This window comes from Colossoma macropomum, unplaced genomic scaffold (assembly GCF_904425465.1).
Source record: "Colossoma macropomum unplaced genomic scaffold, Colossoma_macropomum, whole genome shotgun sequence".
Taxonomy (NCBI): domain Eukaryota; kingdom Metazoa; phylum Chordata; class Actinopteri; order Characiformes; family Serrasalmidae; genus Colossoma; species Colossoma macropomum.
In genome coordinates, this window is record NW_023494794.1 from 14,268,081 (window position 1) to 14,412,259 (window position 144,179).

General features: G+C 39.3%; 3 protein-coding genes across 3 annotated transcripts in view; 2 read left to right on the forward strand and 1 right to left on the reverse strand.

Annotated features, from left to right (window-relative positions):
- The first annotated feature begins 2,058 nt into the window (after positions 1–2,058).
- arhgef9a (Cdc42 guanine nucleotide exchange factor (GEF) 9a) lies at positions 2,059–64,618 on the forward strand. Its single transcript, XM_036580329.1, has 11 exons — positions 2,059–2,105; positions 33,391–33,570; positions 35,014–35,106; positions 52,583–52,798; positions 54,234–54,413; positions 55,890–56,122; positions 57,305–57,434; positions 58,438–58,569; positions 61,108–61,351; positions 63,063–63,131; positions 64,350–64,618. The coding sequence occupies exons 1-11, from the start codon at positions 2,091–2,093 to the stop codon at positions 64,520–64,522; spliced, it is 1,665 nt and encodes a 554-aa protein (XP_036436222.1). The 5' UTR covers positions 2,059–2,090; the 3' UTR covers positions 64,523–64,618.
- A 17,153-nt stretch (positions 64,619–81,771) lies between these two features.
- gab3 (GRB2 associated binding protein 3) lies at positions 81,772–133,864 on the reverse strand. The gene is made up of 10 exons (XM_036580330.1): positions 133,613–133,864; positions 108,545–108,848; positions 97,754–97,958; positions 94,675–95,033; positions 92,960–93,012; positions 91,545–91,773; positions 85,969–86,059; positions 85,685–85,766; positions 84,995–85,096; positions 81,772–82,172 (listed from the first exon to the last, which is right to left on the reverse strand). Exons 1-10 carry the CDS (start codon positions 133,682–133,684, stop codon positions 82,017–82,019), a joined length of 1,653 nt encoding a protein of 550 aa, XP_036436223.1. The 5' UTR covers positions 133,685–133,864; the 3' UTR covers positions 81,772–82,016.
- Positions 133,865–137,902: 4,038 nt separating this feature from the next.
- smarca1 (SWI/SNF related, matrix associated, actin dependent regulator of chromatin, subfamily a, member 1) overlaps positions 137,903–144,179 on the forward strand; it is a gene marked incomplete at its 3' end in the record, with an annotated part of 30,646 nt that continues 24,369 nt past the window's right edge. Inside the window, exons 1-4 of the mRNA XM_036581009.1 lie at positions 137,903–138,101; positions 140,830–140,916; positions 141,546–141,712; positions 142,308–142,408. Of these exons, the coding sequence (XP_036436902.1) occupies positions 138,045–138,101; positions 140,830–140,916; positions 141,546–141,712; positions 142,308–142,408 (412 nt within the window). The remainder of the gene's footprint in view (positions 138,102–140,829; positions 140,917–141,545; positions 141,713–142,307; positions 142,409–144,179) is intronic.

The following is a 144,179-nucleotide window of genomic DNA, read 5'->3' on the forward strand; positions in this document are numbered from 1 at the left end:
CTGTGTTGTTAGCTCAGAGCTTGTGGCCACGGCGCTGGTTCAGCAGTTCGTCCTCACTGAGGCTAAACAGTTTTCCCCACAGTTTCATGTCAGATTTCTGTTGCCTGTAAGGTAATTTAAAATTTTATACTCCATATTTGGGATCCGGAACACAAGGAGAAACAACAGCACAAGCTGCTGGGTGGCTGTTTGAAGAAATACATTTTTTTCAGTTGAATCTCTGCCAGCTTCATCTGCATTGCTTAATATTTAATATTGTGCCTTAATATTGATATTTTTTTAATGTAAGCAGTTTATAGTGTGGTTAGTACACCATGATTTCACGACTCCTTCCTCTCAGTTTTCAACACGCCACCTTATTTAATGTTGATTTCAATTGAGAAGTTTTGCAACCTGTAAACCTTTTGCTCTACTAGAGCAGATTTACAGCTTAATTGTTCCAAAAACACATTATTTTCCTCATACTGTTCGTCTCTGTTCACCCTCTGTCTGAAACGCTCTGTTAGAGCTCCTGTGTCTCTGATTGGTCAGCTCACCCACTCTGTTCTGATTGGTCACCCTCCAGAGCGGTTCCTCCCCTCCATGTTCCGCCCCTGTCCTGCGGTCTGCAGACAGACCCTTATCTCCTGAGCAGCTGTAAACTCCGCTGTGGCTGGTTCTCCAGGGGTATCGGTTCTGCCAGATCAGTTTGATCCAGAGTGGATCCTGAAAGTCTGGTCAGCGTCTTACAGATACAGCACTGAACACACTCTTCGTCCTCCAGTGGCCGCTGTGCGCTGAGGGCGTGTTGAGGGCTGAGCTCGCCGGTAGGCAGGCAGTAAGGACTGTGTTACGAGATGATGTCATCTTGTAACAAAGGAAAAGGGCTGGAATTCCAACGAGGTGTTTCAGGCAGCTGAGAAAAGTGGGTTCTGTGGGAGAGAGTTTCTCCCTCTGGAGGGAAGTTTGAGCGACTTTGCAGAACGTTTACACTCACAAAAAGCTACAACACACTAAAGAAGAGAGAAAAACCGGAAAAGTATAATAGGTTCCCTTTAAAGAACCTTTTGAATGTGTACTTTTTATTCAAGTAAATGGTTCTCTATGATAGAAAACCTGTTTATTATATGTCTTTGTCCCCCTTTGCTGCTGTAACAACCTCGACTATTCTGGAAAGCCGTTGCACTAGATGTTGGAACATTTCTGTGAGGATTTGATTGAACATTAGTGAGGTCAGGTACTGATGTTGGATGATCAGTTCTGGATCAATTATCATCCCAAAGGTATTGGATGGAGCTCCATCTCTCCAGAGAACACTGGAGACAGCCCAAAGAAATGAAAGAAATCAGAGTAAGAGACCCCTCTAGCCCACACTCTGCATGGTGACCTCGGACTCTCCAGAGCGTCCCATTCTATTGGTCAGTGCTTTTCTATGGAGATTTTACAAGCTGTGTCAGCAATGGGAACCTTAAAGCAACTGAATTCACTCAGTAGAAAGAACATATGGCTACTTTTGGGCAGTGTAAAGTACATTTATAAACATATTTATACATTAATGTACACCCCCATCTCTCTGTATATGTCTGGTTTGCTCTATCTGTTTCTCCTTCTTGTTCTCCATCTTTTTCTCTCTCTCTCTCCCTTTTTCTGTCTCTCTCTCTATCTCTCTCTCTCTCTCTCTCTCTCTCTCTCATTTCTCTCTCATTTCTCTATCCCTATTTCTGTGTTTCTCTCTATACTTTTCTCTCTTGCTTTATTTTTTTCTCTCTCTATTTGTTTCTCTCTCTCCCTTTTTCTCTCTTTCTTACTATTTCTCTTTCTCGCGCTTTACTTTTCTGTTTTGCTCTATGTCTCGTTCTCTCTCTCTCGTGAGTGATGGTTAAGTCCTCACTAAGCCCCGCCCACACCTCGCTAACACAGAGCGAGAGAGAAAGAGAGCGAGAGAGAGAGAGAGAGATAGTGAGAGCGGCAGGGATGCTGAGGGACTGAGCTCGCGCAGTCTCTCTGCTCTCCGCGCGCCTGACCGGACGTGCGTGGTGCGCGTGCGCTGCTGTGGGCGGAGCGGCGCGAGCGGAGCGGAGACACGGCGCGCGCGGGACACGGAGCCCACCATGATGAAGATGATGGTGAGCGCGAGGATGAGGAGAATGATGGTGATGGTGCTGGTGGTGGTGATGCGGATGGTGCTGATGTGATGGTGGTTGCTATGGTGATGGTTACTGTGGCGCTGACGATGATGACGGTCGTTTTTGCTGTGCCCTGATGTTGGAGCTCGAGCTCGAGCGCATGCATCGTGACCTTGGCTGTTTGGACGGTTCTCGCCTATGTGTGTGTATGAGTGTGTGTGTGTATGTGCGCGCGCGCATATATGTATGTGTGTGTGCGGGTGTGTTTGTGTGTGTGTGTGTGTGTGTGTGTGTGTGTTTGTCCGCGTGCGCCGCGTGTCACACAGTTCCTTTCCAGCGCTATGGAAACCGGAGGAGAGAGAGAGATGAAGGGGGAGGGGGTGCGTGCGTGTGTGCGTGTGCGCGCGCGCGCGCGTGCATGTGTGTGGGATACCCGCTGGAACGCTGTCGCGCGTTTATCCCTGGTTTGTGTTTCTGTTTTAACCTGCGCCACTGCTGAGCGCGCGCGCGTGCGTGTATATGTGTATGTGTGTGTGTGTGTGTGTGTATGTGTGTATATGAGTGTGTGTGAGCGAGCGCGCGCCTGTGTATGTGTGTATGTGTGTGTGGGTTGGTGAGGTAACTGCGCTAACGCGCGCGCGTTGTTGCTGCGCAGCTCCTCCTCGCCTTCGTAGCTCTACGTCTCGCGCATCCGCGCCTGATCGGCTCAGGAATATCGATCATTGGTCGGAAATCGATGCGCGCGCGCGCGAGAGAGAGAGCGGTAGAGGTAGAGAAAGAGCGAGAGAGAGAGAGAGACGCACCGGAAGCTCGCAGCTCTCTGTAGAATCTCGCCTAAGTTGGCTTACATAAGCTAGCCCACTTTTCTGTTAGCGTGCGCGCGTGCCTGTGTGTAGTGCAGCTCGTACCGTGGGCTCGAGCGCGGGACATGCTGGGAGCATCACTGTCAGGAGGATGGAGCTCGAGCCAGTGATGCTAATGGCCATATTAAAGCTCCTGCAGTGCTCAGGTGTTCAGCCTTAACACTACGAGACAGAACATCAGGTACTCGTTATCAGTCGATACTGACTCCTGCTGACCGTGCTGATGGTCTACTGTCTTCTGTTTGGGTCTTCAGGCTTCTGAACAGCTGGTTCACGATTCCTCTGATCTGTATCCATCCATCTTGTATCTGGTCCTCTTCCTCCTTTACCTTCAGCCCTTCAGTGACCTGGTTCTGCTTAGAATGTGACCAAAATAAGAGCTTCAGTTCGGTCATCTGGGCTTCGAGTGAGAGTTTAGGCCCGATTTGATCGACGTTCCTCGTTGTGTTTGTTGTCCAAGTTGAGAAGACCCATTTTGTCCTTTCAGCAAACATCAAACCACCTTGGGAGCCACAACAGTTTATGTCCATTTTACCGTCTTTAATTTTACCGGCTGTAAATATAGTAGTAGTATATAATATAGGCTAAAAAATATAATATAAATGAAAAATACAGACTTACGCCGCTCTGCTTTGAGCTTTAGCTCAGCTAGAACTGCTTTTCTCGCATCTCCAGCAGGAAACTTTTCCACAAAAGTAGAACAATTTCTTGTAAAATGTCTCTCAACGTTGGACTTCTTACGAGGCTGAAGTCACTTCTCTTTCGCCAGCTTCTTCAAATTTTACAGTTCCACCTTAAATGGTGCCTGAGGCATCAGAATGTAACTGCTGCACCATTTAAGGTGGAACGGGACAATTAGAACAAGAAACTGACTTCAGCTTCGCGACTTTTGTTGTTTCTCGTTTCTGATTAAACGTATCAGGAAACCAGCCGGAGTGATTATAAACGAAAACAAGTCCATTTATCATTCGTCAATGTTTGTCTTGAATCTCTCTCTTTGCCTTTTCTTTAGCTACTAGCTCGGCAAGATCGTTGTCTACGTTGCAGGAGGAGGAGTTTCGGTTGTACTGCGAAGAATTTTGGTTGTACTGAGAGGAGTTTCATTTATACTGGTACGGATTTTGGTTGTATTGGGAGGGAGTTTGGTTGTACTGGGAGGAGTTCTAGTTGTACTGGGAGGATTTTGTTTGTACTGGGAGGAGTTCTAGTTGTACTGGGAGGATTTTGTTTGTACTGGGAGGAGTTCTAGTCATACTGGGAGGGTTTTGTTTGTACTGGGAGGAGTTCTAGTTGTACTGAGAGGGTTTTGGTTGTTGGATGTATCTTGGAGAGACGGATGTGTTTACGCTGCTGTAACATTGTGGCTCAAATGCGTCTCAGTCCACCTCCTGAAGTGGTTTGAGTGCTCAGATTTGTGTCTTGGCTGCGTTTACACTTGCATTTTTATGTGCTTTGGCCTCATCCAGGTGTCCAAGACACATTCGACAACTTGACAGAGAATGTGTTGTATATGGTTCTGCATAGAACCTTTTTAAAGGGTCCTAGATAGCACCACAAGCACTGCTATTTTACAATGTCAAGCTTGTAACAATAGAAGAACCCTTTCTGGTGCTATATAGAACCATACAGAACATATTCTCAGTCTGAAGAACCATTTCACCATATACAAAAAAAAAGTCGTCACAACCCTTGAAGAACCATCTTTTTTAAGAGTGTAGTTTTTTATGTTTACATCGTTTTTTTGTGCCACCTAGTCCTGCGTTATTGTAAACAATAAGATAAAAAGGCTAAGTTGGCCTTTGGGTTCTCCAAATAAATGAAAGCAATGCACAGTTTTCAATTTAACATTCATTAAATGTCAAACGATCCGTCGAACAACAGTTGCTAAATGTTAATGGTGCTGCTAACTAGGAGAGAGGAGCTGGTTATGCAGGATTAGATGATAAGTCAAGTGTTGAGGGACAATCCAAAATTAAAACCTGTGCAGTGGTGTTAGCATAGCTAGCGGGTCACAAGTCCAAACAGTACCTCCGTGGGGACGACTTGGCTCATGTAACTGAAATGCATTCTCGTTAGCCAATCACAGCTGAGCTGTAGAAACGCTGTGACCTGAGCATGTTATTCAAAACACCACCTTGTATCTCCACTTTGTATGTCCATCTTATCAGCTCCACTGACCACATAGTTTCACTCTGTAGTTCTACAGTTACAGACTGTAGTCCATCTGTTTCTCTGCACCCTGTTCTTCAGTGGTCAGGACCCCCATGGACCCTCACAGTGCAGGTACTATTTGGGTGGTGGGTCATTCTCAGCACTGCAGTAACACTGACGTGCTGGTGGTGTGTTAGTGTGTGTTGTGCTGGTCTGAGTGGATCAGACACAGCAGTGCTGCTGGAGTTTTTAAACACCTCAGTGTCACTGCTGGACTGAGAATAGTCCACCAACCAAAAACATCCAGCCAACAGCGTCCTGTGACCACTGATGAAGGACTAGAGGATGACCGACACAAACTGTGCAGCAGCAGATGAGCTATCGTCTCTGACTTTACATCTACAAGGTGGATTGACAAGGTAGGAGTGTCTAAGAGAGTGGACAGTGAGTGGACACAGGGATAAAGTGGTCAGTAAATGTGTATGTATGCCCATATAGATGTATACAGTGTTTATTTCAAGCCCAGCTGGACTGTGGGCTGGTTTCCCAGGCAAGGATTAAGGGTAGGCATGTCCAAGCCTGGACTTAATCCCTATCTGGGAAACTGGCCGTATGGGCTGTGGCTGTGTTTGTGGATTAAACCGAGTCTTGGACAAATCTGCATTGCCAGTGATCCAGACTAGGTTTAGGTTTAATCTACGTCTGGAAATTGGCCCTATTGGAGTTAATTGAACAGTGTAGACGCAGAGCTTCAGACTAACATCCTTTAGAACCATCCAAGAACCACCCTAAACATTTTTGTCAGCCATCTCAAAGTGAAAACTGACCATCCTACATATTACACTGTATAGTTTTGTCCTATCACACTGTAGATTTCTAAAAATGGCAAATGTCAGCAGAATATACAAATATAGACACATCATCTGTGGTCCATAAATACGTTTGTGTTTACAGCATCTACATTATATAGCCAAAAGTATTGGGACACCCCTCCTAATTAATGAGTTCAGATGTTTCAGCCACACCCATTACTAACAGGTGTATAAAGTCAAGCTCATAGCCTTGCAGTCTCCATAGACAAACACTGGCAGTAGAGGGTCGTACTGATGAGCTCAGTGACTTTAAACATGGCTCTGTCGTAGGATGCCACCTCTGTTTGTGAGATTTCTGTCCTGCTAGTTCTGCCCCAGACCACTGTAAGTGCTATTATAGTGAAATGGAAGCATCTAGGAGCAAAACAGCTCAGCCACAAAGATGTAGACCACGCAAACCCACAGAGTGGGACCACCGAGTGCTGAAGCTCACAGTGTCTATCCTCTGTTGAATCATACTAAAGAGCTCCAAACTGTCTCTGGAAGCAACATCAGCAAAAGAACTGCACATTAGGAGCTTCACTGAATGGGTTTCCATGGCTGAGCAGCTGCACACAAGACTAAGATCACTAAGCTCAATGCCAACGTTGGATGGAGTGGAGTAAAGCGCCGCCACTGGACTCTGGAGCAGTGAAACGTATTCTGTGGAGTGACCAATCACGCTTCTCTATCTGTCAGTCTGATGGACGAGTCTGGGTTTGGAGAACGTGACCTGCCTGACTGCACTGTGCCAGCTGTAAAGTTTGGTGGAGGAGGGATGATGATATGGGGCTGTTTTTCAGGGGTTGGTCTAGAACCCTTAGTTCCAGTGAAGGGAAACCTTAATGCTTCAGCACCAAGACATTTTGGACAATTGTACACTTCCAGCTTTGTGGGAACAGTTTGGGGAAGAACCTTTCCTGTTCCAGCATGACTGAGCCCCAAAAGCAGCTCCATAAAGGCCTGACTGGGTGAGTTTGGTGTGGAAGAACCTGACTGACCCTCACAGAGTCCTGACCTCAACCCCATCACACACACCTTTGGGATGAACTAGAATGGAGATTGTGAGCCAGACCCTCTCGTCCAACATCAGTGTCTGACCTCACAGATGCTCTTCTGGACGAATGGGCAGAAATTCCCACAGACTCTCTGCAACATCTTGTAGAAGCTTCCCAGAAGAGTGGAAGCTGTTAGAGCTGCAAAGGGGGACCAACTCCATATTAATGCCATGGATTTAGAATGGGAATCATAAAAGCTCCTGTGGGTGTGACGTGTAGGTGTCCCAATACTTTTGTCCACATAGTGTATGAGTATGTATAGCGCAAGCTCTTTAACTACACGTGTAATGTTTTAAAGCATCACCTTATTCCTTAAATTGAACTGCATTCCTGAAATTCAACAGAAATCTCTGTAAATTCTTACGGTGTTTAGGTTGTGTTTTTTTGCGGTAAGTCTTACAGTAATTATAGACAGTTATTAACATTTATTGTGGGTGTGTGTGGACGGCCAGCATGTTCATGATGAATGTTTTACAGATATTAAAGTAGCACTATGTAAGAGTTAGAGATTTAGAGACCTCTCTGGCGGAAATATGTACTTGCATGCAACATGAAGAGGAACATTTTGTAGGTGTAGGTGAAGTACAGAAGTGTGTGGTTTGGGACGCGGCCTTAGATCAGCCAGTGAGACGCGTTCAACGTTAGCTGCTCATTAAACACCTCCAAGAGGAAGTTTGAGGGGTTTGTTGATTAAGGAGCTTCTATTGAGGTCAATTAATGCATTTATTGATTTAAGCTGATTTTGGCTTTGTATTCACCAACTTTCCTAATTCGTTCTCTGTTTAAGGCGCCTCAGTGTAACTGCAGCTCCATTTAAGGTGGAACGGAAAGTTCAGATGAGAAGCTGGTGATTAAGAAGCTACTTCAGCTTTATTTGTGTGTCTGAGTTTATTATTTAAGAGCTTTGGCAGTTTTGGTGCCACTTATAAAATATCTCACACTGGAATGTTCTGGACTCTGGTTATACGGATCCACCGATCTAGATAATCTTCTCCTTGTAGTGTTTCTGGAGACGCATCTAAAGCGTCTACATATCTGTTCATGTGTTTGTGGTCATTCAGGTCTGTCTGAATTTACACGTATTCATGTGAAAAAAATGTGGTAGATCAAGTTTGAGATACTATATGTGTGACTATTTCATTAAATAATTAATGTATAATGTAGGATGCATATCAGTGGCAGATGGTTTACTTTCAGTCGTTAGTGCTAATGTTTGCGTACATGTGCAGCATCATCAGCTAAATGCTTTTACGGAACATGAGTTTTGTGATTAGCTGTAATTTAATAGATTTGCGTAGGCTAACTTGTTCTAATTGGTTAAAGATGAATGAGTTACAGTGACTTTGCTCGCAGAGTCTGATTCTGTATGCAGCAATAAGCATGATATTTAATCCAGTTTCATTTCCCACAAGCCCCTGTTTTTAGCGTTTTCCCTAATCAGATACATCTGATTCAAATCATCAGCTAATCATCAATCCCGCATGAGCTGGATCAGACTGACACTGCTGGAGCAGGGAAACGTTGGAAGGATGGCAGAAGAGCTGGGAGCGACTGGTTTGTCAAAGTGGCTTTAATGAAAGCGTAAAACCAACCAAACACAGAAGGCTGCACTAATCTTACGCACGTCAGTGGTTACTGTGAATTTTATGCTACACATTCCATCACATATGGAAAAAGTATGTTCCAAATGTATTTATCTAATATATTTGTGCAATGTATGAAAATGGCCAAAAATGTATTTGTTAAATATATATTTTATATGCATTTATTTGTGTTTATTATATTTTTTCAGTGGTATGTAGTTTAATCAGAGCTTACAGATGAAACTAAATACACATGAGCTGAATGAACAGCACTGACTTTACATTAACCAGGTACGTCTGCAGTGAGACTCTCACACACAATGTACTTCAGATAAACAAGATATCAGATCATAACTGCATTTTCACAGAGTATCAATACTACAACACTCGCTTCTGTCCTGATAAAGGATCATCTGATCAGATTTAAAATGAAGATACTGGAATACAAACTCATTTCTAAAGGTATCAGACAGTAAACAGAGCATTAGACAGGACTTTGGCTGTTTTCATACATTTTCACATGGATTTGATAAACATATTTACATAGATTTATTTTGTGTGGGACATTTCTGTGTGTAATATTTCACAATACATTTTTAAAAGAATGTATTAATGTATTATGGTTAATATAGTAATATATTCTGAAATACATTTTATTGTTTGGAGTGTATTTCAGCAAAAACTTCAGTGTGTTTGATACACATTTCAAGTATAAAAAAATACGTCTATATATTTTTTTTTCCATATGGGGTTGTAACACACATCCTCGGCACTTTCTTTGCTTTTCTGTTTTTTAGCTGCCTGTGAACACAGATGCTACTGATTTGTATAGTCACTAAATCAAAAAAGCATGATTCTCAAGAGCTTTTTCATATTTCTGCATATTTTTTCAGAGGCCACCGCAGGATAAAAGTACATAAACATCTCGTACAAATCCAAACTGTAGAAATGAGTCCAACTGGTATTTTCCTCAATTGAATAGTTGAATGACGAGGCCAAAGTACACAGACGGGACAGACACGGACATTATAATGTTCACAGTTGTCCAGAAAAAGAACAAGTAAAATAATCTAGAGTGAATGGAAAGAGAACATTCTAGACTCAGACATGGGTGTGGCACACCAAACAAACGCTCGTTTCTGTTTGTCCTGCCGGTGTTTTGTAATCCAGATGAGTATCAAGGCATGTTAGATTATGCTGAGAGTTTTAGATTGTGTAGAGTTCTAGAGCTATGCAGAATCTAAAGGTGTTCTACACTGTGTGTGTAATTCTAGAATTATGTTAGGTTTAGAGTTTTTCTAGGCTGTATAATTTTACAACTGTGCTTAGACGTGTTCTGCACTGCCGAATTCTAGATATAGATTCTAGATCTATGCCATGCTAGAAAGCATTTTCAATTAAGTGTAACGTTTTAGAACTATGATGAATCTAGAAGTGTCCTATATTGTGTGCAGAATTCTGTATGTACACTGCATTAAATTTGAGTTATTCTAGACTGTCGAATTCTGGAACTATGCTTACAGGTGTTCTACGCCATAGAATTCTAGATATAGATTCTAGATCTATGCTATACTGTATTTAATTTATGTTTTTCTGGAACAGGTGGTGTTTTCAGGTGGTGTTTGAGTATGCGTTCAGGTGGTCTGTGTTGTATATTGAGGTGTGTTTAAGTGGTCTGTGTTGTGTATGGGGGTGTGTTCAGGTGGTCTAATGGGGTCTGTTGTGTATGGAGGTGTGTTCAGGTGGTCAGTGTTGTGTATGGGGGTGTGTTCAGGTGGTCTAATGTGGTCTGTTGTGTATGGAGGTGTGTTTAGGTGGTCTGCGTTGTTTATGGGGGTGTGTTCAGGTGGTCTAATGGGGTCTGTTGTGTATGGAGGTGTGTTCAGGTGGTCTGTGTTGTGTATGGGGGTGTGTTCAGGTGGTCTAATGTGGTCTGTTGTGTATGGAGGTGTGTTTAGGTGGTCTGTGTTGTTTATGGAGTTGTGTTCAGGTGGTCTGTGTTGTATATTGAGGTGTGTTGAGGTGGTCTGTGGTACATGAAGGTGTGTTCAGGTGGTCTGTGTTGTGTATGAAGGTGTGTTCAGGTGGTCTGTGTTGCATAAGGAGGTGTCTTAAGGTGGTCTGTGTTGTGTCTGAAGGTGTGTTCAAGTGGTCTGTGTTTCTATATTGAGGTGTGTTCAGGTCGTCTTTGTTTATTGAGATGTGTTCAGGTCTATTCAGGGAGTCTCTGTTTATAGAGGTGTGTTGAGGTGGTCTGTGTTGTGTATGGAGGTGTGTTGAGGTGGTCTGTGTTGTGTATGGGGGTGTGTTCAGGTGGTCTAATGTGGTCTGTTGTGTATGGAGGTGTGTTTAGGTGGTCTGTGTTGTTTATGGAGTTGTGTTCAGGTGGTCTGTGTTGTATATTGAGGTGTGTTGAGGTGGTCTGTGGTACATGAAGGTGTGTTCAGGTGGTCTGTGTTGTGTATGAAGGTGTGTTCAGGTGGTCTGTGTTGTGTCTGAAGGTGTGTTCAGGTGGTCTGTGTTTCTATATTGAGGTGTGTTCAGGTCGTCTTTGTTTATTGAGATGTGTTCAGGTCTATTCAGGGAGTCTCTGTTTATAGAGGTGTGTTGAGGTGGTCTGTGTTGTGTATGGAGGTGTGTTGAGGTGGTCTGTGTTGTGTATAGAGGTGTGTTGAGGTGGTCTGTGTTGTGTATGGAGGTGTGTTGAGGTGGTCTGTGTTGTGTATGGAGGTGTGTTAAGGTGGTCTGTGTTGTGTATAGAGGTGTGTTGAGGTGGTCTGTGTTGTGTTTGGAGGTGTGTTGAGGTGGTCTGTGTGTATAGAGGGTGTGTTCAGGTTGTGTGTGATGTATATGGAGGTCTGTTCAGGTGGTCTCTGTTTATAGAGGTGTGTTGAGGTGGACTGAGTTGTGTATAGAGGTGTGTTGAGGTGGTCTGTGTTGTGTATGGAGGTGTGTTCAAGTGGTCTGTGTTGTGTATGGAGGTGTGTTGAGGTGGTCTGTGTTGTGTATGGAGGTCTGTTCAGGTGGTCTCTGTTTATAGAGGTGTGTTCAGGTTGTGTGTGATGTATATGGAGGTCTATTCAGGTGGTCCCTGTTTATAGAGGTGTGTTCAGGTGGTCTGTGATGCATATGGGGTGTGTCCAGGTGGTCTGTTGAGGTGGTCTTTAAGACTTTCAGTTCCCTTTCACTGTATTCAGAAGCCATTCCATACTTTTCCCGGATCAATGTAAATGAGTGTCACCAGCAAAAAAAAACTGTAACACGTTAGACACTTTACAAATAGTCATATACACTATAAACAGTGTAGGTCCCTAATACTGAACCTTGTGGAACCCCACAAGTAACCTTCAGTTAGGTTACTGATACTGGGGCGCTCATACTGTAGCATTAGCGTTAGCTGGGGCGTGTTCACATGGAGCTGCATGTGGGGCTAAAAATACACCAGCTCGTGTGTGAGGCGGAGAGTAGAAAGACCGAGAGAGCTGCTGGATTTAGAAACCTACACACACACACACACACACACACACACACACACACACTGTAACTTCATATGAGCAGCACCTTTGAACAGTTTGTCTTCCATGTGTGAGACTCTGAGGACGTATCTGTCCTGTATGGTGTCTCCGCTGCGTCGTCTGTTCAGTGATAATCTGCAGGTTTCTGTCTGAGGCTGAACGACTTCGTTAATTCCAGCCGTTAATGCAGCTGCAGAGATTCGAGATTTAAAATGGAGCCTTGCAACATTGCGAGTCGGGCTAACTCACACGATGTGAATTTTTTATTTCTTTCTGCCTTTTTCTTCACGATTCATGCAGTCGAATGCAAAAGTTTGTGCACCCCTGGTCAAATTCCATGTTGATTTTCTAAGTGTAAAATAAGTGAACACATCCTCTACAGCAGGGTGTCTGACTCAGCCACTAGAAGGGCCACATATAAAAAATCTGTAAATTATCTGTGGGCCTGAGAACGTCTGTCTTTACATTTTAGTTTTAATTAACATTTTACTGTGACCTGAACTTCCCACTGTTTAGTCAAGGTGTGTCCAAACTGCAACTTCAGTATTAGACACTGAAATATTAAATGAATGAATGCTTGAACTATTAAAACAAATGTGTAGTGCTTTGTGAAATGGGCTAATATTAATAAAAAAATGAAATACTAGGATTGTGCCGCAGGCCTGATCTTCCCACAGGCCTTGTGTTTGACACATGAGGACATACTTCTGCACATTTTCATTTTAATGCGCAGTTACAGTTCCTTTATTGAATTTAACACATTTGGGGAACAAACTGAAATATGGCCTATAATGGTTATGGTTAAGTTATGGCACTTGATTTTATTGTTTTATTTTTACTTTGTTTTCTTTTTTCATTTTAATTTCAACTCAAAAAATACTAGAAACTGTGTGCTGATGTGTGTGTTCTCTGTAGGAGTGCAGCAGGGGTGGCTGGTTGTGGTTGGTTGGTGTGGATCTCCAGGAGCAGCGCTGGTGATCAGTGTTTATAGTTGGAGTTTGGTTTTTAGTCGAGAGACTAAGAGAATAAAAGGTAAAAAACACCCTGAAAGAGGTTGGTAAGTTTTGAGACTTAGGCCCAATCCCATTTCACCCCTCACCCCTACCACTCAGCCCTTAGCCCTCTGTTTTGTGTGTTCACGTCTAGGGGTAGGGTGTCCTGATTCTTCTTGAGACAGAGGGGGAGGGTGAAGTGTTTAGGCTACACGACCCTCCAAACTGAGGTTTTTCCGAGACACCAAACAGAGAGTTATGAGAAAAAAGAAAAACCGGTAAGATGGCTGAACAAGAGACCAAAGAAACCCACAAATGTGAGAATTTTCTCTGTTAAAAAATTACGATAACCACTGTTTTATCTTAGTTTAATGTAGTTTCAGTGTATTATGGTCCTTTTCTTCATAACAAGCACAAAAAATAGCTAATAGCATGCTAATGTCTCGGTAGCTAGCTAGCTAACTTTCCTGTTCCACCTTAAATAGTCCAGCAGTTCTGACGCCTGAAGCGCCAGAATTTAACTGTCCATTTAAGGTGGAACGGGAAAGTTCGAACGAGAAGCTGGTGAATATCTGACTTCAGCTTCATATCACTGAAGAATTAGGGATGGGTGATAATAAATAATTGCCCCCCTCTTTGAAGGCAGATGATGTCCTAAATGTAACTAAAGCCCAGCAGTGAGGAGCTGAACTTCACCCTCCTCTGCTGTCACTGCAGACTGGCAGGGTCGTCTACAGAGCAGCGCTGGTAGCTGTTAATGAAGTGATGCTCTTTTTATTTGAGGGTCCCATTTCAGAGGGAGGATTTCATCCACTACCCTGTAACTCAGTTCCAAGGGGCGACACTCGAAAACAAGAGCTATGGGTAAAAAGAAGACATGGGATTGGGCCTAAGGGTGTTTACATAATATATAGCTTTTTTCAGGACCCAGGTCATCTTGCCCTGTGAGCTTGGCACGTTTGTTCAAGTGTGTTTGCGAATCCAGGGGCGGTCCAGAGAACTGATCTCTGGTCCTCCTGAAAATGGTGGTCTGGAGTTTGTTGTATGGATGCTATCTGCTCCTGGTGCCACATGATTGGTTCATTTTGTAACTTGCCTGCTTCGACTTATCGCGTCCCTTCCTTTGTCAAGTGTTGTGATGGTGTGTAGAGGCCTGTTGTGGACAGATCTGCACTGCTTCAGTGTTTGTATCCAAGCAAGGTAATTAGAAGCAGCACATGGATGAAGCTGTGCTGACCGTTTTGGAAACCTGAACGCAGAAAAGTGATGTATGGAATTGCACAGTTGATCCACGGTTTGTATGGAATTCTTGCGTGAAAGCAAAGCAGCGATTATAAACCGGACCCCCAAACCAGCCTAGAATCAGCATTATACTTTGTAGGGCTGCCAGAAATATTCAGTACAGTCTGATAAACTCAATATTTAACAGGATGTTGATGCACTGGTCAACCAGCATGAGCATGCTGGGGTGACCAGCTAAACCAGAACCAGACCAACAAAGCGGCGGCGATGTCTCGGCAGTCGGGGTGTTTCTGACCGTCTGTAATGTGAGGCGATAATGACGAACCTGAAGTTGGCTTTGATATTTGAATTATCAGTTCCACCTTTACACCATTTAAGGTGGAACAGAAAATTGAAATAAGAAGCCAATTTCAGCTTCAAGCAAGAATGTCTGTTCTAATCGTCTGGTTCAGTATAAATGCTTCCCTGCTGCTCTGAATTTCCAGCTAGCGTGCTTTAGCCTTAGCTTTAGCATTGGCTTGTGTACAAAGAGGTTTGTGAGTGTCTTAAAAACTTTGTTTGGTTTCAGTTTTTAAGACAACATGGTTGAAAAGTCACGGTTTCCTCTGCTGTCCTACTGACATGTTCAAACAGTCTCAGGGTTGCCAGATTGTGCAAGATCCTATGGAATAGCATTTAATGCTACCTGCTATGATGATAATAGTTTTTCAGTGAGGTTTTTCCATAAACTTGTAGTATTTCAGGCTTCATTAATAAATACGGATTAAAATAATAATGATAATGATAATAATGATAATATTTAAAAATGTTTATTTAATCATTAAGTGGAAATCATAAATTCCTTATTCTTATAGAATACTCAAATACTCAAGAAAAAGTATTCAGTAGAATGTTTAAAAATGAAAATATTTGATAATTGCAACCCTAATCATTTTTATCTGGGCTGAAAATGCAGCTGGGCGCTATGGCAAAAATGTTACATCAGGATACTTCAAGACATTTTCACGATACACAATATTTATTTTTTCAGACATTTGATCAGTTCGGACAGAGAAAAAGAGCCAGTAGAGCTACATTTAAAAGATACAATCAAAAACTGTAAACACAATGATTTTAGCAATATTAATAAGTCACAAGAGGCCAGGCGTTACTGTGATTTTACCACAGGGAGGGGTGTTATTAGGCACAACGTGAAGCAGAGTAAAGCTCCCTTCCCTGTGATAAAATCACTGTAATGCACGGCCTCAAGTGGCTTATTGCTTTTATAAAACAGTCAAAATAAAATGTGATAAAATACACATTTCTTTCAGAGAATAGTTTGAGTTATTATGAATAATAATCAACATAAACAAGTCTTCCACCAAGAAATGTAGTTCCTTTAGAGTACAGTATTGTTCCCACGCAACCATGGACTGAATAAGGAGAACGTTTGGTTGCCCATTGCTGTAAACTGCAGTCATTTCAATATTGATTTATTTATTTTTTACTTTTTGTCATATAACAATGAACATATGATATCACAGCACTGTTTAATGCAAAAACTTTCACTTTATCAGTACTTTTTGGTCACCAAATGACGACTGCGAGTCTTATTTAGCACCAATCCAGCGGCGCCCTCTTCTCACACTGGGGCTGAATCTCAAACAGCTCCCTGCTCCCTACATAGTGCACTAAATAGAGGTTTAAATACTGGATCCTGCAGCCCAACAGAGCAAAATACAGCTAAGAAACAGTCATTTGGGATTCAGACTCATCCACACTCGATACATGATGCACTGTTTGACTGTAGAGGCTACAATTTCTACACTTTCATATCTAGAACACTGTTTAGGGAGTACGGAGCCGTTTGGGATTCAACTTGGGTTTGATGTGACTTCTGACTGAAACACGAACATTTGAAGTGTGTAAAACATTCAAGTGACATTTTTAGACTTTTATACTGCAGTTTTACAGTAAATCATAAGTGCTTTAATTCAGCCCTGTGATATTAATGATGGAGCTGTTTAGACTGTTGGCTCTTTTAGCCTGTTAGCTAGCTGACCAGCCTGGTTCTAGTTAAGAACATAAGCTGTCAGCTGCTCAGTTTAAACAGAACCGGGTTCTTACTTCATCAGTACACTCGGTGCTCCATGGGAGCAGCATTAGAGTCAAAGATTATTCCATGAACAGCTCAAGGGTTTTTCGTGCCGTGGCGCAGTGACAGAGTTCAGTGGCTGTGAGGTGGTCATAAGCGTGGGTATGTTGTGGATTTTACCACGGCTTTGAACGCCAATCAGATTTTAGAACCAGTACTAGTTTTATAAAATGAAATAGGCACTTGCTGAGTGTTCTAGGTCATACATACTGGCGATATCCTTGTTGTGTTCAGATAGAAGTGTATTGTATGATTTATCACAATAATGATTTGTATTGTCTTATACAACAGTTCTAGCTGTGCTGTAATTTCGCCATAACATCACGGGTTTTTCACAAACACTGCATCACTCCGCTGAGATGCCGTTGCTAAGCAACGACTCTGACAGCTGTAGGAGACGCTCAAGCCCTTTGAACGTTTTTACTTCTTACTTTGTTCACAAACAGAAAATGGATACTTTTAAGATCACATTTGACCGACAGCCGATTTGGTCAGACTCTGAAGATGAGATGACACTAAACTCCCAAACTGTCATCACCACTGAGCAGCTTTTCAGTCGGCAGCTGAGACAGAAGAACAGCTGACACAACCTGGAATCAGCCAGAAATTAACCCAACACCATTCGCCAAACTAAATGGGCTGTAAGATGCTTTACAGACTGGCTGGAACAAAACAACATTAATACTGATCTGGCAAAAACTGACAAAACTGAGCTGAACTTGATATTGCGGCAGTTTTATGGCTCAGTCTGATTTGGTCAGACTCTGAAGATCAGACTACACATTTGGCGAATGGTGTTGGGTTCATTTCTGGCTGATTCCAGGTTGTGTAGCTGTTCTTCTGTCACAGCTGCCGACTGAAAAGCTGCTCAGTGGTGATGACAGTTTGGGAATTTAGTGTAAGGAGCTGGAGAACGAACTGCCGGCTGTGCAGCGAGTGGGCGGAGCTCGTTACTCTGACGTAGCAACAAGCTGCTCGTTAAGGAACTATAATTTGGTGAAGGAACTGCGAACATTAAAACATATTAAACGCCGCGTTCACGGCCCAGTTTATTAATTTATTACTTTATTTATTTAACTGATGTATAAAAGCAATAGAACACTTGAGGCCATGTTATCGCCAATAACATCACGGCTGTGATGATCTACAGCGACCAAATCACAGCCGTGATGTTATTTCGCGATAACACACTCCCTCTCAGGTTCTATTGCGTAAATACTGCCCAGCCCTCACCAGAAGTATCTCCTGTCTTCTTTTCATCTAAAGCTGTTTCTGCTGAGGAATTTTAAGCCTCCTATGAAATACAACAGCAATAACATTATCCTGTCGGATTGCGTGAGAAGCTCCCGATTTGTGGAGTCAGCAGGAAAAACAGCGTTAGTCACAAACACAAGCGAAGCTTCGCATCAGAGGTGCGTGTTTCTCCATTCGGAGAGGAGATGTGTATGAAGTGGCAGTACGCAGGATTAGAATACACACACAAACACACACTCCTCCTCCTGACCGGGGAGAAGGATTATGTAACCGCTGTACAGCAGGAGTCTCTGAGAGAGAACAAGGGAACACGTGGATGGAGAGAAGAGAGAGAGAGTGAATGATATCATTTTAGCCTCTGCACATACCAGAACGGCGCTGTGTTGAATACAGAGCTGCGGTAATAATAGAAACGGCCTGCAGGGCGGGGCACTGTCACAGTGTTGATCGTTATTGTGATGAATTACGTCACAATATGCCACAATATGCCATGATATGCTTTTCAGAGCGTTCTGAGGAAACCGTCCGTACTCAAACACTCCCCAACTACAGGTTCGATCATAAAGACAGCATAATTAGACCTGGTTAAGTGGGTTTAGTGCAGCTTATTGGCTCTTATTCATCAGTTGCGGGAAAAGAGTGCGGAGTTGGCCTCCTTTAATGACGTACGAGCTCAGGAAACTTTCGTACGTCATGGAAATTTGAGTGCAGTTGGCTTCGGTGCGTGAAATCAAGCGCCAGCCTACCAGCACCTTATTTAAATGAAACATCCTAATACATGCAGATGTTTCTGTAGGGAGCCAATAAGACGACAGCATTCTGCACCTCGTGAGCCAATAGTAGCTTGTGGTTGGAGTTTGAGGTGGAGCAATGAGTGCAGTGCTCCCCCTAGTGACCAAACTTTATAGTGTTAAAATTACGACCACTGGAAAGAATAATGTGAAATTTTAAGATGGTAAAATGATGTGATAGTGTGATTTTTTTTTTTTGTTTGTTTTTTTTGCTAAAATAACATTTAAACACTGTATTGACCCTGGCTGTGTTTTGTATTGTTTATTTTGTGAGTGGAGTCAGTAATGTATAACAATCTCAGTGTAATATGTCCTTATAGTATTTAGAATAGTGGTTTATACTAATCTACTTTTGTACTGGATTGCCATGCACACAAATTAGTAGTATTGTTGTTATTTTCTATGTTTATTCATATTAATAGAATTTTAGATTATATTAATAATAGTTTTCTTTAATGAATTGCAAATCAAGCATTTTTTCAGGTTGTGAAACTATTACAGTCAAATTTACGGACTCCTACCAGACGTGAGTTTGACCGTACAGATACGGCAAAAATGAAACTGATGGACAACAAAACTGTCAGTGAAATGTTAAATACGAATTACTGGATTTATAGTTTTTGATAGTATTTTCATAAGTAGAAATACTCTCTGTTAAACGTATCAGACCTCAGGAAAAACATATTCTGGCACATTGTGTATCGTGAAAACATCTTGATGTATCGTGATATTTTTTCCACACTGTCCAGCTCTAACAGCTTCCCAGACAGCGAGAGGATAGCAAAAAGGCCACTGAAGGCAAAGCTGGCGGCCTGCTGGCTTTTTGCTCAGTGTTTTCCAGGCAGCCCACTGGTGGTTAAGCAGAGTATTAGACTAAGGCCCAGCCCCAATTCTCATTTATACCCCTACCCCTTGTTTCCGAGTGTCCTCACCCCTTGGAACTGAGTTACAGGGTAGTGGTTGAAATCTTGCTCTATAAAATGGGACCCTCAAATAAAAAGAGCATCACTTCATGAACAGCTACCAGTGCTGCTCTGTAGGCGACCCTGCCAGTCTGCAGTGACAGCAGAGGAGGGTAAAGTTCAGCTCCTCACTGCTGGGCTTTAGTTACATTTAGGGACATCATATGCCTTCAAAGAGGGGGGCAATTATTTATTATCACCCACCCCTAATTCTTCAGTGATATGAAGCTGAAGTCAGATATTCACCAGATTCTCGTTCGAATTTTCCCGTTCCACCTTAAATGGAGCAGCAGTTACATTCTGGCACTTCAGGCATCAGAACTGCTAAACTATTTAAGGTGGAACGGGAAAGTTAGCTAGCTAGCTACTGTGACATTAGCAAACTATTGACAATTTTTTATGCTTGTTATGAAGAAAAAGATAAACGCTGAAAATAAATACACTGAAACAACATTAAACTAAGATAAATTGATGGTTATTGTAATTTTTAATGGAGAAAATTCTCACATTTGTGGGTTTCTCTGGTCTCTTGTTCAGCCATCCAGCCGGTTTTTCTTTTTTCTCATAACTCTCTGTTTGGAGTCTCTGAAAAACCTCCGTTTGGAGGGTCGTGTAGCCCCAACACTTCACCCTCCCCCTCTATCTCAACAAGAATCAGGACACCCCAACCCTAGACGTTAACGCGCAAAACAGAGGGCTAAGGGTTGAGTGGTAGTGGCGAGGGGTGGAATGGGGTTGGGCCTAACTGCCTTTTCAGCACTCGTTTTCCACTCACAGCCCGATGTGCTCATTTGTCCTTCATTTCTTTGTTATCCTTTGTAAATGAGTTTTATACAGCTGCTCCTAAATTCGGTTAAATAATTTTTACAGCAATATCATAAAGTCAGTTATATATCTGTAACCAATCTAGCACAGAATTAGCAACAACATAATTTTTTTTTCATTTCTCAGTTTGTAATATTTTTCTAAGTTTATTTCCCAAAATAAAAGTCTGTGTGCAGTTAAAATCTGTTTGAGGCCTTTAAAAAGTAGTTAGCTCTTGTATGCTGGACAGTAATCTGGATGGCAGCAGTGGCATACGGTCAGTGGGGTGCTGACCTTATCATGCCAGTGGACGGATATACGCTCACTGTCTGGGTTCTAAAGACTAGAGCTTTGAGGTTAATGGGCTCATTTTCTCAGGAGAAATTTCTGAGCTGCAAAGCTTGAATTCTTTTTGTTGTTTAGATGAAGCAACATAGATATTAAGATCATTTTTTGTTTCTTTCTTATGGGATGTTTATTTTTTGGACTGTAAGTTTTGCTCTGAGATCTGTGTGACTGGATTCATAGCTAACGGAACCCAGATTATCATGCTAATAAAGCGACAGACTGGCAGGTTTTACCCTGGAGCTACGAGGCTAATGTAGCTTAGAAACAATGAGAACTGATATTAGCACTAATTAGCATGGTGCTAACTGCATGCCTAAATCATCAAAGGGTTCTATATAGCACCAAAAAGGGTTCTTTGCATCACGGAAGGGTTCTTCAGATTGGAGAGTGTGCTATAGATGGTTCTAAAGAGAACTTTTTTGAAAAGGGGTCTATATAGCACCAAAAAGGGTTCTTTGCATCATGAAACGTTCTTCAAATTGATGGAGAATGTGCCTTAGATGGTTCTATATAGAACCTTTTTGAAAAGGGTTCTATGTAGCGCCAAAAAGGTTTCTTTGCATCATGAAAGGATTCTTCAAATTGATGGAGAATGTGCCTTAGATGGTTCTATATAGAACCTTTTTGAAAAGGGTTCTATATAGCACCAAAAAGGGTTCTTTGCATCATGAAAGGATTCTTCAAATTGATGGAGAATGTGCCTTAGATGGTTCTAGAATCTTTTTGAAAAGAGTTCTGTATAGCACCAAAAAGGGTTCTTCGAATTATGGAAGGGTTCCTTAGACTATTGGAGAATGTGCTTTAGATGGTTATATATAGAACCTTTTTTGAAAAGAGTTCTATGTATAGCACCAAAAAGGTTCTTCTCTTGTTACAATGTCAAACTTGTAATAAAAGAAGAACGCTTTTGGGTGCTATATAGTGCTCTTTTCAAAAGGTTCTACATAATGTCATCTACAGCACATTCTCCATCAATATGAAGAACACCTGCACGATCCAAAGAACTCTGTAATCATGCAAAGCGTACTTTGAGTCTTCATGATTCTATTTAGAACCATTGTCTTTACTAAAGAACCCTTGACTAACCATCATTTTTAAGAGTGTTGAGGGTTAAAAAGGCAATAAAGTGAATAAAACGCAGATATTTTAGTGCAGCAGTGCAAAACACTGGAATAATAAATAAATAAATAAAATATCTGTTTGACATATCGGTCAAAGCTATTTTTATATTTTTACTGGTTCATGGTTCTATATAGACCTATTTTCTTTAGGAAAGAACCCTTAAAGAACCATGAAGCATTTAGCCGAGGCTCTTATCCAGAGTGACGTACATACGCGCTTCATACGTGCTCACATTTGGATCAAAGGACTGCACAATGTGGGTCAGGAGTTCAGTCCAGCAGAATCAATTAACTGGGAGACGTAATCTATTTAATGGGGGGGGGGGGGGTGGTGGACGAGAGCCGGAGTGATGGTCAGAAAGGCATTCAAAGAGACAGAAAATACACAAGACCACACTAAAGGCCTAAAGTTCTCGTTCGTACAGCTCGTGGGTTCGGTTTCCAGTGGAGGATCTCGAGGGGAACTGGAGCTGCACCAGACTGCTGCTTTTGCCAGTTTGCTGCTAGTTGATTTATTCATAGTTCTCCTGTGAGTGTCTTCTCCATCTATCTAAAGAACCCTTTCACTGGTGCTATATTGAAACCTTTCCAAAAGGTTCTGTACAGAACCATCTACAGCACATTCTCCATCTATCTGAAGAACACTTTTACTGGTTCTATGTAGAACCATCTACTGTACATTCTTCATTAATCTGAAGAACCTCTTTGGTGCTACATCGAACCCTTTTCATAAAGATTCTATATATGACCACCTACAGCACATTCTCCATCAATCTGAAGAACCCTTCCACTGGTGCTATAAAAACCCTTTTCAAAAAGGTTCTATAAAGAACCAACTACCGCACGTTCTCCATCAATCTGAAGAATCTTTTTGGTGATACATAGAACCCTTGTCAAAAATGTTCTATTTAGAGCCATCTAAAGCACATTCTTGGTCAATCTGAAGAACCCTTCACCTGGTGCTATATAAAACTCTTTTCAAATCAATCTGAAGAACCTTTTCATGATGCAAAGAACCCTTTAATCATGCAAAGGGTTCTTTGAGTGTACATGGTTCTATGTAGAACCATTTATTTTTACTAAATAACTCTTGAAGAACCTTTTTTTTTAGAGCGTAGCTGTGAGTTCCGTGCACTGTGTCCTCTCAGATGAGTGGATGTATGAAGCAGTGAGCAGTGGCTGATGGCCGCAGGGTGAAGGAGTGGACGATGAGTTTAGCTTCAGTGGTCAGAGCTGCGGTCAGAACCTGCACGGCAGCTTCCGGCCCTGAAACAGCGCGATCACGCAGTCGCAGCTCGGCGGCTGATTTGCTGCCTCAGTGTGTCGTCGTTCCCGTCAGCTGTGGATTCATCACCTGCTCTGAACCCAAAACGTGATTTTACATGAATTACTTCTCAGTGAAACGAGCCGAAAGTGCAGATTCGAGCATTTTAATTCAGACCACATCAGTGTTTCAGTAGAAAAGGAGAGATTTTTCACTCTGATTTGAACTTGATGGAAGTTATTGTCGTCTCTGCAGTCGTGTTTTAGAACATGCTGCACTTTTTTGTTGTTAAAACTGGTCAGAAGTGCAGACTCGAACCTGCCTGTATAGAAAGTGAATCAAATGTGCATCTAATTTTGCATGTGCACTGTAAAAAATGGCTCCTCAGTTTAACATAAATGACTTCATGCAGTAACAAAAAAATTTACTAATTTTATTCAGACTAAATAAATACTTTAATTCTTTTTTGAGTTGAATAAAACTGGTTCGTTTTCTTGTTACTAGATGAAGTAATTTTTAAGGTAGATCTGCTGAGATACTTTTTTTACAGTGTAACTATGTATGTAATTTGTTTTGAAAATGCAAAATTGAATGGCACAATACACTGTAAAAAGTTGTTCATCAGATCTACCTAAAAACAAGCAATTACACTGTTTATTGCACTCAGAAAATGACTCTGATTGAAAGAATCGTTCATTCACAGTATTTATTTAGGTTGAGTAATACTAGTTAATTTACTTTTTACCACAAGAAGTATTTTTTAGGATCTAATGAGCCACTTTTTACCATATACAATAAAAATGATTACATAAATACACTGTAAAATGGTTTGTCTGTTCAACCTGAAATTGAATCATTTTATGTTGTAACAAGCAGTTGAACTTTTTTCAGCTTAAGCTTTGCTGAGTGAAATAACTGTTTATTCAAAGTATTTATGTAGGTTAAATAATGTAATAAAACTAGTTCATTTACTTGTTAGCCACTGTAAAAAGTGGCTCATCAGATCTACTTAAAGAAATGACTTCATGTGGTAACAAGTAAATTAACTAGTTTTATTCAACCTCAGTAAATACCTTAAACGATACTTTCAATCAAAGTCATTTTTGAGTTTACTAAAACTGGTTCATTTGCTGGACATTAAGTAATTTTTAGGTTGATCTTATGAACCACTTTTTACAGTGCAGTTGAATCGGCGCAACTGATTATTTTTAGTGGTAGATTTGTTGTAAATGTTCAGTGAGTGTTTATTTTTTGACTGGAATCTGTCACTGTAGCTCAGATTTCTTTTCCATTAATACAGTTAAACAAATATATCATAGTATCAGATGATGGACAAAAATTAAGTTTCAACTATTTCAGCTTCTGCATCTGCTTTAATGTTAGGAACCATCTCAAGATTACCAAACAAAAAAGTTATATAAATTAAAATTATTTGTGGCTGTGAATTCAAAATAGCCACTGTGGAAATAAAAAAATAAAATAAGTAGTAAATAATAAGATAGCATTGATAAGTTTTTAAATTCATGAGTTAGCACAAATTACTAGTTCAGCTTTAATAAAGATAATTAAGTTAGCCCTAATAAAGGTAACATTCTGGCATTAATAAAGTTGTTAGCCTTAATGAAGGTGAAACATTAGCATTAATAAAGGAAATAAGTTGACATTAATGAAAGGCAATAGGTTAGCATTAATAAAGTTAATAATTTAGCATTAATCATTAAGTTAGCCGTAATAAAAGTAATAAGTTGGCATTAATAAAGTTGTTGGCCTTAAAGGTCATAAGTTAACATTTATAAAGCAAAAGTAAGTTGACACTAATAAAGTTAATAAGTTAGCATTAATAAGATAATTAAGTTAACCTTAGCCCTGCGATAGACTGGCAACCTGTCCAGGGTGTATCCTGCCTTCCGCCCAATGACAGCTGGGATAGGCTCCAGCACCCCACCGCGACCCAGAAGGATAAGCGGTTTAGATGATGGATGGATGGGTGGAAGTTAACCTTAATAAACGTAATGTTAGCATTAATAATGCGCATTAATTTAGCATTAATAAAGGTAATAAGGTAATGTGTATAAAGTTAACTAAATTGCCTTAATAAAGCTAATGGGCTCATGCTTCCTGAATGCTATGCTAAAAAAGTCTTACAAACTTTTATTAAAAGGGAAATTTACATCGATTCTGTTCTTTATTGCGAGATTTAATGACAAGTTTGTGGCCAAATTAAGATTTTGTACTACAACCACAACTTTTCACTGAACTGTGCTTTTATTATGCTTTTTATTTGACAGAGATTTTCAACTCTCACTCTATCACTGTGTTAGCTCCTGCGGCTGTGTCAATGTTAGGGACCGTCTCGAAATTACCGGACAAAGAAGTTATTTGTTTCCTATGAACGCAAAACATACAGCAAAGGAAAAAAATGTAGTCTAAAACATTGTTTTTTCCCAGTTGTGTTAAATTCAGCAAATAAATAGAAATTGTACGCAAAATTTTGCAGAAAAATGCCATATTTAGGGAAATCAACAATGTGTATCATTCAAACTTCTGCCTTTGACTGCAGCTGCTTCATAATCACTAAACCTTCACCTGCTTTTAATGGAAAAGTCACAGTGAAAAACGTGGAAAATTCTAAGTACTGTTGAATCAAATTCAGGAGTGAAGTGTAAACGAGTGTGTATATATTCGCTCCATGTGGGTCCCATCTGCCTCTGTGTTTTTCCGTCTGTCTGTCTGTCTGTGTGTATTCTCTGTATGTGATGATGATGATGATGGTACCTGTTCAGTCAGACTCACAGCTGTGTCTCTGTGAAGTGTTTTCTGATGGAGTTATGTAACCGTACTGTTTACTCCAGAGAGAGAGGAGCAATTTTACCGCTTTAGCTCCTGAGAAACACACACTGATACCCTTTAAACCGCTGCAGGTTCAGCTGCTTTTCCTTCAGCGTGTCCTGAACAGGTGAAGGAACACCAGCGTACTGATGTGCTGAGGTTCTTCATTAATGCTCTGGAGCGGCGGAAAGAATTTTCTGCATGAAAAGCATTTTAGATCTAACAGTATCGCAGTAAAATGTTGCTAACGTTCTCTAGTGTAGTGTTACAGAGGTAGCTTAGGTAGTTTTCTTGTAATGCCGTAGTGTAATATTGCTCATAATATTGTAATAGATTGTCTTATTCTTCTTAGTGTACTTTGTTTGGAATACATTTTGTAATGAAACACCACATTTTAAATGTTTCTTACAAAAAAAAACAGAACTCCATAGCCATGTTTTGTTTTATATATAATTGTTCTTATATATAAATTCAGCAAAAAATAAAGGAAATAAAATGAGCCCCTTTGGAGAGAATACAGGGTCAAAAAGGCCCGTTGAGTGATTTTTAAAATTTTTTTAAACATATAGTTTAGCTTTAAATATTGCATTTAGAGCTGAATAATTCATAGACTTCAAAGAAATATACAAGTACATAATGAGTACACATAGGGCTGGGCGATAAAACGATAACGATAATTATCACGATATAACTTTTCCTCAATAAAGTGTTATGACATGTTCGATAAATGTTCGATATAATACACCGTTCTCACACTTCCCACGAAAGCCTTGGTGGCGTTTACTACTGCAAGGAAAGTGACACTACTGTGCTGTCGCCAGGAGAGGGCGCACTTCCGAGTTTTTCTACATGATTAGAGAGGGAGGGGGCCATGAGTAAGATGGGTCTTTAGCAACGGCTGAAACGCAGAGTTATACATTCCCTGTTTGAGTGGAGCGACCGGCGATCTGCTCTCCTGTGACCGAGTGTGAGTGATGAGGTCAGTGATGTAATTATACTGTCCTACAGTGACCTCACCTCTTTACTAACATCCTAAACAGCTTTAGCAGCATTAAATCACAATCCTCACAACTACAGCGCTGTTACAGCGCTCAGTCATATTTCAGTATTAATGCATTCCCAAGCAACGAAAGTGAAAGAAAGAAGTGGGTTCATGTAAATTACAGCGCTGATTTAAACGAAAGTAAACTGAGGAAGCTGTGAGGCAGTGGAGAGCGGGAGAGCGCTAGCTTTCCAGGCTAGCTGTTTTTAGCAGCTGGCTAACTTGAAGCAGCGCTCCGGCACAACACAGAGAATTGATGATACTGTAGATCAAACATGACACAAAAGCACCGCTTTCAGTTTAAACGTACCTAAAAGTCGGACTCTGTTTGTCTGGTGTTGATATTTTGCGGTTCACCCCTTAAACTACTACGATAGTATAGAGAAATCCAGTCATCTAGCTGGTGTCTGAATACTGTGATGTCACGTGTAGCGGGGTAGCCGAGCGCTCGGCACCAGCTAAGAATAATCTGTTTTCTTTCTTAAATTCTGACTTTTACAAAATAGCTGTGCTTTTCCAGCTGGTAGAAACAGCTCAGCAGACACTTTCTCCCACTCTCCCATGACAGATCTGTGAAATGTTCCCCTGTTTGAGTGTTTGTCGTGTTCAGAGCATAAAGGATAGTTTAAAACAACAATTAACCCCCCAGGAGCAAAAATCAGCCTTCAAACTTGAAAGAAATATAATTTGACATTTATCGCGGTATGTATCGATATCGAGCGATATGAATTTTGTTTATCGTGATTTTTGGCCATATCGCCCAGCTCTAAGTACACATGATGAAAATACATTTTAAAAGTGTCCAGATAAAATTTCAGCTCAGTTCAGTCATTTCTCTAAGCAGTTAAGACAGATTTTAGAACCTGTTGGGACAAAAAATTATAACTAAAAAAATACTTGGAGCACAGCTTTGAAATTTTGCGTAGTTGCATAAATTAATTTGCCTGAAAATCCATAATATGCCGGGACAGGCCGGACAGGTGAGTTTCTGTGGAATAAAGAAAAACATTTCAGATCTAAATCTGGAAAACCAGACAGATGCTCATAAACAGATACTCGTATAATAATTATGGTGAAGTTCAGACGGTTCTGAAAATAATCACTCATACCAAACGCTGATTGTTGATGACTTGTTTATTTTGGTCACAGTTATTATGATTCAAAGATGAAACGAGTGGCTATTTTTGTCTCTTTTTACCTTAAAGCTTTTAATAGAAAGTGGGGCAGCTAATAATACTTAAGCAGAGCTTATTATTTAAATGAATCTGCTTAAGTTTATTTTGGAATAAAGCGAAAGACTTTCTTCAGTGTTCTTCAGAGTTCTAATCTGTGGACTATGAACAGTGAGTTGAATTTGACTCTAAACCAAATCAGGAGTTCTGGAACGTTCCAGATTTGCCTGTTAATCTCTGGAACGTGTGGTAGCAGAACTGTCCCTTGGGTTCTTATGCCTCTCACTTGTTGGTCTAGAGTGTAGTCCACTGGACTCTCATGTAAGATTTCAAAGTTGTCGGATTGATTCTAGAATGTTCAGAAGAGCCAAACTGGTCGTACATTTTGTTGGACTCCAGATTGTTGTCCACCTCCATCGTCGTCCGTTTTTGTTTCTAGATTGCTCTGGAATTGTTAATCCTGGGATTAGTTATCGGTTCGGTCCTATGCTATTCAGACATTTCTGAATAATCTTTTGAGTTCTAGATTTTTAAATAGGCCAGGGTTTGTACGTTTCTAGGCTTGTCTGCTCAGTTCTAGAATGTCAGTTCAGGACCCCCATGGACCCTCACAGAGCAGGTGCTATTTGGGTGGTGGGATCATTCTCAGCACTGCAGTAACACTGACGTGAGTGGTGGTGTGTTAGTGTGTGTTGTGCTGGTCTGAGTGGATCAGACACAGCAGTGCTGCTGGGGTTTTTAAACACATCAGTGTCACTGCTGGACTGAGAATAGTCCACCAACCAAAAATATCCAGCTAACAGCGTCCTGTGGGCAGCGTCCTGTGACCACTGATGAAGGACTAGAGGATGACCAACACAAACTGTGCAGCAGCAGATGAGCTATCGTCTCTGACTTTACATCTACAAGGTGGACTGACAAGGTAGGAGTGTCTAATAGAGTGGACAGTGAGTGGACACAGTGTTTAAAAACTCCAGCAGCACTGCTGTGTCTGATCCACTCAGGCCAGCGCAACACACACTAACACACCACCACCACGTCAGTGTTACTGCAGTGCTGAGAATGATCCACCACCAAAATAGTACCTGCTCTGTGAGGGTCCATGGGAGGGACCACTGAAGAACAGGGTAAAAGGGGAGATAACACAGTGTAGAAACAAGGAGGTGGTCATCATGTTATGCCTGATCGGTGTAAGTTCCATTGTAATTGGGCAAAAGGCTCATTTGCATATGGCAGCTTTCTGCAATATATGTATTACAAAGGCCAATATCACCAATTTAACCACTAACTAAAGATATATTGTGCATCCTTCTCTCTCTCTCTCTCTCTCTCTCTCTCTCTTGTCTCTCTCTCTCTCTCTCTGTCTCTGTCTCTCTCTCTCTCTCTCTCTCTCTCTCTCACACTGTGGAGCCTACCGTGTACACAGCCTTATCGCATCTATACTCTGTTGTAGGATCTCTAACGCTGATAAGAGGAACAGTGATGAGGGAGCTGATAGGCCTTTATCTCCAGCGCTGTATCATCACAAACACGTTTGCAGCCTCTCGGGCCTGAATCTGTATCTGTGTTCGTGTTTTTCTCAATTTCAGGCTCTATTGAGAGCGCGGAAGCTTAGAAATGAGGAGACGCTCGCTTTACTTCTACGCCCACCACTGGTTATTCATAACAATGGTTCACACCTGCAAATCTGAGTACTCTGTACCTTTATACACCTGACCTAAACTCCTCTAGATCGCTGTATTGGTACCAGCACACTTTCATCGAAGTGTTCACTTCCATTTCTATATGTTCCAGCAATACAGTGACGCTATTAACTGCTAGAACGCTTGAAATTTCTGGATTCGATTCTCGCAAAACAATTTTATGATTACATTATGAGCACCGAATGAACAAACACTATCAAATTTGTTTGTCCTCACCTTCAAAGCCTCGCCGCTCATCATCCAAAACGTGGTCTGATAACACGGCTAGAGTCGGAGATCAGTCTAGAGATCTATGAGTCAGGAGGAATTAAACTCCTCCGTTCTAGACTCTGTGACAGTAATTCATACAGTTATTCTCACTTCAGAGTGTTTTCTTTTAAATGAAGCCAAGATCATAACTGTAGCCCAACGTATGTAGGGAACAGTGCCCCCTTTTACTTTGGAGTACTGTTAACAGTTAAATTCACAAAGGGCTTACGGTGCAGCTCAGGTCAAAGTTTATATACACCGATCAGGCATAACATTCTGACCACCTCCTTGTTTCTACGCTCATTGTCCATTTTATCAGCTCCACTTACTATATAGGTGCAGTAACACTGATGTGGTGGTGGTGTGTTAGTGTGTGTTGCGCTGGTACGAGTGAATCGGACACAGCAGCGTACATGTGTGTAGTGCTGTACATGGTGCTTTTTACAACAGGTGTTGTCACAAAGCAGCTTTACAGGAAAATCTGGGTCCGAGCCCCCATGAGCGTCGCCAGTGGCGACAGTGGCAAGGAAAAGCTCCCTAAGAGCAAGAGGAAGAAACCTTGACAGGAACCGAGAGGAACCAAGACTCAAAAGAGGAACACCATCGTCCTCTGGTTGACACCAGACAGCAAACAATGACAGCAGAGATTAAGATTTGACCATCAGTGTAAGATACGGAAAAGGGGAAAAGCAGGAGGAGCAACGTCTATGATTAAAAATGGAGCATCGTTAGGAGGGTCAGTTCATGCAGATGAGGTTTAGGGAGCGTTGTACAGCAGGAAGCTCCATGGTGGTCAAGCCGGTCCAGAAGGCTGGCGAGCAGTGGGCACCCGAACAGGGCAGATAAAGCAACAGCGTCAGACACACAGGATGGGCAGCTGTTCAACTCAGGGACACAAGGCGGTTAGTTCTGTTAATACAGACTAAGTTCACAGGGTTAACAGAGAGCAGCAGAGACTCCGGCAGGTCTAGATATTACAGCCTAACTAAGAGGGAGAATCCAGAAAGGTAACAGAGACACGAGGCTCCCTGAGATGTCGGCGCCCCTCCGCTCCACCGTCAACAAACCCGAGTGAGTGAGAGCAGCGGGTCGACAGCACCAGCACTCCGAGATTACCATAATACTCTATGACCATGAACCCCCAGATCTGCACCTTTTATCTAACAGGGAAAACGAATTACCGAAGACTCCACTAAACAAGTGGGACTTAAAGGGTCTGAGTCCAAAAATCATTTTATGATTCATTATTCACAGCAGTTACGATCGCCTCATTTGCAACATGAGCATCGATGGGTAAACGCTAGCAAATCTGTGGGTCTTCACTGGGAGATGCAGTGATGCCACTTTTTCCTTCTGACACCGATATCTGATCCTTTAGTATCGGCCGACACGGAGTACCGATACGATACTAACTCTATCTAACCTGACTCACATATAAGTCCTGATATTTATACAATTATCTTTAAAATGTTTTATTTTGGTCAAATCTATGTTCTGCATCACAAAACGCCCTAGGTGCCATTTACTTATTATATTATTACTTGTATTATATACTTTTTTACTTATTTATTAGATGCTTAAGAAAACTTATTTTTGTTTATTTACTGTATACATTTTATATTTACTGTTATTTAACCAGTAATAAGAACCGTGATTAACAACTTTAAATGTAAAATATCTTTTGTGCATTTCTTTATCTTTTTTTTTCCTATTAGTATTGGGTGCTCATCACATAGTATTAGGTGCTAACTTGATAGTATCAAGTGCTCACCACATAGTATCTGGTGCTCTCGTGCTCACTTGATAGTGTCGAATGCTCTCCTGATAGTATCTGGTGCTCGCCAAATAGTATCAGGTGCTCATCACATAGTATGAGGTGCTCACTTGATAGTATCAAGTGCTCACCACATAGTATCTGGTGCTCACTTGATAGTATCAATTTTCCGATTGGGAATGTAATCAGATACAGATGTTAACAGGCTATTATTCTACCAATTTAACAGATTATGTACAGGATTACCCACCTCGTTCACTCAGACAGAAATTGTATTCAGAACAGCCTCAATCAGGCGAGGTGTATATGTGGAGGTAATTTATTCCGACTAAGCTATTAGTCAGATTATTAACGGATTATCAGGCATTTTAAACATTTAATACTGTCAACACTCCACTGTAGTGAGGAAAGTGAGCTTTTCCACAATGTGGGACCTTTAAAAAGAATGATGAGTATTTTTGTAAAAGCTAAAACACAAAGTGGACCTCAAAAAAATGCATGCGCTCGTTTTACGATCAGAGTGGACCGCACAGAGTGGGCAGGAGGGCCAGTGTGCGTTTCCTTTGTAACATGACCCAGAAAATTCCATACGGCTCACTGTGATCCACATTCTCCGGCTGGGCTTGGCGCTCCGGACTGCACTTGGCCCGAACGCAGGAGAGGACATCAGGCCGCAGTGTGTGTGTGTGTGTGTCAGATGAGTGTCGGGTCCAGACTGAATGGAGGAGCATCAGGCTCTTCAGATTTGAGCTGCTTTTGGCTTTTCAGACAATCCGGCCTTCATGAACACCAGAGCTGTGACTGTTTATTCCTTCAGTGAGGAGCTTTAGAGCCATTCCGAACGTTTCTGCTGTTCCAGCATCCACGTTTTTAAACGAGCACTATTCAAATATACGAGGTAGAAACAAAAGAAAAATTATGAATAAAAAAATAACACATGGAAGGTTTAGCATTCATTTATAATTATTTATTCAGTTTGGATAAGAAATGCTCTGTATCTGATGGCTGGTTAATGTAGTGATTTATCTGTGTTTGTAGTTGATTTAATGTTTTATTTTTTGTGTTTTAGGCCAATTTAGTGACTTAAGTTTGTGTTTGAGGTTGATTTTAGTAGTTATTGTGTGTTTTACGCCGATTTAGTGATTTTTATCTTCGCGTTTTAGGCTGATTTAATGATTTATCTTTGTCTTTTAGGCCAATTTAGTAACTAATTTTTGTGTCTGAGGCTGGTTTTAGTAATTACTGTCAGTGCTTTAGGCTGATTTAGAGATTTGTCTATGTTTTTAGGTTGATTTAGTTGTTTATCTTTATTTTGACCAATTTAGTGACTCGTGTTTAAGGGCTGATTTTAGTAATTATCTTGTTTGTTTTAGGCTGATTTGGTGATTTTATTTGTGTGTTTTAGACCAATTTAGTGACTAATATTTATGTTGAGGCCGATTTTTATAATTATTGTCTGTGTTTTAGGTCGATTTATGTTTCTTTGTGTTTTAGATGTGTGTGTGATTTAACACACTGCCCATCTCTATTAGTAATACTCTCTCTCTCTCTCTTTCTCTCTCTCTCTCTCTCTCTCCCCCCAGTTGGTGAGTGGAGGCTCTGTCGTCAATGCAGAGGCGGTATGGGATCATGTGACCATGGCGGACCGCGAGCTGGCCTTCAAGGCCGGTGATGTCATCAAGGTCTTGGACGCATCCAACAGGGACTGGTGGTGGGGCCAGATTGACGATGAGGAGGGCTGGTTCCCCGCAAGCTTCGTCAGGGTGAGCGCGCCCACCTGTTTCACACCTGCTTACACACCTGTAGTCACGGTCCTTAGGGCTGTCTGCTCAGAGTCGAGACTCATTATCTGTCCCTTGAGATCGTCCAGCCAGTCCATTATTTTGTCCTATTACAGCTGTCGACACACCTGAGGCAGGTACTCGGTGCTCTACACCCCCTGCTTACCTGACTCAGGTGCACTAATGTACAAATATGTGTACGTAGAATAATCTGAACTGAACTGAATGATGGAGCAGAATGTGGACTGGATGGTGCTTGTTGTCAAGTCAGCTTGGAAAACTTTCCGAGCAAGTTTTTCCATGTAGGTACTTATTAGTATGCTTAAAGGGGAATTCCATCCAATATAGAAAATTTCTGCATAATTAATTGGTTGAGAGGAAAACGAAGTCATTTACAGTGGTTTGGTGTGAAACGCTCCATTCTAGAGAAACTTACCGGGTCAGAACTGTTCACAGTGGTGGTGATAGGAACCAGACGTCCACCTCTAAAAGCTCCCTCACAGAAAGTTACTACTTGTAATGGTTATGAATTCTGACTGAGACGCTGTTTTATGATAGTTTTTGCCTAAATCGTCTATTTTTGGGTACATGCAGGGTGTTATGAGGCAAAATAGTCCCCAGAGAAAACCACTATTCCACTATTTTCCATCTTCAACATTCCATATAAACTCAGATGTGTAGGTTCACTGGTGGTTCTGGATAGTAAATAAGATGGCTATGTTTGCGTTGTAGTCATGGTGACACCTGGTTCCTATCACCACCACTGTAAAGAAATTGTCGATTGAATTATGCAGAATTTTTGGTAGATCTGGTGGAATTCCCCTTTCATAAAGCAAGCATGCCAACATGTGTGGGAATATGGGCAGTGTATTACAGTTGCATCTGACGTTCCCAATCCAATCTTTGAAGATGTTTGTCCTGTCCACAATTTCGTTCTGTTCTGGACCCAACACACCTGATCCTGGTGACCAAGGACTGTAGAAGTCTGACCATACAGTTCAGGTGTGTGGGAGTTCGCTGGTCTAAAGATCTTTTGTCAATTTTCCAAGAAGGTTTTATATATAGAGAAGGATCAAGCTAACAAGATAGCATTACCAGACTGCTTTGCTAGATCTGAGGTTCTATCCTGGCTCCAAACACGCCTGAATCAGGTACCCATGAGCTGTAGAACACTGACCACCTGGTTCAGGTGTGTGAGAGGTATAAACTGTGGACTGGATTGGGAACCATTTGATCCAGGGTGTACTAGCCTGTAGTGTCTCCAGCGCTAGCTAGTGTATCTACGACATCCATCAAACACATGCATTCTTTAGTTTTACCCTCCCACCTTTCATGATTGTTGCCGCCCCCTAATGGCGCCCCAGTGTCACGCCCTCGTCTGAAAGACCCGTTTCTTGTGTGCTCGGATGTTGTCGTTTCTCTAAGGTGGACCCCAGCTCCACCCAGGCTCCGACCAAGCAGCAGCTTTTTTACATCAACCCCGTCGTCGTCCCTCGCTGCACAAACGCCCCGGCAAAGGTGCGTCATTCCACCTCTCCGTCTTCTCGTTTTCCGGCGAAAGCATCCCGCTGCTTCCCGCTGCACATGCTAAAGCTTTGCCGTTGACGTGACGTGTTTTTTTGTGGTTTATTCTTTAATTTTTCCGCCGATGCAAAATGCTTCGCTTCCATACCGGCTTGGTCACGCCCCCTTCTGGCACTGGAATCTAACTGCAGGTGATCTTTTCTGTTGATCAATGGCAAAGTAGGAATTCAAGGAACGTTTTAAACAAGAAAGGTACCAACATCATGTTTAAAATGTTTTATGTGATCCTAAAACATTAGACTTTATTAGACATTCGGTAGTCAGTTTCCCAGGTGGTTGTTAGGGAAGCTGAACAGTTTCTAGACCAGTATCAGATCAGTTTAGCATGAGACATAGCTGAGATGTGTAGTTCCATACTACTTTTATCTTTTGAGCGTATTATAATCCCATGTACTGGGTTGATCTTCCAGTAAGTAAGTGTAAAGTAGAGGGAAGGACTTAGAAATAGATGCTGTTGATTCCCGCATAAAATACTCTCCGGCTTGGATCGCTAAGGAAGGTATTGTGGTCTAATTAAATGTTAGGATGTGGAGCAAATTAGGATGAACTGAACTCAACTGAACCTTTCACCCTTCCAAACTGCCAATCTTTCACTCTCTAGCTGACCGGCTATCCAGGCGGGAGCAGGATTAGTGAGCCGAGTGTCAATCTTAAAGTCTTTTCTGCCCAAGGCTTAATTGTGCTGGTTCCAGATCAGCATGTAAATCTGTTCCCAAACTCGCTCAATGCTGACACTGTGCGAAAGAAGCTTCTCTTTCCAAGCCAAATGAAAACAAATCCTCGCTCAGCTTTACTGGATTTTCTTCCGGGAGTTAGTTGATGTGGAATTCTAGAGCTCTGATTTGTTTAGGCTGTCAGTTTTAGAACTGCGGTTCTGATTTCCTCTGTAAAATCGAGAACTCCACATTCTTTATTTCTTTAAATTCTATAAATACAGATCAATTATAGTTCTGTAAATTCAAAGTCCAGATTAGTTTGGCTCTTAGAACTCTAGAGTTGCAGTTCTGATTTCCTCTGGAAAATCGAGAATTCCAGATTTATTTTAGTACTTCAAATTCATGAACTCGGGATTTGCTTCTGCAAATTCTTGAACCCCAGTATAGTATATATATATATATTTCCATATATTTTGTTTCTGTAAATTCTGGAATCACAAATCAATTAGTTTTTTGCTTATATAACTTCAAGATCTCCAGAATCACTTTCACTCTGTAAATTCTCGAACTCCAGATTTTTCTGAACTGTAACTTCTAGAAGTCTAGGTCTGTTTTGGGCCTGCAGTTTCTAGAACTCTAGGTTTCATTTGTTTCTCTAAATTCTACAACTCAAAATTCATTTGAACTAAAGATTCCAGAATCTACATTTATTTTGAATCAGTAAATTTTAGAACTTCAGATTCCATTTACATTTGTGAGATTTAGAACTTCAGTGTAGATGCAGGAAAGGTTTTATTTGTTTATATCTGTTGGTACATTTTTATTACAATGCAAACCATTTTTGGAATTATGGAATGATTTCTTTTGGATGGTGAATTTGTCAATACAAGTAAATGCAGCTTTAAAAACCAAGAATAGATATCGTGCCAAGAGTGACCAAGAGGTTTACCAAAAATGAAGAAGTTTCTTGAGTTGATACTGAGTTCGGTGCTGAGGGAACTGCTGAGAGTTTCTGTTTACTGTATTTTGACCATGATAACTGTTGTACTGTAATAGACTATTGCGAAGGCCAACTGATAAAACTGGGTGCTAACAAAGTAACTTTGTAGATTGTGACAATCATGTGGTGCGTGAAGCTGTGCTAATCTATGGAACATGCAAAGAAAATGATCAGCATGCATGGGAATAAATTACAATAGTCCTATAAAAGATTTTAAGTAAAAAGGGCCTCAAACGTCACTAAGTCTAGCGGCTCGGGCAGGAATGAGGCAGAGATACATCTACCACAAACTATTCAGCCCATAGTTCATATTCATATAGAGACGTGTGGCTACAGAAGAGACCTGTGTCACCTCGAGCCTTGAAAAGACATTTGTGGTTATGTTGTGGACTCACTGGACACTGTTTGTGGAGTTTTAGGCAGCAGTGTTCTGTAAAACTAGGCGAGAAAGTGGTAGAAGTGGTCAGTAGATAGCAGCAGCCCCCTCTGCTGGCCAAAACTAGCACAATGCTAAACATTTGCCCATCTGCTCTGCTGCAGGTCTTTCTTAGGACTTTGTGTATTTTTAATTCACATTTCCTGGGACAGGACAACAAAAACGGGGACGTCTGCCCACCCTGGATTAAACACAATGAGAAAGACTAAAAACAGATATCACACCAAGAGCGGCCAGGAACATTAAGACACGAAGCAAACGTTAAATATGCTTCGTTCTTCACAAAAATCTGTGGAGAACTTAAAAATCAAACATTGTTATTCAGCACTTCATTTTATATTGTGATAAACAATGTTTCTGACATATCGCCCAGTCATAACTGCTTATATTTTTGGTTCTTGATAATGAAACATGAATGCAACCCCTTTCAGAGGTACAGCAGGATGAAAAAGGGGGAGTGAGGGAGTATGTGTGTGTGTGAGAGAGAGAGAGAATACTGAGCGAGCGAGTAAGAAAAGCACAGGAAGAGAAGTGCTTTGTGAAGAAGAGCCTTTTTTAATGGCACTTTTATGTAACTTGGTCTCAGCAGTGGACACACACACACACACACACAGACCCCTGCCTAAGAGCATTTCCCCATTCTGTTTCACTTTCTTCCCACTAAATATCTATATTTATCTATTTTAATGGAGTGGACACTATCCAACACACTCGCACACGAGCGTGCAGACATGACAAGGTGTGTGAGTGGGAGTGGTGGGTGTGGTGGGAAAGCAAATCACGTCTCTATATAAAGAACACGGCCGCAGCTTCGTTCATATTTAATACCCGCTATCAGGCCACATACAGCTCTATAGCTATATATGGAATTAAAGCGATCGTTTGACTGGACACTGTACAGCCAAAACAACCAGTAGATAGAAGATATTCATTTTTCAGGAGATGTTTGTGAGGAGATTCGATATAAGATGATCCCCTTGCATAAAAAAGGAGAAAGTCAAAGTGATAAAAACACCAGAAGTTTACAAAACTGGAGTTTGAAAACTGATTAAAAGCTACAGAGAAAATGTGGCTCCTAACAACCACCTGGAAGACCTGGTAGACCCCAAAACTGCCCCCATCAGATAAACAGCACTTAAAGCTTTCATCTCTGAGAGAGAGGAGAAAATCAAGCTGCTTCAGATCTGAAAACATCCACAGGTGTTTCTGTCCATCCTTCCACTGTGAGAAGACGACTCAGCGCTGTGGGTCTGAAAGGATGTGTAGCTGATCAAGAAGAACCTCACTGAGAAAAGGAGACGGACACATCAAACAAAGAAGCTGAACGATGGACTGACCACCCCAGAGTCCAGACCTCAGCCACTGAATGTGTTTGGTTACTTCAGAAAATGCTCAACCAGCTTCTAAGACTGAACTTTGGAGGTGTGTCTGCAGATTCTTTGAGGAACTGAAAGTGAGTCTCCTGAAAAGAATGGAAGCTGGAATGAAGGTAAACAGTGACTCACTGACTCACACAGCTGAGAGTGTTTCTGCTGATGCTAACAGTGGACTTGATTGGTTCTGATTGGGAATTAAATAAATAAAAGGGTGGTCTTGGACCCTAAATGTAGTCGATCATCCAAGACATGTTTGGTGTCTGACACTACTTAGGTTTAAGTTTTTTTTTTTAATAGTTTTAGACAGCATTCAAAATAACCCCTGGTATTTGGGGGGGGGGTTCCATGTTAGCTGGCTCACTCCCCATAGTGGTGCCGACTGGTTTATCAGCTATTCTTCTGTAAAGTCTCTGTTCTAGTGCGGTTCTGCGCTCTTCCTCACATTAACTGAGATCTTCCTCGTCTCCTCTTCTGTCTTCAGTGTGGGAAATGAGGAACAGTCACTCTTCACTCCAAACTCTTGGGAAACTGGGCGAGTTTTCAGATTTACAGATCTGCTGCAGCTCATTGTAAAGGTTTTCAGAGGAATCCAGGCAGAGTTACAGTTTCTAGGCTATGAAGGACCAACTGGGTGAACCAGTCCGCTACAGCGCCACCCTGAGGCAGGGCAGGGCTGCAGCTCTAGTTAGTTAAGAACACCAAAGACAGAAGCTGATTGTGGGTGAAGCAGATAAACAGTGAGTGTCACTGAATTTGGATTTGAGCTTCTGTTTTACCCTGTTGGCAAATATAACATAAGTTTTTCAGAGACCCCCCCCTACCCCAAAATTTTGATTGAGACATTCAGAGGGTCCCAGAGGTTTATTTGGGGGTCCAGGATCCCCTGTGTTTCACACCGTGGTTTCAGCACAGGCATGCCCACTCGCCTTAAACTGTGTGAAGCTGTTCAGTATCTAATAGTCTTGATTATGTGCTTTCTGACTCTGTATGTCTCTTAACTATAAACGTGGACCAAAGTACATTAGCAGAGCTTAAAGCACCAGATATCATTAAGAACTCAGTGCATGCATGATGCTAATATGCTACATTAGCATTGTTTAGAAAAGCTCTTCTGTACAGCTGTAGGTAAAGTAGATTTCATAGTTTTGATCCTTATCTGTCTCTTTCAGCAGGACTCACATCCAAGGAGCTCCACTTCCCGTTTTCCATCTGAAGTCTTTTGATTGGCTGGCTGAGCTGTAGCTGAATGTTCTCTAAAGCCACACAGACACTGTGATTTTAGAAATCTTGTTATTTATCACATTGTACGTTTGAATAGATCATCGTGTTCGGGCAAAGTCTATGCTGTATATAGTATTTATATACTATACTATATTTATATACCAAACTTAGCTGATTGACTACGTTTGTGGTGGAGGGGGGCACGATGGTGGGTGAGGGGGGGGCTACGTGACTTTTTTTTTTAGGCCGAACTATCGCTTTAAGATCACCTGCTGTTACTGAGACACACGTGAGGAGAGAGAGAGAGATAAGAGGGGGAAGAGTGAGGAGATACAGAGGCAGATAGAGAGAAAGAAAAAAGTGCAGAGAGAGAAATAAAGTGCGTGAGAGAGAGAGAGAGAGAGAGAGAGAGAGAGAGAGAGAGAATAGAGCGGTGCTGTGATGGTTATGTCACACTGTTTGCTTTAACAGAGTAATGGGGAGAGATGGAGGGAGAGGATGTGGGGAAAAAGGAGTGTGTAAATGGAGAGAGAAGGAGAGGGGTGTTATGTCACACCAGTTGGCCCCGAATTCCCCCAGGTCAAAACTCCCCTGTGAAAACACACACAGAAAGGGCCATAGAGAGAGAGAGTGAGGGAGTTTATGTTCATCTGTTCTTTAATAATACCTGATTATTATTGTTTTATGATTTACTGTTATTATTATTATTATTGCTTTCTCTTCATGAAACTGGAACTTCTTAAATCTTTGTTTATTCTGGCTTTTATGATATGAGATGGAGAAAGGGACGGAAAGAGCGTGAGGGCGAGAAAGGGGAAGGATGGAGAGAGTAAGAAAGAAAGAAAGAGAGGGAAAGAGTGAGAAAAGGAGAGAGACAGAAAGAAAGAGAGAGAGAGGAAAAGGAAAAGAGAGAGCAAGATGTGGAAAAAGGAAGGAAAGAGCGAGAGAGTGAAAAGGCGAGGGGGAGAGAGTGAGAGAATGAAAAAGAGAAAGAAAGAAAAGGGAAAGGGCCTGAATGGGAGCGAGAGAAAGAGCAAGAGAGAGAAGGTGAAGGAGGGAGAGAGTAAGAGAGAAAGAACGAGGGAAAGGGCAAAAGAGTGCAAGAAAAGGCAAGGGGGAGAAAGTGAGAGAAAAAGAAAGAAAGGGAAAGAGTGAGAAAAGGGGAGAGAGAGAGAGAGAGAGAAAGAATGAAAGAAGGGGAAATGGCATGAACGGGAGTGAGAGAAAGAGAGAGAGAGAGGAAAAGAGAAAGCAAGGTGTGGAAAGGGAAGGAAATGGTGAGAGAGAGTGAAAGGTGAAGGAGAGAGTGACAGAGAGAAGAGAGAGAAAATGAAACAGGTAAAGGTCAAGAAAGAGAGTGAGATGTGGAAAGGGAAGGAAGGAAATAGGGAAGGAGAGAGAGGGAAAGAAAGAGCAAGAAAGAGAAAGGAAAGAGAGAGCAAGATGTGAAAAGGGAAGGAAATAGCAAGAGAGAGAAAGAGAGTGAAAGAAGAAGGAGAGAACTTACAGGACAGTTGCTGTAATACAGTAACATAAGGCTTGTTTTAAGCTGTACAGATGTTACATTTCTCCAAATATTCATATCATTCTGTAATATTCTGTATATAATAGTTTTTATACTATATAGTATAAATATTCTTATCTGCATATCTACAGATATTCACTCTTCTCTTTAGCTCCTCCACGACTCTTTATCATTATTATTCTTTATTCTATTCATTTTATTTTTATTTTTCTTAGTTAAAAGCTTGTGTGTGTGTGTATGTGTGTGTGTGTGTGTGTGTGTGTGTGTGTGTGTGTAATGTTGGGAGAGACGCAGGATGTAAGTCCAAGTCCTGGATTTTTATGTAAAAGGTCTCCACAAAGGTGACAAAACGAAGACAGAAATAAATCCTGTAACCTAAAGAAAACCAAAGACAGAAGCGAGACGAGTTTATTTATACAGCGCCTTTCATGCACTGCTGTCTTTCAAAGTGCTGTACAAATGAGAAAATAGTCAATTAAAAACTGTAGGAGAATTAAAAACGATTAAAACAGTAGATTTAAAAGAGAAAATTATGAAAATAAAAATCAACTTAGAAGTTAAATTAGGATAATAAAGTGCTGTTACAGAGCAGAAGGGCTATTAGAGCTAACAGTGTTTAAACTGAGCTGAAAGCTGCTCAAATAGGACTGTTTTCAGGCCCGATTTAAGTGTCTAGTGTCGGAGCTCTTCTGGCTAAATACTGCTTCTGAAGCGTTTAGAAGAAAAAACTAGAAAACAAACGAGAAAGAACCAAAACAGGGCTTGAGAGACTAAAACGCCAAGCAAATACAAAGCACACAAGCAGGGATATAAAGAGAACAGACCAGAAACACCTGGGACTAATGAGAGGACGGGGCTACAGACAGCAGACAGGTGAGACAGATAACAAGAAGGCAGGACGAGGGAGGAGACGACCAGAACAACAACAACAAAAGCACATGGAGCAAGAAAACCGAGGCTGGGAGAGAGAAAGACGAGGACAGAGCAGGACAGGATGGGACTGTGAGCTTGTCCAGCCTGTTCAGTGTGTTAATGTCATACATGTGTGACTCACTAAGACTGATTCCTCGTACGTGTAGCAGGCGAAATGAAGTGATTCTGATTCTGAGAAGGAAGAGAGGAGAAGAGTGAAGAAGGTCAAAGATAGAAAGAATGGATCACTTTTACACACTGAGAGAGAGAGAGAGAAAAGGAACGAGAGACTCACACTTTAATATGACAGGTCATGATCATTTATTTAAAACTTCACTTTAAAAATGAAGTTTTCCCAAACTTACTCACTTAATGAGGGACACCTGTCTCACATCTCGGGCTGAAAGATCAATCGCTTTTATATCAAAATTGCAGTTTGAAAGAATCGCACGAATTTCCGAATCGCAAGAGCTTCAATTTTACAACATTGAGTGAGTAAATTTAACCTAATAGTGCTAAAAAAAACAATGATGCTAAATTAATGTTGAAATTTAGGGGTTAGTGCAGGAGTCGCAACCCAAATGTTAACAAGAGCCATTTTATCAAGTTTCACCAAAAATCAAACCACTTTGGGAGCCACATTTTATATTCCTTTTTTTTGAAGTAAAGTTTTACTATCTTGGCTTTAAATATGTCTCAGTATGTGCTGATGTGCTAGTAAAGAGTAAAAAATATAATATTAACAAAAACACAGACTTACGTCGCTCTGCTTTAAGCTTTAGCTCAGCTGCAGCTGCTTTTCTCGCATCTCCGACAAGAAACTTTTCCACAAAAGTAGAACAGTTTCTTGTAAAATGTCTCTCAACGTTGGACTTTTTACGAGGCTGAAGTCGCTTCTCATTCACCAGCTTCTTGTTCGAATTTTCCCGTTCCACCAGAATGTAACTGCTGCACCATTTAAGGTGGAATGGGAGAATTCCAATGAGAAGCTGACTTCAGCTTCGTGACTTTTAGTGTTTCAGTTTCTCGTTGCAGATTAAACGTATCAGGAAACCAGCTGGAGTGATTATAAACGCAAATAAGTCCATTCGTCTCCGAATTATCGATGTTCATCGTAAATCTTTCTCTTTGCCGTTTCGTAGCTACTAGCCAGGTGAGACTGTTGTCTGTGTTGCTATGGTGACCAGCAGTCTGCGCTGATCTTCAGGGTTAAAGGGTGAATTAGCAGTTCTACATTAACTCCAGAGTTTAAGGCCATTTACTGTTAAACTGTGTTGAACGATCAGCAGAGCTTTATTTTACTGTAAAGGAGGATTATTTTATTTTTACCTACTAATCTGATTCAGCTGTGGAGCCACGACAGGGCAGTAAAAGAGCTGCATGCGGCTCCGGAGCTGCATGTTGCTGACCCCTGGGTTAGGGTTTGGGGGACACACCTCTCAATAGAAAGCGCCCTATAAATGATGATTCTGTGTATATTTAGCATATTAATGTCTCTGTTGACGTATTTGGTTTAGACAGATGTGAATATAATGCCTGTAAATATATGAGCTCTGGATTTTGTCTGCAGTTTGAGCTGATCTGGCTGAATGTCGTCCGTATTTGAGGGTCTGCGCTGAAGTTGGTTTTGCGTTTTCGTTTCGCTGTATGAGGTTAGTGTGAGGTGTGTTTGAGCCGCTGACGTCAGTGGGCCTTGCGTGCGTGTGTGTGTGTGATCTCACGAGGTGAGTCATCCAGCTCCAAATGAGATGTCACTTTACATTAGACAACCAAAGAGAAGAACGGCAGAAAAAAAGAAAAAAGGGGATCTCTCACCGCACAGTCAGAGAGAGAGAGGAGGGATGGGGGGGGATAAAAGGGAGAGAATGCTGCATGCGAGAGAGAGGAGATAGAGAGGAAGGGAAGAGATGAAAGGAACGAGAGAGAGAGAGAGATGGGGGATAGAAAAAGAGATAGAAGACGTAGAGAGCGACAACAGAGACAAAGTAAGAGACAGAGGGAGCATGAGAAAAAGAAAAGAGACAGAAGAAAAGACAGGACAACAGAGGGGAGAGGAGACAAAGAGAAGATAGACAGAAGAGAGACAAAAAGGGTGAAATAGAGGGAGAAATAGAAACAAATCAGTGTGATTAGTTATTGATCTCAGTGTTACTGAGCTCTGCTAAAGCCTGAGTAGACTGATAAATCAATGTGATCAGTTATTAATCTCAGCGTTACTGAGCTCTGCTAAAGCCTGAGTAGACTGATAAATCAATGTGATCAGTTATTAATCTCAGTGTTACTGAGCTCTGCTAAAGCCTGAGTAGACTGATAAATCAATGCGATCGGTTATTAATCTCAGTGTTACTGAGCTCTGCTAAAGCCTGAGTAGACTGATAAATCAATGTGATCAGTTATTAATCTCAGTGTTACTGAGCTCTGCTAAAGCCTGAGTAGACTGATAAATCAATGCGATCGGTTATTAATCTCAGTGTTACTGAGCTCTGCTAAAGCCTGAGTAGACTGATAAATCAATGCGATCGGTTATTAATCTCAGTGTTACTGAGCTCTGCTAAAGCCTGAGTAGACTGATAAATCAGTGTGATCAGTTATTAATCTCAGTGTTACTGAGCTCTGCTAAAGCCTGAGTAGACTGATAAATCAATGTGATCAGTTATTAATCTGTGTTACTGAGCTCTGCTAAAGCCTGAGTAGACTGATAAATCAATGTGATCAGTTATTAATCTCAGTGTTACTGAGCTCTGCTAAAGCCTGAGTAGACTGATAAATCAATGTGATCAGTTATTAATCTCAGTGTTACTGAGCTCTGCTAAAGCCTGAGTAGACTGATAAATCAATGTGATCAGTTATTAATCTCAGTGTTACTGAGCTCTGCTAAAGTCTGAGTAGACTGATAAATCAATGTGATCAGTTATTAATCTCAGTGTTACTGAGCTCTGCTAAAGTCTGAGTAGACTGATAAATCAATGTGATCAGTTATTAATCTCAGTGTTACTGAGCTCTGCTAAAGTCTGAGTAGACTGATAAATCAATGTGATGATCAGTTATTAATCTCAGTGTTACTGAGCTCTGCTAAAGCCTGAGTAGACTGATAAATCAATGCGATTGGTTATTAATCTCAGTGTTACTGAGCTCTGCTAAAGCCTGAGTAGACTGATAAATACAGTGTTCAGTCACTAAGTATGTGCTTATGTTAAAATGGATGGTTCTTCAAGAGTTCTTCAGTAAAGAAAATGGTTCTATTTGAAACCTTGAACACTCAAAGAACCCTTGGCATAAGTAAAGAGTTCTGTGCATCATGAAAATGTTCTTCAGATTGATGGAGAATGTGTTTTATATGGTTCTGTATGAAAGCTTTTTAAAGGGGTACTATATAGCACCAAAAATGGTTCCTCTATAGTTAAAAGCTTGACGTCATAACAATAGAAGAACCCATTTTGGTGCTATATAGAACTCTTTTCAAAAAGGTTCTATATAGAACCATCTATAGCACATTCTCGGTCAATCTGAAGAGCCCTTTAATCATGCAAAGGATTCTTTGAATGTTCATGGTTCCATATAGAACCATTTCTTTACTGAAGAACCCTTGAAGAACCATTATTTTCAATATAACCACATACTTAGTGGCTGAACACTGAGTTTATCAGTCTACTCAGGCTTCAGCAGAGCTCAGTAACAAATAGAAATACTCCAAAATCGCTTGGAATAAAATCAGTTCCATATAGAACCATCCTTTTGAAGATTGTGTGTGTGTGTGTGTGTGTGTGTGTGTGTGTGTGTATAAGAGAGAGGGAGGATGGATGCAGATACAGTGAGAGGGGAAGAGAAGACGAGGGTGAAGAAGGTCACAGAAAGAAAGAGTGGACCGTTTTTACACACAGCGCTCTGATAAACACTCACCGTCTCTGCCGGGTTTGTGTTTGACGAGGATGAGGAGGGACAGCTTCCTCTCCGCTCTTCATCACTATCGCCACGGTAACGCACCGGGTTTAAAAAAAAAAACAGGGAGAGATTATAATCCGAGTGTGTAATGAGATTAGGAGTGAAGAAGCGTTCCTAGAGAGAGAGACAGAGAGAGAGCGAGAGCGAGAGCGAGAGAGAGAGAGAGAGTGAGCGAGAGAGAGAGAGAGAGGCCTGCAGTCACGCTCATTATTCTTAGATTATGGACGTTCAGTCGACACAAATGACTTCATTTTTGTTTTTCTTTGTGGTTAAAATTATCTTTAGAGATGCATCTGAGGTCACTGCTGCCTCATTTACTGCAAATAATGACAGTAAAAAAAAACATTTATTTTTTTATTCCAAATGATCATTTGTAAAAAAAATATATATATATTATTTTTTCTTATTATTTATTATATTATGTTTTAATTTTGTTTTTTTATTCTAAGTGATAAAATGCATTTATTTTTATTCCATTTATTTTTCCAAGTGATTTTGGAGCATTTCTACTTGTCCATTCAATAAAATACAGCATATATATATATATATATATATATATATATATATATATATATATATATGTATATGTATATGTATATATTATTAGAATAATATATTATGACAACTTGTGACTAAGGAGAAATGCTTAATATATATATATATATATATATATATATATATATATATATATATATAATATGTATATGTTTAAAAGCATTTCTCCTTAAAAGTTGTCATTTATGAAATAATATATTATTCTTTTTCACGCTTCATTTATTGAGCTTCTAGTCAAAACGTTTATTCATTTTTGGTTTTATTCAGGAAAAAAAGCAGAAATTTGACACAGAATCCTCAACAGCTAAATCTAATCTCAGCTGTCTGAGTGTTCAGTGAGTCACTCTTTCCCTTTATTCCAGCTTCCATTCTTTTCAGGAGACTCACTTTCAGTTCCTCAAAGAATCTGCAGACACACCTCCAAAGTTCAGTCTTAGAAGCTGGTTGATCATTTTCTGCTTTGCACCATCCACTCATTTTTTAGAACTCCAGTTTTGGAAAGTTTTCACTTTGACTTTTTCCTTCACAGTGCAAGTGGATTATCTTGTATCTAACCTGCTCAGAAACATCTACGGACTTGTACGTAATAACTGTTTGACTGGAAATTAGAGAAGTGAAGGGGGTCTCTGACTTTTGCACAGTACTGCATATAACACTTTATAGAGCACCTCCATAAAAATGGAACTCAAAGTGATTCACTATATATGCAAGTACAGGTTGTGTATATAAAACAATGAACAACAAGAAATACAATGGAAAAAAAATATTTTCTTTAATATTTCTTTATGGCAATATAGTGTAATTTAAATACATTTAGACAATTAAATTTAACTGATTTAGTTATTAATCTTAAGTCTTATTCAGTAAGTACACCATAACACTGGAGGTTATAGCTGAACAATTTGGGAAAATATCTAATTGGAATTTTTCTGACCGATTTGAATGCATAAAAAAATTCTCTAAATTAATTTCCATGCCTGAATTTTTGGCCAAGAAGGCCAGAATGTATACTTTTTCTGGCATGAATCTTGAATGCATCAGACTACAAAGTATTTGTGGTTGTGATGTCACATATCGTCACTGTCCAAAGAAAAAAAAGTCTCTTCAAAATAGTAATTTTACAGGAGAGACCAAAAACTCTCTCACCTTTTAATGCAGGCTAATGTAAAGAGATTTTATTCCAAGTGCTTTTAGAGCATTTCTATTGGTCCATTCATCATGAAATTTTCACACAACATAAAGAACAGCTGGTGTGTTAAAATGATGTTGAAAAATAAAAACAGACAAAAATGGAGATCGGACAGTGATGATATACAGAACGTGGGTGTTTTTGTTGCTTCTGATTGGTCCAACACATCTACCAATAGCCAGCTCACAAGCTCTGTGTCATTATGTTAAATTTCCTCATTTAAAACTTAAGACAACTTTGTTGATGCATTCTATGATCAATATTGCAGCTCCTGTGATTTAAAAAGTGCACTCTTTCAAATAGCGATTTTGATAAAAAAAATGAATCTTTCAGTTCTATTGAAAGGTGGTGAAAAAGGTCACAGCTGTGGTTTGGTCACTGTAGATCATTCCTGCCATGTTGTAACACTTCACCTCCAGTGTTCTGTGGCTTTTACAGAGCAGATTTACAAAAATTAAGAAAAAAGTAAAGAAACGAATCCCTGGACAATCATTTAAATAAACGTTTTTAATGTTGGAAGTTTCTTCTGCCAAAAACGTGTATTAATTGGCCATTGTTGTTACTCAGCAACTGGTGATGAGTGGAATGAGTAAATACTATTACTTTGAATTATATACTTTTATTTGAAATATTCCATTAATAATTTAGTAACTTCTATAAATGTGTTACGCACTAATTTATTTATTTAGTCAGTAATGACTATGAAATGCTCAGTGTACATAATGTAATATCTATTTTAAATTATTCAGTGATTAAAATATTCAGCATCTGCAATAATGCAGTGTCTACTATTAATTATTCAATTTACTATAAATAATGCAGTATTGATTATGAATTATTCTGTGCTTTGTATAAATATCATTACTGCAACAAATGATTCAGCAACTACTATGAGTAATTCAGTATCTACTGTATATAATGCAGAGTCTACTATGAATTATTCAGGATCCTCAATAAATTATTCAGGATTGACTACAAATAATGCAATATCTGTTATTAATTATTCAGTGTTCAATACAAGATACAATACAAATGAATCAGTAATGACTGTAAATCAGTAACTGCTATGAATTATTCAAAATGTACTCTAAATATTCAATATTTACTATGTTCTTCGGTGTCTACTGTAAATATTCATCATCTACTATAACTATTCAGTAACTTCTATAAATTATTCAGTATTTATTATAAATTATTCAGTATCTACTATAAACTATTCAGTATCTACTATATATTCTTAAATATCTATGATCAATATTTAGCATTTACTATAAGTTCTTCAGTATCTCCTATAAATGAATCAGTAACTACAATAAATATTCAGTATCTACTTTGTATTACTTAGTATCTACTATAAACTATTCAGTATCTGCCATAAAGTAATCAGTATCTACTATAAAGTAATCAGTATCTACTATAAATTAATCACTAACTACAGTAAGTATTCAGTATCTATTTATAATACTTAGTATCTACTATAAATTATTCAGTATCTACTAGATATCAGTATCTACTACATATACTTTGTATGTACTATGTTAACATTCATTATCTACTATAAATAATAAATAACTACTCAGAATAGTTAAGTAGTAGAAGTGTTGTGCAGTAATGAGTGAGGAGCTGAAGTGCAGACCGTCTTTAAAGGTTCAAAAATGCAGTAAAAAAAAATAACAATAGTAAAATGAAACAAAGACAGACAGAAACAGCTGAACAGCAGAAACATGAACTCGCACACATGCAGGAAGATGAATGTGTCTATTTTCCGTCTTTATCCGGACGACTGGTGAGGGGGGTATCGGGGGTCGACAGTGCTGAGTGTGTGGAATTCAGTGTGAGTATTGGTGTTTAAATCTGCTGTTTATTTATCGCCTCTCATCCTGCGCTGTTTATTGCTTTTTTCTTTTTGGAAACGAAGCAGAATTGCGCCGGTGGGAATATCGGAGCGTAGTGGAGGAATGAGGGAGAATTGTTTTCTTTCTTTCTTCTTTTTTTTTTAACTCGCTTGGTTTGACTCATCCTCTATTTTTCTCCTGAAACACTGCAGTTTCTCAGTTTTCCCTGCTTTGGGATCTTCTGCCTCAATGCTGCCTGTCACGTTTATCAGGACGTGGTTTGTTATGAACGTCTTTGCACAGAGAAGAATATATTTCATAATGCGGATAGTTCAGCTTCTGTAATCTGCTGGCTGAGCTGCTGTAAGAGAACATAGTTCTGCATGTTTTAATGCACAATTAATGTTTATTTACAGAGTTTAACACATTTTGGGGAAAAAACAAGACACAATATGTGGCCTGTGTAAAAGTAATGGCGTATTTGATATGATATGTTTTCCAATTAAAAGAAAATCAGAAAAAATAGAAATTTTGCACAAAAATCTGCAGAAAAATGTGAAATTTCAGTGTGTTTTCTGTACGGGATGTGTTCACTCACTTTCCATGAGAAAAGCAACTAAACATTTTATCAGGTGTTCACACGAGCTGTGGGTAATGCTTTACAAGAACTACATGTACATGACACATTCATGGCATATTCATAAGCAGTACAGTAGCTCTCCATTAAGGTCGAGTTTAAATAAAGATTTATTGATTGATAGTAGTATGTTAGTGCCAAGCAAACCACAAGAACATTTTTTTGGGTGTTCTAGACTAAACATGGACATTTGAAACTTGTAAAAGACATTTAACATACACTGATGAGCTGAAACATTGACTACTTAGAGATCTGTTGTATAACATTGTTTTATAATGACGTGCATGTGAAGGTCTGGGAGGTATTACACAGTAAGTGTACAGTCAGTTCTCATACACTCTTAAAAAAGAGAGTTTTTCAAGGGTTCTTTAGTAAAGAAAATAGTTCTATTGTAACATCACGGCCCTCTGTTAGGCCACCTCCAACCACTAGGAGGAGTCAGAGAACCAGGATGAGCTGATTAGGGCTGAATGGGTGCAGCTGTGGATGCTCTGCTTAAGGAGAGCTCTTCCACAGCGCACTGCTCAGTCTTGGTTTCATGCTGCCATGTGCACGTCTCTCTGGCTAAGCCAGTAACTCTGGTATTAGTTCCTCTCTCGAGTCTCGAGTGCTGTTTTCTCCAGTTATCTTTTAGCGTATGTATTTGAAGTGTTTGAAGACCCTGCTCTGGCATTTCCTTTGTCCGCCTTCACCCTTTTGTGTATCAACCCTTTCAGGCTCTCCTCGGTGGTAGCTTAGCAGTAACTCACTCACCCCTGCGTCGTGAGGTTCTAAGTTTGAGTCTCCCTCGGTGCACCTTCGCGTTCCTCTTTTTTTTCTGCGTTCTCGAGTCTCTACTGCTTTGCACTCAAGCACATCCCCCTCCCTGGTTGGTGGCTTTTCCCATAGCTCTCTGGGTTTCTAATGCGGGGATGGCTGGTTTGGTCCTCATGTGGGATTAGCCACCACGTTTCATTGATGTAGAACCATGAACACTTTGCATAGTGCTTTCTTCAGATTGACGGAGTTGATGGAGTTGTATATGGTTCTATATCGAACTTTTTTGAAAATGGTCCACCACATACATAGTTACAATGTCAAGCTTGGGACAATAGAAGAACCCTTTTTGTGCTATATAGAGCCCATTTAAAAAAAAAGTCCTATATAGAACCATTTTCATTACTAAAGATCCCTTAAAGAACCATCTTTTCTAAGTATGTAGTTAATCTAACAGGTAAGGCCAAACACACGATGTCTTTTACAATCTTCAAATGTCTGTGTTTAATCTAGACGCTCAAAAAATGTACATGTGAAATGGTTAGCTTGACGCTAACACAACACTAAAATCCCATAGGTGAAATATAGCATTTACATAGTGGTGTTTTTTTAATAGTCTTCCATGATCTTGTTTTAGGAGATGTAGTGTTGCTTATATTTGTGTGTTTATTCAGTATTATTTGTATAAATACTAAAATAATACAAATAAAGCTGCTCTGATTGTGTTTTTGAACGGGGCTCGGTTGCTGTTTATCTCTTCATTAATGTGCTTGATGCTGAGATGTGCCGTCCTGTGTTTTGTCAAGTGTTTTTGTTGTACACACCATCACACCACATGGGGTCAGGTTGGCACAAGTGCACAACATGGATGTAGCCATGAATACAGTAATTTTAGGAAATATTATCCAATATTAAAAGTGTCTTTTTTTTAAAGCGAAGATGTTCAGCTTTCATTTGCTGCTAGTTGGGTGATGCTAATGTGTCGGGCCACTGTTTTGAGATGATGAGTAATGGCTCCACCCTCCTACTTGGCAGAACCACACCAAAATTAATGCCAAGTAGCTTTTGTGTGCAAATGGAGGAACTTGCATAAATCACAATTAATAAAGCAAAGTTTATGCACAACCTTAATTTTTGAGAGTTTTTGAGAGTTTATCGCTTTACATCTCTTTTTAGCACTGTTTAAACTGTGAATTAAGCCAAATGCTGCCCTTGTGGTAAAGTGCAGTACCACTTCAGGCACTAGGTGGTGCTTTTATTTGATTTATTTAGTGTTCTCATGTGTTTTTTGCCACATGACTTGAACGTAAATCGGTGATCGGGTCATTTTCTCTTTTTTAAACTCAAAAAAGCTTGTGTTTGTGTTCCAGCTGTGGGCGAATCAGGAGGACAGTGTAGCGGTGGAGCCAGCAGAGGGCAGTAGCGAGGTGCAGAATGGTCACGCCGAGGCCAGTCCAAACCCCAGCACGGACTGCCTCTGCCTCGGCCAGCCCGCTCAGAACAGAGACCAGATGAGGGCGAACGTCATCAATGAAATAATGAGCACAGAGAGACACTACATCAAACACCTGAAGGACATCTGTGAGGTAACCAGAGTTTAGGAGTGGACAACATAGTTTAATCAGCGTTCCATCAGAAATAAAACATCAAGAATGAAGCTGTAACAAAATTAACATCTGGAAAGATGATCTAATAAAATGAATATCAGAGTGCTATGACAAAACATTCATACTGAAGTTTTAATGAAATTAATACCCAGAATAAAATACTAATAAATTAATATCTCAGTAGAGAAATTAAAATAAATAATAAAAAGTTAATAACTAATAAAATTATAATAAAAATAATACTGTTAAATTAGTTCCATTCAAATAAGATCCAGAGTGAAAAAATTAATGTCCAGAATAAAGTAATAATACAAATAAATTAATATCATGGTTGAGAAGTTAATAACTAATAAAAAGTTAAAATAAAAAATAAAATTGTAAATTTTTGTTACAAATAAATTAAGATCCAGAAGGAGCTCTGGATCTTAATTATATTATATCCAGATTAAAGTTATAAGAAAATAAAATTGTAAATAAAACTTTAACAAAAATTAATATCCAGTTTAAAGTTCTAATAAATTGATATCCAGAGTAAAGTACTAATAAATGAAAATCTTGATTCAGAAATTATGAATAAAAAGTTAATAACTAATAAAATGTTATAATAAAAATACATTTGTGAATGAAGCTCTAACAAAATGAATATCCAGTTTAAAGTTCTAATATTTAGTGTCGAGAATAAACGTGCTAATAAATGTAATATCTTGATTGAGAAATTATAATAAATGATAAAAAAGTAATAACACGAAGTTGTAATAAAATAAAATAAAATTGTGAATGAAGCTCTAACAATTAATATCCAGTTTAAAGTTCTAATAAATTAATATTGAGAATAAAGTACTAAAAATTAATCTCAATTGAGAAATTACAATGAAAAAATTAATAAGTAATAAGTTATAATAAAAATATTATAAATAGCTCTAATTAAAGAAGTACTAATTAAATTAATATCCAGGTTGAAGTCAAAATAAAATTGTGAATGAAGCAAAATGAATATGCAATTTAAAGTTCTAATAGATTAATATCCAGAATGAAGTACTAATAAATTAATAACGTGATTGAAGTAAATAATAAAGACAATGTTGTAAATTAAATTCCAATAAATGAATATCCAAAATGAATGTGTGATAAAATAAAATCTACATTGAAAAAATATTGTGAATGAAATTCTAATAAAATTGATGTTATAATAAAATAATAACAAAAATGAAATTAATATCTAGTATGACGTTATGATAACGTATCAATAGGTTTATTATGTATTAAGTTTTATTGTTTATACTTTGTCAGTGTGCAACATTTAAGCTTTTATTAAAAAATATATGGAAAATATGTGTAGAAAATAAAATGATTGACATGCATTTGAAAGTGTGTGTGTGTGTGTGTGTGTGTGTGTGTGTGTGTGTGTGTGTAGGGTTATCTGAAGCAGTGCAAAAAGAGAAGAGACTTGTTTAACGACGATCAGCTGAAAGTGATATTTGGGAATATCGAGGATATTTACAGATTCCAGCTGGGATTCGTCAGAGATCTGGAGAAACAGTTCAACACCGAGGAACCTCATCTCAGCGAGATCGGACCCTGCTTTCTGGAACACGTTAGTACTGTTCTCTTATCTTGAACCTAGTCGATCAGCCGAGACCTATTTGGTGTCTTTAGCTGATCCTGAAAGCTGGTCACTGTCTGAGTTCACATGCAAAGGTTTTCTCCAATCTGACTGAATACATTCCGATTATAGATTCAGACTGAGCTGTTTGTATCTCACTCTACTCAACAATCTGATGAAAATTTCCGTTTACTTTCACACGACAAGTAATCAGATCCAAAATTAAGTGCATATGTACAGATCCACTTAGTGTAGATGTTACCATGACAACCAGCATCACGTGAGTCCAGTCAGAGTGAGATGAGCAGCAGTGAGCAGTGCTTGTGTTTTTAATCACTTTAAAATGATGTCAGACTCAGGAAAACGTCCTTCACATGTCCTTATTAAAGAAGGCCGAGAGGAAGTCGTCGTGTTCTGAGACACATAAGCTGGACGTCCGTCCCACCGCCGTCTTTTAAAGATCAGAGCATAAACTTCGTCTCCTCTGCAGACCAGTTTCTGCTCCGCCATGTTGAACGGTATAAACTTTCACTATGACTCGACGAACATGATCAGAACGGACTTAAACTTTCCGATAGGGAATGTAATCAGATACAGGCGTTTACACAGATATTATTCTTCTATTTAACGGATTATTTACAGGATCACCCACCTCGTTCAATCGGATAGACACTGTATTCTGAATGGCCTCAATTGGACTAGTCTATTCCAATGAGGTGTCCACATGGATGTATTGTATTCCGATTGAGCTATTAGTCGGATTATGAACGGATTAGGCTGCGTGTAAACGTGGCTCGTGAAGTAAAACGTGAGCTGTATTTAAGGATTGCTCCAGTCTTGCATGAGGCCTCTTGGTCACAGGACCCTGCAGTTCCTCGTTCAAACACTAGATGGAAATACAGACCGTTTGACTTTTGACCACAGGACTGAAAGGTCTTTACACAGTCTGATGTTTACAGATTAAAAAAAGAGTTTTGAAAATGAACACACATTAATGCCGTTGTCATGGTTACAGCCCAAACATATGTGCATCAGGATGGTGGCGGAACTCTTGTAGCACAAAAGCTTACAGAAAAGCAAACGCTAACTAAAAAATGTGGAGGTCAAAGACAGTATATGAGAGCTGAAAGGCTGCGAATGACGGTGAGTTACAGTGACTGTATTTAACTGCGGCCTTCAACATGGTGGTGGTAGTATGAGCGAAGACTGATTGAGGGAGGAGGGAGAACTCTGAGAAGTAAAATTTTAAACGGTCAGTAAAAGGATTATAAAAGGTAATAAACAAATACATAAAAATAGTATCAGAATTAACATAAAATAAAAATAAAATAACATTTAATTTATTTTAATTTAATGTAATTTCAGTGCTCCCAACTTAAAACACCTTCCCACGTCTCTGCTCACTGATCGATCGATCCTGGGTATTGATCAGCTCTGTAATAACCTTTTTTTTGTGTGTTCTAACAGCAAGATGGGTTCTGGATCTACTCTGAGTACTGTAATAATCACGTCGACGCGTGCATGGAGCTGACACGCCTGATGCGGGATGGGCGGTACCAGCACTTTTTCGAAGCGTGCCGATTGGTCCAGCAGATGATTGACATCGCCATCGACGGCTTCCTCCTCACTCCAGTGCAGAAAATCTGCAAATATCCGCTGCAGCTGGCAGAGCTGCTTAAATACACTGTACAGGAGCACAGGTACAGTTACAGTACAGAGAGCCGCTTAAACACACTGTACAGGAGCGCAGGTACAGTTACAGTACAGAGAGCTGCTTAAACACACTGTACAGGAGCGCAGGTACAGTTACAGTACAGAGAGCCGCTTAAACACACTGTACAGGAGCGCAGGTACAGTTACAGTACAGAGAGCCGCTTAAACACACTGTACAGGAGCGCAGGTACAGTTACAGTACAGAGAGCTGCTTACAGTACAGAGAGCTGCTTAAACACACTGTACAGGAGCGCAGGTACAGTTACAGTACAGAGAGCTGCTTAAACACACTGTACAGGAGCGCAGGTGCAGTTACAGTACAGAGAGCTGCTTAAACACACTGTACAGGAGCGCAGGTACAGTTACAGTACAGAGAGCCGCTTAAACACACTGTACAGGAGCGCAGGTACAGTTACAGTACAGAGAGCTGCTTACAGTACAGAGAGCTGCTTAAACACACTGTACAGGAGCGCAGGTACAGTTACAGTACAGAGAGCTGCTTAAACACACTGTACAGGAGCGCAGGTACAGTTACAGTACAGAGAGCTGCTTACAGTACAGAGAGCCGCTTAAATACACTGTACAGGAGCGCAGGTACAGTTACAGTACAGAGAGCCGCTTAAATACACTGTACAGGAGCGCAGGTACAGTTACAGTACAGAGAGCCGCTTAAACACACTGTACAGGAGCGCAGGTACAGTTACAGTACAGAGAGCCGCTTAAACACACTGTACAGGAGCGCAGGTACAGTTACAGTACAGAGAGCTGCTTAAACACACTGTACAGGAGCGCAGGTACAGTTACAGTACAGAGAGCTGCTTACAGTACAGAGAGCAGGAGTCAGGAACCAAACCAGGGTTCTGTTTTCTAGATCCTTTTTTAAAACAGAAGTTGTTGTTTTTACTGTATTTACGTTTGTTTGTGTTTATTGTAATGAAATTTAGTGTTTTTATCAACCGAAACACTTTTACTGCTGAGATCAGTGACTGTAAATGATTTGTTCATGTGCAAAACCGAGTGTCGACAGGAGAATCGCTGGATATTTGAGTGATTTTTCTGTTCACTGAGTAGATTTTCACAACTACTCTCTCTCTCTCTCTCTCTCTCTCCCCCTCTCTCTCTCTCTCTCTCTCTCTCCCTCTCCCTCTCTCTCTCTCTCTCTCTCTCAGTGATTACCGGTACGTTGCTGCTGCGTTGGCTGTGATGCGAAACGTAACTCAGCAAATTAACGAGCGGAAACGGAGACTCGAGAACATTGACAAAATCGCCCAATGGCAGGCCTCCGTTCTGGACTGGGAGGTGTGTTCAGCCAGTCAGATGTTGTCTAGCTATTACAGCTTGTGTTTATTTGTTTACTTAAATCTTAAAAAATCATAAAATATAGAAAGATCACAATTTGCCTGTATTCAGAATTTCATAAGCTAAAGAAATACGATTCTACCATGAAGGAAATGTTCACAAAAAATGCAAATTTATGGGCCGTACCATTATTGGGTTAAATTATGGGCCATATCATTATTGGGTTCATTTATGGGCCGTACCATTATTGGGTTAAATTATGGGCCATATCATTATTGAGTTAAATTATGGGCTGTACCATTATTGGACTAATTTATGGGCCGTACCATTATTGGGCTAATTTATGGGCCGTACCATTATTGGGCTAATTTATGGGCCGTACCATTATTGGGTTAATTTATGGGCTGTACCATTATTGGACTAATTTATGGGCCGTACTATTATTGGGCTAATTTATGCGCCATACCATTATTATTTCTGGGTCATACCATTACTGGGCCATACCATTACTTGTTCATTTCTGGGCCTTACCATTACTGGGTTCATTTCTGGACTGTACAATTACTGGGTTCATTTCTGGGTCGTCCCATTCTGGAGTTCAGATATGGGTTGTACGTTTGGAGGGTCAAATCTGGGTTGTAATGTTCTTGGCAGCGTTTCACTTTTCTTCACCTCTGTGTGTGTGTGTATGTGGTGTGTGTGTGTGTGTGTGTGTGTGTGTGTGTGTGTGTGTGTATGTTTTGTGTGTGTGTGTGTGTGTGTGTGTATGTGGTGTGTGTGGTGTGTGTGTGTGTGTGTGGTGTGTGTGTGTGTGTGTGTATGTTTTGTGTGTGTGTATGTGGTGTGTGTGTATGTGGTGTGTGTGGTGTGTGTGTGTGTGTGTGTGTGTGTGTGTGTGTGTGTGTATGTTTTGTGTGTGTGTATGTGGTGTGTGTGTGGTGTGTGTGTATGTGGTGTGTGTGTATGTGTGTGTGGTGTGTGTGGTGTGTGTGTGTGTGTTCAGGGTGAGGACGTTCTGGACAGAAGCTCTGAGCTGGTCTACACTGGAGAATTGTCCTGGATCTATCAGCCCTACGGCCGCAGCCAAACCAGAGTCTTCTTCCTGTTTGACCACCAAATGGTCATCTGTAAGAAGGTGAGAGAGAAGAAAAGAAGAAAGGAGTACAAACAGTAAAGGAAGACAAAAAGATAAAGGAGGTAGACAAAAACAATAAAAGGAGAGAGAGTAAGAGCAAGAAAGAAAGAAAATCAATAAACGAAAAAGAAAAATGTCTACGGCAGTGTAAACAGGAGAGAGGAGGAAGGGGTAATGTAGGACAAAAAAGAGGGAGCAAGAGAGAAGAGAGAAGAGAGAGACATGGGGAATAGAAATAAGGACAGGAGAGAGAGAGAACATAAAAGATGGTGGAGAGGGAAAGAGATGTGAAAAGTAGAGAGAAAGAGAGAGTGAGAGTGAGGGAGAAAGATAAGAGGAGTGACTGAGTTCAGATGGACGGACTGAGACGCTGCACTTTGACTCATCATGAATAATAAAAACAGAGAAGCTGCTGGACGACTTTGTCCTTATAGAGCGAAGCTGAAAGGAGAGGAGATCCTGTGTGTCTCTATGGACTATAAAGAGTCCGAGTGGACAGATGAACAAGAAACACACAGTCCTGAGGTCGTGCGTCATTCTGCGGTCATTTTAATGTACTTAGAACAGAACTACCTTATAAATGGATTAAACTTACTTCATTAATGGTTATTAATTAGGACATAAACAGGTTGAAATCATTAATAAGCATAGGGGGGACAGTGACAGTTGCTTGCCTAAAACTGAACCCACAGTAAGATTTTGTTGATCTTGTTTTTCTCCATCAGTCAGCAGTGACCCTGCCAGCCTCATCACATATTTATATTCATTAGATATTAACAGGTCGCTTTTGGCCTCTTTATTAATGTTTTATAACTGTTTATTAAACATTTTGAGTTGTTTGACCTAATTAGAAACATTTATAAGTATTTTGAGTTTAATTGCCCTCCAGAAAAATATTGATCAGCATCAATGTAACGAGGCGGTCAGTTTATAAATCCTGTCCATTTTCTGCAAAATATGTGTACAAGCTTCCAAATACAGGGGGTCCTGGTGGTCCAGGATGTCCTAAATAATCTTTTGGACCCCCTGAATGTCTCAAAATGAAAATTCTGGTGGGTAGTTAGGGGAAATATAGATGCTCCAATACAAATTCAAGCTCATTATTTATCTTATACTCTTAAAAAAGAGGGTTCTTTAGAAAAGAAAATAGCTCAGTATAGAACCATGAATACGCAAAGAACCCTTTGCATGATTAAAAGGTTCTTTGTATGTGAAAAAGTTTTTCAGATTGATGAAGAATGTGCTGTAGATGGTTCTACACTCTTTAGTAAAAAGCAAGGTTCTCTATAGAACCATGAACACTCAAAGAACCCTTTGCATGATTAAAGGGTTCTTTGCATTGTGAGCACATTCTCTTGATGGCTCTATATGGAACCTTTTTGAAAATGGTTCTACATAGCACCCAAAAGTTCTTCTATTATTACAAGCTTGACATCGTAACAATAGAAGAACCCTTTTTGAGTTCTGCTATAGTTACGATGTCAACCTTGTAACAATAGGAGAACTCTTTTGGAACCTTTTTTGAAAAAGGTTCTATATAGAGCCATCTACATCACATTTTCCATCAGTCTGAAGAACATAATGCAAAGAAACCTTCAATCATGCAAAGCCTTCTTTGAATATAGAACCATTTTATATAGAACCCATTTTGTTTACTCTAGAACACTTTAAGAACCATCTTTTTTTTTTTTACTGTGATGATTCTACATACCACCTTTTTGAAAAGGGTTCTGTATAGCACCAAAAAGGGTTCTTTAATTGTTGCAACCTTGACATAACAATAGCAGAACCCTTTTTGTTGCTATTTAGAACAATATACAACACATTCTCCATCAATATGAAGAACACTTTACACGATGGAAAGAACTGTTTAATCATGCAAATGGTTCTTTGAGTGTTCATGAATCTATACAGACACATTTTCTTTATGGAAGAACCCTTGAGGAACCATCTTTAAAAGTGTACTTCACAATCAGCTTCTGTCTTTGGTGTTCTTAACTAGCTAGAGCTGCAGCACTGCTCTGCCTCAGGGTGGCGCTGTAGCAGACTGGTTCACCCAGTTGGTCCTTCATAGTACAGAAACTGTAACTCTGCCCGGATTCCTCTGAAACACTTTACAATGAGCTGCAGCAGATCTGTAAACCTGAAAACTCGCCCAGTTTCCCAAGAGTTTGGAGTGAAGAGTGACTGTTCCTCATTTCTCACACTGAAGACAGAAGAGGAGACGAGGAAGATCTCAGTTACTGTGAGGAAGAGCGCAGAACCGCACTAGAACAGGGACTTTACAGGAGAACAAACATTAAACCAAAATTTCTGCCGCCGTTGAAGCATCAGCGCCGCTATGGAGAATCAGTTAGCAATTAGCTAACAAATTAATTTTTTTTTCACTCATTCTGATAAAGCGTTTCCAATATTCTGTAAAAGGGATCAATATTTACTTGTGTTGGATGTTCAGGACAATCTTGAGGAAATGAAAAATTGCATTCAAAGCATTTTATATATTTGACATCGTTAACAAATCTGCTCCTCTTTCATCAGGACCTGATCCGGCGCGACAGTCTGTACTACAAAGGCCGGATCGACATGGACCGCTACGAGGTCGTGGACGCGATCGACGGCCGAGACGACGATTTTAACGTCAGCGTGAAAAACGCTTTCAAACTGAGGAACAAGGACTCGGACGAGATCCACATATTTATCGCCAAGAAGCTGGAGGAGAAGATCCGCTGGCTGCGAGCGTTTCACGAAGAGCGCAAGATGGTGCAGGAGGACGAAAAGATCGGTGAGGAACTGGACATCGTTCATGTTCGTTCTTTTTGGTTCTCGGTGCTGTGTACTGTTATTACTATTACAGCTACAGAGTTCGGGCTACGTTCACGTTATCAGCCTGAAGTGGCACAAGTCTGATTTTGTTTGTCTGATTTTTAGTGTATTCCACAAACAAAAGGCAGTGTTAATACAGGGAGATTCACTCGAAAAAGGCCCCAAATATTCTGTAATAACTCTCGCTGGGATGAAGCAATCTGAACGAAACAAGGTGCAACATGCTCCTCAGTATATGGAGCTTCGAACAAGCCGGGATGCCCCTGCGTCGGAGCGATGAGTTAGGCGCTGAACTTGAGGCTGTGCATTGTGATTTTATCATGGGCAAGAGGGTTTCACTCCGCTTCACGTCGTGCCTAACAACACCCTGCCCCGTGATAAAATCATGCACAGCTTCTCATGGCTTACTTCTTTATTCAAAGCTTTTTTCCAGGTGGAGAGGCAGGTGAGATAACATACGGCTTTTGTCCTCTATTTAAAACTTTTCGAAAGTCGTGCCAGAGACGTTGCGCTGTGTTCAGTCAGGGAGCGTATTGAACAGTCGACGCTCGCAGTTTTTACTCTGCACTGTGGGAACTTTCCGGGAACAAAAGTTTGGAAAGTCTGACGATGAGACACCCGAGAAAAACGCCTGATTTCCTGAGCAGCAGCGGTTCATTCACATGACCTTTTTGATTAGGATGTGCGTCGTATCATTTGTGTCACTTTCCTGCCCAAATGTGAACCGTCTTCTTAAGCCTTAAGCCAAGAGTTTTAAAGTCTGAACAGATTACAGAAGACTAGGCATCACAGCTATCAGACTGGTTTCTGCAGATTTTTTGGGTGACTGAAATATTGGGGAAACGTTTGATAAACTCTGACTGGTCTGAAACGCAATCAGGAGGCCTAAAATTCTGAGTCTGCCCCCCTCAAACACAACTCGACTCTCTCTCCAACTGTCGACTCCGAATGACACAAAAATCTGCAGACTAGAGCCGACCAGCTCAGACTCGGCCTGAGAATCGGGGCTAAAATCTGGGTAGAAGTCGTGTAGTGTAACCCCGGCTTTAGAAAGAACAGATTGGAGCAAAGAATCAGAATTGAGTGATGAGGCTTGTAATGTGAACAGAGCCTTGGATTAATAGATTAGTGTTGCTCTTGTTCATCTGGAGTATTTTTTGGCTGCTTTGTTTAAATGGAAGTATTTCTTTTACTGCTTTTTACACACATTGATTATTTACACACATTAGGTATTTGTACAGTGTATGAAGACAATAGTCGGCAATCATTCCATCAGTTATGCAGCAATAGCTGATCATTAATGGGAGTTTATGCGTCTCGTATGTCAGTTTACTGGCAGTTACTCTTTTCTGCCACTAGGGGGGTTCTGCATACACACATTCAGGAGCAGTTCTAAATATACGCACATTTTCATGTGCAAGAAAAAATGGTAAATGATGTTCTGTGCGTACACACGGCTGATTACATGAGACCCCTGGTGCTTCTGCTAAAATATATCTATATGCAAAATGATCACCACTACAAAAAGACAGTAACTGAGAACATCTTAGGATTTTTTCAGGAGCTGAATTTCGGAAAATTCGTATAAACTTCTCTGTAATAGTTTCCTTTGGAAAGCTGGGATGGTGCTGAATGCTTTGTGTGTTAACGCTGGTTTTATGTTGATTCAGGGTTTGAAATCTCAGAGTATCAGAAGAGGCAGGCGGCCCTGACGGTCAGGAGAGTCACCAAACAGAAAGGTAACACCTCACTGACCTTACGGTGTGTTTGAGTCTGAATTGGACTAATTAAAATCACTGTTTACGATAATATAAAGCTTTATTGTGGAGAATAAATGTGTAAAATGATTGAAATATGACGCTGGTGCTGTACAGCTTCAGTTTTTAACTAATTAATACAAAACTGTAAAAAAATGAAGAAATGTTAGATGATTCTAAAAATGACAGAGAAACACTGTAGAACATCCAGAATAAAGTTCTAATAAATTAACATCCAGAATGAAGTTCTAATAAAATTAACGGTCAGAATGAAGTTCTAATAAATTAACATCCAGAATGAAGTTCTAATAAAATTGACGTCCAGAATAAAGTTCTAATAAATTAAGGTCCAGAATGAAGTTCTGATAAAATTAACATCCAGAATGAAGTTCTGATAAAATTAATATCCAGAATGAAGTTCTGGTAAATTAGTATCCAGAATGAAGTTCTGATAAAATTAACATCCAGAATGAAGTTCTGATAAAATTAATATCCAGAATGAAGTTCTGGTAAAATTAGTATCCAGAATGAAGTTCTGATAAAATTAGTATCCAGAATGAAGTTCTGATAAAATTAACATCCAGAATGAAGTTCTGATAAAATTAATATCCAGAATGAAGTTCTGGTAAAATTAGTATCCAGAATGAAGTTCTGATAAAATTAACATCCAGAATGAAGTTCTGATAAAATTAATATCCAGAATGAAGTTCTGGTAAAATTAGTATCCAGAATGAAGTTCTGATAAAATTAACATCCAGAATGAAGTTCTGATAAAAATTAATATCCAGAATGAAGTTCTGATAAAATAGTTCCAGAATGAGTTCTGATAAAATTAACATCCAGAATGAAGTTCTGATAAAATTAGTATCCAGAATGAAGTTCTGATAAAATAAACATGCAAAATGAAATTTTAATAAAATTAACATCCAGAATGAAGTTCTAATAAAACGAAGATACAGAATGAAGTTCTAGAATGATGAATATCCAGAATGCCTCTTGAAAAATTACCAGTGATGTCAAAATTTTCTATAAATAACTAAAATATATTATGAATTAATAACATCTTGTTGTTGCTAAAAAAAACTGAAAAAAGAATGAAATCTAATAATTTCTCATGTGTAGTTTGTAATAATAATATAATTTTGTCCTACAGTACATTTTACCCATGTGCCTATTCACCTGTGTGTGTGTGTTTTGCAGGCGTTGGCCGGTCAGCCCCCCCTGCCTACCCCCCTCCTCTGGACCCCATGAACCCGGGTCAGTTCCTCCTGCCGGACGGTTACGGCCAGGCGGACGGATACGAGTACGGACCCAAACGCAGCACATCTCCCTTCTGGCAGAACATCAGCCGGTTAGCCCCCTTTAAGAAATAACGCTAACAGCAGCGCTGAGCCCAGAGAGGAAAGACGGACTGCTGTATTTTTCTGGAACAAAAACAAACAAGCAAACAAACAAACAAACACACACATGAAAAACAAAAGAAGAAGAAGCAGAAGAAGCAGAAGCACTGTCCTACATGCGGCGGAGAAAAGCTGATGGTGTCCGGAGGAGAGAGACTCACTGCGGGAGAGGAGATACGGGCTGGTTCTGTCCTGAGCTTTTGGCGCCCCCTCCTGGGTTGGCTGCACTGAACAATATACATTACACAGTTCACTATGGAGACACGTACGGACACACAGTATTTGAGGCACATCACACACACACACACACACACACACACACACACACACAGTTGGGCTGGTCTGAGCAACATTTAGACGTTTTAAATATTCATCAATACAACTCTTAAAAACAATAATGTTTCATAATATTTCATAATTAACCTTTATTTAGAAACTATTTTCGCATTTTCTAATCAAAACATCCCCGTTTTTGCATTTGTAACAAACAGTTTTACATATTTATTCTTCCCTTTTTACGATGGACGTCCCAAAAACGCAGAAAAACAGATGAGCTCCATCTGATGTAAAGTCCAGTAAGGAGGCAAATGAGTCTGACTGGACTTCTTACCCAGATGCTGGTCAGTTCAGCTGAATGGAAAGTTCATATTCCATTGCTGACATACACGCCTGAAAAAGATGGTTCTATTTAGAATCATGTGTTTAAATTTAGAATAAAAAACACTGAAATAACTCAGTTTTATGCTCAAAGTTTTTTGAGAATGATTTTACTCTTAAAAAAGGTTCTTTAGTAAAGAAAATGGTTCTATATTGAACTATGATCACTCAAAGAACCCCTTGCATGATTAACAGATTCTTTTCATGGTATAATAGTTATTGAGATTGATGGAGAATGTGTTCTATAGGGTTCCATATGCTACCAAGGGTTCTATATACTTCCAAAACATTTTCTGCAGGTGTTACGATGTCAAGCTTGTAACTATAGAAGAACTCTTCTTCATGCTATATGGAGCCATTCTCAAAAAAAGGTTCTATATAGAACTATTTACAACACATTTTCACGAATCTGAAGAGCCATTTCATCGTACAGTGGGTTCTATATAGAACTCATGATGCTAAATAGAATATTTTTTTTAACCAGCCAATAAACTCACAGAATAAGACTCAAACTTCATGCTGCAGCTTTTTAAAACATCGAGTCGCTTTTACCTGAAAATATGAACAATCATCATCTAGAAGATGAAGAATATTTAATTCCTTCATTTCGTTAAGCATGTATTTGGAATCAGCTCACTTATTTGCTGTACCGCCGTCTGTTTTCGCACATGCTCAGACTGAGAGAAACGAAAGAAATCAGAGTAAGAGTTCACATGCACTGAGAAATCTGATTACTGAGCTAAAATCCAGCCTCTATCAGATTTCTTAATTGGATTTGTAGATCTTACTACAGTCTAAGAAACCAGAGTGTGCTATTTACATGACTACTTAAATAATCAGATAACAGCAGAAATCTGATTATGATCAGATGATTAAGTGCATGTAAAACACAGTAATAAATAAGCCTCGAACTTTAGTGTTGGGAATGAAACAAAGGAAACTACATAGAAAGAACAAAAGCAAGACGTTTTTTGTTTAGTTACACTCTTAAAAAAATTATTCTTCAAGGGTTCTTTAGAAAACGGTTCTATATAGAACCATAAACACGCAAAGAAACCTTTGCATGATTAAAGGGTTCTTTGCATCATGAAAGGGTTTTTTCAGATTGATGGAGAATGAAAATGGTTCTACATAGCACCCAAAAGGGGTTCTTCTATAGTTACAATGTCATGTTTGTAACAATCGAAGAACCCTTTTGGGTGCTAAATAGAACCTTTTTCAAAAACATTCTATGCAGAACCATCTACAACACACTCATGCACATTCTCCATCTAGTTGAAGAACCTTTTACGATGCAAAGAACCCTTTAATCATACAAGGTTTCTTTGAGTGCACATTGTTCTATATAGAACCATTTTCTTTACCAAAGAACCCCTGAAGATCCTGAACTGCAGCTGCTGTTATGTTGGTCAGCCAGAAACCAGCATTTAAAAAGCTGCTTATTTGTTTGTCTCAGTGAAATATTAAATAATAATCAGACAAGTATTCAGTTTATTTAGTTCTACTCGTGCACATAGTTCTCTTCTGTACTGGATATTTTTTCCATGGATAAAGCCGTCACATCTCTGTTCTAGCATGTTGACAGATCGGTTCCCAACACATCAAAACAACGTATGTATTAGTTATTTGTTACTCATTAAGACACGACTCAAGAATTTTTGTTGCAAACCAATTTAGTAAAACATCAGTCTGAAACTAACTACTCTCTTAAAGATGGTTCTTCAAGAGTTCTCTAGTAAAGACAGTGGTTCTATATAGAACCGTGAACATTTGCATGATTAAATTGCTCTTTGCATGGTGAAATAGTTCTTCAGATTGATGGAGAATGCGCTGTAGATGATTTTAGCTCTGTAGAGATCTAATTTTTTTTTTTTTTGGAAAAGGGTTCTTCTATATAGCACCAAAAAGGGTTCTATTGCTACAACGTCAAGCTTGTAACAATAGAAGAACCCTTTTTGGTGCTATAAAGACCCATGTGCAAAACATTCTCCATCATTACATGCTTTGCATGGTGAAATACACTCTTAATGATGGTTCCTCAAGTGGTTTGATATAGAACCATGAACACTCAAAGAAGCCTTTGCATGACTAAAGGGTTCTTCACATCAATAAATGGTTCTTCAGATTCAAAATGGTTTTTTATAGCACCAAAAAAGATTCATACTTCTTTATAGAACCATTTTCTTTACTAAAGAACCCCTGAAGAACCATCTTTTTTAAGTGTGTAGTGATAGAACCTTATTGAAAATGGTTCTATAGAACCTCTGTAGAACCTTTCTGAAAATGGTTCTATGTAGGACCAAAAAGGGTTCATGGTTCTATATAAAACCATTTTCTTTACTAAAGAACCCCTGAAGAACCATCTTTTTTAAGTGTGTAGTTCTTCAGATTGATGTTACCAATTTTATGGTTCTGTACAGAACCATATACAACACATTTTCCATGCATCTGAAGAACGATTTCACCATGCAAAGAACCATTTAGTCATGCAAATGGTTTGTGTCCATGGTTCTATCTAAACCATTGTCTTTACTAAAGAATCCTTGAAGAACCATCTTTTTAAGTGTGTAATGATAGAACCTTTTTGAAAATGGTTCTCTATATGACCAAAAAGGTTCTTGGTTCTGTATAGAACCATTTTCTTTAGTAAAGAACATTTGATGAACCATCTGTTTTAAGTGTGTGGTTCCTCAGATTGATGGAGAATGTGTTGTGTATGGATATATATATCTTCTTCTAACGTTTTTTGGTGCTGTATAGAACCATTTTCTTTACTAAAGAACCATTTAGTTATGCAAATGGTTTGAGTGTTCCTGGTTCTATATAAACCATTGTCTTTACTAAAGAACCTTTGAATAACCATCTTTTTGAAAATGGTTCCAAAAAGGGTTCTTGGTTCTGTACAGAGCCATTTTCTTTAGTAAAGAACCCTTGAAAAAACATCTTTTTTTAAGTCAGTAGTTCCGTTGATTGATGGACAGTGTGTTGTATATGGTTCTATATAGCACCAAAAAGGGTTCTTCTAACCGTTTATTGTGCTATATAGAACCATTTTGAAAACGGTTCTGTATAGAACCATACGCAACACATTCTCCATCCATCTGAAATATGATTTCACCATGCAAAGAACCATTTAATCATGAAAATGGTTCGTTGAGTGTTTACGGTTCTATAGAGCCATTGTCTTTACTAAAGAACCTTTGAAGAACCTTGTAAAGACTTTACACACAAAGCTAAGCAAAACCGGTGCAGCTCAATTCAGGAACCCACACTAGTGTTCTAGATATTTGGAACTAAAACAGAAGACAAAGCTTCCGAATACGAAATTTGGAAACGAGTCCCAACATAACGAACAAATCCTGGCGTATTCCGATTATTTGGGCCGGCCCTACACTCAGAGACGTTTACCGCACACACACACACACACTCACACACACACACACACACACACACACACACACACACACACACACACACACACACACACACACACACACACACTCACACACACACACTCGTTACGGTTATATACGCACCTGTGCATCCCTTTGGAAACCAAACCACGACCCGACTTCACCCCCTTCTCCTCACCACTTTTTCCTCCAGTGGGATTTTAGATAACGAAAAAAAAAAGACTCTGTGTTTTTTCCCTTTTCTCTTCAGACGAGTGAAGAAGCGTTTTCACGTTTTAAACAACGACAAACGACAAAAACAGAAAAGAAAACCTGACAAAGCACTAAACTACTACAGACGACTCTCCGCTCTCTAGCGCCGCCCTGGTGTTCCTCCGTGCACTGTGACTATTCGGGGCATTCTCTCTCTCTCTCTCTCTCTCTCTCTCACTTCTTCTGCATCACCACTTCGACAGCGTAAAGCCTGGTCAATCCTACCGCGTTCAGATTCTTCACCGATGTTTTGTTTTCGTTTGTTTGTTTTTCATTTGTTTTTGTTGTTTTTTTTTTTCAGTGGGTTGATTCTGCTGCATTCTTTCGGTTCTGTTCTGCATGAAAATACTATGATGAAAAACAACAACAAGAAAAAAAAAAAGAACAAAAAATGTCCATTGCAGGTATTTTTATATGTGCAATTATATTCTTACGGGTCAAAGTCATGTTAAAAAAAAACAAAACAAAAAAAAGAAGATGAAGACGAAAAAAGAAGAACAGCATCAGCAGCTGCAAACTGTCTCGCTCGTTCCTTAATGCCGATGTGGTCAGTCGGGCATTCGTTTGTCTCCAAATAGAGTAAAGTTGTTTTTTTCCAGATGTTTAGTTTCAGTGCAACTGCAGAACTTATACTCCTACAATCCGCGTCATGTAACGTTTAAATTTGACAGAATTTTCTTGACCTTTCAGTTCATTTCTTGAATAATCGATTTCTGATTGGTCAATTTGCTCCCAGACTTTGATCCACTTTGATTGTCCAGTTTGTCAAATGTTAGTTACTTTATTTAAACAGTAATTAGTGGATTTTAATTGATGTTCATTTCTAATTGATACTGAACTGGCCTTCAAACTTTGATCCATGTTAATTGGCTAATTCGCCTAGTTACATTTGCATATTTAAATATTCAAATTCGCTATTTAGTTCGTTCTATTTAATATATCACTGATCTCAAATTGCAAACTAGTTGTTTCTAATTAATATAAAATTGACCCATGGATTGGTTAATTAAACTCATTAATTAGTTCCTTCTGATTGATATTGAATTGAGCCACAGGCTTTGATCCACTTTGTCTAATTAGCCAAATGTTAGCTCCTTTAATTATTTATTACTAATTGATGTCAGTTTGTAACTGATCTAAAATTGCTTTGCAGACTTTGATCCAGTCTGATTGTCCAGTTAGTTGATTGATTGTTACTTTATTTAAATAATCAAAGCAGTTATTTCTAATTGATATTAAACACCTGGATCCAATTTTGTCTGCTTAGCCAAATGTTAGTCCTTTGTATTAATAATATAATTAGTTAATTGGTCATTTCAAATTGATATCAGTCTCTGGCTGATTTCAAATTGCTTTGCAGACTTTAATTCTCTTATTAGTCAAATTTTAATTTGTTCCAATTTTAACTGAATTGAATTGACGGTCAATTGACTTTGATCCAATTTGTATAATTATCCAAATGTTTTACTTTATTTAAACAGCCTAATTAGTTAATTTTCAGAGGATATTCTTATGTAAGTGATACTGAATTGACCCACAGGCTTTGGTCCTCTTTAACTGTTTAGCCTAATTACTATTACTTTATTTAAATATGCAAATTAGTTAATTGGTTATTTCTAAGTGATATTAATCCTCTATTATGTTATTAATTGAACATGATAAAAATGTTTTAATGTGTTTTTATTGTTTAAAATTGCTTAAATAATGGAAATATTTGGAAAAAAATTATTTGAGTGGGGTATAAATTGTTGCCATATGGCAACAATGCATAATCGTACCATAGCACTATAAAGTCGATAAAAAAACACCATAAAATCTCATTTTTCTCTAAAAACATCCTTTTATTGAAAACAAGACCAAACAAATCCAACTTAAATTTAGTGAAATATATTTACCCCCATATTTACGAATACTTGAAATGAATACAATTTCAATTGGTATTTGGAATGTTTAGTAATAAGACTTCCTGGTTATGTGATGTAATGAAGTGTTCGTATTTTCAAAGTAAAAGACCCTTTTTCCACAATTGAATAGAAATTTAGATTTTATATCACTGCTTTTTAGTAAAATTGATATAAAGTAATTGTTGCCATATGGCAACACCGTGCAATAGAGGGTTAAACTGACCCACAGACAAATCACAAACTTTGATCTGCTTTGTCTAATTAGCCAAATGTTATTTTACAAAGACAAAAGTTAATTTATGTAAACAGTTAAATTATTTAATTGAAAGATATCCATTTGTAATCAATACTGAATCAAATCACAGGCTTTGATCTGCTTTGTCTATTTAGCCAAAATTTTGTATCAATTTGTAACTGATCTCAAATTTTTGCAGACTTTGATCCAGTTTGATTGTGCAATTAGTCAAATCTTAGTTACTTTATTTAAAGAATAATTACTTGATTTTAATTGATGTCCATTTCTAATTGATGCTGAATTGACCCACAGACTTTGATCCTATTTAATTGCTTAATTAACTTTCTAACTGATCTCAAATTGCTTCACAGACTTTCTGATTTCCCAATTAGTCAAACGCTAATGACTTCATTTAAATAATCATTTAATTATAATTGATATTACATTCACCCACAGACTTTGATCCCATTTTGCCTAGCAGCCTAATTAGTTCACTCTAAAGTAACTGATACTGAATTGACCCACAGACTTTGATCCTCTTCCATTGTCTAATTAGCCTAATTGCATTATATTGTTTGAATATTCAAATTAGTTATTTAGTCATTTCTAATCAATATCAGTTTCTAACTGATCTTAAATTGCTTCGCAGACTTTGATCCAGTTTGACTGAGTAATCAGCCAAATGTTAATGACTTCATTTAAATAATTCATTAGTTACTTTCAATTATGTAATTATTTAGGGGATTTTTTTGGTACCAGTTCTTCTGCTTTTCTCTAATATTGTGCCAAAATACTCTGTTTTTGCCAAATTGTCCCGTAAGCAGGTGCGCTGGTGTGGCACGACACCAGATCCCTCGGAGATGGATCCCAGGTTTGTGTCTTTCTCAGGCGACATTTTACGTCAGAAAATCTTGGCTAACGCTGCTGCTGTTAGCATTTTAGCGTTTGATTTCTGCCTTTTATTTTTTTTCCTCTTTGTTTTCTCCTCACTAACGGGACTCGTGCAAGGTTTCATTTACGGTCTCTTCAGATTTTGTCTGATAACTTTTGAAAGATAGTATTTAGTCCAAATCACAATATTTAAAGTATGAATATAAAGCATTATTTATTCTATTATAATGTGATATTTTTTCCACTTTCTGCATTTTGGAGTTCGGAGTCAAGGAACCGGAGCGGATTGCCTCTGACTTAACGAGTTGTTAACGAGAAAGAACAGACTTTTGAAGAGGGGGGAGAAAAAAAGACGACAAAATGCCTCACTAAGAGAAGAACTGTGGCAGAAGTGATGTTGCACCATATGTACTAAGTGCCATATGAAAATGATGTTAGGTTATGAAGGAAAATATCAGTTTAATGTTTTAATTTGGTGATCTGATTGACATGATATCATTATTTCATAATAAACTTCGTTATGAACACCACAAAGAGGAATCAAGGGCGTGTTTCTCGCCGTCGTATGATTGTTGATGGTTTGATCTTTGTTAGAGATTCTAGTGGTGGTACGTTTTGGAAAATCACACCATTTGGTGAGTACTCATATTTTTTATGGGTTATCATCATAAACATGTCATATGCTAAAGACTGGGTTAATAAACTAAACTACTATGATCATATGACACACAAGACAGGTGAATAGAGTTAGTACTCCGGTGAATGAGAGCGCTGATTGGAGCGCAAGGGAAGGTCAGGAGTCACTTTGGTTATGTGATCTCCCAGAGGATTCTGGGAGATGGAGTCCGAGTGTGTCTCAGAGCCAGGGGGATGCGTACCCCTCCACCAAAGAGCAAAGAGTCTGGGATTGCCCTGGGGCGAGGTTGGCCAGGACTTCCACCACGCCCACCACCGGAGACTTGAACAAGAGCAGACCCAGAGCTGCTGAGGTGGGGTTCGCCTATGACATCAGGGAGTGAACTAGGGGGCACTTTCCGTGGACGACCCCTAGGCCGAGCAGCAATTTGTCACGGTGTTGACTGTGGAAGTCCGCAATGAGGCCAGGATCCAGTACGTCACGTGCTAAGATCCAACGCTGCTCCTCGGGGCCATATCCCTCCCAGTCCACCAAATACTGGAGGTTACCTCCACGTCTCCGGGAGTCCAGCAGCCTATGGACAGCGTAGACTGGTGCCCCTTCTATCTCCTCCGGGGGATGTGGCGTGATGTCTGACGTAGCCTCGTCCAGAGGCCCTGCGACGACTCTAAAACGAGGGGGCAAATCTAAAGTGGTTGATGTCTGACATGTCTGAATTTGAATTCAGAATGTTCTAGAACTAAAAAGGGCAGGAGTTCGCTGTGAAGAGCGCTGGTTTCCAGATAAACGAGTTCGGGTCATAGTTGAGATGGTTCCAACGCTTACAGGTCCCCCATCCAAGGCTGTCACCCGTAGCAACATCTTCAGGATTTCCACCGGAATTTGAAGTTGCTCCACCAGACGGGAATGAATAAAATTTCCTTCAGCACCGAAATCAACGACAACAGAATTTGGATGACAGCATATAGTTACAACAGTCGCAACAGGAACGGTTTTGAAACCAACCCGTTTGTGGGAACACTCGCCACATTAGCATGTGGCGTATACTCCACGTACTTTCCAGGCGCCTTATGTTTTTGTGGTCTGGTTCGGCATTCACAAAGGTGATGACAAGCATTTCCACAGTACAGACACAGGTTATTCCTCAGACGGCGGAGTCTTTCTTCCTGGGATAGGCTGGATGAGTTGCACTGCATGGGTTCTTCTGATTCCTTATGTTCCACAGGTTCTTGGGGTGTTCTTACTCTGGTAATCATCTTTCTGGCGGCTCATTCTACTCTAGGCTTCTTGCGGTTGTTGAGTGGGTGATCAAGTCGAATAGAAAGGGTAATGAGTTGATCTGTAGTCAAGTTTATCGTCCTTACAGGCCAGTTCATTCAAAATCTCAAGATCAAGTCCTTGATGGAACATGACCAAAAGAGCCGCTTCATTCCACCCACTGCTAGCAGCTGGTGTACGGGAATAACCTACTACTGAGTGATTGCCCTGGCGTAGTTTCGAAAGCAAATCTTGTAATCTCAGGACAACAAAGTTTTTATCTTGACATCACGACTTAACTATCTTGTGCTCTCAAGGTAACAAAGTTCACAAGATAATTTAGTCATGATTTCAAGATATTAATCCAGAGAATTAAATCAACAGCTCATGTCCTCTCTAGACTTCCGTAGTTACTTCATAACTAACAAACCATGAACTGTTCATGTATTTAGTTGTTCACCTTCAATATATTAACATTGTTATAACAGGCATATAAGATTAATTCGTTATTAAGTAATAGTCTTTATAATTAACAAATCGTATACTAAGCAGGGATTTAATTCATTTTAGTTCATAAAGCAACATATATGTTAATATATGTCTACTTTTTAAAAGGGATGTATTCCTACATCCATGTCATTGCTTTCTAATAAATAAATGACGATCAAATCAGAAATCCACAGCTAATACCCTGTTAGTAAATATGTATTTAAAAAATATCAATATATAAATACTGGCTGGCAAAGCTATTTACCAATGAAAACAACACTAAATATTTTAGGCCTCCTAATGATTTGGTAGACATAATTAGTAGATTTTAGTCCATTTCTGTGATTAGTTCATTACAATGTAACAGCTAGTAGATGTCTTATAAACTGTTATTACAAAGTTTTACCAGACAAGCTTACTGGGAGAGCTTTAATTTTGAAAATAAATGAAGAATTTTATTTTGACCGAAAATTGCGCACAAACTTTACTGAATATTCTGACAATCTGTTATTCCTAAATCAGTTCAGATTAATCACCACCTTCAGGTGCATTTTAGTGCATTATCTGTTTGTTTGTTTGTTTATTTTTCTCATAAACATGATTTTCTGCTGGATAGACAGATAACGTATCTCTGAGTCACTGCAATATTAGATAAAAGGTTCCTCACCATGACGAGGGTTCTGAACCAAAAATGTCTCCTGAATGACAAAATAATCCGCCAACACAATGACTCACTTCACTGTGACACAAAGGTTGAACACCCCCCCCTCATCCACCACCCCCGTCCACAAAACGCTACAGAGAACACACTTCAAGGCAAAAAACTTCAAATATAGTGCGCCGTAACTTTTGCCCAGGTCTCATTATAGCAGGGGTGCACAAACTTTTACCTACGACTTTGTGTGTGTGTGTGTGTGTGTGTGTGTGTGTGTGTGTGTGTGTGTGTGTATGTGGCCTCCCAGCTCTTGTTTGACCTCACTATTTAGTTTGGTTTTGATTCTTTAGGAAACTTTATGAACTACGAAATAAAATTTCACAATTCGGTTCAATTTTATAAAATAAGAGTTCACAAATATAACAAACTGTTTACAATATAGAGGAATATACAAAATAAAACAATAGACTGAGCTTTTTGTTTTTTTGGATTAGTGCAAATGATAATAAGATGTTATAAATATGATATAATTATACTATTAACTATGGTTTATATTTCTATACAGTATACTATTGTTTACCATAGTATACTATATAAAAGGTTTTGTAGACTTTACTTTGTAGTAAAGTATACTGTCATATCGTAAATCAGAAAATAAATTACAAATATTACTTTTGATGCTGAACTTCAGATTTATGGACTACAATTGAATTTGCATCTTCATGTGGTAACCAGTACATTAAAATTACTGGCTAACTTTTATGTGTAAACATGATTTTCCACTTTATGGAAGACTTAACTAAGTCATTCTAAAACAACCAAACAAACAACATAAAATATTATATGCCGTTACTTTTGCACAGGCCTCCTATTTTTACCTTATGTTTTTCAGTGTGTTAAATTCAGTAAATAAACAGTGATGGTGTATGGTGCAGGAGTTTGTCTCTGTAGTGGATCTGTTGACCCTCACTCTGATGGAGCTTCTGTACAAAATATCAAAAGCAGCCCACCAACAATTTGAGTCATCATTCAGAGTGTTTTGCCCTCTCAGCTCATGTTTATCTTAAACGCAGTGTGAAGTAATTTAGTGCTACTGTTGCTAAATCAGCTTCCATGTGCTTTTGTTTACATCTGCCATGTGCTTGTGTTGTTTAGGTCTCTTCCCCTGTCATCTGTCCCACCTGTGTGTTGTCTGTAGTTCTGCACTCTCGTTAGCCCCAGTTGTTCCTCATGTGTTCTTTGTCTATTTATTCCTCTCAGTTTGGTCTGTTCCTGGCTTGCCGTTGGTTCAGGTATGTTCTACTGATTCTTAGTTAATCCTATGTATTATGTTCTCTGTTCTTTGCTTTTGGTGGTTCTTTTCATTTCTTTAGTACTTTCCTCTTTTTGCTTTTCTTTTGTTTCTGCTTCTTTCTCTATGGACAGTAATAAAACTCTGAGCCTCATCCTGCTTTCTTGTCTTCTTCAGCTTCCATCATGTTACAGTTTGTTCTCATGTTCGTGTCAAGCTTGTAATAATAGAAGAACCCTTTTGGTGCCATACTGAACCCTTCTTAAAAATAATAGAACCACCCACAGCTTATTCTCCATCAATCTGAAGAACCATTTCACCATGCAAAGAACCCTGTAATTATATAAGGGGTTCTTTAAGTGTTCATGGTTCAATGTAGAACCATTTTCTTTACAGTAGAACCATCATTTTTAAGTGTGCAGGGAAAAAATTTCGAATTTTGAGCTTTTCCAAGATTTTTGGTGTATTTTTGACATTCGCAAAAAAATGGACGGAAAACCCGCTATGGAAACACCCACCATTAGTGAACAAAGACTGGGGTCCACCCTTCGGACCACCCAGATTACTGTCCTGCATAAATGGGCTGACTATCTTTTAATCTCCTCAAACAGACTTTAAACTTTTATTTTGAAAAATAATCTAAGACAAATACCACAAACCGAGAAATGTATTAAACCAGGCCTGATAAATGATTGTGTTGCAAGTGTTGCTGAGTTTGCCAGATTAAAATGGTTTACTAATTTAATAACAGAAGAATAACAAAAGACGGAAATGAAGGAAAAATAGATAAACTGGACTGTCCACCAGGGGGCTGTTCGGAAAATGCTGAAAAAGCCAGTGAGAAGAAGTGGACGAGGACCGTAAAACTGCCAAAGCCTCTACACTACCACATTGGACCGAGGTCCTGGTTTGTGAGGGGTGTTTTGGTGAGGTCAGTCTTACGAGGTCAGTTTGATGCGCAGCAGTTTTAGCTTGGATATAGCAACGATCACATTTCAGCTTCTTAACAGGCTCAGAAGATCCAGTGATATTGGCCACTTAGAACACAGCAGAGACCCTTTCAGGGCCTTGTATCAAAGACAGGAGATCAGAGATCTGGTGTTTAATTTACGTTTATTCATACTTTTGTTTTTGGAGGTCAGAAAGGTGAGCTGACTGTGAAATGGTAAGACTGTTAGCTGCTGTTGGCAAAAGCATGCACAACACACTCTTACACACACACACACACACACACACACACACACACACACATTCATACACCACACGTCCACATGAGATGGACGCAAAGCTTAAACTTTTTTGGCTCTGTCGGACGTCGGCGACGTCACAGTGGCAGGACTTAACATTCAGTGACGCGTGTGTCACGACCCCACAGTGCGTTGGACCCTGTTATGCCAGCTTTAATATGGACGTTAAGCATCAGCGGCTGTAGGGACGACTACACTGACCCCTGCGTTAGCATCACAGCCTGAGAGTCAGAGTTAACAAGCAACAACTTCTCAGGCTGGATTTACACAGTGAAACGTTCATGCAACTTTAGTTGCATAACTGCACAACGTAAATGCCTTGCAACTCATTTGGAACTGAGCATCTCAAGTTTGGCTGCATAATTCAGGGGTCGCCATGACTACAACACAAACATAGCCATTTTATTTACTATCCAAATCCACTGGTGAACCTACACGAGTCTTCTGAGCGTTTATATGGAATATTGATGATAATGAAGGCGGTTTTTGATCAACTTACACTATGTTAACAGTGAATTGTAATTTTCACTTTTCAAATAAACCAAACGGCTCTTTAACGTAGATTAAAATGCTTTCTGAGTGCTTTTTATACATAAACAAATGCTAGCTGTCTGTGGGCCTTCATTTCTTTTCCCTAAAGGTTCATAAACGAGTTTAGTAAGTAAAAGCTCTCATTTTTTCTTTTGTTCTGACTTGTTAGCTGAGCTATTCTTTTCTGCTCTTTTGATATCAATAATGGAGCTGAAAATATGAGCTAAAAATCACATCAGAGGAGCCAGATTAATATAATATCCCAGATATAAGCGCATAGAGGTCTGCTGGCTTGATAAGGTGGCTCCCTGCTGACTACGCCACTGCTGGTCCACCCTCGGACCACCTAGATTACTGTCCTGCATAAATGGGCTGACTAGATTTTGATCTCCTCAAACAGATTTTAAATGCGCACAGACTTTTATTTTGAAAAATAAACTAAGACACGTACTACAAACTGAGAAATTTATTAGACCAGGCCTGATAAATGATTGTGTTGCAAGTGTTGCTGAGTTTGCTAGATTAAAATTATTTACTAATTTACAAAGAATAAGGAAAGAAGGAAATGAAGGAAGAATAAATTAAACTGGACTGTCCACCCAGGGGGCAGCCTGGACAAGCCAGTGGGCTGCCAGCTTTGCGGTAAGATTGCTTTGCTATCTGGGATATGAAAGCACCAGTTAATAATCTTGCTAACTCCACTCAAAGATGGTACTTCAAGGGTTCCTCAAAGACACTCAAAGAACACTCAAAGAACCCTTTGCAGGATTAAAGGTGGTCTTTGCATCATGATAGGGTTCTTCAGATTGTGCTGTAGCTAGATCCATATAGAACCTTTTTGAAAAAGGGCTCCATATGGCACCTAAAAGGGTTCTTCTATTGTTACAAGCTTGACATCGTAACAATAGCAGAACCCTTTTTGGTACTGTATAGAACCACATACACACACTCCATCAATCTGAAGAACCCTTTAATCATGAGTGTTTCTTTGAGTGTTCATGGTTAAATACTGAACCATTTTTCTTACTAAAGAACCTTGAAGAACCGTCTTTGTTAAGAGTGTATCTGGAAATAACTGAATGGGTCAAATGTGACTTTATTACGTTATTTTTAGCGACTTTAACCTGCAACAAAAAGCTTTGGCAAAAGTTTTGTCGTCAAATCAGCTGTAGTCGCTGTAGTCGTCCCCAGCAGCTGGCGATGTTTGAGGTTTGTACTGACAGCAGAAAGGCGTCGGCTTCATATCTCAGTCTTAAAACACATAGAAATACAATACAGCACATCATGCTCCCCGGCCACTTTATCAGAAACCCCTGCCCTGTAGCTCCACCTGGCTGCCACACAGTTAAAGACTGGAAGAAGTACGAGGTACACTCTGGAACAAAAAAAAAAAAACATGGTTCTTTAAGGGTTCCTTAGTGAAGGGAATGGTTTTATGTAGAGCCATGAACACTCATGGTGAAATGGTTCCTTAGACTGATGGACAATGTGTTCTATAAAAAGGGTTCTTCAGTTACAAGCTTGGCATCATAACAATAGCAGAACCCTTCTTGGTGCTACACAGAACACATTCTCCATGATCTGAAGAACCGTTTGACCACGCGAAGATCCATTTAAGCATGCAAATGGCTCTTTGAGTGTTCATGGTTGTAGAACCGTTCCCTTTACGCGTCGGGGTTTCCAATAAAGTGGCCAGTGAGTAAAGTTTCTCTCATAATTATGAATCAGCGGAGCTGCAGCAGAAGTGCAGATGTTCTGGATCTTTAAACTCCAAGTAAGTTCTACTCACAGTGTGTGGCTGAAGTGCTTTTACAATGACGTTAAAGGGGAATTCCACCCATTTTTAAATTTCCACATAGTGGTTGAGATCAATTTCTAAAGTCAATCAGAGGGGTTTAATGTGATATGATCCATTGTAGACTCTGATAGGAACCAGGCGTTGCCATGACTACGACACAAATATAGACATTTTATTTACTATCCAGAACCACCAGTGAACCTACATGAGTCTTCTGAGTTTATATGGAATGTTGATGATGGAAAATAGTGGAGAATCTGAAATAATAAGTTTTCTTTGGGGACTATTTTGCCTCACAGCACCCTGCATGTTAGGTATCCCTCCACCATGAATGGAGTTATAGGGCAAAATCTTCTCAAAACTATCATAAACAGTGTCTCAGTCATCAGGCAGTGAATTCATAACCATTTCATGTAGGAACTTTCTGTGAGGAGCTTTTAGAGGTGGACGTCTGGTTCCTATCACCACCGCTAGAACAGAGCATTTCACACCAAACCACTCTGAACGACTCTGTTTACATCTTCACCATTCAATTACACAGGAATGTTGAAATATCGGTGGAGTTCCCCTTTAAGGCTTAATGCCATAAACAGCCGTGAACCTGAAATAAATCCACCCCAAAAGTCACTGTGTGACTGAGGTTGTTATAAATCTCCCAATTATGTTTTTCCCCAAAAATGGACCAGTTTGTACCCGAAACTGAAGAAAGTGTAGCAGATTTTACTCTGTTGTACTTGTGAAGGAATACAGTGTTTTCGACCTGTTTGCTTTTTGCTACCAACAGACAATAATTCCCCTAAAAAACAAACTAAAAACACCCACTCAGCTCACTTATAATAGAAGTCAATGGGCAGCTGCTGAATTTAGTTAGTACATTTTTATGTGAAACTCATATTTGTGTAGAACTCTTATGAATTCTTCAGTCAAGCATTTATACTTTAAGCCATAAATCTGTATAATTGATATTTTCAGAGGTGGCGCTAGTTTTCCAGAAGACTTTGTTGTGTACCAAGTTTTTATAGTTTAGAAATTCCATTATTTTTTATTTTTATTTAGTTTTTCATTTTGGTTTTTGATTTTAGTTTAGTTTGTTTGTTTTAAGGGTGCATTTATAGTTTAGTCTTTATTTTGAGTTAGTTCTTTAGTTTTATGATGAGCGCTGAGTTAGTGGGTATTTAAGAGTACATTCTTGAAAAAAGAAGGTTCTTCAAGGGTTCTTTAGTAAAGAAATGGTTCTATATAGAACCTTGTACACTCAAAGAGCCCTTGGCATGATTAACAGTTTATTTGCATCGTGAATCGGTTCTTCAGATTGATAGAGAATGGGGTACTAAATAGCACATAAAAGGGTTCCTCTATTGTTACAAGCTTTTCATCGTTACAATAGAAGAACGCTTTTTGGTGCTATGTAGAACCCTTCAAAAAGGTTCTATATAAAACCATATACAGCACAATCTCTGTCAATCTGAAGAACCATTTCACGGCGCAAAGAACTCCTTCAGCCCGCAAAGGGTTCACTGAGTGTAAAGAGAATGGTTCTATTTAGAACCATGCGTTCTACGTATAACCATCTCATGCTTACATGGCGCTTTGCATTGCGAAGTCGTTCTTCAGATTAATGGAGAACGTGTTTTATATGGTTCTACATAGAATATTTTTGAAAATTGTTATATATATATTAATGTTTACATTGTTAAAAGCTTAACATCATGACTGGAAGAACTTTTTCTGGAGCTAGAACCACATACAACACATTGAAGAGAGAAGAACCATTTCGCCATCCAAAAAGCCATTTGAAATGGTTCTATATAGAACTCATGGTTCTGAATAGAACAATTCAGTTTACCTCGAAGAACCATCTTTATCAAGAAGGGAATTTGAAAGTAACCGGAACTACTTTCCTGTGTTGGTATGTTTGATAGAACTTCATAAGAGGAAGATCATAAGGTGATGATTACATAATCACACATTTCCAAAGTTTATTCTGAGAATTCTGCAGCTGCCCTTCAGCTTCTGTTTCGAGCAGACGGGTTTTCAGTTCTCAGTTCAGGGAAGCGCGTGGTCCGTGGAGACCAGCCGGACCCTCGAGACGCAGCAGGAGACTCTGGATTCCCTCCGGTTCCGGAGAGCCGAGTCAGTCTGAGTGAAGCTGTCCTTTGTTTTCTCCTCCTCGCGCTCCTTCACTCCTCTTCTCTTCTCTCGTTTCTCTTTCAGTTTTCAGTTCTCTGTCCGGGTTCTTCCCTGCTGGGCGTTACGCTTTTGGACTGGCGCTGGTCCTTCCACTCTGTCCTGGTGTTCTGCAGTGCTTGAGTCTTCTTCTCGTCCACCTGAACGTAGTCCACCCGCTGCTCGTCCAGCAGCGGCTTCTGGAAAAACAAACAAACAAACAAACACTGTAACTGCCATCATCAAACACTGAAACTCACTGTAAACGACATCACTATGTAAAGTGATAATAATAAAAAAATATATTTTCTCTATTGCACCGCACAGTGAGGAGATTCTATTCTATTCTATTCTATTCTATTCTATTCTATTCTATTCTAATTTCTCAATTTCTATTTGATTTTCTTTTATTTCATTCTATAATATCATATTCTATTCTCCCCATCTACGTTCTTCTATTTTATTCCTTCTACTTACATTCTATTATAATTTCTATTCTATTCTATTCTATTCTATATTAATTTCTCAATTTTGATTTTATTTATTTTTTTCATTCTCTAATATTATATTCCATTCTCCCCGTCTATGTTCTTCTATTTTATTCCTTCTACTTCCATTCTATTCTATTCTATTCCATTCTATTCTATTCTATTTGATTTTCTTTTATTATATTCTACTCATATTTTATTCTATATTCTATTCTATTCTACTCTAATTTCTATTTGATTTTCTTTTCTTTTATTCCATTGAATTTTATTCTATTGGTTCATATTCTATTCTATTTATTTTCCTCTATTATAATATATTCTGTTCTCCTCATCTATTCTAATTTCTATTTTATTCCTTTGAATTCCATTCTATTTGAAATTCAGTTCTATTTTCTTCCTGTCTTTGTTTTTTTTCTATTGTATTATATTCTATTCTGTTCTATTTTTTTTCTCCTGTATTCTATTCTGCTTTACTTTCTTTAGTTCTATTCCGTTTCTCCCCACATATTTGAATTTCTATTTTATTTGATTCTATTTTCGTCCTTTCTATTTGATTTTCTTTTATTTTGTTTTACTTTCCTGAATTCTATAGTATTATATTTTTTATTTTTCTATTTGATTTTCTATTTACTCTTCGTTTATTTTTATTATATTTTATTATTATTTTGTATATTTTATTATAGTTCATTTAATTTTATGCTATTTTGTTTTATTCTATTCTTTTCTATTCAAATTTATTCTATTCTGATTTCTTCTATTCTATCATATTTCCACTCTTTCTACTTAATCTCTTCCATCTATTCCAGTTCCCTCTATTTTATTCCTCTCAAACTTATTCTATTCTACTTGATTTTCTTTTATTCTATCTATTCTGTTCTCTCCCATCTACTCAACTTCAATTCTACATTCTCACATTCTGTTCTATTCTATTTTATTCTATTCTATTCTATTTATTTTTTCTGTGTTTATTTTGATCTATTCTGTTTTACAACATTCTATATGGTTCAATTATTCCATTCTCTTCTCTTCTACTCTATTCTTTATTTTATTTTTAATTATTTTATTTTGTTTTATTATCTTCTGTTTCATTTAGATTTTTATTTAGTCTTTTCTGTTTTACTTGAGTTTTGTCCTTTCTCCTATTTTACCATTTTCTTCTATTCTGTTCTATTTATTTGCTGTTTACTCTTTTCTGTCTTTTAAAATATATTTCCTCCTCTATTCTATTCTATTCTATTCTATTCTATTCTGTAGAATCCTCGTGTGTTGCGGTCTTTCTGTTTTGCTCCCACTGTGTGAGGTGTCGGTCTGGTTGTGGGTGACTGAGGAGACGTGGTCGTTCAGTGCTGAGTCACACTCAGAGAGGCTGAGCTAAAACAGCTGGAGCAGAAAACGCTGACTCATCAGCGCCTCACTCAGCATATTTAATCAGCCACCTCATCAACATCAAAACATGAAGCTGGTTCATTCCGGAAGACTCGTCCTCCGCAGCCCTGCTGATTCCCACCAAACACACGGTTGTTACACAAGCGCGGAGACAGGTGCTGACGCTAAACCCTCCGCTGAACATTCATTATTCAACAGAACTGAAAACACGACGTCTTTCTGTCTTTCCTTCTCGTTTTCTTTTACGTTTCAGACATTTTAAACACCTGATGTCTCCGAACTGAAGATTAAAAAATGAAAGAAGGAAATTTAAACGTCAGTTCCTGTTTCTGATTTACAGTAGGCAGGTTTCCATTGACCTTAAGCACATTTTGCAAAAGATTAAATCAAAATGCAATTTACAAAAACGTCAGCAGTGACGTTTATACTGTTTGTCAGATTTTGTTAATTATATTAATTTTGATATCATTTTCATTTCTTTTAATAGTATTATCGTTTTATTCATTTGCTTATTATAATATTAAAAACAGCCTTATTTTTATTTGGAGCACTTTTTATACATATAGCAGCTAAAGGTGAAACAGTACGTTTTAAAAATAAAAGCAAAAAAATGATCAATAATTATGAAAAAAGAGGCGACACGGTGGCGCAGTGGGTAGCGCTGTCGCCTCACAGCAAGAATGGCCTGGGTTCGATTCCCGGCCGGGTGACCAGGGTCGTTTCTGTGTGGAGTTTGTCTGTTCTCCCCGTGTCTGCGTGGGTTTCCTCCGGGTACTCCGGTTTCTTCCCACAGTCCAAAAACATGCATTCAGGCTGATTGGATGTGCTGAATTGCCCCTAGGTGTGTATGAATGTGTATGTCTGTCTGCCCTGCGATGGACTGGCGACCTGTCCAGGGTGTATCCTGCCTTCTGCCCAATGACAGCTGGGATAGGCTCCAGCACCGCACCGCGACCCAGAAGGATAAGCGGTTTAGATGATGTATGAAAAAAGAACACTGTCTGTTTAAGTGTATATTAAATTAATAGGTTTCATTTCTTTGTTGAAATTAAAAATGTCCGATTTATTTAAACAATGTAAGGCACGTTGACGCAAATCCTGTAACAGCTGCACTATTTTTCACATCATAAACATAAATTGCTGCTTACCTTCTGGACAGGTGAGGGGGAGGCGGAGTCAAAGTCCAGTGACAGGTAATCCAGGTGAAAGCGCCTGAACCAGGAGGCGGAGTCACACGCAGAAAACAACGTCTGCCAACACACACAGGTAAAAACACTCACACACACTGCCTGTTAAGGGCCGCCTTCTTTTCTTCAACATCAGATTTTTTCCACCTTAAATAAACAATCTACGCTGCTAAAGCTCCCCTCTGATAATCATCAGCACCACCATCACCATGGCAACGTTTTTGTGGCTTCATGCCACTGTTGGCCGCAAACCACTATGAGGTGCAGAATGACGTTTTTTTAATGCAAACATGTGAACAAAGCATTCGGCTCTAGTCTGCTTTGAAGTATCATAAGCATCATTTTACAGAATATTTACGGAACCTCTATTAGTCAGGACTTCATGAGACAAGCTGCTCTTTAATTCCGGAGTTTTGGGTTCTTTTCTGTTTTTTTATAATATAATAAATTAATAAATTATAATAAATTATTCAAGCTGCCCTACAAGCTCTTTAGACTGTGTGCCTAACTTGCTTGTTTCTGTCTTTTATTCATGGCTCATTTTGCTGCCCTCAGTGTTCCACTATCTCTCCATCTCTCTCTCTATCTCTCTCTCTCTCGTTCTGGGAAAAGAAAGATCAATAATTAACAAGAGAGAGCAAGTCGTGTTACCGTGGGCGTGACACCTTCCTGTTCAAAGCTGTTTAGGCCCCGCCCCCACCGTCTATCCAGTGGAATACAGTGAGCCGAGGCGCTGGATATGAGGGGAGAAACGCAAGAAATGAGGACACTTACAGTAAACAGTAAACGGCAAAGACAAACATTCTCATTAAAATGATGTGAAATATGGAAAACGAGATGTGGAAATAGGAAAGAGAGAGAGAGAGAAAGGAAAGAGGGTGCAGAGAGAATGATGTGGAAACACCGAAGGATGGTGTGATGGGTTTTTTGCTCACCTTGGTTCTGTCATGGTGCGGATCAACGGGCAGTGGGCGGGAAACTCGCGAATAGTGGACAGTCCCCTCAGGTCAAGCGGTGGTGGCCTCACTGCAAAGTTAATAAGAAAATATATTAACAAGAAAACATCACTGTGTTGAACAGTGAACAAACTAGGGATGCATACAGGGACGTTTAGCTGCACAAGCTGCCAGTATTCAAATACTGAAATCACTGTTGAGGTACATTCATCGCAGAATGACAGTGTATCTAAATAAAGACAGGCTGACAGTTCAGTGAAACACGACGGGTTTTGCTTGTATTTGCGAGTGATTGTTATATTTTGCTCCTCTGAAACACGAGAGCCTGAATTTGAGCACGTTGGCAGAGACGTGCTGATAAGAACATGATAGAGAAGGTGGAGATAGCATTGCTGTGTTGCTAACTCGCCTAGCCACTCTAGCTGATGTTCGCCAGGTCCAGAAACCGTGAAAACGTATTTCTCTGACAAACTAACAGGGCACATCGTGTCTATGACTTCATGTAGAGCAGGGATGTCAAACCCAACCACAAAAGGGACCATATTAAAACATCTCAACAATCCGAGGGCTGAAAATATCCATTAGCTGCTGGGCTAACGTTAGGTGTTTAAGATGGTTGAACTGCAGCTGAAATGCAGTGAGTGTGTTTGGTGATATAAAAGGTGTGGACTTGCATAGAGTTGTGTAGGATTGAGGTGTAACCAGTGTCCCATAGATTGCTGTTGGGGTAGGAGAGTCAGAGCACACATTACGTTGCAGTGCATGCTGGGGATGGTTGTGCAGCGCATTGTTTAACAGGCTAATATTAATAGAAATTTAAAATACTTTTGTGGGCCGGATAGGATTGTGTGGCGGGCCTGATCTGTCCCGTGGGCTTTGTGTTTGACATATGGGGTGTAGAGGATGGCAGGAGTCCTTATAAGCATCCGAGACTCTGTTGGCTCATCTGAAGAGGCAGCCTCTGTTACTCTGGGTTCCTTGGCTGTTTTTGAAGAATAAAACGTTGCTTTGCGTGCTGCTATCCTCTAAAATGGAATTTTTTTTTTTTGGCATTGTTTTCCTTCACTGTGGTTAAGTGGATATCCACTCTTGAATGTTCCCTCAAATATCAGAATAACTGGTCAATAATTGTACATCATACATACAGAGGTGTCCAAAGTCTGGCCCCAGGGCCAAATATGGCCTATGGACAGATTTTAATTGGTCTGTGGTTTCTGTTTTAGAGTGTGTTATAGCCAGCCAGAGTGCTGCAGTTCTTCCTTTCACCTGATGGTGGCCGCAGCACCGAAAAATTGCAGGGTAATGCGGCGCACTGTAGTAGCGAAGTTAGCTAAAGTTTAAGAGCTTTTCTTCTCTGACTAGACCTGCAGCTTCACTTAGTGACCCACATTTAGTCCAGACTGCAGCCATGAAGCTCAAACTAAACTGAATCGGCAATTTTGGCGAGATGGAAAGCTTTTTCATTCAGAGCCGCAATGTGTTGTATGTGGTTGTATATAGAACCTTCTTGAGATTCTACAGAGCACCAAAAAGGGTTCTTCTATTGTTACAAGCTTAACATCACTCAGGCACTTAAGACACATTTAAGACAGATACAGATCTGATCAGTCAAACCACTTCAGGAGGAGAACTGAGACGCATTTGAGTGACAATGTTACAGCAGCGTAAACACATCCGTCTCTCCAAGATACACTCAACACCCAAACCCTCCCAGAGCAACTGAAACCCTCCCAGTACAACCAAAACCACTCCCAGTACAACCAAAACTCCTCCCAGTACAACTCAAACCCCTCCCAGTACAACTCAAACTCCTCCCAGTACAACCAAAACCCCTCCCAGTACAACTCAAACTCTTCCCAGTACAACTCAAACTTCTCCCAGTACAAACAAAACTCCTCCCAGTACAACCAAAACCCCTCCCAGTACAACTCAAACTCCTCCAAGTACAACTAAAACCCCTCCCAGTACAACCAAAACCCCTCCCAGTCCAACTCAGACTCCTCCCAGTACAACTCAAACTCCTCCCAGTACAACTCAAACTTCTCCCAGTACAAACAAAACTCCTCCCAGTACAACCAAAACCCCTCCCAGTACAACTCAAACTCCTCCCAGTACAACCAAAACTTCTCCCAGTACAACTCAAACTCCTCTCAGTACAACTGAAACCCTCTCAGTACAACTGAAACCCTCCCAGTACAACTCAAACTCCTCCCAGTACAACTCAAACTTCTCCCAGTACAAACGAAACTCCTCCCAGTACAACTAAAACCCCTTCCAGTACAACCTGAAACTCCTCCCAGTACAACCAAAACTCCTCCCAGTTCAACTCAAACTTCTCTTAGTACAACCAAAACCCCTCCCAGTGCAACCGAAACCCCTCCCAGTACAACTCAAACTCCTTCCAGTACAACCTGAAACTCCTCCCAGTGCAACCAAAACCCCTCCCAGTACAACCAAAGCCACTCCCAGTACAACTAAAACTCCTCCCAGTACAACCGAAACCCCTCCCAGTACAACTCAAACTCTTCCCAGTACAACTCAAACTCCTTCCAGTACAACCTGAAACTTCTCCCAGTGCAACCAAAACCCTTCCCAGTACAACCAAAGCCACTCCCAGTACAACTCAAAATCCTCCCAGTACAACTCAAACTCCTCCCAGTACAAACGAAACTCCTCCCAGTACAACTAAAACCCTTCCCAGTACAACTCAAACTCCTCCCAGTACAACCAAAACCCCTCCCAGTGCAACCAAAACTCCTCCCAGTACAACTCAAACTCCTTTCAGTACAACCTGAAACTCCTCCCAGTACAAACGAAATTCCTCCCAGTACAACCAAAACTCCTCCCAGTACAACCAAAGCCACTCCCAGTACAACTCAAACTCCTCCCAGTACAACCAAAACTCCTCCCAGTACAACCAAAACTCCTCCCAGTACAACTCAAACTCCTCCTAGTACAACCAAAACTCCTCCCAGTACAACTCAAACTCCTTCCAGTACAACTCAAACTCCTCCCAGTGCAACCAAAACCCTTCCCAGTACAACCAAAGCCACTCCCAGTACAACTCAAACTTCTCCCAGTACAAACGAAACTCCTCCCAGTACAACTCAAACTCCTCCTAGCACAACCAAAACTCCTTCCAGTACAACTCAAACTCCTTTCAGTACAACCTGAAACTCCTCCCAGTGCAACCAAAACCCTTCCCAGTACAACCAAAGCCACTCCCAGTACAACTCAAATTCCTCCCAGTACAACCGAAACCCCTCTTAGTACAAACAAAACCCCAAACTGCAAACGAAGAGGCTGAACAGATGAACAGTTGGTAATTGGTTGCCGTGTAACAAGCTAATTTGCATATTCCATCTCACACAGCAATCAGATTCCAGTCTGGCTAACTGGAGACACATTTGACTACCGAGTGTAAATGCATGTGGCTAAAATCTAATCAGAACACAATCCAGATACTCGACACAGGAAGTGACCAGGTGTAAACAGGGTCTAAATTCCTGTCTTGACCATAACTGCAACCTGAAACCCAACGCTGACCCTCACGCTGTAACGTGTTTCAGCTTCTCAGATGAGCTTCGTTGGATTTGTTGTTATTATTCTGATACATGGACCATCTACAGGTCAGTAAGACTAGTTTTCTGTAAACTGTAAACTGCTGGTCACTCAGAATATCTTCTTCCTCCATGAGGTCAGTGCCTTTTCCATCAGTCCATGATCTGTTTCCTCTCTGTGGCCTTCCCATCATCATGGTCTCTCTCTATGTGACATCTACACTATATTTAGATCTGATGACACTACGAAACTGATTAAGAAGTTCCAGTTATGATAATCTTCATGCTGCAATCACCAAACAAGCTGACCACCACTCCTGCTGGACATTATGTACCTTGAGGAATCTGCTGATTAACTGATGGTCAGTAATGCTATATTATTGATTGGGCTTATTAGATCACATATTGAGATTATCAATAAAACTCATTCCCATCACAATTATTTACCAATTGACAAAGAGACTTTGGGCGAATATGCAGTAAAATTTCATACAAATATGTGAAATATGTACAAATATGTAGAAACAAATATGAATATGCAAAAATAAAGTACTGTTATATGCAAATATGTGGGCTCAAATGACATGTTTTTGTTGATTTTCTAAGTGTGAATAAGTGAACACATCCTTTACAGAGGACACACTAAAATATGTAATTTTTCTCCTAAATTTATTGCATAATTTTTTATAGTTTAACATATTGGGGGAAAAAATAAAACATAAAATTAATGTGCTGTAACTTTTGCGTGTGCAAAATATGCTAAATTCAGTAAATAAAAAGTGATTGTGCATTAAACGTGCAGAGGTGTGTTCTTCGTAAAGAACATATGAACTTATTTTTGCTTAGAAAATCAACAAAAATATAAAATTTGACCAAGCGTGCGCAAACTTTTGCATTTTTCCCAACCAAATGCAGAGTCAGCGTGAATATGAATTCACTGCATATGTTCCTTCTGTAGTGTGACGTATTTGCTTGCTATGAGACGTGTGCCCCACCCACTGGTGCACAGTGATGTCATCAAAAATTAGAAGATATTTTAGAAGTGAAACTGAAGTTGTTACATTTGAACGACAGTAAATTTAGTCCTTTAAATGATATGATTTGACAATTCCTGCTCAATATAAGCAAAAAACTGAACTAACCAGGTAAACAAAAAGGTTCATTTTTATTTTAGGTTGACTTTAAAAGGACCTTAAATGGTTAATCTCTCAATATAATTTGTTTCTTAAAAAAACTTTGAGGTGTAGACAAAATGTTGATTTATTATTAAGATGAAATACAATTTTGTTTGCCTTATTGTATCAAAAAAGACTTATTTTCTTAAATTCATGACTAAATGAGTCAACATAATAGCTGCTAAGTCAAAAGAGAGTGAAAAGATGAGAAAACAAGTCATTATTTTGAAAAAGTCATAAAACGTTAAAATATGGACACACTGCTTCCAGAAATGGTGAGCGGAAAAAATGATGAACAAACAACATTTTTTTCCCGTCATTTTTGGCAGAAATTGCCTTCTTTACAAGTGCATGGATAATATAGAGGTTTATATTGAGTTAATTATGAAGTTGCACCAGAGCTTATTTACATTTGAACATTTTTAATAGATAACCAGCTAAACTGGCCACGCCCACCAGCACAAACAATCTGTAGACCATCATCGATTAAAGCCTCTCTTATTAAATCTGTCCTTAAGACTCTTTTGAATATTGTTGCTCTGAAAACGATGAACGATTTTTGCCTGGAACAGAAACAAAACTGTAAATCTTCCCAAAAAACCGTACAGTTGTTTGGAGTCAGCGAGGCTAAATTTTTAAGTTTTCGAATCTTATTTTTTATTTTACGTTTCATTACATTAAGTAAATGAACAGAATCAGCTGTTTCGTTATTTTGCTCTAACCAATTTCCGAGCCCCGTTTATATGTTAGGGAGTGTGTATGTTGTGCTGGATTGGTGAAAACTGAAGGCTCCCAGTGAGAAGCTTCCCTCAGAGTCTACCTCGTATCCTGGGCTTCAGCTTGCGGTTGACTGGAGGGGGCTCCATGTCGGGGACGGGAGGAAGAGGAGATTCTGCTTTTCCATTGGTCAGCAGAGAAGCAGAGAGGGTGGGGCTCATTGGAATGTATCCATCTGAGCCAGCATCGGAAGAGCTGACTGTTGGAGATGTCATCGGAACATAGGAGTCTTCTGATTGGCTCTCGGACACAGCGGTGGGCAACAATACCGGCTACAGTGAGAGAAAGAGAGGAGAACTTAATCTATATATGACAGAATTCTGTGTTTGTGGTATTCAATAATTAGAGATTAGAGATCGCTGAGGGTTTTGAGGCAAGTTTGCGATGGTTTACAATCCACCAGTTAGCACCGTGCTAATAAATGGTACTATTGCCACGACTGATTACAGTGGTGGTGATAGGAACCAGGGGTCGCCATGACTACAACACAAATATAGACATTTTATTTACTATCCAGAACCACCAGTGAACCTACACGAGTCTTCTGAGTTTATATGGAATGTTGATGATGGAAAATAGTGGAAAATCTGAAATAATAAGTTTTCTTTGGGGACTATTTTGCCTCACAGCGCCCTGCATCTTCGCAAACCTATCATAAAACAGTGTCTCAGTCATCAGGCAGTGAATTCATAACCATTTCATGTAGTAATTTTCTGTGAGGGAGCTTTTAGAGGTGGATGTCTGGTTCCTATCACCACCACTGTGAACAGTTCTGACTGTAAGTTTCTCTAGAACGAAGCGTTTCACACCAAACCACTCTGAACGACTCTGTTTACATCCAAATTATTTATTTTTGCTGAAATTTAAAAAAAAAATGGTGGAATTCCCTTTTAATTGTAACATATTATAATCATTGGTGTGCAGCTTCTTTTATGAACAGTAAATAAACAAACTGACGTTACATATAAGACAAGCGGGGGTGCCAAAACTTTGTATTATAATGTTTTTGGTCAAAGGCCAAGAATCAAAAAGACAAATCAATACACAAATTAAAGAAGTAGATAGCCTTCAAATAGAGTTTTGTATTTTATAAAATGATGCAATTATATATTTTTGGTTTATATATATTGGTCTATATATATTTGTAAGTGTAAAATAGCAGGTGTTGAGTAACGTAAACCTCCTTAAACTCATCCATCTGATCACTGTACGTTGTCTGCCCGTTGTTAGGCACGATCATGTGAGGACAGAAGGAATATTATTCGTTTTTAATGAATGTTCTTGTGCACAATGTATGCAGTTACACATTTCCACCAGAGAGGTCTCCAAATCTCCAAAACATACCTAGTGTATCTTTAATAATTATGTTATCTTTTCATTAAATCGCTTTTTTTTTCAGTTTAATTGTGGGATATTCTGAAATCTGTTAAAGCCAGTGTGAGTGTTGTGGGTGTTTACCAGGTTGAGACTCAGTCTTTTGCTCCAGTGTCCTTTAGTGCTGAAGTCAAATTCTGTGGAAATGTCAACAAACCAACAAAATGTCAGTGTATCTGCATGAACACTGTGATCAAAGCCCAACCGTGTCTATGCTAACACACACACACACACACACACACGTTTGTCTTGCCATACATACGAGGACGTCCATAGGTCTCTATTAATTTTTGTATTACTGTAGCTAAATAATACTTACACCTAAACCTAAACCTAACCTTAACCCCAGTATCCAAAACACAATGTTTCTGCTCTTTAAGATTTCAAATAAAAAAAGTCATTGTAAAATCAACACATGCTCAAGTGAGAACCAGCAAAATGTCCTTACTTGAGCCAAAAATTCATATAGACCTATTATAGTGAGGACATAGGGTCCTCACAAGTATAGCACTACAAGAACACACACACGCACTCAGCAGCCTCCCATTTACACCACCAACACACACACAAGTGTGAGCTCAGACACTGTGTGGAAATATTGACTTTACTGGAAGCACTTATTGTCATGCAGTGTGTGTGTGTGTGTGTGTGTGTGTGTGTGTGTGTGTGTGTGTGTGTGTGTGTGTGTGTGTGTGTGTATAGACATTTTCCAACCTCCTGTGAGACATTTCTGCCAGAAAGTTCTATCTATATATACAGAGTAATAACTTTATTTATTTATTTAGTGTTTGTGTGTGTTTGTTTTAAGACATTTTAAGAACAAAGGCGATAATTGTTAAAACTATTTATTTGGGCAATTTATGTGCAAATTATGTCTATGCTTGCAAAAAACAACTTATAATTAAATAAATATGAATAGCTGAATATCTTTTGAGGTGGTTATATTAGCACAGGTTTGGTTCTAGATTTGTCCTTGAGCAGCTGATTAAATAAGTATTGATTAGCCAAACCAGCTACTGGCTGATGATATTTGTATTTACGGTAATATGAATATTTTAAATATTTTTTTCTCAGGTTCCTGGACCTTTTGCACAGTCCTGTGTCAAAGACATGGGAAATATGCTCATATCTCTACACTCATTGTCCACTTTATCAGCTCCACTGACCACATAGTTTCACTCTAGTTCTACAGTTACAGACTGTAGTCCATCTGTTTCTCGGCATACTTTATTACCCTGTTCTTCAGTGGTCAGGACCCCCCATGGACCCTCACAGAGCAGGTACTATTTGGGTGGTGGGTCATTCTCAGTAACACTGACGTGGTGGTGGTGTGATTGTGTGTTGGGTGAGTTTTTAAACACCTCAGTGTCGCTGCTGGACTGAGAACCAAGAACATCCAGCCAACAGCGTCCTGTGGGCAGCGTCCTGTGACCACTGATGAAGGACTAGAGGATGACCAACACAGACTGTGCAGCAGCAGATGAGCTATCGTCTCTGACTTTACATCTACGAGGTGGACTGACAAGGTAGGAGTGTGTAACAGAGTGGACAGTGAGTGGACACAGTGTTTAAAAACTCCAGCAGCACTGCTGTGTCTGATCTACTCGCACCAGCACAACACACACTAACACACCACCACCACGTCAGTGTTACTGCAGTGCTGAGAATGATCCACCACCCAAATAGTACCTGATAAAATGGACAATGAGTGTAGAAACACTAGTGGGCCTAATGAAGTATATATTTCCGTGTGTGTGTGTGTGTTGTGGGCGTGTGTGTGTAGGTGGGCATGTCCGTACCTCTTCTGAAAAGTTCCAGACCTGACAGAGACGTCCTGCGGGGGAGGAGGCTTGGTTGCCAGTGGTTACGTGTGGTGTCATCATTGCCGTGGTGATCGGAGAGGTGTGTTGGTTTTGGTGGGAGTGGTGGGGGGGTGTGTGTTTCGGGGGAAGTGCAGAATGGGCGGTCGAAGCAGAACACATCACCTGGACCGCTGCACAGTGAGGCGGAGGAGGACAGTTGCGGCGGACAGGAGGGGGCGCTGTTGAAGGGTGAGGGGGATGGGTCAGTCACTACTGGGGAAATAAACACATCCTCTGACATGGTCTCCAAAGAACTCTGCTCGAACGAATGCTCCGAATTTGATACGCTGTCACACCTGTGAATCAGACGTAACAATCAGAATCAGACGTCTACAATTAGACAATAAAGAGAGGCATCCCTAGTGATCAGTTTACATACACAATCAATGCATTAATGGAATTTTGCATGACATTTGACAGGTTATTTCAGAGCCGTTCCATAGTTGCCCCACAGTCACCCCACAGTTACTATGGCGTTGCCCCTGAATTACCCCTAGTTACCCCAGAGTTAAGCTAGAGTTACATTTATAGGACAGTAGATCTTCAGATGTAGGGATGGTAAGATTTATAAGGATTAAATATCCGGGTGTAGTGTTGGTAGGATTTACAGGAGAGCAGATCTCCAGACGTATGGCAGGTACAATTTAATGGAGAATAGATCCCCAGATGTAGGGTTGGTACGATGTATAAGACAATAGATCCCCAGATGTCGGGTTTGTAGTGTTGGTATCATTTAAAAGAGAGTTGATCTACAGATGTAGGGTTGGTATAATCTATAAGAGAGTACATCTCCAGAAGTAGGGTTGGTAGGGTTTATAGGAGAATAGATCTCCAGATGTAGGGTTGGTAGGGTTTATAGGAGAATAGATCTCCAGATGTAGGGTTGGCACAATTTATAAGAAGGTAGATCTCCAGATGTAAAGTTTGTAGGATAGTACCTCTCCAGATGTAAAGTTGATCGGAATTATATGCGTTTTTTGCGTGTTTATAGGAGAGTAGATCTCCAGATGTAGGGTTGGTAGTGTTTATAGGAGAGTAGATCTCCAGATGTAGGGTTGGTAGTGTTTATAGGAGAGTAGATCTCCAGACGTAGGGTTGGTAGGGTTTATAGGAGAGTAGATCTCCAGACGTAGGGTTGGTAGGGTTTATAGGAGGGTAGATCTAAAGATGTAGAGTTGGTAGTGTTTATAGGAGAGTAGATCTCCAGATGTAGGGTTGGTAGTGTCTATAGGAGAGTAGATCTCCAGACGTAGGGTTGGTAGTGTCTATAGGAGAGTAGATCTCCAGATGTAGGGTTGGTAGTGTCTATAGGAGAGTAGATCTCCAGATGTAGGGTTGGTAGTGTCTATAGGAGAGTAGATCTCCAGAGGTAGGGTTGGTAGTGTCTATAGGAGAGTAGATCTCCAGACGTAGGGTTGGTAGTGTCTATAGGAGAGTAGATCTCCAGACGTAGGGTTGGTAGTGTCTATAGGAGAGTAGATCTCCAGAGGTAGGGTTGGTAGTGTTTATAGGAGAGTAGATCTCCAGACGTAGCGTTGGTAGTGTCTATAGGAGAGTAGATCTCCAGACGTAGGGTTGGTAGTGTCTATAGGAGAGTAGATCTCCAGACGTAGGATTGGTAGTGTTTATAGGAGAGTAGATCTCCAGAGGTAGGGTTGGTAGTGTCTATAGGAGAGTAGATCTCCAGACGTAGGGTTGGTAGTGTCTATAGGAGAGTAGATCTCCAGACGTAGGGTTGGTAGTGTCTATAGGAGAGTAGATCTCCAGAAGGTTTAGGTTGGTACGATTTGCTGACGTCACACTGCGAGTTGCGTGCTTTGTCTGTCCTTTTCTTAGCACTCTGACTCGGAGGATAAAATATTCAACAGGCTTCATCCTTTCAACCCATCCATCCATTATCTCTCGGCACGCTGCATCTGAGCTCCCACAAGATGACTAATTAAACTAAACTGTACTTTGGTAAACGAGGATGAAGCCAGACGCATGTACAGCCAGAGAAACGAGAGGATATTCATTTGTCTTTTCTATTGTTTTAGCTGCCTTTTGATTCCAGTGAAGGAGCCTCAATGCAGTTTCCATACTGGGATTAGCATGCTTTAGTTTTTTTAACTACCAAAAATACATATTTCAGCTAATTAGTAACTGCAGAAAATGAATGTTAGCTGTGTCCAAATAATGAACAGTTCTAATAAAATTAATATTCAGAATGAAATTCTAATTAAATTAATACTCAGAAGCTCTAATAAGATTAATTTCTAGAAAAAGTCTAATAGGATTAATAACCAGAATGATGTTATAGTAAAATTGACATTCAAACTGCCTTGTATTTAAACGGCGGCAGGAACTACAAAAATGATTATTTACATTATTTTATTTATTGTTTAATAACATGTTGTTAAATATTTCAGTCTCCATTGCTTATCATCTAATATAAACAACATTTATCAATACGACGAGTGATTCTGAGCTATTTAGAACCATGAGTCTGCTTAAATGGTTCTGTGCATAGTGACATGGTTCTTCAGGTCGATGGACAATGTGTTGTATATCGTTCTATATAGAACCTTTTTGAAAAGGGTTCTATACAACACCAAAAAGTGTTCTTCTATTGTTACATGCTTGACAGCAGAACCCTATTTGGTGCTATATAAAGCCATTTTCAGAAAGGCTCTACATAAAACCAATTTTTTTTTTTTTTTAAGTGTAACAGCGGAAGAACGTTTTTGGTGCTATATAGAACCATTTTCAAAAAGGCTCTAAAGGGAACCATCTTTTTAAGAGTGTGAAAATAGAAGAACCTTTTTGGTGCTATATAAGACCATTTTCAAAATGTTTTATTTAGAACACATACGACACATTGTCCAAAGAACCTTTTAAGCATGAAATGGTTCTATATAGAATACATGGTTCCAGATAGAACCATTGCATTTACTAAAGCCGTGAAGAACCATCTTTTTTACGTGGTGTAGATGAACATTAATGTGATGATGTGATGATGTAGGTGGGCGGAGCTTGCCTGGAGTTGCACTTCGGGCCGGTCTCACACTGGGACAGCAAGAGGTAGTCGAGAGGTGGGCTGCTGTCAGATTCACTGGGCGTGTCTCTGACCACAGTGTTACCATTGGCAACCATTTCCTGATTGGCTGAGAAGGGGAGATGGGGGGAGAGAGCTGGAGAGGGCTGCGGTGAGGAAGGAGTCTGAGCCAGACTGTCCATCGATTCTGAGAGAGAGAGAGAGAGAGAGAGAGAGGATGAGAAAGACATAGAACGGAAAATAAGAGAATAAGAGCAGAAGAACACGGAGGAGAGGAAGAATAAAATAGGTGAGAAGGAGAAGGAAGGGAAGGAGTGTGAAAGAAGAGGGAAAATTAGAGGAAGAAAGAAGAAGAGCAAAAAAAGAGTAAAAATTCAAAGGAAGAGAGAAAAAAGAATAAAAGAGGTAAACATGAAAAAGGGAGGAAGAAAGAAAAAAGGAGGGGAGAAAGAAAGAAAGAAAGAGAAGAAATAGACAGAATAAGAGAATAAAAAAGAGTGAGAAACATGATGGAATTAGAGAAAAACAAAATAGAGTGAAGTGAAAAAGAAAGAACAGGGAAAATGAGAGAGAGGGAGAATAAAAAAAGAAGAAAGTATATGAGAAAAATTCAGAAGAAGGGAAAGAATAAAAAGAGAATACAAAGAAAGCAAGAAAATGAGGGGACGAGGAAGATATAGAGCGGAAAATAAGAGAATGAGAGCGGTAAAAAAGAGGGGAGAGAATGAGAAAATAAAAAAGCAAGAGAGGAAGAAAAGAGGGACAATTAAAATTACAAAGTAATAAGAGAAAGAAATAAAAAGATAGAGTGAGAAATAAGATGAATTAGACAAAAATAAAATAGAGTGAAGAAAAGAGAGAGTAAGAACAGAGGAAAAATGAGAGAGAGAGATAGGGAGAGAGAGAGAGAGAGAGGAGAATGAGAGAAAAGAAAACACAAATACAGAGAGAATCTTATAAACTGAGAAAGATGAAACAGTAATAAATAAACAGACAGTGATGTGCAGTCAGTTGTAGTGACAGTGAGTGACCAGCAGGTGGCTCAGTGTCCAGTGAAACATGCCTGTGAAGGCACTTCAGACCAAAAGTGACATTTAAAGTCTGACCTTTCTCTTGTCCAGCTGAACACAACACACCATCACAACGGGTGACACTCACGTGCCTGACCCACCACACAAACACATGACACACACACAGCGGTCCTTTAGAGAAGTGAAAGTGTGTGTGTGTGTGTGTGTTTGGGTGTGTGTGGAGGTGGGGGGAGAGTCTGTTACCACGTAATTACAATACAATGGAAACTGTTCATCAAAAGTTTGGAGACATCCAGCTTTTCAACAAGTTTCTGCTACAGTAAACCTTCCAGGTGTTTAATCCAACCTGGATTCGCTCTGAAAGGGGAAGTCCACCAATTTGTCAAATATTCTACATAATTAGATGGTTAAGATGTAAACAGAGTCGTTCAGAGCGGTCTGGTGTGAAACGCTCTGCTCTAGAGAAACTTACCGAGTCAGAATCGTTCACAGTGGTGGTGATAGGAACCAGATGTCCACCTCTAAAAGCTCCCTCACAGAAAGTTACTACATGAAATGGTTATGAATTCACTGCCTGATGACTGAGACACTGTTTTGTGATAAAGTTTTGGTTTAAAATGTATTTTATTAAATTTATTTTAATAGAGGGAAACATGCAGGGCGTTATGAGGCAAAATAGTCCCCAAAGAAACTTTTGGAAAATTATTTCAGATTTTCCACTATTTTCCATCATCAACATTCCATATAAACTCAGAAGACTCGTGTAGGTTCACTGGTGGTTCTGGATAGTAAATAAAATGTCTATATTTGTGTTGTAGTCATGACGACCCCTGGTTCCTATCACCACCACTGTAAAGACATCTGAACCATTTCACACCAAACCACTCTGAATCTCTCTGTCTACATCTCAAGGACTAATTTATTCAGAAATTTTGAAAAATTGTTGGAGTTTCCCTTTAACTGAATCGTAAGTCAACTTGGATTCGCCCTTGAATGACTTACGACTTAGACTTGCACTCAACTGACTTGCGACTCAACTCATATTTGCTCTTCACTGACTTACGGCTCAACTTTGACTCGTTTATAACTGATTAGTGAGTCAACGCGGATTTGAATCACGACTTAGACTTGCCCCTCAATTGATTCGCAACTTGACTTGCTCTTAACTGACTTGTGACTCAACTCGGACTTGCCCATTTCAGACTCACTCCTAACTGACTTGCGAGTTAAATAGGATTTGCCCCCAACTGACTCATGAATAAACTTAGATTTGCCGTAAACAGACTCACGATTCAGATTCGCTCTTAAATGACTCAGCCCTCAATTCAGACTCATCAACTTGTATTCGCTGTTCACGGCTTATGACTCAGACTCAGACTTAACTGAGTTGTGACTTGATTCAGAGTGGAGACTTAACTAGGACTCGCTCTTAACTGACACACGACTCAAACTCACTCTTAACTGACTCGCAATTCGTCTCAGACACGCTCTTAACTGACTCACTTGGACTTGCTCTTAACTGACTATGACCTGACTCAGATTCGCTCTTTACTGACTCGTGACCTGACTCAGACTCGCCCTCAACAGACTTGACTCTGCTAGGTCTCACCCTGAACTGACTTGACTCTACTGAACTGTCTTGCAATTTGACTCAGACACATGCTCTTAACTGACTTGCAGACTGACTCGAATTTGCCCCTAACTGACTTGCAACCCGGAGTATTAGAGCGTTAAGCAGCCAGGGCTTTTTGGTGGTTTCGCTGGTGGTTGTGCGTGTGTGTGTGTGTGTGTGTGCGTGTGTGTGTGTGTGTGTGTGTGTGTGTGTGTGTGTGTCTGATTTGCTTGCATTAGCTGCTTCCTGTGTTTATAGGTATGGGAGTCTAAGCAACAAACCCAACTCCACTACGAACAGAAAGTAAAACCTGCAGGCAAATTCATATTTCCTGTGTATCTCTAATACACTAGGATACAACATGCGTCTCCAAAATCGATCCAAACAAACATAAACAGAGTAAACAGTAAGAGCCATTTTTACTAAGGTGGGTAGTTAAAATCTTAAAAGCTCGTTAGAAGAGTTTGACTGCTTTGCATGGATCTGTTAGATTATGAGGATTTAATTTAATTAGTCATTAAGTGGCCAAACCAGGTACAGGATGGCAACTAGAGTTAATACTGGGCTTCCTCGAGGAGAAGTTATATATAGGAAATATTATTAACATGACTATTATAATTATAGAAAGGTACATTAACATATACACAAACATATATATATATATATATATAGATAGATAGATATAGGTCATATTACCTCATTATTATCTAAAGACAATAAAAATGACGTCTCTTTAAAAGTTCTTTAGTACAGGAAATTCTATTTAGAACCATGAGCTCTATACAGAACATTTTCCATGCTTAAAGTGTTCTTTGCATGGTGAAATGGTTCTTCAGATTGATGGAGAATGTGTTGTAGATGGTTCCATATAGAACCTTTTCAAAAAGGGTTCTATATAGTACTAAACAGGGTTCTGCTATTGTTACGATGTCAAGCTTGTAGCAATAGAAAAACCCTTTTAAAAAAGGTTCTGTGCAGAACCATATACAACACGTTCTCCATCAATCTGAAGAACCATCTCACCATGCCAAGAACGCTTTTAGTATCCAAATGGTTATTTGAGTGTTTAATGGTTCACTGTCTTTACTGGAGAACCCTTAACGAACCACACAGACACAGACACACACACACACACACACACACACACACACACACATATACGTATTTATGCATCATGTTAGTGTATATAAATATTTGCGTAAATGCCTATATATAATACATAAGGGGTGTGTTAATATTAATGCTATTACCAGTAATCGGCCTTCCACAGAATCAAGACGTGCGGGCGGTGCTGGTGTGAGTAGACGGTCACTGTTCATTTGCACTGTATGTGGTGTTTAATTCTGAGAAGCAGGGCGGCTGTTGAGCGCTGTGTGGTCGTGTGTGTGTGTGTGTGTGTGTGTGTGTGTGTGTGTGTGTGTGTGTTATACACATCTACCAGCCTAAACTACTCACAGCTCCATGTTCTGCCTATTAAACTAGCTTTAATAAAGAAACACAGGACAACAAAATCACCCAGAACCACAAACCACTCCTAACACTGAAAAACGCTTCTCTGCTTTCTCTGCTCTTTGTTTTTTTTCCACCATCTGAATCCAGTAGAACTCCTTTGGGATGTGGTAGAACGGGAAATTCAAACCAGGAACTGCATGATGCAATCATGTCGACATGAAGCAGCATCTCAAAGGAATGTTTCCAACATCTTGTGGAATTAATGCAATGAAGAATCGAGGCTGTTTTGAGAGCAGATCGAGGCCCCACCCAGAATTAGTGCAGCGTTCCTAATAAGGCGCTCAGTGAGTGGATCTCCATTCCTGTGAAATAATGGATAACAGATTAGCTCAGCCTACATAGCCTAGCCCAGAGTAGCCCAGCCTGGATCAGTCTATATCAGGGGTCGGCAACACGCAGCTCCACAGCAGAATCAGATTTGTAGGTAAAAGTAAAATAATCCTCCTTTACAGTAAAATAAAGCTCTGCTGATCGTTCAACACAGTTTAACAGTAAATGGTCTTAAACTCTGGAGTTAATGTAGAACTGCTAATTCACCCTTTAACCCTGAAGATCAGCGCAGACTGCTGGTCACCATAGCAACACAGACAGCAATCTCGCCTAGCTAGTAGCTACAAAACGGCAAAGAGAGAGATTTAAGACAAACATTGATAATTTGGAGACGAATGGACTTATTTGAGTTTATAATCACTCCAGCTGGTTTCCTGATACGTTTAATCTGCAACAAAACACTGTAAAACACTAAAAAGTCATGAAGCTGAAGTTTCTCATTCACCAGCTTCTCGTTCGAATTCTCCCATTCCACCTTAAATGGTGCAGCTGTTACATTCTGGCACCTCAGGCACCATTTAAGGTGGGACGGGAGAATTCAAACAAGAAGCTGGCGAACGAGAAGCGACTTCAGCCTCGTAAAAGTAGAACGTTAAGAGACATTTTAAGACATTCTTAAGTAAATATTCTACTTTTGAGGAAAAGTTTCCTGCTAGAGATGTGGGAAAAGCAGCTATAGCTGAGCTAAAGCTTAAAGCAGAGCAAAGTAAGTCAATGTTTTTTGTTTATATTATATTTTTTAGCCTATGTTAGTACATCAGCACATACTGAGACGTATTTGCAGCCAAGATGGTGAAACTGACTTAAAATGTTGTGGCTACTGAGGTGGTTTGATTTTTTACTGAAAGGCCAAATTGCTCTTCTTAACCTTTGGGTTGCGACCCCTGGCCTGTGTCATATTAATCATAAAATAGCACATTATCAATCCGCTTCTATGTCAGTATCTATAACGCGACCTCGCGTCCTGACAGGGCATAAAAACAAACCCGCGTGTCTGTTGTGTTGAACGCTCACCCGCCCAGCAGCTCTCAGTCATTTCTGCTGTGTTTGGGGCCGATGTGTAAACTTGTCGTTTGCGTTTCTAATCTCCGCGGCTTTGTGCTGCTTCTGTCTGATGGGTGTTTCTGTCTGTCTGCATGCTTGCTTCTGATTATGTACAAAGGTGTCAGCAATATTGCTCAAAGGGCAAATCTACCAGTGTTTCAAAATTTCTGCCTACGTCAGCAGTTAAGATGTAAATCGTTCAGAGTGGTTTAATGTGAAGTGTTCAATTCCAGCGAATCAGAATTGTGTCACAGTGGTGGTGGTGATAGGAACCAGACATCCGGCGAGCTCCCTCACAAGGAGTTAATGGTTATGAATACACTGCCTGAGAAAATTTTGGCTTAACCCTTAGAAACCTAAAATTTTGGGGAAATTTTTTTGGTATTTTTTGGGTCAATTACATTTACAATTGCAATTATGCAGTATTTGCATGTGACAGTCACACCTGCCATATGTTGTTACTTTCAGGAGACCCTGGTCGACTCAGATATGCCATTGTTTGACATGTAAATGCTCACAGAAATGTGATATCTTTATGAATTTGGGTCATTTCTGATAGAATTGACCTGGTGCCTGCTAAATGTTATATTTTTTTAATTATAGAGATCTTGAAAACAAGTGCAGTTGTATTTATCTTTTCAGAAATTGTTAGTCTGGAGTGTCTGTGAGCTGAAAGTGCTATAATTTTGATTCATTCTATTAGTTATTATGAGTAAAAATAAATAATTAGCATAAGGCGGACATGTTTTTATTGATTTTCTGTCCTCTTGGATTCAGGCTCAGTGCTAAAACTCTGATACACAGCAAGACAGGCTTTATTTTTAATTACAAATTGAGCTGCATATTTAATATCAGATATTTTTAATACTCAAAATCAATGTAAACTGAAAGCCCTTTGTTTATAATATGAAGGCTGAAAGCAGAGATGTAATATAACAGTAGTGAGTGGGTTGTGGGTGGTTTTGGAGCTGATCTCCGGCTGATGGACGGTCACAGGTGGATGAAGTCACTCTGGATGGTGAGGCAGAGTCTGATGAGTGATCTGATTGTGAATCGTGTTGCTGTTTTAACCCTTTGTTGGAATATGAAGGCCAAACAGCAGAGCAGTAATATCACTGCAGTAATTACTCACTGATGCTGATGTCACAGCTCGATGCTAGTTAGGGGTGGGTCTGCTGAATGTCCTGATATGTGGATCATGTTTGTATCTTAAACCTTTCTGAAGTTATGAAGGCTAGAAGTGAGGGAAACATGCAGGTAATAGTAACACATTAACTCAGAAGACTCGTGTAGGTTCACTGGTGGTTCTGGATAGTAAATAAAATGTCTATATTTGTGTTGTAGTCATGGCGACGTCTGGTTCCTATCACCACCACTGTAAAGGCATTGGGTTGGTAAATTTCTCCACAGTGAACCAGGGCTGGCCTAAAGAATCTAATTGAGTTGCTCTGCTAATGAGTGACTTCCCTGCCAGACCAGCTATACTTATTACCAGCAAAACCAGCTAATGTTTTATTTTGGATGCTGGTATACTGGTCACTCAGCCTGGTCAGCTAGACCAGCAGCAGACCAGCTTTAAGCTGGTCTTTTTCAGCAGTCTTGTCCATCAGTATTAGCCTGAAGAATCTAACGACGTTTTCACACCTGAAAGTCCACACCAAGCTTCATGTTTTCCTTACAGTGCTAGTTTTGGTTTCATGTTGCAGTTTTTAGCCAACGCGCTAAAGGACTCTGCATGACACACTGTCGTCATCACCTGCGAGGGCTGCGTCTCTCTGTACTGGACACTGATTGGTTTGTAGAGGAGGGTGTGTCCTCTCTCTCTCATCCTCTCAGAGAATCCGGGATACGTTTCCGACTTTTTCTTTGGACCAAATCACAGTCAAATCCTCCGTCTCCTTCCCGTGAGCTACTGCGGCTCGTTTTTACTTCTTTCCCCGTTCTTTTTGTTGTTCTGCCGTTTAACAGGTGTTCATATCCTGCCTCATCTTTTTGTAATTGGTCCGAAAGTCTGAACCATCCAGAAAAGTGTTTTCACACTGCAAATGAACCGAACCACGGTCCAGTTGGATCGCGACTGAGACCACCTCTTTTGGCTGGATCAAATTTTGGTGCTTTGGTCTGAGAAACCTTTCACACCTGCTGTTTGGGTTCAGACCAAACTGAAAAGTCTGAAAGTCCAGACCAAACAAAGTAGGTGTGAAAGCACCCTAAGCTGCTGCTGTTAACTCTTAGCTAACCAATATTGGCCATAACCTTTATATCAGCATTTCAGAAATGACCATCTATCTATCTATAGACTGTATGTGTGTGTGTGTGTGTGTGTGTGTGTGTGTGTGTGTGTGTATATATATATATATATCACTGTTGTCAGAACAAAACCTCATATCTCCAAAATGGTAACTTTTCAGGAGAAGGAAAAAACCTACTTTACTTCTAATGTAAGTCAATGGAACCAGACGTCTTTCCAAGTCATTTTGGGTCACTTCTTTCAATCAATCCTTCGTGAAATTTACAAACAATGTAAAGAGCAACAAGTACTTTCAAATTATGTCAAAAACTGAAAAACGTCAAAAATGGAGATTGGAGGTTTTCTTCCAACAACAGCGATATATATAAAGATATGGTGTGCTAATATAGGTTCATGCTACTATATATACAGTATGGTAATATAGGTTTGTTAGCAAAGAGATATATATTATACACACATTAACAGCTCTTTGCTAACAGTATATTAGCTAAAACCTATATTAGCATGCTGTTACAAATTTACAAAAGCCTATGCTGATGGATTCTGTCTCTCTCTCTCTCTCTCTCTCTCTCTCTCTCTCTCTCTCTCTCTCTCTGTTTTTCAACCACTCATATTAGCATATTATCAACACTGTGGCGGCTGCTGCTGGCTCTAGTTCTGGGAAAGGAGCTGTGGTATGCAGAGCTGCGCCACACGCCGCTCCCTCGCTGCCAAAGGGGCGTTAAGTGTTGTTATCCAGTGTCGTTGTTCGGTTTAAGGTGTGTGTTGCACGTCAGGCTGTGGGTTTAAGTGTCTACAGTGAAGCAAAGTTGAACAGCTAGACGTGACCTTCCTCACTAACAGGCTGTTTTGTGTCTTTTCTGCTGGTGTTAATAAAGAATACTCTGCATAGCAGAAATCAAGGCCTCTCCTGTGTCTTTTTAGCCAAGACACTATAATATTTTAATATTGCGAGTGGCTGCTATTGACGTTTCTCTGTGTGTATATATATATATATATATATATATATATATATATATATATATATATATATATATATATATATATGTGTGTCTACTAGCATTATTTTATAGTATCAAATCGGTGCTACAGATGTTGGTAAACTATATTAACAATTAGCAGCTGCATACGAGACCCTTATGAAGCTGCTGCCGTATAAAATGCTGGTGAATTTGTTTTGCGCGATGAACACGGCGGCAGTGCTTTGGCAGCAGGATTGTTCCTGTCATGCCAATAAAGCTTATTTGAATATGAATTTGAATGTGAGAGTGAGAGGACTGCGTGTTATGGAGGAAGAGAAGAGGAGAGAGGTGGAGGAATGAGAGAGAGAGAGAGAGAGAGAGAGAGAGAGAGAGAGAGAGATGAAGGATGGACTAGAATGTTAACACAGGAGCTCGACTGAACCAGAATGAACTGGCACAGAACAGACATAATGGCTAATCCCTCTCTCTTTCTCCCTCTCTCTCTCTCTCTCTCTCTCTCTCTCTCTCTCTCTCTCTCTCTCTCTCTCTTTCTCTCTGTCTCTCCCTCTCTCTTGCTCTCTTTCTCTCTTTCTCTCTGTCTCTCTCTCTCTCGCTCTCTTTCTCCCTCTCTCTTTCTCTCTCTCTCTCTCTCTCGCTCTCTTTCTCCCTCTCTCTTCTCTCTCTCTCTCTCTCTCTCTCTCTCTCGCTCTCTTTCTCCCTCTCTCTTTCTCTCCCTTTCTCCCTCTCTCTCTCTCTCTCTCGCTCTCTTTCTCCCTCTCTCTTTCTCTCCCTTTCTCCCTCTCCCTCTCTCTCTCTCTCTCTCTCTCTCTCTCTCTCTCTCTCTCTCTCTGAGTGGGATTGAGATGTTGTGTTTTCCTGCTAACTGCTGTGTCTCCAAGGCCGCTAAACATGCTTTGTTTAACCCTTTATCTGCTCTTCTGTGTTAGTCACATGATTTCTCAGTGCTTTTCCTGATTAAGGGAAACAATAATAAGCTTTTACAGATCCGAACTGCCCTCTGATCGGACTCACGCGCTCAGACGGAAAGAACCTCAGTACATCGGGTCATAAAGGAGGCCTTGGGCCTCTTTTATACAGTGATAGGAAACTCACAGAAAGCTCTGATTGTATATAATGAAGTGTTTCTCTCTGGCCATCCTGGATTTGCTCCTCTGGCGGCAGAGTTTAATGCCCTTTTCTTAATGCTTATAAGTAGATCGCCAGCCAGACGCTCGGTTCCATAGGCTTCATGGTGTTTTTGCATGTAGTTTCAATTAGTATCATGTAAACTGCACAACTCGACTGAAATAGTCTGATTTTCATTGAGGGTAAATTTGCTTAAATCGGACTATCAAAACGGACGGTTCTTTACTGGATTTCAGTGAAGAAAAAAGGTTCTATATAGAACCATGAATACTCAAAGAACCCTTTGCATTATTAATCATGCAAAGTATTCTTGGTTCTTTTGTGATTATAGGGTTCCTTGCATTGTAAAATGGTTCCTGAGATTGATGGAGGAGATTGGATGTGCTGTAGATGTTTCTATATAGAACCTTTTTGAAAAGGGTCAGGACAAAAACCTTTTCGTCAATCTTGTCATAATAAAAGGACCCTTTTTTGGTGCTAGATAGAACCCTTTTCAAAAAGATTCTACATAGAATCATCTACAGCATGTTCTCCATCAATCTAAGGAACCATTTTATGATGCAAAGAACCCTTTAATCTTTCAAAGAGTTTTTAGAGTGTTCAAGGTTTGATATAGAACCATTTTCTTTACTAAAGAACCTTTGAAGAACCATCACACATGCATATTACCTGTGCTGTTGTGATGGCATTTGTACAGGTAAAGGTGTTACGTGTGCTGTTTTGATGGCATTTGTACAGGTAAAGGTGTTACGTGTGCTGTTTTGATGGCATTTGTACAGGTAAAGGTGTTACGTGTGCTGTTTTGATGGCATTTGTACAGGTAAAGGTATGATGTGTGCTGTTTTGATGGCATTTGTGCAGGTACAGGTGTTTTACCAGTCCTACCTGTGCTGTCGTTCAGGGCTGAGAACGTGCAGATTTGGCCGATGTTCCGCACCCACAGGTTCATTTCCTCTGCCGTTTTGGCGAGCAGGTAGAAGACGCGACTGGCCGTTTTGACCACGAACAGGTGCTGGTTGGGCAGGTGTCGTTTAAAGGGCCACACCTCCGTCTGCACGGTCACCTCACATTCCTGCAGGTCAATGGTCCTGATGGGCTTCCGCGAGCTTTTGCTGCGGAAATATTCCAAAACATCCGGATCCCCGCTCATCCGGCCCCTTCTCAGGACAAACCAGCGCTTCCGCCATGACTGGGGGGCGAGAGAACGTTTAAAATTAGCAGGTCAATTAACTTGATTTGTTTATTTTTAATGTTAAACTTTGCTTTTATTTGAATATTTCAACTTTTTGGCTGTCAAAACTCTTTTGCTACACAACCAGATGAGGTGTTGTTCAGGCGACACATGCAAACCTTCCCAATAACAGTATAGAATTATGCTCAATTCTAATAGTGGCTTAATAACATGGCAAAACATCTAGACCTGATAAAAAAGTGTGGACGAATGTTATGTAGATTTAAGGATTCATGAGGGCAGTCAGGAATGTTAGAAATGGCCATAATCAGTTCTTGATATCGGCCGATACCCTGAGTTCAGGCATCAGTAGAGATTAAGGTGCATATAGTCACTGAATTATTCATGTAGTTGGTGTTATGACCATATTAGGACGTCCTGGTCTGAGCTGTTTATCTCTATGTGAAAATGAATGGCGTTTTCATGCCTCTGAGTCTTGCTGTAACCAGCAATGTTCCACAGCTGATCTGCTTTGCTGTAAGAACATTTATTTTTACTGAAATCCTTCATCAGCATCTACATATAGAAACCTTTTGTAACCCTAGTAACAGAGAGAGAGAGAGAGAGAGAGAGAGAGAGAGAAGTTATGAACATCGACTATAGTCTATATATTGTACTCTTTCTCCTATTGCTCTCTCTCTTTCTATCAGCCTCTGTATTCTCTCTCTGTCTCTCTCACTCTCTCTCTCTCTCTCTCTCTCTCTATCTCTCTATCTCTCTATGGTAACTTTACAGGAGAAGGAAAAAACATACTTTACTTTCAATGTAAGTCAATGGAACCAGATTTTTTTCCAAGTCCTTTTGGGTCGTTTATTTTAGTCCATTTATCATGAAATTTGCAGACAATATAAAGAAAAACAGACGTTTTCAAATTATGTCAAAAACTGAAAAACGTCAAAAATGATACGAGGTTACGAGATACGAGGTTTTCTTCCAACAACAGTGATATATATATATATATATATATATATATATATATATATATATATATATATATGGATATGATATATATGATATCAATATATCCCTTTTTCTTTCTTTCTTCCTTTCTTCCTACTCTTTGTCATTCTGTAACCTACTTTTCTCTCTCTCTCTCTCTCTCTCTCTCTCTCTTTCTCTTTCTCTCTCACTCTCACTTTCTCTCATTTTCTCTCCCTCTCTCTCTCACTTTCACTCTCTTTCATTTTCTCTCCCTCTCTCCCTCTCTCACTCTCACTCTCTCTCATTCTCTCTCTCTCTCATTTTCTCTCTCTCTCAGTCTCTCTCACTCTCTCTCTTGCTCTCTTATCCCTCTCTTTTTTTCTTTCTTATCTGCTCTTCATCGTTGTTTTATTTTTTCTTTTCTGTCAGGGTCAATCTGCACTTAACACACACACACACACACACACACACACACACACACACACACACACACACACACACAAACGGGGGGGGGAGATAGAGAGAGAGAGAGAGAGAGAGAGAGAGAGGAAACAGACTGTGGGACTGAACCGCTGATGTTGAAGAGTCTCTAACGGTCATTTATGCAGTAGGAAGTGTGTGTGTGTGTGTGTGTGTGTGTGTGTGTGTGTGTGTGTGTACTTTTCCCTGTTTGTACTGGTTCACTTTGCCTACACGCTCTCACAGTATTAGACTCACATTCTAAACTGACTTTCCTGAATTAATCATTATTAAAATTAAATGATCTTTATTGATACAGTGGAGGGAGCAGAACCGGCGCTCGTTCATCAGAGCGCAGAACGATGTACGACCGACTCCGCGTCCAACTCAAGAAACTGTCAAACGACAATGCAACATGCGATTATTTCAGTGCACATTATGGCTCAGCTATGGTGCGTGAAAACAAGCGCCGGTGTGCGAGTACCTCATTTACATATCTGTCCTCATTTACATCTAATTTACATGTAGCACAGCCTATTTCACGCAAATGTTTAGACAGTGAGCCAATAAAACAAACGTATTCAGCACCTCATGAGCCAATGGTGGTCACTGTAGGTGGAGTTTGGGGTGGAGCAGAGAGTGCAGTGCACCTCCTACTGGCCAGAGCATGAATAGCTTAATTGTATTAAAATAATAAAAAGAGCCTTTTTTTGCACATAAAGTGATGCAATTTTGTGGTGTGATTATTTTCATAAGTAACTGGCTGCTAATATTACAGTATATGAGCTTCTACTGTACAAGCTGAGCAATGTTTATATATTATTATTGATTTTACTGATGTTACTCATATTTTACAAATATTATATAATATATACATTTTAAAATAAACGTATTTAAAGTATTTTTGGTTAATATGGTAAAATATTCTGAAATACAGTGTAGCGTGTGGAGTGTATTTCAATACGGGCTGCAGTGCATTTGAAATATATACATTTAACATATTTCAGTGATACAATCTGTGAAATGTAGGTGACAAATTGATGCAGGGGTCTCAAGGGGGACTCTGTGTCCTGATAAGGGGGCAGGATGTTCTTTCTGTGCTATAAAAGCAGAAGTGTCAACTGTTCTAGCCTGTTTCCTCTAACTGTACGCAGGTTTATTCATCATCCTGTACATCATGAACTCAGACGCTGATGTGGTTTAGCTTTACAGTAAACAGATGCTGGTCTTAAAGTGGCCCAAAGTATAAAGCACACACTTATCCTTCAAGGGTTCTTTAGTAACGGCCTTTTAGAACCATGAATTAATGCTTAAATGGTTCTTTGCATGATGAAATGGTTCTTCAGATTGATGGAGAATGTGTTGTATTTGATTCTGTATAGCACCAAAAAGGGTTCTGCTATTGTTACGATGTCAAGCTTGTAACAATAGAAGAACCATTTGTGGTGCTACATAGAACCATGTACAACACATTCTCCATCAATCTAAGGGTCATGTAACATTGCAAAGAATCCTTCCCTTTAAGCATGCAAATGTTTTTGAGTGTTCTTGGTTCTATAAAAGCACTGTCTTTACTAAAGAACCCTTGAAGAACCATCTTTTTTTTTAAGAGCGATACAGCACCAAAAGTGCTTGACTTCGTAACAATAGCAGAACGCTTTTAGGTGTCATATAGACCAATTTTCAAAGAAGTGCTATCTAGAACCATATACAACATGCAATGAACCATTTAAGCATGCAAATGGTTCTATATAGATATAAAACCATTGCCTTTACAAAAGAACCCCTGAAGAACCAACCTTTTTAACAGCATTTAGTACCAAAAAAGGGTACTTCTGTTCTTACAAGCTTGTTAGAATGTCAAGATTGTAAAAATAGCAGAACCCTTTTTGGTGCTATATAGAACTATTTTCAAAAAGCTTCTACATAGAACCCTTTGCATGCATAAATGGTTCATTGCATGGTCGTTTTTGAAAAAGGTTCTGTATAGAACCATATACAACACATTCTCCATCAATCTGAATAACCGTTTCACCATGCCAAGAACCATTTATGCATGCAAAAGGTTCTATGTAGAACATTTTTAAAAATGGTTCTATATGGCACTAAAAAGGGTTCTTCATTTGTTACAAGCTTGACGTCATAACAACAGCAGAACCCTATTTGGTGCTATCCATATACAACACTCTCCATCAATCTAAAGAACCATTTCACCATGCAAAGAACCTCTAAGGCATGCAAGGCATATAGATATAGAACCATTTCCCTTACAAAAGAAACCTTGAAGAACCAACTTTTTGAGTTGAGAGTGTGTAGCACCAAAAATGGTACTTCTGCTCTTACACACTGGACTTTGTAACAATAGCAGAACCCGTTTTGGTACTATATAGAACCTTTTTCAAAAAGGGTCTATATAGAACCACATACAACACATTCTCAATCAACCTGAATAACCATTTCACCATGCAAAGGGTTCTATGTAGAACCTTTTTGAGAATGGTTCTATATAGCACCAAAAAGGTTCTTCTATTGTTACAAGCTTAACATCATAACAGTAGCAGAACCCTATTTGGTGCTGTATAGAACCATAAACAACACTCTCCATCAATGTAAAGAACTATTTCATCATGCAAAGAACCATTTAAGCATGCAAAGGGTTCTTTGAGTGTTCATGGTTCTATCTAGAACAGTAGTCTTTACTAAAGAACTCATTAACATCTTTTAAATGTGTAGTATAAAGATGAATCTACAGTATATAAAGAGCCAGACTGGTCAGTAACTACACTGATACAGTAATAAACAGAGTAATAAACACAGTAATAAACACTGCATGTATAAATATCAGTAAGTGAGTTGATTGAACGCAGCTCAGCGTCTTTGCAGCTGCAGCTGAGGCTGTTTCAGCTTTGGCACCATTTCAGGCTGTTTTATAATCACACAGCCTTCACTGCGATACAAGGTCAGAAAAAGAGCTGCAGCACATATTTCTGACTTTTCTCTCACAGCAGCAGCAAATCCGGCACAGTGACTGAGCTCCTTCACCAACAGACTCAAATAATCTATTATTAATCATTTATTACAATCAGTTTGTTTATTAACATCTGTTAAGTGCCGTATTAATTGATTAATGATGCGTTTGAATTAATCTATTAGCCGTGTATGTAAGTGGTGTGCAGACGGCTGATTATGCATGTTTTTTATTTACATGCTTTAAATTGTAATTCACTAAAACGTTAAATCAGCCGCTGTTTGAAATGAAACTCCTCAAAATTAGTAAAATCTTCACTTCATTTAATTTTCAACGTATTTATTTTATGATTCATAGTCTGTACCAAATAACCGTCAGCAGCTACTGAAGAGTTTAGAGTAATATACTGAAAAAATCAGAGTAGATATCAAACAATTTATAAATCTTAAAAAAATTAATTACAGTTAGTAAATAATTCATTGTAGTTACTTCATAATTCATGGTGGTTACTGAACGATTCATAGCAGTTATTGAACAATTTAAAGCAGTTACTAATTAATTAATAGTGGTTACTAAATAATTCTTAGTAGTTACAGAATAACTCTTAATAGTTATTGAAAAATTCATAGTAGTTACTGAACAATTTGTAGCAGTTATTGAATAACTCTGGGAGTTATTGAATAATTTATAGTAGTTACCGAACAATTCATAGTGATTACTGAATAACTCTCAGTAGTTATTCAACAATTTATAGCAGTTACTGACTAATTCATAGTGATTACTGAATAATTCAAAGTAGTTAGTGAACAATTCATCACAGTGCTGAACAATTCATAGTGATTACTGAATAACTCTCAGTAGTTATTCAACAATTTATAGCAGTTACTAAATAATTCATAGCAGTTACTGAGTAATTTATAGTGGTTACTGAATAATTCAAAGTAGTTACTGAATAATTCATAGTAGTTACTGAATAATTCATAGCAGTTACTGAATATTTCAAAGTAGTTACTGAATAATTCAAAGTAGTTACTGAATAATTCATAGTAGTTACTGAATAATTCAAAGTAGTTACTGAATAATTCATAGCAGTTGCTGAATATTTCAAAGTAGTTACTGAATAATTCAAAGTAGTTACTGAATAATTCAAAGTAGTTACTGAATAATTCATAGCAGTTACTGAGTAATTTATAGTGGTTACTGAATAATTCAAAGTAGTCACTGAATAATTCATAGTAGTTAATGAATAATTCAAAGTGGTTACTGAATAATTCAAAGTAGTTACTGAATAATTCTTAGCAGTTACTGAGTAATTTATAGTGGTTACTGAATAATTCAAAGTAGTTACTGAATAATTCAAAGTAGTTCCTGAATAATTCATAGTAGTTACTGAATAATTCTTAGCAGTTACTGAGTAATTTATAGTGGTTACTGAATAATTCAAAGTAGTTACTGAATAATTCATAGCAGTTACTGAATATTTCAAAGTAGTTACTGAATAATTCAAAGTAGTTACTGAATAATTCAAAGTAGTTACTGAATAATTCATAGTAGTTACTGAATAATTCAAAGTAGTTACTGAATAATTCATAGTAGTTACTGAATAATTCAAAGTAGTTACTGAATAATTCATAGTGGTTACTGAATAATTCATAGCAGTTACTGAATATTTCAAAGTAGTTACTGAATAATTCTCTTAGTAGTTATCAAACAATTTATAGCAATTACTGAATAATTCGTAGTGGTTACTGAATAATTCAAAGTAGTTACTGAATAATTCATAGTGAGTTACTGAATAATTCATAGTAGTTACTGAATAATTCATAGTGTTACTGAATAATTCAAAGTAGTTACTGAATAATTCATAGTAGTTACTGAATAATTCATAGCAGTTACTGAATAATTTCAAAGTAGTTACTGAATAATTCAAAGTAGTTACTGAATAATTCATAGTAGTTACTGAATAATTCATAGCAGTTACTGAATATTTCAAAGTAGTTACTGAATAATTCAAAGTAGTTACTGAATAATTCATAGCAGTTACTGAATAATTCAAAGTAGTTACTGAATAATTCAAAGTAGTTACTGAATAATTCATAGTAGTTACTGAATAATTCTTAGCAGTTACTGAGTAATTTATAGTGGTTACTGAATAATTCAAAGTAGTTACTGAATAATTCAAAGTGGTTACTGAATAATTCAAAGTAGTTTCTGAATAATTCTATAGCAGTTACTGAGTAATTCAAAGTGGTTACTGAATAATTCAAAGTGGTTACTGAATAATTCAAAGTGGTTACTGAATAATTCAAAGTAGTTACTGAATAATTCAAAGTAGTTACTGAATAATTCATAGTGGTTACTGAATAATTCATAGTGGTTACTGAATAATTCAAAGTGGTTACTGAATAATTCAAAGTAGTTACTGAATAACTCTCAGTAGTTATTGAAAACCTCTTAGTAGTTATTGAACAATTCATAGCGGTTACTGAACAACTGTAGTGGTTACTGATTAATTCATAGTGGTTACTGATTAATTGTTAGTAGTCACTGAACATTAAACTGTAAGATCAATGTCCAGATAAGACAGCGAGGGGTTAAGTGCTCTTTTAAGGACCGAATAACTGTTAGACTTTATAGAATGGCTGAGTACTGATGATGCTGATGAAGAGCTGCGCCGACACAGTGAGGATTTCAACCTTGTTTATTAAGTGATTGAGGTCAGGGGAACTGGTCCTACACACAATGTGCTCTGGGGAATTCGCTATGCTAACCACCCTGAGGTCGCTCTGGTCACGCTACGTTACTGAGGCTGACCTGTTTCTACCTCTGACCTTCAACAGAGATGAGTTTTCTTCTCCCTGCGGCCAGAAAAGGCATTCTGTCTGCGTCTGTGTTACTGAGAGAGCGGAACCACTTGTTCTTTTCCCAGCATTCTTCACAAACAGGAAGTCTGACACAGACCTCTGTGTGTGTGTGTGTGTGTGTGTGTGTGTATGTGTGTGTGTGTATGTAGGGTTATGTGTGCACGTATTTTTGTTCATGTATATCTTCCTGAGAAAAACAGACCATCCTTCATCTCCATTTTATTTCCAGTTTACACGGCCATTAAGAACAAGTTCATCATTTTTCAGGAGATAATCTCTGAGATTAGATATTAAATAATCCACTTGCATAAGGAAGAAGAAAGTTCAAAGAAAACGAGTGAAAAGCGAGAATTCGAAACTGAGCTACAGAGAAAATGAGACTCCTAACAACCACCTGGAAGACACCTGCCACCAACAGATGGTTGCAAAAGTGTTGCTAGGTGTTTGCTTTGCTGTGGTATCCCAGGTGGTTGCTGGGGTGTTGGTACATCATTGCAATGGCATACCAGGTGATTGCTAGGGTGATACTCTGTGGTTGGTATGATATTCCAGCTGGTTCCTAGGGGGTTATAAATGGTTGTCACGGTATTCCGGGTGCTTTCTAAAGTTTTACTAGGTGGTTGCTATGGTATTCCAGGTGGTTTCCTAGCAGTTGTCATGGTATTCCAGGGTGGTTGCTAAAGTGTTGATAGGTGGTTGCTATGGTATCCCAAGTGGTTGCAAGGGGGAGTGCTACGCCATTGCTAGGGTGATACTATTCCTAGCGTATTTATAAGAAGTTGCTAAGGTATCTCAGATGGTTGCTGAAGTGTTGATAGGTGGTTACTATGGTATTCCAGGTGGTTGCTAAGGTGTTGTTACGTCATTGCAGTGGCACACCAGATGATTGCTAGGGTGATACTCTGTGGTTGCTATGATATTCGAGCTGGTTCCTAGGGCGTTTCTAAGCAGTTGTCATGGTATTCCAGGTGGTTGCTAAAGAGTTGCTAGGTGCTTGATATGGTATCCCAGGTGGTTGCTAGGGGGAGTGCTACGTCATTGCAATGGCATACTGGATAATTGCTAAGGTGATACTATGTGGTTGCTATGATATTCCAGCTGGTTCCTAGGGCGTTTCTAAGCAGTTGTCATGGTATTCCAGGTGGTTGCTAAAGAGTTGCTGGGTGGTTGCTATGGTATCCCAGGTGGTTGCTAGGGGGAGTGCTATGTCATTGCAATGGCATACTGGATAATTGCTAAGGTGATACTATGTGGTTGCTATGATATTCCAGCTGGTTCTTAGGGTGTTTCTAAGCAGTTGTCATGGTATTCTGGGTGGTTGCTATGGAGTATCCAGGTGGTTGCTAGGGAGAGTGTTTTGTCATTGCAATGGCATACTGGGTGATTGCTAAGGTGATACTATGTCGTTGCTATGATATTCCAGCTGGTTCTTAGGGTGTTTCTAAGCAATTGTCGTGGTATTCCAGGTGGTTGCTATGGTGTATCCAGGTGGTTGCTAGGGGGAGTGCTATGTCATTACAATGGCATACTGGGTGATTGCTACGGTGATACTACATCCTTGCTATGATATTCCAGCTAGTTCTTAGGGTGTTTCTAAGCAGCTGTCATGGTATTCCAGGTGGTTGCTAAGGTGTTGCTTATTCATTGCTATGGTGTTCCCAGTGGTTGACAGGGTGTTCCTAGGTGGTTGTTATGATATCCCAGGTGTTTGCCAGGGTGTTACAAATGTATTTATGTTATGATGAGGGGTGTACAAAAGTTCCACCACTCACGCTCATGGAAAACATTTCCTAAATTGCTTTGCCAAAAATCAAAAAGCTATATCCAAAACCTGCCATTCCTAATCAGACTGAAGATTCCAGAGTTGGATCAGTGTCAATATCTGTGTTTGATTTGAACGATCAACCAACTTCCAAGACTGAACTTTGGAGGTGTGTCTGCAGATTCTTTGAGGAACTGAAAGTGAGTCTCCTGAAAAGAATGGAAGCTGGAATAAAGGGAAAGAGTGACTCACTGAAGACTCACACAGCTAACAGAATCCATGACTGTTGTCCTCTCATTCAAATACAGCTTTAAAATAGCAAGTTCAACTGATGGCCCACTTGATAAAAGTTATTTCAGTTACTGCAAAGCCGTGAATTTGTTTATCAGTGAAGTACATCAAAACTTGTTAATGAAGCATCATTTACAAGCCAAACACAGCCGTAATATCAGTAATGCAGCAGATCACGCTGGACAGACGCTTATGGGAGAACTATGGAGAAATCAATGAGCAGCAAACTAACAAAAGCAGCAGCTGCTATAGGGAAAAGCATAAATGTGGCACTTTTTACACACATTTTAGTGAACAATTTCTATGTATTTGTTTAGTTTAACATGTTGGAAAAAAATAAAACATAAAATATAAAAAGTGCCATAACTTTTGTACAGGTCATGTTTATTTTTTTTTAATTCCCCACAATACGTTAAACCTACACTATGTAAGTTTTGGGGATTTGGGAAAATGTGTAATTACACGTGTGGAAGGACATTTTGTAGCATGGGTTGTGCTTCGCCCCTTAACTGAAGGGATGAATCAGTAGAGACCCGTATTTGTGTGTTTTAGAGTGAAGTTTGTATTTTTACATTTTATCCATAAATTTTAAAAACCTGCAGTAGCTGCACTGTTTACGGTTTCATTGAAGTGAGCCAAATCGCCTCCCTCGCCCCCTGCTGGTCGCTTTGGGGGTTGAATATAGTAAAAAAAGTGTAATGATGTCCCACGCTTTGAACATCAACTGTTACATCTCCTATTTGGAGTGTATTTGTATGTGTGGCTGTGGGCACGACGCAATTGGTTATCGCACCAGCATCACCAATCTGATTGGACGCCACTCGACTCATTTGCGTAAAGTTAGTCCCGAAGGAGAGAGAGCAGAGAAATCAGGGCGAGCATCAAAGGTTTGATCTGTCGGTTATATATTTTTGAGGGTATATTTTCTCTTGTCATGTCACGTCACACTCTGTTTGACGTAAACTGTCAAAGAAATTTAATTTTTAAAAATCTGATAATTTTGCAAGATTATAAATATGCTGCTTAAAATTTTAACGCCCCAACTTAAAACACCCTCCCCCACCCCTGCCTTTAGATTCAGCAAAGTAAATACAGTATAGACAAGTGTGTGAAGGTGCATTGTGTTTGTGTGTGTGTGTGTGTGAAGGTGCATTGTGTGTGTGTGTGTGTGTGTGTGTGTGTGAAGGTGCATTGTGTTTGTGTGTGTGTGTGTGTGTGAAGGTGCATTGTGTGTGTGTGTGTGTGATTGTGTGTGTGTGTGTTGGGTTAGAGATGGTTCCTCAGTTCAGTTCAGTGCAGCATTAAGGGGAAGTGTGAACATGACCCAGCCGCTCAGGCCATTACTCACCACTCTTCAAGTGATAATTTCAAATGTACACAGCTTCCCCCATCAGCCAATCAGATACGGCGGATTCACTGGCATGTGGAGTTGGTCAGTAATCTCTAATAGACGTGTTTAAGAGGTTTCTGAAGGCCACCGCAATACAATCTACACATTCCAAAACCCAACCTAAAATACACAAACTAGAGTCAGAGTCTGATCTACAGTAACACAAGCTAGAGTTAGAGTCCAAGTTCAGTCTACAGTAACACAAGCTGGATTTAGATTCAAAGTCCAATCTACAATAACACGAACTAGAGTTAGAGTCAAAGTTCAGTCTACAGTAACACAAGCTGGAATTAGATTCAAAGTCCAGTCTAAAATAACACAAACTACAGCTAGAGTCAGAGTCTGATCTACAATAACAAAAGCTAGAGTTAGAGTCAAAGTCCAATCTACAACAAACACAAGCCAGAGTTAGAGTCAAAGTCCAATCTACAATGACATAAGCTAGAGTTAGAGTCAGAGTCTAATCTACAATAACACAAGCTAGATTTAGAGTCAAAGTCCAAACTACAACAAACACAAGCCAGAGTTAGAGTCAGAGTCTGATCTACAACGACACAAGCTAGAGTTAGAGTCAGAGTCTAATCTACAATAACACAAACTAGATTTAGAGTCTACAATCTACACGCTGGACGCGCCACATCGGGCCGCTGAAAAAGGCTAGGCTAGTAACGTTAGCTGAGGTAACAGCATCTGTCTGTTTACCTAAAAGACTGGCTGCCTTTCTCTGTGTCTGTTTTAAGCTGCATGTGATCCACTGTGGCTCTCTGTGGTCTGTGGCCTTCACTCTGCACGACACGCTGCCTTCTGTAAACATGGGCTCAAGTAGGTTAGCATAGCTACATTTCAGTGGTACAGGCTTTGGTTACTTGTTAGCTGCATTAGCCTAATGTGCTAAAGCTAATGAAGCAGACAGGTCGTAGCTGATTAGCTACATTTGGGGTAAAGGGGGGGGTTGCGGGTTGGGGTTTGATTTAGCGCTTTAAAACCCTCCAATAAACCAGCCCAGTAAAGAACTGAGTGTCTGTTTATGAATCATTTTCTCAGTTCAGCTTCTTTAGATCCGTTTAATGTACTTTATCTTATTATATTACATTATATAATTATTATATAACATAGATAGAGAATATTTTTATCTATCTATCTATCTATCTATCTGCCTCTCTGTCTGTCTGTCTATTTGTCTGTCTGTCTGTCTGTCTGTCTGTCTATCTACCTATATCTTTATTTTCTTTCTTTCTTTCTTTCTTTCTTTTCTTTCTTTCTTTCTTTCTTTCTTTCTTTCTTTCTTTCTTTCTTGTTTCCTTCCTTCTTTTTCTTTTTATCTTTCTTTTTCTTTCCTTCTTTCTTACTTTCTTTCTTTGTTTCTTTCTTTTCCTTGCTTCTGTTTTTCTTTTTGTAGTTTTCTTTCTTTCTTTCTTTCTTTCTTTCTTTCTTTCTTTCTTTCTTTTTTCCTTGCTCTTATTTTCTTTTTATTTGTTTCTTTTCATCCCTTCTTTCATTACATTTTCTTTCTTTCTTTCTTTCTTTCTTTCTTTCTTTCTTTCTTTCTTATGTTTCCTTCCTTCTTTTTCTTTTTATCTTTCTTTTTCTTTCCTTCTTTCTTACTTTCTTTCTTTGTTTCTTTCTTTTCCTTGCTTCTGTTTTTCTTTTTGTAGTTTTCTTTCTTTCTTTCTTTCTTTCTTTCTTTCTTTCTTTCTTTCTTTCTTTTTTCCTTGCTCCTCTTTTCTTTTCATTTGTTTCTTTTCATCCCTTCTTTCATTACATTTTCTTTCTTTCTTTCTTTCTTTCTTTCTTTCTTTCTTTCTTTCTTTTTTCCTTGCTCTTATTTTCTTTTTATTTGTTTCTTTTCATCCCTTCTTTCATTACATTTTCTTTCTTTCTTTCTTTCTTTCTTTCTTTCTTTCTTTCTTATGTTTCCTTCCTTCTTCTTCTTTATCTTTCTTTTTCTTTCCTTCTTTCTTACTTTCTTTCTTTTCCTTGCTTCTGTTTTTCTTTTTGTAGTTTTCTTTCTTTCTTTCTTTCTTTCTTTCTTTCTTTCTTTCTTTCTTTCTTTCTTTTTTCCTTGCTCCTCTTTTCTTTTCATTTGTTTCTTTTCATCCCTTCTTTCATCACATTTTCTTTCTTTCTTTCTTTCTTTCTTTCTTTCTTTCTTTCTTTCTTTCTTTTTTACTTGCTCCTTTTTTCTTTTCATTTTTTTCTTTTCATCCCTTCTTTCATTACATTTTCTTTCTTTCTTTCTTTCTTTCTTACTTTCTTTCTTTATTTTTCACTTTTCATCCTTTACTTTTATGTTTCTTCATTAATAACATATGATTCATATAATAACACAAGCTAATCAATGTAGCTAGCGACTTGCTATCATTTGCTGAGTGAACTGTTTCTCCTGCAGGTAAAGTCTGTTTTCACCAGGTGTGACGTTGTGATGTGATGAAGCGACTCGGCTGTGTCTGAGTAGAGAAACACTAAACTGTGCAGCGCTGCAGCTCAGTAATGTTGAAGTTTCTCAGCTCTGCACCGTCCTGGACGCCATTATTTAGTTCAGCTAACGTGCCTAAAGTGTGATGAGCACACAGATTACTTCACCCTCGTCTCTGAGGCTTATTTAGTATTCAAATTCAGGGAAATGACTTCTAGTACTTCCTCATTTAAAGAAAACAGAGACTGACGGACACAAACGCGACACACTCGGCTCAGGAAGCCCAGCAGCATCTGGAGACGCGAACATCTCCAACATTACCATTTACAGTGCTAATTTAATTAGCGTCAGGATTTCTCACGAGCGTCACTCAGATGAGACGAACTGAAATGAGTCACGCTTCTGCATTTCAGCACTTCCACTCTGCACAGCGCGGATCCACATGTCCAATTACAGTCAAGCAACCACGACCAAACAGAGAGCAGAGGCCCCATTTACAAATATAGACATACAAACAAAGTGGGCGTGGCCTAAATCAGAAATGAGTGTGCATTGCTGGAAGTGGGTGTATGTACTAACCACATCTGATGGAAGATAAACCACGAAGTGCTAATGTTAATTACGTAATTACTTACGTAAGGAATCTGATCTACAATAACACAAACTAGAGTTAGAGTCAGAGTCCAATCTACAATAAGACAAACTAGAGTTAGAGTCAAAGTCCAATCTACAATAACACAAACTAGAGTTAGAGTCAGAGTCCAATCTACAACGACACAAACTAGAGTTAGAGTCAGAGTCCAATCTACAATGACACAAACTAGAGTTAGAGTCAGAGTCCAATCTACAGTAGCATAAACTAGAGTTAGAGTCAGAGTCCAATCTACAATAACACAAACTAGAGTTAGAGTCAAAGTCCAATCTACAATAACACAAACTAGAGTTAGTGTCAAAGTCCAATCTACAGTAGCATAAACTAGAGTTAGAGTCAGAGTCCAATCTACAATAACACAAATTAGAGTTAGAGTCAAAGTCCAATCTACAGTAGCATAAACTAGAGTTAGAGTCAGAGTCCAATCTACAATAACACAAGCTAGAGTTACTGTCAAAGTCCAATCTACAATAACACAAGCTAGAGTTAAAGTCCAATCTACAATGACACAAGCTAGAGTTAAAGACCAATCTTCAATAAGACAAACTGGATTTAGAGTCAAAGTCCAATCTACAATAACACAAACTAGAGTTAGAGTCAAAGTCCAATCTAAAATAACACAAACTAGAGTTAGAGTCAGAGTCCAATCTACAATAACACAAGCTAGAGTTAAAGTCCAATCTATGATAACACAAACTGGATTTAGAGTCAAAGTCCAATGTACAATAACACAAACTAGCGATAGAGTCAAAGTTCAATCTAAAATAACACAAGCTAGAGTTAGAGTCAGAGTCCAATCTCCAATTACAAAAACTAGAGTTACAGTTAGAGTCCAATCTACAACAACACATGGTTCTATATAGAACCATAAACACAGATGCCAAATGCTGCAAAAATGCATTTGCTTTAATGGTTCTTTGCATGGTGAAGTGGTTCTTGAGATTCACTTAGAATGTGTTGTGTATGGTTCTAAATAGAACCATTTGGAAAGAGTTCTATATAGCACCGAAAAGGTAGAACCTTTATAGAAGATAGAAGAACCTTTTTTTTTCGAACTATATAGTACCAAATAAATTCTTTGTCAACCTGAAGAACCATTTCACCATGCAAAGAACCAATAAAGCATGCAAATGGTTCTTTGAGTGTTCATGGTTGTATATAAAACTGTGGTCTTAACTAAAGAACCTCTGAAGAGCCATCTTTTTAAGAGCCAAAGTCCAATCTAGATATAAACAAACTAAGGATAGAATCAAAGTCCAATCTTGAGTTCAGAAAGTAGATCTAGGGGTTAAGACCAATCTAGAACCACATACGCTGAAGTGGAAAATCCTGGACTGTGCAGTGCTGTGATCCTCCAGGAGTCCAGAGCTCTTTTACTCCGATAGGCCTCATCGGTTATTGTTGGTTAATCTCAATGTTCGATTGGCTGGTTTGTTTTAATCAATTTAATTAATTAATATAGTTAGAAAAGTTGTATAATCTTATCCTGTGATCATATGACTCTAGTGTTGTTGTTTATCTGGTGTGGTCCAGATGAGGGTGGGTTCCCCTTTTGAGTCTTGGTTCCTCTCAGTGTTTCTTCCTCTTAGGGAGTTTTTTCTCACCAGCGTCGCCGTTGGTGATGCTCATGGGGGCTCGGCCCCGGAATTTTCTGCAACGCTGCTTTGTGAGAACGCCTGTTGTAAAAAGCGCTATATGAATAAGTTTGACTTTGACTTTGACTCTAGTCTAGTCAGGCTTTGATTCCAGCTCTAGTTCAGGACTGTCCAGCTCTGTGATTAGCCTAAAACAGCTTAAGGCTGTCTTGGTGGTAACAGCATAAGGCTAAAGCTGACCAGCATGAATCAGATCAACTACACATACTTTAAAAACACACACTGCTAAAGGAGGGGGCGGCCAGACAGACGCGGTATTTAGGATTTGTTGTGTGGGAAGCTCCACTGATTACATCATTCAGTACAAAACTAGACTTTAATCCTGTCTGGAAAAACAGCCACACACACACACACACACACACACACACACACACAGACACACACATGTATTATACACCGATCAGGCATAACATTATGACCTTGTTTCTATGCTCATTGTCCATTTTATCAGCTCCACTTACTATATAGGTGCACTTTGTAGTTCTACAGTTACAGACTGTAGTCCATCTGTTTCTCTGATACTTTGTTAGCCCCCTTTTACCCTGTTCTTCAGTGGTCAGGACCCCCATGGACCCTTTTTAAACACCTCAGTGTCAATGCTGGACTGAGAATAGTCCACCTACCAAAAATATCCAGCCAACAGCGTCCTGTGGGCAGCATCCTGCGACCACTGATGAAGGACTAGAGGATGACCAACACACACTGTGCAGCAGCAGATGAGCTATCGTCTCTGACTTTACATCTACAAGGTGGACTGACAAGGTAGGAGTGTCTAATAGAGTGGACAGTGAGTGGACAGTGAGTGGACACTGTTTAAAAACTCCATTTACATATATATATATATATATATATATATATATATATATATATGTAGTATGTATTATATATGTATGAATGTATGTATCTATATGTCTATATATTTGTATATTTCACTGTTGTCAGGACAAATCCTAGTATCTCCATTTTTGTATTTTTTTGTCGTTTTTTGGGTTTTGACATGATTTGGAAAGACCAGTTGTCTTTTACATTTTCTGTGAATTTTATGATGAATGGACCAAAAGAAATGACACAAAATGACATGGAAAAAATTCTGGTTCCATTGACTTACATTAAAAGTAAAGAAGGTTTTTTCCTTCTCCTGTAAAGTTACCATTTTGGAGATACAAGGTTTTGTTCTGACAACAGCGAGTGTTATGTACGTTCATGTACACGTGTGTGAGTGTGTGTATATATATACATATATATATATATATATATATATAGATATGTATATATATATATATATATATATTTATATATTTATATAAGTGTATATATATATATATATATATATATATATAAAAACACTAACTTTTATAACACTAACTTCAATTTAAAAACGAAACATGGAGCTTTTGTAAAACTTTACAAAGTCAGTATTTTGTTGGTTCTGTAGTTTTGAACTGTTTTCCTCTCGTTTTTGCACAAAAAACATCTACAGAACGAAAGCCATAAACATGCACACACTCTGCCGTAACGTCTAGTCATCTCTCAGACAGCTCATTTTGGCCTGCCTGGTCTTCTGGTGTCATAACTCACTTCTGCCCGTTTGGTCACTTCCAACCGCCTGGCACTCAGTACTTCCCATGTTTTGCAACACACCCAAATTTCACAGAAACACACGTACACACACTCTCACACACACACTCTCACACACACTCTCACACACACACACAGGTCCACACTTTCAACATATATCTTATGAAGGGTGGGCCACCCCTGCCTTCCTTTTTTCACAACAAAACAGCAAACGTCTCACCCCTCCACCCACAGCACAGACTGGGGTTAGCGTGCATTAGCCTGTGATGTGTTTACATCAGCAGCTTTTGTGATACGTACATGCAGCATAGTTTAAACAGCACATACTAACAAAACAGTCACGAATTTCACTTTTATCTCAAACAGGACCTTCACAAAACATAAACAAACAAGTCTGGAATATGCAGCAGCTGGTGAACATGGTTCTACAGTAGAAGCAATGGTTCAGTTGACTCTCCATGTAATATTGTTCTGTATGTTTTTCTTTGCTTTTGCTTTGTTTTGATAACCATTATGACGTCCAGCAAGATCATCAGATGACCTTACAGAGATACTAATACCACTAATAATAGCAGCTTTAATAATAATAGCTTTTTCGTCCAGTAAAGTTGAGGGTTGTTTAAAATTAGTTTATTAATAGGTCATAAATGTGTTAAAACATCATTAATAAGCAGGGGAAATGTGAACGGTTCTATATGAGGAATATGATGTGAGGCAGCTGACAGTTCTGACGCAGAAGGCAATGTAAGACATCCTGCAACAAGATCTGAGCTTTAGCAGTGTAGATGAATGTGGGCTCACTATTTGGCGAGCAGCTGCGCACTGTTGCTATTTTAATTCATGTGTTATGGTTATTAGTGTGCGGTGCACCAGTTTAACTTGTTCCTCAGGTATGCGCTCTGTCATTATCTTTATACACAACAGATAAGCACCGGTAAAGTGACATACAGTACAAACCACACTAGCGTTAGCTTGTTTAGCTGAGTGTCGAGGAAGTTTCAGTCGAGTTTCAAATGAAACTGAAAACTCAGCAGACCCTCCATCACCTCCCACTGCCTAGTCAGCTTCATCTGAAGTAGTCCAAGTTGTTCTCTAGGCAGGGAACATAAAGGAAAAGGCGGTCTTTTGGGGTTAGCGTTAGCCTAACATGGACATCAGAGCGCTTCTGGTTCCTCTTGTAGCACCTGAAGAGCCGCCTGACTAGGTCAGACGATGCAGCGGTCTCGGAAAGAGCTGTGGAGCAGCTGCTACTGAAGCATGAATGACTGTAATATTTTCCAAATTCCACCAGTGTCTGACGGTTCAGGTTAGGGGGGGGTGGGTTGGGCAGTGACGATAGGGCTGAAAGATTAATCGTTTTTATATCGAAATTGCAATTTAAGAAACTGCAATTTTTAAATCGCAAGAGCTGCAATTTTTTACAAAAATTATATCCTGCATAATCAGAATGTCTCAAGTTTTTAAGAGGGGAAATTTTGCGTAATAACACAAACTGCCTGCAGATCAATTAGACTCTCTCACTTAACTCTCTCACTCCTGCTGTCTCTCGATCACAGTTTCGAAACACTGTCTCTGTTTAGTCAAAACAACTGCTAGACCTATAGTCTTGCTTTCACAACGTTTTGTCCCAATACAGTAGAAAAGCTACAGAGAGCAGATCACTACACTCACAAGTGCAAACAGAAGCTCTTCCCCCCTCACGAAACCACACAGGCCGTGTGTCGCCTGGAGAGCAGGAGGATAAACTTTACCTTCACACACAACAGCGACAATAACAGCCACACCAACTGCAGCAGCGGAGAAATAACTAAACCTAATGACAGATTTACATTCGGTCCAGCCAACAGAGCAGAGTTCAGCTCAGAGACCCCAACATGCTGACACATTAACACCGTCACACAGGTGTCCTTAAATGAGAAGGCCCAGGTTACGAGGACGAGAAAGATAAAATAAAAGGAAGAAACAAGACGAGATGAATGAAAAAACACAGATGATAAACAGTTTCTAGATCCACACGACTAAGTTCGGTAACAGCACAGCAGCAAAACAGAACTCAGAATAAAAACACGCCACAGGAACGATCTCTCGAACGTGGCCTTTACACTCGGAGTCACAAACACGACTACAGAAATTAGAACTAAAGTTAGGACTTAATATAGAAATGCACATAATCTAACCAGACCTTAGATTAAATCTCGAACTAGAAACACACGAAACTAGAGCTAGAGTCAAACTGCTGTCTAGAAACACACACACATAAGAGCTGGAGTCAGAACTCAGCCTACAAATAGGCCTAAAGTTGAATCCTAATCTAGAAATACACAGGATATACAAACTAGAGCTTCAATTAAAACCAAATCTTAAGGCCAATGTGCCATCTAGAAATGTGCAATACTAAAGCTAGAACCAAGGCGCAATCTGGAAATGTGCAATGCTAGAGCTAGAGCCAAGGCATAATCTAGAAATGTGCAATATTAGAGCCAGAGCCAAAGTGCAGTCTAGAAATGTGCAATATTAGAGCCAGAGCCAAAGTGCTATCTAGGTGTGTGCAATACAAGAGCTAGAGCCAAAAGCACAATCTAGATATGTGCAATAATTGAGCTAGAGCCAAAGCACAATTGAAAAATGTGCAATGCTAAAGCTAGAGCCAAATTGCAAGCTAGAAATATGCAATACTAGAGCTAAAGCCAAAGAGCAATCTAGAAATGTCCAGTAATAGAGCTAGAACCAAGCCCAGTATAGAAATGTGCAATACTAAAGACAGAACCAAAGCACAGTCTAGATACGTGCAGTACTAGAGCACTACGTTGTGAGTATGTGGGAAATCAGAGCAGGGAAACCCCCTGCAGTGAGGTCACATGTTTGCATTGTAAATATCCTGTTTTAAGCAGGTCTTCCTCAACTGCATAACAACATGCACTCTTAAAACGATGGATCTTCTCCTGTAGTAAAGAAAATATTTCTATATAGCACCATGAACACTTCAAGAACCCTTTACTCATGAATAGGAGTCTTTGCGTGATCATGTTTCTGTACAGAACCATCTTATTTATTACAGAATCCCTGAAGAACCATTATTTATGAGTATGAGTAAAGGCACTAAAAGGGTTCTTCAATTGTTGACTATAGCAGAACCCTTTTTTGCTATATAGAACCCTTTTCAAAAAAACCTCCACAGCACATCCTCCATCGGTCTGAAGAACCCTTTCACGATGCAAAGAACCCTTTAATCATGCAAAAGGTTCTTTGAGTGTTCATGGTTCCATATATATTATTTTCTTAACTAAAGAACGCTTGAAGTAATCTGACCTTCAGTTTGGAGTATTTTGGTCTCTCCTTGTTCAGAGAGAGGAACCTGGTCTTGTATGAGTGGAAATAACTGCCCGGCGGTGTTACCAAGATGTACAGCCTTTTCTACAAGGACTCTGAATGGTTAGCTAGTGGAGAGCAGTGTTCAGTCCCAGCGCAGGGAAGAATTTTGTTGCTGTTCAATAAAAAACAAGTATCTCCAAATTGTTAACTTTCCATTAGAGGGCAAAAACTTTCTTAGCTTCTAATGCAAAATTCAACTTTGGACCTTTTTTAAACCCCTTAAAATCTTAAGCTTATTACATACTAAGGCTTATTGTACAGTAACTACAGGGACTTCAGTGCAAACTGGCTGAGCTATTCTTAGGTTATAGAAGTGTGTAATAACACTTTGGGCCCACCGGTGGGTCCTGGGTGTTAAAGGGTAATTGATCATGAAGGTTTCACACCATGTAAAGCGCAGCTTTAGTGTTCAAATGATGTAGAAGAAAATTGAGATACTTGTTTTTATTTGGAAAGAGCAAATTTCCAAAGTCTAATTATGTCACATGATAAAATATATCATCGTGGTCCCCCGTCGTACATTAGGGGTCAAAAAGTGACCATTTAAAATTGTACAGCAATGCAACAACAGCTAATTGGTGAGGTATGAGAGCTTGTTAGCCGCACTAGCCTAGCATCTCCAGTTCACAGACTGAAGAAGCAAACTCGGCTGATCGACTACAGTAGCGTGCAAAAGTCTTAGGCAGCTGCAACAACTTGCTGGAAAACCCAAAGAAACCACTGTGTTACTATTGGTACCTGACGGTTTGGACTTCTTTGATTGGTTGATATCACAACATGAAGGATCCATATGGTTTAACAGGTGACCAATGGCTGATTCTTAATGAATTTGATGGCTTCCCAGTGGGGCCTAAAGCTGTTCTACAGAAAACTGGTAGAAACCATTGAGCCAATTCCCATTGGAAAGCAAAATTATTGGATTTTAATTGTTTCTAATGATCCTAATATATTAGGGCTCACTTTATATGGATCGTCCACTATAGATTATCTACAGATGTTCAAATTGTTAATAAACTATCTGTTTAAACTCTAAACAGTGGAGGGGTTAGGGTTAGTATTCGGACCAGGGTGAGGGTTGGGTTTAGGTTTCGGGTTGAGGTTAAGGTTAGGATTAGGATTAGAGCAGGTTAAGAGTTAAAGACAATGATTAGACATTTAGTTGAATGTAACTTAAAAGTAAATTAAGTATCTACAAATGATCTAAAGTGGACTATCCAAATAATATCGTAACCCCTTAGAATGAACTGTGTCGTGCCTTCAACTCAAACAGAGACTACGCGTTAACCTCAGGTCAGTTTTGCCGTCACTCTTTGTTATGATCGCTATGCTGGTGGTTGAGAAACACCTACAACACATACCTCGAAGCACAAACACTGTTTCATTCCAAAACTGCACATGATGAAAACATGGCTTCAGCCCAAAACATCACAAGACCAGGAAGACATTAGCTTCAGCTACGTATTTCACACCAATTCAACACCAACAAACACCATGTCAGGCCACGCTGATCATATGAAAGCTTTTTACTGCTGGCCACGTGTCTAATGCTGAGACTGCAGTATGAATATTACTTGTTTGAAGTATCTGTGCTGAGTGAAATGATCTTAGTGTTTTTGCTTTAAACAACCCAATTTATCAGCCGGTTAATGGCTGATATAAACAAAGTCATTCAGATTGGTTTGATGTGAAATGGTTCATTTGTAGAAAAACATACAGACAGGTTTCCTTACAGTGGTGGTGATGGGAACCAGACGTCCTGATGTCTACAATGCAAACATGGCCAGTTTATTTACACATGCTTTTTGTTTTTTTATATGTTTATATTTATGTACATTAATGATGGTAAAACAGTGATCAATCTGAAAAAACATGGGTTTAAGAAGTTTTCTGTGGGGACTATTTTGCCTCACAACACCCTGCATATTATGTATCCTTCCACCATGAATGGATTTCAAGGCCAAAATCTTCTCGAAACTATCGTAAAACAGTGTCTCAGACATCAGGCAGTGAATTCATAACCATTTCATGTAGTAACTTTCTGTGACTGAATGATCTTGTTGACACATTAACACTATACTTAAGCAGAAATTTGGAAAAATCGGTGGAGTCCCCCTGTAAGACGTCTACTGCGTCAGAAACCACATCAGAAAGTCGACTAGAGCTACAGAACAACTCCACACGGTCTGAGGCGAGTATGTGGTGAATCAGGCCGTTAGCGCCATGCTAACTGGTGAGGTATGAGCTTCCCTTGCGTGTTAGCCACATTAGCCTAGCAGCTCCAGTACACAGACTGAAGAAGCGAACTTGGCTGGCCAACTACAGTAGTGTGCAAAAGTCTTAGGCAGCTGTAACAACAGTGTTTCTGTTGGTTCCTGGTGATTCTGTAATGTTATTGGGCTTTTTTAATGGGTTGATATCACAGTGTAAATGATCCTAGTGATTTACCAGGTGACCTAAATGCATTTAATCGTTTCCTAATGGGATCTAAAGGTGTTCTACAGGAAACTAGTGGTCTCTATTGGACACTATTAGGCCAATTCCCAAAGCAAAGGCCGTTAGGTTTTAATCCAATGTTCCTTTTTCAGCAGGGAGCTGTGTAAAACTCTGAGTTTATCTGAGCAGTAGGTAAAAAACACTGTATATAACATTAGAATAGCTACAAATAAACATAAATACAGTACAAAGTAACACATTTTAGCTTCTGTATAAAAAAATAATGATATGTTTTTTGAAACCATAGCAAAACGTCCTGTGATTCTTCACAATTTCTACATAATTAAATGGTTTAAATGTAAACAGAGTCGTTCAGAGTGGTTTGGTGTGAAACGCTCCGTTCTAGATAAACAAACAGAATCAGAACTGTTCACAGTGGTGGTGATAGGAACCAGACGTCCACCTCTAAAAGCTCCTCACAGAAAATTACTACATGAAATGGTTATGAATTCACTGCCTGATGACTGAGACACTGTTTATGGTAGTTTATGACTGTTTGAGCCCCTTTTTGGTGCTGAATAGAACCAGTGCAACACATTCTCCATCAATCTGAAGAACCGTTTCACCATGCAGAGAACCATTTTAGCATGCAAATGGTTCTTTGAGTGTCCATGGTTCCAAACAGAATCATTGTCTTTATTAAAGAGCTTATTTTATAAGAGTGGCTGCACTATAATACAGAGATCTATAAGTTCCTCATTAATGCAGATCTGTTTTGTAACAGTTCATTCCTATTTTATATGTATGTGGGAGGTTAAAGGGGAACTTTAGCCTACAAATTCCTGTGTAGTTAAATAGTTCAGATGTAAACAAAGCTGTGGTTTCGTGTGAAACGCTCTGTTCTAGATAAACTTACCGAGTCAGAACTGTTCACAGTGGTGGTGATAGGAACCAGACGTCCACCTCTAAAAGCTCCCTCACAGAAAGTTACTACATGAAATGGTTATGAATTCACTGCCTGATGACTGAGACACTGTTTTATGATAGTTTTGGCCTAAAACTCCATTCATGGTGGAGGGATACATAATATGCAGGGTGATGTGAGGCAAAATAGTCCCCTTAACTTATTATTTCAGATTTTCCACAATATTCCCATCATCAGCATTTAATATAAATACTCTTAGGATAGTAAATAAATTGTCTATATTTGTGTTGTAGTCATGGCGATGCCTGGTTCCTATCACCAGCACTCTGAATGACTTTGTTTACATCTCATGAAATTTTCTACATTACGCAGAATTTCTCCGTTAACGCAGGATAAACTGGGCACTAAATGGGCTTCTTCGAGGAGAGATTTGGAAACAGTTAAACTGTATATTTATGCATTTATTCTAACATTATTTTTAAAACAAGTGACCAGTTACTGCCCAGATAAACAGCTTTTCTTTTGTCGTTTTCCTGAATAAGACGGTACCGTAGCTTTGAGGAAAGAGAACAATTGTGCGGCCGCTTTAAGATCCAAGATATCATTTCATTTTTGCGCACAGCAGTTTCAAGTGCATGAACATCAGGTCGTACGAAAGCAGCAGCTCCAGGCAGCCGAGCGCCTGAGGGAAAGCGCTTTATCAGTGACCGTAAAGGCTGGTCAGGTTGATTGAGGCTGACAGCACATTTAAATTCAGTGCAGCTATAAAGGCTTCCAGTGTTTGTTCAGACCCAACGGCAGGATGGGGACGTTTTCAGAGGACAGTGAGCCTGATGGCTTATACAGCTCCATACTGCAACACCTGCTAGTCTCATACTCTCTCTCTCTCCCTCTCTCACCCACACTCAGCCCAGCAAACTCAACGCACTGTTTCCCTTCAGTGTGACAGTGAAGGACATACACATTATTAGTGTTATTTTACTATCACAACATTCAACTGCCTTTACATCATCAATGTCCAGTCTTTTCTACTCACATATCTCTTCAGCTTCTTCTCTGGCGGGGATTTGACCAGCCATCCGGTACAGACCACGTCCCCTGCACTCATCTCTGCAGCTGAGCGAGTGCAGACTGAATACTGAGAGGATCCTGCGTGTGAAACCTCCAGCGTAGAGGAGGAACTAAGCAGAGAGAGAGAGGAGGGGGGGGAGAGAGGGAGGAGGTAAAGAGAGATAGAGTTCTAGAGAAGAGGGAGGAATGGGAGAGTTTACACTTGTAAGTGAATCTGAAAGAGACAGAGAGAGAGAGAGTGGGAGAGAGAGAGAGAGTGGGGGAGAGAGAGAGTGGGAGAGAGAGAGAGAGAAGGAAAAGGCATGTATTTGCATGCAGAGCCTGTGTGAGTGGGTGGCGGCTGGGCAGTGCCTAATGACAAAGCAGCACATGACCCCTGACAGACGGACAGACGAACGGACAGCAGCTCTGGAAAATGCTGTGAAGGGACTTTTAATGGTTTACTGAGCCATCTGTTACTCACAGACCAGTTATAGGTGGGCGATATGAGTTCAAATTTATATCATGGTGTTTTTTAACTGTTGGGACAATAATGACATCATGATGTATATAAAAAAGTGAATGTGTAAAATTAAAACATTAACAATAACAATAATATAACATTGCAATAATAATACTAAGCATTGTTATTACTGGGATTATTATTCGCTACGGTCACCATCATCATCATTATTATTATTATTATTATTATTATTATTATTATTATTAGTGATTGTTATCTGGAGGTATATTCTTCTTTTTCTCCTTCTTATTCTTCCTCTTCTTCTTATTTTTCTGCCAGATTTTTGTCCACTAATTCATCCTGCAGTTTTAGGAATATCGATACAGACTTTGGAAATTTTCTGAATCCATTAGCAGCACCCTATTAACCTTGTGTGGAACCATAGCAACCACCTGGAACACCCTTGCAACCACCTGGAACACCCTTGCAACCACCTGAAACACCCTAGCAACCACCTGGGATACCCTAGCAACCACCTGGAACACCCTAGCAAACACCTGGGATACCATAGCAACCACAACCACCTAGTACCAATCTAGAAACCACCTACTAACCCTAGCAACCACTTTGGATACTTTAGCAACCGTTTAGCCCTGGAACACCCTAGCAACTGGTTAACTGTGCAGTCACTCTGCAATTTCTACAGGAAATGCACTATTGTAGTATTTTTATAATTATCATTATTATTAGCATTATTATTATTATTATTATTATAGCAATTTTATTAGCCTTTCAAAAACAATACAAGGTTCATTCTTAACTAAACAAAACCCAGAAAACTCTGTGAGTGTTTGCAGGTAAAAAGTTCTTCATAATAATAATAATAATAATAATAATAATAATAATAATAATAATAATAACACATTATTGAACTGATGGAGCTGTAAAACAGGTGAAAATGATAATTTTATGGCTGCTGTGAAAAAGTAGCTGGTTAAAAAAATAGAAAATCAATAAGGAAAAAAATCTAATTGTCAGAATAACATTAGTTTCAAATATTACTCATATCACACTATATATTTTTAAAATGTATTAAGATTAAATCAATAAAGAGCCCAACTTTTGTGTTTGCACCCAAAAAAACATGGGCTGAGCTAAACAGAGAGGGTTTAGGCTTTGGGAAAGATGGAGGTTTGTCCCCCTCTGGTGGCCTGTGCGGTTTATTACACACACACACACACACACACACACACACACACACACACACACACACACACACACTCACATATATCTTCTAAGCCGCTTACCCTTCTGGGTCGCGGGGGAAGCTGGAGCCTATCCCAGAAGTCATCGGGTGGAAGGCAGGATACACCCTGGACAGGTCACCAGTCCGTCGCAGGGCCGGTTTATTACAGCAAATTATTATTATTATTATTATTATTATTATTATTATTATTATTATTATTAACATTTTAGAATAACGTTCATTTCAAACATGACCTGAGAAACAAAGTTTAACAGTGGAGATTACGTTTGAGAAATATGGGTGTCGCCCCCTAGTGGTTAAAGCGAATAACAACAGTAAAGTGCACGGTTATTTTTTTAATGCTATTTAAATCTGCATGGCTTATAATTTACATATATCAGCAAATAGTGAGCAGATGTAAACAGTCATATTTAGTCAGTGCTTTTGATACTTTTTTTAGTTCAAGTTCACATTTTCTGCTCTTGTACTTTTCTGAGCTTTTCCAACTCTATATAGATATTTTCACTTCTTCTCAAGCATATTTGGAGCAAAGGAATTTTCCCAGTTCCACTTTTAGCGTTTACATTCAGTTCCCATTGTTCAGTTTCGTATCAATAAGATCTATAAATATCACAGGAATTTCTGAAGGAGTCCTGAAAGAATCTGACAGTAAATGTGGGGGATTTTATAGATTACTGCAGGACAGGAGCCACTGCGGGTCTAAAGAACCCACTGCATGATTAAATGGTTCTTTTCATGGTGAAATGATTCTTCAGATCTATGGTGAATGTGTTCTATATGGTGCTATATAGAACCTTTTTAAAAAGGGTTCTACATAGCACCCAAAAGGGTTTTTAGAAAAGAAAAAAATGGTTCTTTATAGAACCATGAACACTCAAAGAACCCTTTGCCTGATTAAAGGGCTCTTTGCGACGTGAAAGCGTTCTTCAGATTAATGGATAATGTGTTCTATATGGTTCTATGCAGAACATTTCGAACATGGCTCTATATGGCGCCAAAAGTGTTCTTCTATGCTCTTAAAAAAGATGGTTCTTCAAAGGTTCTTTAGTAAAGAAAATGGTTTTAGATAGAACCATGAACACTCAAAGAACCCATTGCATGACTAAAGGGTTCTTTGCATTGTGAAATTGTTCTTCAGATGTGTTGTATATAATTTTACACAGAACCTTTTTGAAAATGGTTCTATACAGCACCAGAAAGGGTCCTGCTATTGGTTTGATGCCAAGCTTGTAACAATAGAACTCTTTTCGGTGCTATATAGAACCATTTTAAAAAAGGTTTTAATATAGAACCATCTACAATACATTCTCCATCAATCTGAAGAACACTTTCATGATGCAAAGAACACTTTAATCATTCAAATGGTTCATGGTTCTACATAGAACCTTTTTTTTTAGAGTGTACTGTTAGAAGATAGACATTGCCATTATAGAAGAACCCTTTTTGGTACTATATATAGAACCATTGCAACACATGCTCCTTCAATCTGAAGAACGATTTCACCATGCAGAGAACCATTTAAGCATGCAGATGGTTCTTTGAGTGCCCATGGTTCTAAGCAGAACCATTGTCTTTACTAAAGATCTTAGTTCCTCTTTACTACAGATCAGTTTTGTAATAGTTCATTCCTATTTTATATGTATGTGGGAGGTTAAAGGGGAACTTTAGCCTACAAATTCCTGTGTAGTTAAATAGTTCAGATGTAAACAAAGCTGTGGTTTGGTGTGAAACGCTCTGTTCTAGATAAACTTACAGAGTCAGAACTGTTCTAGCGGTGGTGATAGGAACCAGACGTCCACCTCTAAAAGCTCCTCACAGAAAGTTCCTACATGAAATGGTTATGAATTCACTGCTTGATGACTGAGACAATGTTTATGATAGTTTTGAGAAGATTTTGGCCTAAAACTCCATTCATGATGGAGGGATACATAATATGCAGGGCGCTGTGAGGCAAAATAGTCCCCAAAGAAAACTTATTCTTTCAGATTTTCCACAATTTTCCATCATCAACATTCCATATAAACTCAGAAGACTCGTGTAGGTTCTCTGGTGGTTCTGGATAGTAAATAAAATGTCTATATTAGTGTTGTAGTCATGGCGACCCCTGGTTCCTATCACCACCACTGTAAAGACATCTGAACCATTTCACACCAAACCACTGTGAATCTCTCTGTTTACATCTCAAACAGGAATTTATGGAGAAATTTTGAAAATTCCCCTTTGAGTGGTTATTTTCAAGAGATTTTTTAAGTCACCGTTCCACCTTAAATGCTGCAGCAGTGACAGCTTGGCGCCAGTATAGTCGCCAGACAGTAACTGCTGCACCATTTAAGGTGGAACGAAAAATTCAGGAAAATAGGACGCCAATTTTAGCCTCGTCACGAACTGTATTCGACTCTAACCGAGTAAAAACACACTCTGTTATATATTTCCTATCATATCGGTGCGATTTTGCCCAGATAATATGCGTTATTATGGTTACAGAGATGTCTGAGGCTTCGACGAGGTGTTTGTTTACATCGCTGCGTTTCAAACTCTCGCGGTGTTTCGCGCTGCTGTCATCGCGATATTTCCCGCTGAGGGGGGCGTATGCCTGCCATGTCTGAAACTGCAGCGCAGCTTCGTGGTTTATTTTTCCTTTTAAAACTCACATTTTGCGCCCAAAACATCTCATGAAAAGCTTAAAAAATGTCTGACGAAGAGGTGCCGTCAACCTCTGGGGATCCCGGGCCGGGAAAGGAGCAGGTAAAGCAGACATTTAACACCGAAAACAACAAGAAGTACAAGTTTTTTTTTTGCTGCAAGAATATGGCGAAGTTCGTTTGAGCATCAGCGCCAAAAACACTGAAATAAAGAAACGATATTTACAGCGATTTTACCGTCACAAACAGCACTGAATGCACATTTATAACTCTCTGAAGCCTTTCCAGCTGCGGCGAGGCTGAAGTTGGCTTCGTGTTCGCCAGCTTCTTGCTCGAATTTACCCGTTCCACCTTAAATGGTGCAGCGGTTGCGTTCTGGCGCCGTTTAAGGTGGAACGGGGACGTTCGAATAAGAAGCCAACTGTTTGTGACTCCCAGACTGGATTTATCCCATCAAATGGCTTCTTTATATATTGTTTTTCTGTATGTTTTATTGTGTTTATTCTCTCAGCAGATCACAGTGGAAAAAATGGCACCACTTTAAATTTACTGCATTCAAATATGCAAAAATTGTAATAATGACAAATGAAATATCCCTACAGGTGTCTTTTTACCGTTTCTGCCACTGGAAGAACATATATAACCATTTAGTAAGTCATAATAATGAGAAAGTCTTCCATAACTATGACTTAATATCTCATAGTTATGAATATCTTACATTTATTACTCATAATTGTCACTTATCTCATTATTTTGACGTGATGTCTCATAATAATGAGATTCAATCTCATAATTATGATGTATTATCTGATAATAACGACATTCAGTATTATATTATGACTTAGCGACCCATAGTCATGATTTATCATGTCATAATTATGACTCATCTGTTCATGACAGACTTACTTTCTCATAGTCGTGACTTAGTATGTCATAATTTTGACGTGGTGTGTCATGATAATGAGATACGGTTCATAGTTGTGATGTAGTATCTCAGAATATGACACAGTCTCATATTTTTGAGTTTATATCTCATAATTATGACTTAGAATTCCATAATTACTACTAAGTACCTCATAATAATGACTTACTATGTCATTGTTTCTCATAATTATAAGATACCAAGTCAGTATCATGATTTATCGTTTCATAATTATGACTCACCTTCTCATGACTGACTTACTTTCTCGTGATTGTGGCTTAGTATCTCATAATTTTGACTTTCTGTCTCATAATAATGAGATTCTGTTCATAATTCTGACATTGTGTCTGGAGCTGTGTCATAATTATGAGATACTAAATCATAATTATGGAACATTTTCTTATAGTTATGATATACTAAAGGGCTGTATATTTGTCTGTAGTAGTGGAAACGGGTTTCCTACATTTTCTTGTGTTATATTTTTCCCCCGATGTCCAGTTGTGACGTTGGTTTGGTGTTATGTACCCGATACGGTCATCATTCGTTTTTACGTGGCCATTTCTGAACCTCTCTTTATCCCTTAGAAGTAAACAGGCTGTTTTTGTTGCTCTGCCTTTAGACAAACATATGCAAATGAGCAGATTGTCTGCCAGTCCAGGCTGAATCACTCCTTATAGCTTCGGTGTGAGTGGGCGGGGCTAAGCTGCTGTGGGCTGAATAGGTGCAGATGTGTAAATGTGCTGTTTTTAAAGTGACAAAAGAGTTTTTTTTATAAAAAAGGGCCGTTTTTGCAAGTTTTTTTTCATAGTGGGGTGTTTTGGAAAGAGTGAGTGTAGCACTGTTATAAACGCTGTTAATATTGTTAATAACCAGTTGGATTGTATGTATTTTTTTCCCCAAAAAAGTTAAAAAGTTAGAAAAAATGTGGTTTTTGATGATGTGGACCTTTTAAACACTGAGGGCAAAGAGTGCATTGAGTGTACTAGATTTATAGGAACGGTTCACCAAAAAAAATTAATTTTCACAATAACCCCCCCAACCCAAAACGTAGTCAGTCAGCCAACAACAGCAATAATGATAATAATGATAATAATAATAATGTTAATAATAATAATAGTAATAATAATAATAATAATAATAGGACAAAAAGAGATCATTATAAACTAAAAACTATGCATAAAATCAAACAAAAACATCAAAGCAGCAAGAACACAGTAAATTAATATGGAAAATAAGAAACTTAATGAAAAACAACATCCAACGACGATATTAAAGGGAATAAGATAATAGGAATTATAGTAATGGCTGCACGTCTAACGCAGCTGAGAGCTCATGTGAATCTGTGTCACTCAGAGTCGTTATTGTTATATTGGCTCCACTGAAAAATGAAGACGCAGATGCCGGACAACAAACATCTTGGCTGGTCAGCTGTGTTTGGGTTAAAAAAAAAGTCTTGAAATTTAGATTTTCCATGAACTGTTCCTTTAATGAGTGACTAACATTTGGTTCCGTGTGAATCAGAGCCGTAAATGTCCCTTCGCTCATGTTTTTGTCCAGATCAGCGGTGATTAATATGTTTTATTAATTTGGAGCTGAAGATACAGAAAGGTTAGTTTTTTCCCCTCAGAGTCTTTTTTGGTGTGTGTGAAGCCTCAGTGGGGCCGAAGGGTTAAAGGGAGAGAATAAAGTGGTTATTTAATTCAGCCTTTTTATATTTTACACTGTTTATTTTTATTTTATTTTAAAAGCCACGTTCTGTGTCACAAATAAACATAATAATCTTGAATAGATGGCGTTATTGGCGCGGTGCAGATGTAATAACCACGTTTATAAAGGAGTTTATAAAGTGTAAACACGGGTATGTATTGATGTCAAGTGTCATACAGTGACAGTGTGTTTGTGTGTGAAGGTGAAGGACCCTCCATTCCTCCTGGGACCCCCTCCTAAAGCGGCAGTAAAGGAAGGCTCAGTGGACCCTGAATACGAAGAGAAGAGAGTGAGTGTTTGTTACAGTGTAACAGTGTTATAAACGCTATTAATGCCGTTTATAACTATGAACTGTGCTTTTATTATTTGCATCAAAGTTGATTTATTAATGACAACTAAATGAGTTATGCCACTATACCCCCCCCTCTCTCTGTCTCTCTGTCTCTCCCTCTCTCTCTCTGTCTTTCTCTCTGTCTCTCTCTCTGTCTTTCTCTGTGTCTCTCTCTCTGTCTCTCTCTCTGTTTCTTTCTTTCTCTCTGTCTCTATTTATCGCTCTCTTTTTCTCTCTTTCTGTCTTTCTCTCTCTGTCTCTCTCTCTCTCTCTCTCTCTCTCTCTCTCTCTGTCTCTCCCTCTCTCTCTGTCTCTCTCTCTGTCTCTCTTTCTGTTTCTTTCTTTCTCTCTGTCTCTATTTATCTGTCTCTGTCTGTCTGTCTGTCTCTCGCTCTCTCTTTCTCTCTCTGTCTGTCTGTCTGTCTCTTGCTCTCTCTTTCTCTCTCTCTGTTTCTCTCTCTCTTTCTCTCTCTCTGTTTCTCTCTCTCTTTCTCTCTCTGTCTGTCTGTCTGTCTCTCTCTCTCTGTCTGTCTGTCTCTCTCTCTCTCTCTCTCTCTCTCTCTCTCTCTCTCTCTCTCTCTCTGTAGAAAGCAGACAGGGCAAACAGGTTTGAATTCCTGCTGAAACAGACTGAGCTGTTTGCTCACTTCATCCAGCCAGCGAGTCAGAAATCCCCCACGTCACCCCTGAAGGTTCGAGTGGGGAGACCCCGCACCAAACAGGACGAGAAACAGAACCTGCTGTCCGTCGGAGAGTGAGTCCAAAAATGAAGATCCAATAACATTAACATCCAGAATTAATTTTAAAAATGGTAATAAAATACAATTCGGGAAAAAAGTTAATTACATTTACGTGAACTTAATATCCAGAATGACATTCTAATTAAATTAACATCCAGATTAAAGTTCTAATAAAGTAAATTTTGGGAATTAAGTTCCAATAAAATTATTATCCAGAATGAAGTTCTAATGAAATTAATATTCAGGATGACTTTTAAATACAATTGTCATCCAGAATGACAGAGTTTAGTACAAATAATATTTACATCGAAGTTTTAATAAAAGTCATATCTGAAACGAAGTTCGAGTAAAATTTGTCAACACTTATTTTTATCGAATTCGCGTTCAGAATGAAGTTCTTATAAAGTTAATATATCATATAAAGTTTTTCATTAATATTTAAATTCAAGTTCTAAAAAAATTCATATCTGGCATGAAGTTCTAATAAAAACGTTTTTGAATAAATAGCACAGTAAAGTGTTTGGGAAGGACATTTACCTGAAGGTGAATTTTAAATTTCTGGTGTAATTGGCTGTTTTGTTATTGACAGTGTTTGTTTGTGTTTGTCAGTAATCGTCACCGCCGGACGGAGCAGGAGGAGGACGAGGAGCTGCTGTCGGAGAGCAGGAAGGCCGCTAATCTTCTCGTCCGCTTCGAGGAGTCGCCTTCATGTGAGGATCAGTGTCTGTTGCTTTCAGGGTTCCTACGCAGTATGGAGAAGTACGGAAAAGTGGGAATTTGATTTTAGTAACATCCAGGCTGGCTAAGTATGGAAAAAATGTTTACTGTGAGAGAGAGCGCCACCCAGAGTGAGCTTGATGTCGTCGAAAGCAAAGCAAGAAGTAAGACGTGCGACTGAACTCACACTCGTACGCAGAGCTGCCTTTACAGCTGTACGTCACAGCCTGCCCTGTACAGACCAGCCCGCCTGTACCTGTTTAGCATAGCAGGTACACATTTTGACATCAAAGTACGATTTGTCGCTCTAAACTACGCCAAAAACTGGTGACGCCTGTGAAGTCAGTTGTGCTGCATTCAGATCTAACAGCAGGAGGCAGCAGCGTCTAGCCTTTCAAACAACAAGAGAAGGAAGAGTTCGGCGTCAGTTATTTCAAGAGACCGCAAATCGACAGCAACGCAAAATGTATTTTTAAACCTTCTCGTTCCTCCTCACTCCGTCTGGCTGCTTCCACACGGGCGGACGGTGCTTTTAGCTCCTCTGCAGAGATAAACAGGCTGGACTGGACATGGAAAGATTGTGAATTGACCTAATTTAACCCATATGGAGTAATTTTGTGCCAAAAGTTTTAAATGAAATAATAAAATCCACAAGCAAAATATTGGGCATCAAAAATGTCCAGAATATTAACAGATGTTATTACACATTTTTAAATTTATTTAAATGAAATTTAAAATTACATACATCATCTAAACCGCTTATCCTTCTGGGTCGCGGTGGGGTGCTGGAGCCTATCCCAGCTGTCATTGGGCGGAAGGCAGGATACACCCTGGACAGGTCGCCAGTCCATCGCAGGGCAGACAGACAGACATACACAGTCACACTCACACCTAGGGGCAATTCAGCATGTCCAATCAGCCTGACTGCATGTCTTTGGACTGTGGGAAGAAACCGGAGTACCCGGAGGAAACCCACGCAGACACGGGGAGAACAGGCAAACTCCACACAGAAATGACCCTGGTCACCCGGCCGGGAATCGAACCCAGGCCATTCTTGCTGTGAGGCGACAGCGCTACCCACTGCGCCGCAGTGACGCCCCAAATTTAAAATTAAACCTTCATTTTTCAAAAAGATTTCTACTCATTTTGCCTCATTCTGATACAGATGTCTGCTCGTTTTGCCGGGTTCTGCTTTTTTTCTGTTGCTGGTTATGCTTATATATTTTTTTGGCTTCTGAAATTTTTCTTTTGCTTCTGATCTGTGGCACTTTTTAACAGGGGGCGGGTCTTAGACGAGGGAGTTCACCTCTGGTTGGTGTTTCTTTAAGGGTTCTTTATTAAAGAAAATGGTTTTATATAGAACCATGAACGCTCAAAGAATCCTTTGCGTGAGTAAAGGGTTCTTTGCATGGTGAAATGGTTCTTCAGGTTGATGAAGAATGTGCTGTATGCGGTTCTGTGAAAATGTTTCTATATAGCACCAGAATGGGTTCTTCTATTATTATGATGTCAAGCTTGTAACAATGCAGGAACCATTTTTGGTTCTGTATGGAACCATCTTCAGCACAATCACCATCAGTCTGAAAAACCATTTCGCGATTCAAAGAAACATTTAATCATGGAAAAGGTTCTTTGAGTGTTCGTGGTTCTATATAGAAACACTTTTTTAAAGAACCCTTGAAGAACCGCCTTTGTGTGAATATTGATACGTTGCAAGTTTAAAGTGGCTTTTAGATTAATTTGACGAGCATAAACAGCAATATC

Bases quoted from the DNA above. Each gene is read 5' to 3' on its own strand.
- gab3 (XM_036580330.1), bottom strand. From the start codon at position 133,684: ATGAGTGCAGGGGACGTGGTCTGTACCGGATGGCTGGTCAAATCCCCG. The intron at 97,959-108,544 runs GTAGGACTGGTA...TCTCTCTCTCAG, and splicing joins AGCCCTGAACGACAGCACAG to AATCGATGGACAGTCTGGCT. The intron at 85,767-85,968 runs GTGAGCAAAAAA...CCTCATATCCAG, and splicing joins CGCACCATGACAGAACCAAG to CGCCTCGGCTCACTGTATTC.
- arhgef9a (XM_036580329.1), top strand. The intron at 54,414-55,889 runs GTTAGTACTGTT...GTGTTCTAACAG, and splicing joins GACCCTGCTTTCTGGAACAC to CAAGATGGGTTCTGGATCTA. The intron at 56,123-57,304 runs GTACAGTTACAG...TCTCTCTCTCAG, and splicing joins TACACTGTACAGGAGCACAG to TGATTACCGGTACGTTGCTG.